This window comes from Eptatretus burgeri, chromosome 1 (genome assembly GCF_056783735.1).
Source record: "Eptatretus burgeri isolate ZD-2024b chromosome 1, Ebu_testis_v1, whole genome shotgun sequence".
Classification (NCBI taxonomy): domain Eukaryota; kingdom Metazoa; phylum Chordata; class Myxini; order Myxiniformes; family Myxinidae; genus Eptatretus; species Eptatretus burgeri.
In genome coordinates, this window is record NC_140961.1 from 58436791 (window position 1) to 58574462 (window position 137672).

A 137672-nucleotide genomic window follows, 5' to 3' on the forward strand; every position below is an offset into this window, starting at 1 on the left:
CCAGTCCAGTGATGTGTGGGAGTTGGAAGTTTGGGCCTCCAGTGATGTGTGGGAGTTGGGAGTTTGGGGGTCCAGTGATGTGTGGGAGTTGGGAGTTTGGGGGTCCAGTCCAGTGATGTGTGGGAGTTGGAAGTTAGGGGGTCCAGTCCAGTGATGTGTGGTAGTTGGGAGTTTGGGGGGTCCAGTGATGTTTGGGGCTCCAGTGATGTGTGGTAGTTGGGAGTTTGGGGGGTCCAGTGATGTTTGGGGCTCCAGTGATGTCTGGGAGTCGGGAGGTTGGGGGTCCAGTGATGTGTGGGAGGACGGTGAAGAGAAATAGGAGGGGGAGATTTAGGTGACGTGAAGTGAAAGGGAAAATGACAGTTAAGAATGATGGGAAGTTGTGGAAGGTGAAGGGTCCACGTCCTGTTGTTAATGTGATTGTGCACCAGATGGGAAGTGTTAACTGTGAACATTGCAAAATATTTCTGGGACTACCTTGACTACCACGACAGGTACTGTAATAGGGAGTTTGATGATGAGAAGATATTGATCCAGCACCAAAAGGCAAAGCACTTTAAGTGTCATATTTGCCACAAGAAACTATACACTGGACCAGGCCTTGCCATCCATTGTATGCAGGTAATCCCAATTACTGATTGTACCATACATGCACTTTATTTCATGCAGATGGTTGCTATGTCGCATGGTATTCCAGCTGATTGACACTTCTCTTTTCTTTTCTTTTTTTTTTTAAATTCCAATCCATTGCTGATTAATAGAGAGACAATCACAGGTCGTGCTTTGTCCATGCATGTTCCTCTCTTTAGGTGCACAAAGAAACTTTACCAGGTGTTCCCAATTCGATTCCGGGAAGATTGGACATAGAGTTAGAAATTTATGGAATGGAAGGGATTCCAGAAAAAGACCTCGAGGAAAGAAGACGTATGATGGAGCATAAAACCCAAGGTTTGTCGTTTTTCCTTCACGTCCTCGATGTTCTTATGATGACGTGTCGTCTTCCGTATCCAAATACAGAGTCCCCATGTGGTGCGTGCTTCAAATGCTTTTGACGTTGTTTCACAAAATGCTTATTTTTGTAAATTCTCATTAGAATCGCAGAAGAGGAAAATGAAGAACGAGGAATCGTCTGACAGCGGTGACGATAGTTCTCAGCCGGACTTGAGCGTACCTCCGGTGGTGTCCATGCCATCCACGGTGGCGCCGGTTATTGGGTTGCTGCATCCTGGTGTGTCTGCTGTGCACGGGTCTATGCTTGGTCAGTGGTTTTTGTTGTTGTTTGCTGCAAACAGTAGTCGACCACAATTTAAATTGGGAGGGCACTCGTTGGAGCGTACACACCTCCACCAGGTTGAATAATCTACGTTTTGTATCCCACTGATAAGCCGGATCCGCATCCAGACCGTTCATCCTCGCAACACATCAAAATCGAATCGGCTTGTTCTTGTCACCGACCCATCTCGTCCGCAAAGTTTTGTAATAAATGGTCCACAAAGTTTTGAAATACCGTGCTGTATATAATTTTGGCCTCAATCTCTCAATGGTGAAGAATCGTGACAGAATTAAAAAAAAAAAAAATTCTCATATTCAGATCTTCAGCAAAATTGAATCGATTCGTCCGTATCACACACTCGACTTGTCCCGCAAATTTCGTCCAAATTCGTCCATATCTTTTTGAGATTGTATTCACAGACAAACTGGTGAAAACAATACCTCCGCCACCTCCAGGTTGTCTTCACGAGTAATTTAATATGATTAAATCGGTTATTTATTTAGCCTCACCTGTTCCCGTAGGTATACAACATGCGAGTTTGCGTGCGTGTTGTATGTACGTAGATCCACTGTAATCTATGTATCCTGTTGTGACTCTATGAAATGCTCAGTCTTGTTAGCCCGTGCACGTAACGTAAGTTGAAGAACATGGTTAAGCAATTTGTCCCGATTGTGCATGTGCAGAGAGGATTGAGATTTTTGGTTCACGAAAAAAAATAAGTGACCACTATATTCGTTATTGTTGTGTGCCTGTCCCGAGCATAGCTCCGTGGGTTTTGATCCGATCCTGATAAAATTTTGGTGGGAGGTTTATATCATGATCTCGTTGTGTTTTCCTGAGAATGGGCGTGGTGCTCCCATTATGGGCGGAGCCACGCCCAAAAAACGTGTTTTTAGGGGGTAGCCAATTTCAATTTGCATCTTCTCCTTGGGGGTTTGTCAAATGTGACGGGTTTCGGTATTTGGTTAGCCCAATGGCACCTGCATAGCCCCACGGAGCTCGATTTTTCATTTCCGTCCCAAGGTCATGAACTTAGAAAATTGCGAATTTTGACATAAAAAATTATCTTCTCCGAGGGGTTTGTTGAATCTGGCTGGGTTTCGGTATTTGCTTAGCCCAATGGCACCTGCATAGCCCCACAGAGCTCAATTTTTCATTTTCGTCCCAAGGTCAAGGCCACAAGGTCACGAACTTAGAAAATTGCGAATTTTGTTTTAAGGGGGTAGCCGATTTCAATTTGCATCTTCTCCTCGGGGGTTTGTTGAATCTGGCAGGGTTTCGGTATTTGGTTAGCCCAATGGCACCTGCATAGCCCACGGAGCTTGATTTTTCATTTTCGTCCCAAGGTCAAGGTCACAAGGTCACGAACTTAGAAAATTGCGAATTTTGACAAAAATCCATCTTCTCCGAGAGGTTTTTCGAATCTGGCAGGGGTTTCGGAATTTGGTTAGCCCAATGGCACCTGCATAGCCCCATGGAGTTCGATTTGTCATGTTCGTCACAAGGTCAAGGTCACGAACTTAGAAAATTGCAAATTTTGACATAAAAATCATATGACCACCCAAACTTTGAGAGCTAGGATGACAATATTTTTTATCCATAATCTTGACGTCATTCCCCACCTAAAGTCTTGAAACCATTTTGCTCTATCTCGAACACCTTGCCCGTGGCGCCCCCTTCAAGTTTGTTTTTACGCTGATTTCATCAAATTATGGATAATCCGAGGAGTGTGAAATGCCATATAACCTATATGGCGTTGTATTGTTCCTGGAATGTTCCAGAGGAAGTTTTGCACCAAAGGTCATAATCCTTGACCTTTGACCTTTAAAGTTCACAAAGGTCAAATATTCAAAGTTGTGGGAATCGAACCGGGTTTTTGACCTTCTTCAACGAACTAACTCCAATAAGCTATAGCACGTATCCTGTTTCCTTATTTTAATGTCCACACCATTGTTTTGGGACCTTTAAAGGTTATGCAAAGGTCAAATTTTTAAGTTGTTGAACAAAACCGGGTTTTCGACATTTTGCAGCTGATAACCCGTCACTCGTACCACATCATGTTGATCATTTTTATAACTTGGTCAAAAATTATCACATTCTCATCCTTGACTTCTGAAACAATCTACATCGTCAAATACCGCTCATGAACCATCGTCGTCTTCAGACTTGTTATTATTTTTTATTATTCTTTTTCGTTTTTCTGCCTGCCTGGCAGTCAAACAAAATTGAAAATCATTCCAAACAGGAACCTTACTGTTTTTGACGGACATCATAAAGGACACAAACAACAGGGACAAATAATTCCTTTAATGTGTTAAATAAGGTGGTGTGAAAGATGCTGCATTAACGGCAGTAAAGTTCATTGAAATTTTTTTTTTGTTTTTTTTACAGCATTTTTAATTATTTTATTTCAATTGATGTACAGGTATAACACTTGAAACGCTGTAGAACACAAATCTCCTCCTTGGCACTTTCAAAACCATTCCGTTTAGCAGTACTGAGACAAAATATGACGGCATTTTACATCGTCGTGCGTCATGACCAATCAAATTTGCTATTCGTACCTGCCGCCCCTGTCCTTGTTTGTCAAGACAGCTTGGGGTAAGGTCTTCTCTGAACGCTCCAGTATAACATCTGTATTTTGTTGAACGATTTCTTCCCCTCCCCCCCCCTTGCATCCAGTGGCTTAAAAAATTTTGAGCACTTAAATTGCATCAGATGTGGCAATAAATATGAATTGTTTCTCCCAGATTGCTGGCTCGATGACAGAAGACGCCATTTGCATTTTTGCTCCCTCCATCCCTTTCCCGTGCACGGGCAACTTGCTTATACCAACACAGAATTGTTTTATTGGCTTAATTGGCCTCATTGAGGGATCAGATGAATGCGAGTTTTAAAAATACAATTTGATCATTGCCCAAAAGGCAACTGAGTTTTTTAATGCTTCTGAGTCCCAAAGTCAGGAATAATCATAGTTAATTAATTAATTATTTTATTGATGATGTGCTGATGAACGACTTGTCTCTGATGTGCAGGGGTGCCTCGCATGATACCTGGCATGCCACCCATGATGCCAGGGCTACCACCAGGCATGGGTTTGCATCCCGGGTGAGTACGCCCCATATTTGTTCTTGCTGTGATGAATGCTATTCCTGCTTTTTATGTTTGAAGAATCTGATCACATGTGTTAAGCAAATTGCCATTCTCCTTAATAGTTGTTCTTGTTGTTTCACCAGTATGATGCAAGTGGGAATGCATCCGTCTTTGCGTCCAATGATGTCCGGTAAGAAAGCAGGATTACGAATCCTCTTTTTAAAACTATTAATTTGTTAAATTTATTGATCATCGAATATATATATATATATATATATATTTTTTTTTTCTCCTTCATTTATGATTGACAGCAGTTTTGTAGCTTTAATCTTTTTATCTATTTATTTATTTTCTCCATTTCGCATGTTGGTTTCAGCTTGTGGAAGGTCTAGAAATGCCTAGACAATTTTCTATCGGTTTTGTAGAAATCTGAATTTGTCAGGTCCCCGAGAACCATCATTGTTACCTTCGCTACCGAAGGTGAAGGAGGTTATGTTTTCACCCCTCTCTGTCTGTCTGTTTGCTTGTTTGTCTGTTTGTCTGTCTGTGTGCAGGATATCTCAAAAAGTTGTGTACGGATCTGGATGAAACTTTGTGGACAGGGTTAGTGTGTGACAAGGATGAACTTATTTGATTTTTGTGAAGATCCGGATCCGACTACTAGAATTTTTTAAGCGAGTCTTCACCATTGAGAGATCGGGCCAAAATTACATGTAGCACGATATCTCAAAAGGTTGTGGACTGATGTGGATGAAACTTGGGGGACATGTTGGGTGTGTGACCATGACAAATTGATTCAATTTTGGTGAAGATCCAAATCTGTATCTGGATACGAAAATTATTATTTTTTATTTTCAGTGATTCTTCACCATTGAGAGATCAGGCCAAAAACGAGATATAGCATGATATTTCAAAAATGTATTGGTCCCGTTATGTTATTGTGTGGTGGAGGTATGAACTTCACCGAGTGCCCTCATAGTTAAGTTTGTGTTTGTTAATTACTAAACCTGTATACTAATTGGCCTGGTGTTGGCTTAATGGTTCGGGTGGCAGGCTTTGGATCCTCGGGTCCTGAGTTCAAATCCCGCTCATCTGTTGAATTAATACCAGGTGGGGTTGACTCTGCCTGTCATCCTTCCGAGGTCGGCAAAATGAGTGCCAGCTTGCTGCTATACTGTGTCGGAGTGGCGACCCTTCCAGGATTGTGCCTAATAGCCAAGGAGACTGCCTAGGCAGCACAACACTCTGCACAGAGTATGGTCCCAATCTCCTCCCTCTCCTGTATACTAATGCCCTTGCAATTCATGTCATGTTAGAGTAATCTTATCCTTATGATAATGATTCTCCACTTTACATGTCCAAAGTCCTCCACAAGTCTGCCATTGTAAAGAATGATACAAATAACTTTGCTGTCTGGTGGCTTTCGTTTTGAGGATTATGCCATTTTAAGACTATGTGGGAGATGTGTGTTCCTCTTGCAGTCTCATACAGTGTACACACTTTCCCAAAAGTTGTACTGCATAGAGACTGCCGGAGCTGGTTTAAACACCCATGAGAGTTGAGCCTGAATGAAAAGCACGTTGGTAATTTCAGCCGCTGCACCAAGTGAACAAAAGATGGGAGTTGGACTCCGTTGAGTAAAATCACTTTTACATGACAAAGTGCTAAGTTTATTGTGTTCTCATTATAATAGCCCTGCACAGTCATCGATCAGCCCACGTTGATCGTCAGCAACTTAATGACTTTTAACCCACAGCAGTTGACATCCAGGTACCATTGACCTTTTTTGAGCATTTGCAAGAACCATATTTTTCCTCTCCCCTCCCCAACCCCTCTCCCCTCCCCAACCCCTCTCCCCCTCCCCACTCTTCCCATTTCTGCTTGTTTTCATGCACTTCGAACACTTGCATGGCTTGATGTGAACCACTCAGATAGACAGATATGAGTCCTCATAAATATCAGATGGCACTTGGAAGACTTCGTACCCAGTCTTCATCTATCTATAATTCCAGCAGTGTGTGTCTGTGTGTGTGTGTCTGCTGTTTCTCGACAACCACTGGTCCGATGTCATTGAAACTTGCCAGGTATATTGCTGGGGCCCTGTAGATGTGCCTTTTCAAGGTTTGTTATTAATCGGACAAGTGGTTCCCAAGTTATGGCCATTTATTTATCAACCAATGACAGGGCACGGTGATATGACATCACGATTGACGTCACAATTCTTCTTCTTTTTCTTTTTTCTTTTTTTTTTCTTTTTTGCACGAGTGACGTCACAATTCTTCTTCTTCATTTGATATGACGTCACAATCGACGCTGAGGACCTGAGTATGTGCCTTTTCAAGGTTTGATATCGTTCTTCTTCATCTGTTTCAGCTGTTTCCCAAAGTTTGAAAGCTGTTTTTTCCCAAGGTTTGAATTAATTGTTCAAATTATTTATTAATCCCAAGGTTTGAATTTTTCCCAAGGGAAACAGCTGTTTTCCAAGGTTTTAATGTTTTTTTCTTTGTTTTTGTGTTTTGCACGTGCGGCCACGCACGTTCGGGCATGCGAGAGCGAAGGAACAGTCTGTGAGTTTGTTTCTGGCACGCGGTTTGAAAGTTTTTTTATTGTTATTTTTTTGCACCTACGGGCAGCACTAGTACCTAATTAAATACATCAAGCATTCGAAGGCCATAAATATTGTGGAAACACCAAAGATCGCTGTTTTTCAAGTCACCGTTCAAGCAGGTGTGAAGTCATAAGGCCAGTTGACATTATACATTTTTTGGATGTGGCAAAGTGATTTCTCTTTTGAATTCTGGCTTTTTTTGGTGAAAATGACCTGGATGGATGTGAACAGACACTTGTCATCTGCTACAAAATCCAAAATCGAGCTTTGTGGGACTCTTTCGTGAAGCAGATAAAGAACTGATACTTCCCTAGCCCTTACTCGATATTGATATCCCAGAAACTATTCAACTAAATATATGCATATATGTATGTTAGTGCTGGGCCGATTAAAAAAAAAAATAATAATAACAATCATACTATAATTCACCGATTATGTCAGCTATAGACTCCGAAACGGCTGAACAGATTGTAGCCACTTTCGGCATGCGGTTGATCTTTGGTCTAATGTACATCATAGGCTATGTGAAATCGTGCCAGACGGAGAGGTTTGGGAATTTTTGGCGATTTTCTAATTTTTACATTCGTTTGCACGGCGACGTGTGACGTCACCGCTGAGGCGTAATGATGCCATGACATCATCGGTCATTCGCTAACGTCATTACGTCTGTCGTCGACAAACCGTCACCGCTGAGAGGCGTAATGCCACTCCGAGAAAACAGCGTCTACAATGTAAAACCCTCTTCTGCACGTGCTGAATACCTCAGAAGGTGAATTTGACACAAAAAAATGTAACGACAAACATTGTATCATCATCATACTTCATCTCATCTCATCTCATCCACACTATAATTCACCCATTATGTCCGCCATAGACTCCGAAATGGCTGAACGGGTCAACACTGTGTTGATGTACAGCTATTCTTACACCACCTGCGCATATTATAGGCATATTATGAAACCTCATTCTGGCTGTCTTCTTATATCGCATTTATACGTGTTTTATTATTGACAAAAAAAAAAATCCGCCATTTAATTTTTTATCATTGAACCAATCACAGCTCTCGCTTTATATTATTATATATTATGCCGGAAGTTGTAATTTATTTTAGTGACAAAATCATTGATGTTGAGAACACGCATCAATATCCATGTGAGTTTTTGAACTCTATCTCTGCATCTGGCATGCCGCCTCATAAATTACGGCTGAAAATTGGGGTACCAATTATGTTACTACGGAACTTTGACCCAAAAAACGGACATTGTAATGGAAGTCGCTATATCGTTCAGAACCTACTTCCTCGCATCATAGATGCACGACTATCTACCGGACCCCATACTGGGAATAGACTCTCTTCATCCCTCGGATACCAATAGTACCATCAGAGGACCTATTTCCATTCCAAATGCAAATAAAACAATTTCCTGTCCGTCTGTGTTTTAGTATGACCGTGAATAAGGCCCAGGGACAAACACTGAAAAAGGTTGGACTATATTTGAAAAGTGACTTTCAGCCATGGCCAGCTCTATGTCGCCATAAGTAGAGTGGGAAATAGTGGCTATATCAAAATTCATGCAAATCCTAGGGCGTCAGGAAATACTCTTATTAACAATGTAGTATACCCTGAAATCTTATTAATGATCAATCCTAAGAATAAATAGAACAACAATTGGTGGCAACACGAAATTGTTTGCATTGTTCATTTTCTGTGCTTTTTATTTCATGCGTCATAATGACCGCCCTTAGGGCGGGTGCTTGTAATAATAATAAGAAAAAGTGCAATCAGAGATTGCATACCTTCGCCAGGACTTCTTTTGTGTGGTGTGTTTTGTGTGGCATTTGTGTACTGGTGTGTTACGTAATTAATGAGAGACATCACTGGAGCTGGCAGTGATGACTGGGTACCAAGACGTCCCGCTTTGATGCAACCCCACTTTAATCGGTCACCTGACCCTGACATAACGTCCGATTATGCCACCGATGCAGATTATTTATTGGCATCCACTTATCGTAGTGACACTTTTTCATGCCTTCAAATGGCTATGACTACGGTGCATCGCCACTGCTGCCGAGGATACAGATAATGACGTGGATCCCATGCCGGATCGGTGCCGTGCCCACGATTGACGGATTAACGTTATTGAGTGGCTGTGAATCAACACATTTTAAATCACTTCTCGAATTGATGGGTTCATCGAACAGCACAGCATCCCGTTATTTTGAAACGAATGATGAGCTACCGTGTGCGGTAATCTTCATCCTAATGAAGCAGAAATTACATGGAAGGAAGCAAGTGTGCTCGTTCAATAAGTTATTGACTGATATAAAATGAAGCTTTTCGTACTTGTCTGGTCTTGTGAAAAGCAAATTTTATTCAAAATATGATAATACAGCACAGGGAGTTCCTGGGTTTCAAAGGGATTCCATTCCGAACAATAATTATTCATAGTTGCATACATCAAGTAAATTTGATTGGCCATTGACTCTGTTATCAGCGCCCGAGGAGGGGCGACTCACCCGATGGTTTCACAAGCTTAGGCCTTAGTTATTTTATAACTTGGTTTACGGATCCGCCGACGGTATATTTGCCAAAATGAAATATAAATATAAAACACATTTTTAGCTTTTTATATTTATACATTTTCCGCCGAAGGTGCAAAAGTTTCAAAACCCGAAATGTAAACGTCGGTATTTATTTTCAAAATATAATTTCGTGCGTGCGCACCAAAATGCCAAATCACCTTTTACCAAACTGCGCAGTAGAGTAGTCTACAGTCATGGCGTCTGAGCAGTGGCCAGCGTGGTTTAGATTGACTGTGGTTTCTGGGGCGAAAGTGATTGTTAAGAAGTATGTCAGCGGTATAAATTTGAGTGACTGCATTGGTGATTTAATCACGCAACATCTTGACGCCGAATATTCTGGCCGAACTATTGCATAAATTCAGTGCAGCAGCAGGGATGATTCACAGGCTACTCTTGATCGTGTCGATTTTGTTTCTGTCGAAAGTTGTACACCGCTGTTCGTATTGAAAGATTTCGGTGTCAAGTACGTCAAAGTTTCCCTGCGAGATGCTGATATTCAGCCTTCAACGGACCAGAAATCAGCCTTTGATGTGCTCATGGGGATGGGGAGACGGAACGATCAGATGCCCACTGAAAAGTAAGCGCTGGTTATGGCTCTGATTGACCGTTTTGAGTGTGTTCACTCCTAGTAGACACCTTTTTTAAATCATATCCAGCAGAAATCATATCTTTTTTTTTATCATATCCAAGGGTATGTTGACACGCTGAGTTCAATAAGGCAATAATTTGAAATGTCTGACAAATGGTATGGCCGCCATTTTGAATTCCAATATGGCCGCCAAGACGAAATGTTGAAAAACCCGGGTTCTTTGCAAAAGCAATACCAATTCAATGGATCCCTAGTTGACGAATCGTATAACAAGTCAAAGAGCTCATTTCAAAGTATATTTCGTACCAGTTGGCAGCCGATGGCAGATTTGCCATGTATGCTGACCAGGAGATATTATCTTCACTCTCAAGACCTTCCTTCTCCTACAGACTTTGTACAAACGAAAGCCACTGACTTTCTTTGTCCTGTATTCCGGAGGACACACTTGGAGTGGATGGACCTTTTGGTTTTCTTGGAATGGGATTATTAGTTGGAAATGCTTCAGGAGGCACATCACTGTAAGATGCAGGAAGGGCGGCTATGGTTTTGGAGCGCTGTTTGTTCTCATTCTCAGTGACATTCTCATGATTTCGAATGCTGCCACTTTTGTCATGTGAAACATGTGTCGGTGATAACGCGGTTCCATGAAATGAACTTTGTGCTGATGCCGATGATGGGTTGTGACCTATGTTGCCAAGGTTGCCTGTTGTGAATATTCCACTTCGCAATTTTGTTGGACACACGACACCGTCGTGTTTGTATATTTCTATGACTCTGTTGGCCTCATCTGTGGATACCTCCAGTATGCGATCATAGGAAACACACAAACCATGTTGAAAAAGAACGTCAACGAGATCCCGTTTCCTTGTTTTGCTATGAATGAGAAGACCCAGGTAAAGTGGCAGTGATGTTTCACGTTTCAAATTGTGACGTTCTGCTGTAGTTTCCAACCTTCCTCGTTTCAGTGTTGAATGTTACAAGTTGAGTTAAGGATTGCACAGAGACGCCTCCCTTGTTGTTTGCGTTCTGTTTTTGTATGTTTGTACCAGCAAGAATCATTTCCATCAACGCTGCCAATGATGGTGGTGAGTTGTATGATTCGTTAACTAGGGATCCATTGAATTGGTATTGCTTTTGCAAAATATCTTTGCGCACAATCTGGGCAGCTCTCATGAGAATGACCGCGTCGTTGTCAGAGCTTTGTCTACAAGCATGCAATAAAGCTTCACCAATGTCCTCTTTGAATGACAGTACCACTTCATGGTTGCTCTTATGTGCCTCAAGTTGCGGAAGGTGTCTGAGAAGCTTGTCCTTAAGGTGAGTTGAATTAATCCTCTTTGAGATATCGCCTCCCAGTTGTGCCAGACGTTCTGTATAAAGCTTTGTGAGATCGGCTAACTTGAAAGTGTAACTGTATTCTGTACACTTCATTTCTTCCAAATTGGATATCAATTCGGCCAAAGCTACTGATTCTGGTGGCATATTTTGACTTGAACTGGCTTCCTCATTCTTTCTTACAAATGATCTGTATCGAGTGTGGAGAACAGTCATGCACTTCTTGTGATAAACAGCATCTGATGCAGTCATATCACCTACAGACAATCTAGCCAGGAGTTTTGTATCCCTCAATTCTGTTGCCATCAATCGAACATTGGAATCTACATTTTTTTGTTGCCGCTCTGTGGACTATTTCTTCATTACTGATAATGCTATCACAAAAGAAAAATGTGCTAGCGGTACTTTGTTCAACGGATGGAGATTTGAAACTTGTTCTGAGTCTTTTCTTAACAGGTGAGTAAATTTCTTCACCAAGTTTAAGGTCTGAACTTTGCTTTCTTTCCCTTGATTCAGCCCTGGCCACACGAGAGCTGCTGCACTGCACATAACAGTTTTTGTGCCATTTGGCAGCATGCGCAGCTAGGGTTTCTGCAATACCGCAACCATCATCTAGTCGGGAAATGTTTATCCCGCAAGGCAAGGCACCTAAATCATTCAATGCCTTGAGATTTTGAGCAAGATTCTCGTAGACGTCTCGACACGACTGATTGCTGCCCTTACGTGCATCTCTTAGTGGTTCATTTTCAGAACGTTTCTGGAAAAGAGCGTAAATGTTCCAGTCTGTTGGCATTGGAATTGTTGATGATGTTTTCTTTGATTTCAACATTGGATCTGAAAGAGAAAAAAAAAAAAAAAAAAAAAATTATTGGAATGTCATGTGAATGTTCAGTTCCGGCAGAAAGTGTTAAATTTTGCTTACAGGGGTATTTTGGGGCGCTGAATTTCCCAAATTTCTACTGCCTTCGCCAAAATTACAAACCCATCAGCATATTTAAGATGCAACAATTTTCCAGTTATAATAATGCTCAAATGATTTAACATTATGACATTACCGTACAATGTGCTATTGAAGCAATGAAAACATCGATATTTGTCTTGGTGGCCATATTGGAATTTAAAATGGCAGCCATACCATTTGTCAGACATTTCAAATTATTGCATTATTGAACTCAGCATGTCAACATACCCTTGTGTACCAAATTTCAGCGCCACAGGTCATTTAAAACCCAAGATAGGGATTTTCAAAATTTCGTCTTGGCGGCCATATTGGAATTCAAGATGGCGGCCGGTCCATTGGTTAGATCTCTTGGATCCGCCAATTTTTGAAATCAGCGCCCCAAAATACCCTTGTATGCAAAATTTCACACTTTCTGCCGGAAATGAACATCTTTTTCACATATCTGGCCCACTAATAGCGAGACCCGTCATGGAGGCTCCTTGTTCATGATGAGAAAATGGTGTATTTACGAAATTACAACACATTAAATGGAATAATCTTTAAATAGTAACGTGAACTTTTCAAAACTTTAAAGCAAATGTCCGGATATATTTAAAAGTTCATGATAGACGCTCTCAAAAGGAACTCTCAATGCGAGTATGTGTACAGGTGTTTAGTATTTAAGGAGATCCGGATCCTGTATATAAAAGAGCCGCGTCCTAAAGGTTTTGTCTTCACAAGAAGAAGAAGAACGCGGAGCTCTCTTCGAGCCAGCATTCGCTACGAGAGACGCCGCTAAAAACAAGTTTTAATCCTTCTTTATTGTTTTTCACATCAGATGATACAGTGAACATGAGCATCCTGCATTTGAATGGTCTTCCATCTTCAATGTTTCCTTAGATCCTCCTGGTCCGAGATTTATATTTATTTTCCCCCCACCTACCCTTGTCTTTTCCATGGAACAAACGAAAAAAAATCATAAAAATATATAATTTCTAAAAATTGAAATTATATTTCGACCTACCGACCCTACATTTTAGCTGAAGAACTGCGTAAACCAAGTTATAAAATAAAGGCCTCAGTGGGATATTTACCAAAATGATGAAAATGCCACGTTTAAGAGTTTTCATATTTAAAGTCAACAGCTCAGATTCATTTTTATAAAGATGAGTTTATTTGCCTTGTCAAATGAAAGATGGCTTATTTTGCTATCATATGCTGCAAAAGCAGCACTGAACAATCTCTCGCTCGGCATGTTGGTGTGAAGGGGCGACAAGAATTTCCGTACGAGACGTGTGAGTTTTGGGAATCTTGCGGCATTACATTTCCATCAGTCAAGTGGATATCATTTCGGCGATGGATCGTCAATTCGCTGAGGTAGATTTGAAGCTCATTGTGATTTCCTGATGCATTTGCGCTGGACATCTGCAATCTCATCAAAGCAGCTCCACTTGTCTCTTTCGCTCGGGGGGGGGGGGGGGCAGAATACTGTCAGTCCGCCTTTTGAAATGCGAAAAGTCAAACTGATGCTCTGATATATGCATGTAATGTATGATGTCAAAACTTATTTCGCCAGAAAGTAGGGTACAGTATGAGATATGGTGTTTTCCTTTATCCTCACGGCTGTTTTGAAAGCTAATGGTGAATTTATATGAAGCGGGTATGCTTTCGAAAGTTATATTGTTTCTCTGTGAGTTTCAAAGCAAAATATATTTTATAACACCTGATTTCCTAGCCGTTTGCCATGTTGATGTTTTCCAAATTACCGAGTCAAATATTTTTTTCCCCACCTGGCAGGATGATTGGCAGCTGTTTATAAAGAATAATGTTTTTGCAAATCTTGAAATGTTTATAAAATTTGTTTATTCAAATTCCCCAAAAACAAAGGTGAAAACTACTCAAGATTTTTGGGTTGTATACAGTATGGACTGCAGTCAGTAATCACATCGACTCCAATCTGCTGATTACTGAAATATTGCCGATATCAGCCGTGTGTGTGTGTGTGTGTGTGTGTGTGTGTGTGTGTGTGTGTGTGTGTGTGTGTGTGTGTGTGTGTGTGTGTGTGTGTGTGTGTGTGTGTGTGTGTGTTTTGTTCATAAAGCACTGCATATTCTTTCTGCTCACTCGTGTATATGTATATATATATATGTATATACATACATATATATATGTATATACATACATATATATATATATATATATATATATATATATGTATATACATACATATATATATATATATATATATATATATATATATATATATATATATATGTACATACATACATATATATATATATATATATATATATATATATATATATATATATATATATATGAATATACATACATATATATATATATATATATATATATATATATATATATATATATATATATATATATATATATATATATATATATATATATATATATATATATATACATACATACATGTTGCAGTTCTGGAAGCTCCAAGGCAATGGCATCCATCATACAGTGGTCTCCAGACAGTTATTTCATTAATATACGTACAGTTAGACCTTTCCCTCACGTCTAATGGGATGAAGTACTTTGTGTGGATCTCAGAGTTAGCTATGATTATATCTCTAACTTCATTCCTCCTCTTTTCCTCTTATTCCTGAAATATATCAAAGCAGGCACTGCACTCAGACAGCCGCTTATAAAAACTGCAGCCGCACCCTACACGATAGAATGCGTCTTCGCTAAGGCCAACCAAAGAAGCAAACAAGAAGCAACCTCCACCCACTGTTCAGGACGCACGCGGCACGTTCTTTTCAACCCATTTCTGCATCGAATAATTATATCCAATCCTTTCCTTCAATTCATGACACAGATCAGGGCTGGCACCACACACACCACCGCCTGTGATAAATAACCGCATGCTCAATGGCGGGCGAATCGCTCACCAGCACGGCCACAAATGTCTCCGGCAGATGGCAGACATCCTCCCGCACCTCCGCCTGGATACAGCTGCTACCAAGTAGAGGCGTGCTGTACGGCCCAAATCGCTCAGGCCGCATGGTGTATGGACAAAGCAAGGCGATTCATATCGCGCGGTTCGGAGCGAGACGATTCCGCAGCAAGGACGTGTCTTGCCAGATGTAAAGTAAGGCTGCTTCCGGCCATGACATTCAGGTCAAGTGGTGGCCGGGGCCCAATGGGAGTGCCCGATTCGGGTGACGACTCGTAGCTTTGGAGCGGTGCCCCGCCCTGCACCACAGGGACTCTAAAGGACGGATCGAGAAGCCGTCCAGAGTCATGTCATGGTCATCCTCATCTTCCTTGCCTAGCTGTGAATCGGTCTCTACATATGCCTGCTGCCCCGTCATCTTCTTCACACACTCGTTGCCTTCTCCACCCACCCGCCTGACTCCGCCTGCTGCTGGCACTCTGCCCATTCGCTCTTGACTCTGCCTTTTACACCCACTCGCCACTGGCTCCACCCAAAGTCCCTCCCTCACGCCTGACCGTCGCGCCCCTTCTCTGGATTGGCGCAGACGCTCTGCTGCACTGTAGCGAAGCAGGATGCACGCCAACTATCAAGGAGGGATCGTTCAGTGGAGCATTCCCCCAAAACGTACTGGGTGGCACGGTCAGTCAATCGTGCAAGGTATTACGAGACCGTTGGCCTCATCTCCTTTTCTTTTTGCTCATTATCTCTTCTTCATTGGTGTGTGTGTGTGTGTGTGTGTGTGTGTGTGTGTGTGTGTGTGTGCGTGCGTGCGTGCGTGCGTGCGTGCGTGCGTGCGTGCGTGCGTGCGTGCGTGCGTGCGTGCGTGCGTGCTTACATATGGGGTTTCAGAATATGGAATGGAGTCCTGCTAGGGTATTAAAAAAAACTATGCCTCCAGCATTATTCTTAGTATGCATGCAAAATGTCTATCCAGAGTATAGATTTACCTTAAACAATTCCAAGACTGACACACCACGTCTGTTTATTTATTTATTTATTTATTTATCCATTTACCGTAAACTATTCCAGAACCGACACACCACATGCAGTTATTAATTTATTTACCGTAAACGATTCCACGACCGACACACCACGCCCACTTATTTATTTATTTACAATAAATGATTCTTGGACCAACACACCACCTCCAATTATTCATTTATTTACCACAGCTATTCCAGGACTGACACTTTCGACACTTATTTAGTCCAGACGATATCAGATCCTAACAAGCGAAATAATATTTTGATTATATACTTTAATTAGTCCGTGAGAGTAGATCATGGAAAATAGTCTCATAATGCATGAAATCGCTCCAAGCTCCAAATTTGAAAAAAACTTATCGTATAGTTATAAAAGCGATGTACACAACGATTCATAGCTATGATGAACAGGCATTCGATATGAGTGAGGAAAGTGAACAATAAACTTTATCGTTAAGAAATTGTTGCGGCCTGTTCCAAGTCAAGACATAGTATGAGCAGGCCAAAAAATATGGCAGCTTCAGACCCCAGCGAGGTTACCCAGTGTCGAAGAATTCTCCAAGTCATCTGAAAAATTAGAACATTTATTCAACAAACAAACACTTTAACATGTGCATAGGAGATTCTGGACATACAGACTCGTTCCAGATCTTTCAAATACATGGAGAATCTTAGTTCCTTATCTAGTGTTCAGTAAGACTCAGTTTTTTTTAAATCATTTTCGAGCACTTGTGCCAGCTTGTCTGGTCTTGACATCTTCCAGGTGAAGCTTATCTTCGGTCTCCTCAGACAGCCTCAGCCTGACCTGGTTGAATGGTTGTAACATATATTTTAAATCCAGACATGTTAATGCTCTTTCCCAGCACCGAAAACGCACAGAATGCTTGAATGATGTCAAATGCCAACTCTAATGGACATTAAAGATAAGTTTCTATCGTATGTAGGTTAAAAGTCAGTCTGCTTCTCCCAGACTGGGAAGATATATTATCTTGAAGCGACTAGAGCTTAGTGAATACATCTGGACACCTTCTTAAATCCACATTCCAACTTGTTGGTGTCTTTTTTTTTTTTTAAATAAAAAATTCCTATGGATAGCCTTAAAATGATAGGCAATTCTTCTTACTGAATTCTTCAACACCAGGAAACACCTAAAGACCCCAGACAGCGAGGTGGCCAAGGGTCGCCTGATGAAGGATATAATTAAATAAGGCCGTTAATTATCTTCAAAAGGGGTGTTTTAATGAACCCAAACACCCAATTTTCACTCTTGCACTTCCTTGGAGTTTTCATAGTATGTGTGCAAAGTTTCAGGCTGCTAGGTTTTTACAGTTTTGGAGTTATGGAGGACACGGACGCACGCACACACGCACACACGCACACACACACACATAGCCTTTTATTGGTATAGATAGAAACAAATCATCATCTGTTATATTACTCTGTTTCACTCATGGGATGTTCTCTGTGGCGGCATCTCGCACAGGCTGCCCTGCCAAGCTCACAATTCTGGCACCCAGCAACCAGACTCAAAATGTCTATCCACAGGCACTGCAGTCATTATTATTGTGCAGTGTTGCCTTATTGTATCATTATTGCCTGTTTTGCCTGTTATTTTATATTATAGATTTATATATTGTATTATTCCTGACATTATTATTATTATTATTATTACAGTATTGCCTGCTAAATTATATGTGATTAATTAATTGGAATTATACATAGTACCTGGCTCTTTTTTTCTGAACTCGAAATTCCTTCCGCACAAGGTGCGTGTACCTCTGCTCGTGTTAAATAAAGGACAATACAACTGCACACGAGTTAACACATTTAGTTTTACCCCTATACCTTTGTGCCATTTTTAGCTTGCCTGTTCAAAGAACAGAGAGCTATAGCGATACCCCCGGCATGAGCGTCAGCGTGAGCGTGAAAATGTTAAAGTTTTTGGTGCAAGTTATTTTTTCTTTTCTAATGTTTTTATCGACCACACTTTTTTACGCCATATATATATATATATATATATATATATATATATATATATATATATATATATATATATATATATATATATCGGGCGTATTATGTGATACCGTCCGTCCGTCTGTCCGTCCGTCCGTCCGTCCATCTGTTCCTGTCCGCACTCTAACTCCCAAAGTTTTCAACTTTCACGTTTCATATTTGGTACATAGGTACAGACTGTGGAGACGGTGTATCGTGACATACGTTCGTCATCTAAAGTGGTTGCCATGGCAACCAGGATGCTGTTTTCCATCCGTTCCTGTCCGCACTCGAACTCCCAAAGTTTTCAACTTTTACGTTTCATATTTGGTACATAGGTACAGACTGTGGAGACGGTGTGTCGTGACATACGTTCATCATCTAAAGTGGTTGCTGTTTTCCATGTAGTAGCACAATTGTGTATATACCTTCTTGTTCGGGAATATATTGTGCTCACTTGCGCTCTTGTTACTGATTACAATATACAAATACATATATTGCTTTAAAATTATTTGGATCAGACTTCACTGCAATGCTTTATAAAAATATTAATTACTAGACGAGTCTTTTAAAAACGATAAATGTATAAACAGGTGAGCATTGGGTGGCTTTGGCACCAACTCTGGTTTATTTTTATTTTTGCTCATGACTCCTTCCTCATTGTTGTTTCCAATTTTGAAAAGTAAACAGATGAATGTGACATTTCATTGTGAAATCTCAATCGGTATCTGTCATCTATTTTGAATATTGGTCCTCATCCGTCCCTAGGAATTCCAATCACCAGACCTCATCCTGGGATGCCTGGGATGCTTGGGATGCCGACAATGCCTCAGCACCCAAGTATTCCTGGCCAGGGAGTAATTTCCCATCGTTCACCATCCTCTGTACTGCAGCCCCTCACCAAACCGCTCTTCCCCAGTGCTGCACAGGTAAGTAATCTGACTGCTGTTGGGAATAAGTGGCATGCTGTGCCGGAATGGTCTCATCTGAAAATTGTAATTTAATTTGCCTTTCCGGGAGGTGCCCCCATTCTTTCCATGATAACGTTCAAAGAAAGACCTTGTTATCCGGTATTAGATGTGGAATGTTGGTTTGGACTGCTCTTAATCGTGGATGTGTGTTGTTTGCTTCGGAAATTAAAATGTGTGTTTGTGTTTGTGATTCTTTTAGGTTTTGGTGGCATCTCGTTTGTATCAGCCTACCCATCTACTTTGAGTAAAACCTTTGCTTTCCTTGGCTGGCACATAGCTTTTTGCCTTGAAGAGATGTTGCTCTAACGACCTCCCTGTCCAACCTTTATGCTTATGGGTTTTTTTGTCACCTCCAGGCCCAACAGGTGTGTTCAGGGCCTGTTGGTGCTGACTTCAAACCTCTGAGTAATGCTGCCACTTCACCCAGGGATTCTCCGAAGCCCCCTCTTGCAACTTATGCACAGGGGCCTGGGGCTCAGGCCTCAGTTGTCGGGAGTCCTCCTGGCGGGCTTCCTCTGTCATCTAGTAAGCCTGCGCCACTGCTCGCTTCCAGTGCCACCAGTAAGTTAATCCACCCGGACGAGGACATCTCACTGGTAAGTTTGAACGCTGTGCCTCCTTGCCGCGAACAACTCGTGACTATATGCTTCTTTCCACAATGTTGCTGGTAACCCTGCAAAGCCTGTTTTTATTGGAGGGAACAGTTGCAAAAATTGTCCATTATGTTTTTGGTTTACGGTTGACGAAATTATGTGGTAACCAAGCAATGAATTTATTACTAAATTTCCTGGTAATCAAATAATTTGTCTTGAGTATTACAAAGGGCAACTCTGTTTTGGCTCGTCATGATGTTCCAGGCTTTGCAGAGCCCAGGTATGGATGAAGACTATTTGTTTCAACCTGAGTTTAAGGTCATGATATATTTATTTATATATATATATATTGCCATCATATGCAGTGACTTTAACTTTTCAAGCAGTTAGTCAAGGAACAAAACACTTTGTGTACTGGTTTTAAATAAAGCAGGCAAGTCTTTCCTTTCCTCTGCATCACCCCTGCTACAAAACTTATGCTTATACACGACAGTCGGCCATTCTGCAGTCCCTTGGTTTTGCTCACCCTCGCAGGAAGAGAAGCGGGCTCAGTTGCCTAAGTATCAACCGCGTCCGGCGGTGCCAGCACGAAACTCTATGCCACTGATGCCAGGGCAGCCTGGCATGGTGCACCCACATCCTCAAGGTACGTTTTCGTCGTCCAAGCCAAGTACAGCTTCCCTGCGTGCCAGGCTATGCTCACCTCGCAGGTTTGCTCAAGGTTTGTCGACATATGAACAGTCTTTGTCAGAAGTGGGGATGGGTTAAATGGGAATGAATGTTCAGGGGACGATTTTGGCAGACGACGTGTGTGTGTGTGTGTGTGTGTGTGTGTGTGTGTGTGTGTGTGTGTGTGTGTGTGTGTGTGTGTGTGTGTGTGCGTGTGTGTGTGTGTGTGTGTGTGTGTGTGTGTGTGTGTGTGTGTGTGTGTGTGTGTGTGTGTGTGTGTGTGTGTGTGTGTGTATAATATCAGTCTTGCGTACTATTCTTTCTTGCCATTTGAGTGTAGGTGGTGTGGAATAGGAGAGGAATGGAGAGATGCTAGATATTTGCTGAGTTATTTTTATGTTTTTGCTCTGAATTCTAAGAAATGCCTGCTTATCCATCTACTTTACTCCCAAAACATCCCGCTGCTCATTCATGCCTTCCCAGGTCAGTACGCGCCCATGCAAGGTTTCCCTACAGGGCCGATGCCTTCCTATCCCCGTGGACCTTCTGTCATGCCTCATTACCAGGCAGGGCCGCAGCGGCACCCCATGCCAGGCTTGCATCCATCCCCTGTCGGCCAGGCTCACAGTCGCTACTGAAACATAGGGAAAGGGGGAGTAGGAGTGTGGATTGGTGGTAGGAGGATACAACTGCTGTATGCTGCGATGTTAAGAGCTAGTTTTCTTCCCAGAAATTTTAAATCCCGAAAGTACCATGCCCACCCCTACCCCTGTCCCCTCCCAAAAGCTCTTGCACAATGGCATACTGGATGCATGATGGCATTGGGTAGTTTGTGCATTTACTGGATTCAACAACCCACTTCCAAACTGGTCCCCTTCAAATCAGGATGCAGCCCTTTTGTACACAATTCTTTCCGAACTCCTTTTTCAGTAAATTTCAGCATCTTTAACGGATTGTTTCGAGAGCTGCTACCGATGTGCATTGCCTTCAAAGTTTTTGTATTTGTTTTTTGTTTTCCATCCATCCCTCGTCTCCCTCCCCCTCTCCCCCGACCCTGACTTAAAGTTAAAGCGAGGAGTCTGCAGCTTTCAAGGTTTTAAACGGTGAGCGCCCTATTTCCCCACAGGCAAGTCTCGTCGTTCTGTTGTTTATTCATATTAAATTTCAAGGCCTTTCGCAGCGTCTCAGGGCGCTGCTGGACTTAGCGTCCCCAAACTGTTTGGTGAAAGGTCCTTGTTTGAATTCTGCCATATATGCTGGTGTGATCATCCTCAATCGGCGATATCTGAATACAATCGGCAGTTGTTTTTTTTGTTTGTTTGTTTGTTTTTTTTAATGCCTTTTTTATTTTAATTTTTACATGTGCGTTCTGTAGATATTTTCATTTCTTTTTTGTCGGTGCTTGTGGATAGCTATGGGGTTGGCAATATTTTCAATTCAGTTGTTTATTTTGATTTTGTTTCCATCTGAAGTGAATAAAACGACATGCCTGGAAGAAGCTTTCTGTGATGAATTGTGTGTACCCTCTCTGTCATTTTGTAACTTTATCCTCGCTCATGAACAAGTGCTCTAATTTTGGAGGAGGGTTGGCAACCAAAAATGAGGCAAAGAGAGACCTTAGCTGGAGCTGAACCTTAGGAGTTATGTTTGTGGAGCAGATACAATGCACACGAATAATTCTGGGTGACACTCGTGTGAAGTCTGCCTTGACAACATGCACCGGTTGCTAACCTGTCGGAATGACAGCATTCACCTACCTTTCAAAGGGAGAAAGCAAGGTCCCAGAATTCTGTGCCCCTTGAGTATGAAAATGTGAAATTGTGCAATGAAGCTGCAGAGAGAGAGAGATAGATATGTCGATGTCCTTTTAGGTGAATTACCAAGGTGTTGGACAAATCTGCACTTTGAGGGGTGTTCCAAAAGTTGTTAGAATGAGATACTCGGGAGTCGAAGATGTGCCAAAGATTTGTTATTTTTCAATATCTGACGCATATCCTCAGCATCGACATCAATGTATCATACTCGGAAAAGAGGGTCGGTGCTGCTGAAATCTCTCAAGAAAGATTATGTTTTGTGGTTCGCTGTTGTCTTCCCAGATATCTATTGTATAAATGCATGTCTGTTTGTGCGTTCGGCTGTCCCTTGCTTCCGGCGCTGTTTTTCAAAAGCTAACGCACGCAGGCAAAACTCAACATTCAACCATAAGAAATGCACGACAGCAAACGAGATACATTTTAAATGTATAAATACAACATGGAATTGCAGTTTGTATATTAACAGTGCATTAAGATGCGACCTCGGCTGACATGATGGCTTCGAGGTACCAAGCACACACACTCGCCTCCAAGCTGACTCGTCTCGGTTCAAATCTCAGCCCAGCTATAAACTTTTATCCTGGGGTTTTACAGACTGGGTGAATCATCGTTGTGTTTGCTGTCCCTCCGATGGATGTTAAACTGGGTGTCCCATCCACCGACATTAGTTGGTGGACGTTAAAGATCCCCAAAGATAAAGTGTTGCTCAGGAAGCTGCTTTTGTGGCATCAACACTTTGTGAGAGTACGCTCAACATAAAAAAAGAAAAGGATAGAGCATGGACGTGGGGGAGAGAGGGGAGAGGGAGCGTGAGGGGGAGGAGAAGTTTCCTTCTGTATCCATCGTGTCCACCCCATTCCTCCGCACACTCATTGTTCGTCCAAGGCTTCCCTCAATTTTGTCCTTCAACTCCATCGTTGGTTTACCCCCCCCCCCCAAATTCTACTGTTCATTTTGTCCTGTTGTGTCGTGATATGTACTCGCTCTTCCACAAGCCTTGACTGTCGTGTGTACAAAAAAAGTCATAGGTTGGCAACCAATTGTGCAGGCTTGTTGGGCCAAATGGTGTTTCTGTGTTGAAGTTTCTTGGAATGGAAGTCATCTATTATATATTGTGAACCATGGTGTCTGTCTCCTGTTTATGGTGGCCGCTTCCGCACTGCATTTGAAAGGCTTAATATTAACTTTTGAGATGATGGGAGAACAGGCATGAATAATGGTGATGCCAAATATTTTTTTCACAAGCAGACTATTTTGCCATCTTTTTAGACAAAGTGAACCTCCGCCGCCAGATGTTGCACCACCATTTAATGGTGGGCGGTATAAGTAGCTCAAAGGTTTAGATTAGATTAACAGAGAAAATCAGATGATTCTCATTTGCATAAGTGTTGAAACCCTTTGAAAAATTAACCCTAAATCATTTCAGGAGAAAATTATTTGTTTGTAAGGTTACAAAGTAAGATTAATAGGTTTCACCTGAATGTATTCAGTGGTTTCACTGAGTTTTAAGCTGCAACTCACTTGGTCAACCAACAAGGCAAACATGAGGATCAAGAAGATGTTGACGGATGGTGTTCTGCTGCAGTGGGGCTCAGTGTGTTGAGATAAAGCCTGATTAAGTTGAGAAATAAAATTGAAAACCTATCTTGTTTCCATATGTACTTGGAGTTGCAAAACATTTTTTAAGAAGAAAAAGAGCAATCGGAAATTGCAGACCCTCACCAGGACATTTGTGTACTGGTGTGTTATGTAATTAATAAAAGACATAATTAGAACTGCCACCTATAACTGTTGGTGATGATGACCGGGTACCAAGATGTCCCGCTTTGATCGGACACCTGACCCTGACCCGTGATGATTTTTATTATTCAATTGAATTCAGAATGGGATTAAAACAAATTCAATTCAAATCAAATGGAAGACCAAATAGGTACAGTCCTGCCTTGGAGTAATCAGAAGGAACCCAAACAAGGAAAAAGCAAAGATGGTCATCAGGAGGAACCTGGATAGGATTTGGGTTTCAGATGCTACTCCTCTACCCTCAAACCCATCCAGGTGCAGCCAATTGAGCCTTTTTCAAAAAAAAAGCAAAAAGAACCCAGATTCAATCATTCTTGCTGTCAGATCATGCGTCCGATCAATCCAATGTGGGTGCCAGACCATGTGATCTATCAGTTATTCGTGAATACCCTCGTATCCCCAAGGCTTGGGGAACATTTGTGTGAAGTTTCCCCTCGATCTGTCCAGTCGTTCTGGAGAAGCAGGTTTTTGTAAGTTTTAGAGTAAATCCAATATGGCTGCCAAACCATGTGACGTATGACATCATGTGTGTGAACGTTTTGTTCTTCATGGATAGCGGGTCCTACATGTAAAGTTTTGCCTCGATCTGTTCAGCCGTTTCAAAGAAGATTTTTGAAGGTTTAAAAAAAAAAAAATCAATACAACTGCCAAACTAAGTGATTGATGATGTCATCAATTTTTTTTCTATGGACCAATTTATCCCTCGATGCCCCTCAAAATTTTTGTGCTGATCAGATGTAGCGTTCTATGTATGCAATTATGACGTCGTAACGAAGGCATCTATGACATCATGAAAAATCGCACTTATTCCCCATGTTTTTCTTATGTGGAATGTTTTTATGATATAATTATGACATCATTGGTCATATTGTGTGGCAAACATGTTGGAAAAAAGGAAAAATTTGGACCTCTGTATCTCTGAAACAGCACCATGGAAAAAATTGAAACTTGGCACCTCACAAGTGTTCCACATGGGCAATAAGTATGATTTTTAGCTCACCTGGAACATAGTTCCAGGGAGCTTATGGGATGGCGCATCGTCAGTCCGTCTGTCCATAAACACTTGCAACTTCTCTGAAACTACAGACACTATTTTGATGAAACTTGACCACAACCTTCATCACCTCGTATGCACCAAAGTTTGTTCACAGCATTAAGAAAAAATAGGGGCAATGCACCAGGGCGCTCACCTGGTAAAATAATGATACTGAGGAGGAAGTCAACATGGGATGGAATCAACAAAATGTACCAACGAACCAATGCTATGGGGAATACTTTTGGGGGGCAACCTCTCCGCCCCCGCCTCCCCCCCTCCCATAAATCCTCTTCGACCCGGAGAATTTTTTTTTAAGCCTGAAACAACTTTAGTACATCACGTCTGATGAAAATTGTGATCAGGTTTCATTGAAATTTTGCATGAAGTTTCGGAGAAAGCAAATACATATTTCGGAGGGCAACCTCACCCCCGTATACCCCCTCAGCTCTGAATGACGTGGCGCGGCAAAAGCGTCCGCAGAGAGTGAACAATTCGCTCAGAACGACGTAGCGCGGTACCGCTTTCGGCAATGGGCACTCGGCAAGTGCCTTAATCACTCATGCAAGCACTCCAATTAAATTGTTGATAAGGAACGGTTGGCCAGGCTGTCGCTGCATATCATAAACCCTTTAACTCTAAAACCCATCTTCACTGCACATGCAGCAGTTAATGAAATAAAATTAATTAATGAAATAAAATTACTTCATCCACAAAAGAGTTGCAGCTTTATGTGGAACAACATTTTGCCTGCTCGTCTGTGCACGTGTCACATGGTACATCAGTTTGAGGTCCACGCAAACGTTATAACTACATTAGACCGGGAGCACGGGGCCCTGAGCTCAAACGAACGAGGTACTAATATCTGAGCACAGGGTGCATGAATGAAGTATCAAAAGACATATAGAAAGTTATTTCTGCCAGGTACCACCCTCTGCGTAAGGACCCTGGTGACCCTCCAAAGGGGTCCTTAAAATTGGCTAGATCAAACATTGGAAGTACCAGTTGGTATCACTTCCATACGATGCATATGACCAACCTTACAACAAAACCACATGTGACAGACATGCCTACTACTGCAAAAGGCCCCCCAGAAGCCCCAACAAGGGCCCCTAAAAAGGGGCTAGCTCAAACATTGAAGGTACTAGATAAAACCAGTTTTAAAATCATATATACATCCCACAGAGTGTAAAATGTCCATTACCAGACAAATTGTCTGCTGCATTGGTCCTACCAGAACCCCCAAAAGTGAGCTCTAAAAAGGGCAAAACATTACAGTAGACCAAAAATACACAATTGGCATAATTTTGCACATTATGCCGGCACACCATTACCATAGGAAACATTTATGTTTAACAATTTAACAAAAGAACTACAAAATACTAATAAGCCTACTGGTATCACACTATGAACCAGTAAACTCGGAAAAACTACAGGCTCATATTGTACTGAAACACTCGGAAATATACGAAGACATAAATAGTTCTAATGTTTCCTAACTTCTCCGAACATAATTATTTTCCGAGTTTGGAGATGTTATATTAGGAGAGGTCAGGGAACATTAGAACTGTTATTACTTCCAAAGATTTCCGAGTTCGGAGATGTTAGGAGTTAGGAAACATCAGAACTATTTATGTCTGCGTATATTTCTGAGTGTTTCAGTACAATATGAGCCTGTAGTTTTTCCGAGTTTACTGGTTCATAGTGTGATACCAGTAGGCGTATTCGTATTTAGTAGTTCTTTTGTTAAATTGTTAAACATAAATGTTTCCTATGGTAATGGTGTGCCGGCATAATGTGCAAAATTATGTCAATTGTGTATTTTTGGTCTACTGTAATGTTTTGCCCTTTTTAGAGCTTACTTTTGGGGGGTTCTGGTAGGGCCAATGCAGCAGACAATTTGTCTGGTAATAGACATTTTACACTCTGTGGGATGTATATATGATTTTAAAACTGGTTTTATCTCGTACCTCCAATGTTTGAGCTCACCCCTTTTTTGGGGGCCCTTGTTGGGGCTTCTGGGGGGCCTTTTGCAGGAGTAGGCATGTCTGTCACATGTGGTTTTGTTGTAAGGTTGGTCATATGCATCATATGGAAGTGATACCAACTGGTACTTGCAATGTTTGATCGAGCCAATTTTAAAGACCCCTTTTGGAAGGTCACCAGGGTCCTTACGCAGAGGGTGGTACCAAGTAGAAATAACTTTCTATATGTCTTTTGATACTCCATTCATGCCCCTGTGCTCAGATATTAGTACCTCGTTCGTTTGAGCTCAGGGCCCCGGGCTCCCGGTCTATATTTTAAAACGTCCGTTTTTTAATTTTTTTTTTTACCAGATTTGCTTTGATTCCCTGAAGAGCACCTCGCGAATACTTCTGAAAATATAGACACAGATCTGGCAGACACTATGGATAGGCAGTCCCTCTGGGGGACATGGCGCGAGGTCTAGCAGTGAATGCATTAAATCATCAAGCTCAATGAGGCTGGTTAATTTTGTTACGTTCCTTAAAATTTTTGTTGACAATAAAATTCTCCAAACAGTTGAAATAGATGTTTAATGCTTTGGAAATTTGACTTTTTCTTGTGTATGTATGGAGGACGGAACATAGCCTTACTTGCTTAAAGTAAATAGGTTTATCGGCTTAGTTATGACTCGTTATTTCTTTAAATTATCAGATTTCACAACAGATTTTGACACTTATGTAGTCCGGACGACAACTGATCCTCAAAACCAAATAATATTTTGACGATTATACTTTCATTCGTCCGTGAGAGTAGATTGTGGAAAATCGTCTCATATGATGCATGAAATCACTTCAAGCTCCTACTTTGAAAACTATAGTACTGACAAAAGCGATGTATACAGCATTTCGTAGTTATGATGAACAGGCCTTAGATGTGAGTGAGGAAATTGAAAGAAAAAAAAAACTTTATCGTTAAGAAATCGTTGCAGCCTGTTCCAAGTCAAGGCATGGTTTAGCAGGTCAAAAAAACATGTCAGCTTCAGACCCCAGCGAAGTTACCCAAGAAATAGCTTAAGACCCAGACAGCGAAGTGGCCGAGGATCGCCCGATAAAGGATGTAATTAAATACTGCTGTTAATTATCTCCAAAAGGGGTGTTTTAATTAACCCAAACACCCAATTTTCACTCTTGCACTTCCTTAGAGTTTTCATAGTATGCTTGCAAAGTTTCAGGCCGATGGGTTTTATGGTTTTGGAGTTATGGAGGACACACACACACACACACACACACACACACACACACACACACACACACACACACACACACACACACACACACACACACACACACACACACACACACACACACACCCTTTTATTAATATACATTTAGAGTACATTGAAAACTGTTCAACGGAGGAAATTGAAACTTTACCGCATGTTACAAGACCATTTTATGTCACGCACATTGAGCGTACATAGAAAACAGTTCGCAATTAGTATCATTGTAATCGCTTCACCCTTTATTGTGCTCGGCTGTTTAACAAGTTCGAATTGCGAACATACCCTGTGGGAGTTCATTTGTACAACTCTCAGGTGAGCGATAGCATGGACGGACGACAGATAGTTTTGAAATTTGGTAAAATTTTCATCGTATCATAAAAAGAAACCAGAACACCTCACAAGAGTGAGGCTAGTTTCATATCTTCATTTGCCATTTAATTTTGTGTTGGCATTGCCCAGCGCATTTAATATATATTTTAATGATTTTAATAAAATGGGCCAAAAATGGGCCGTTCTTCGGCCCAAAGGACCGCAATCACACTTTGGGCTCAGTTAATGCCTGGGGATTGGCCTCTCGAATATACCTGTCACCTGCCAATTTTCAACGAATTCTGTTCACGAATAATGGAGAAATAGATGTTCAACTGAAGTGTACACAAGAAAAGAGAGAACATGAGTGGCGTTTGGACCCCGTGGGGTAACAGTGAAGAAGAAGAATAGTAATATCTATAATTCCAGCAATGTGTGTGTGTGTGTGTGTGTGTGTGTGTGTGTGTGTGTGTGTGTGTGTGTGTGTGTGTGTGTGTGTGTGTGTGTGTGTGTGTGTGTGTGTGTGTGTGTGTGTGTGTGTGTGTGCCTGTGTGTGGCTGTGACTGCTGTTTCTCGACAACCACTGGTCCGATCTAATTGAAACTTGCCAGTTACATTGCTGGGGACCTGAGGATGTGCCTTTTCAAGGTTTGATATTAATCGGACAAGTGCTTCCCAAGTTATGGCCATTTATTTACCAAACCAATGACAGAACATGTTGCTGCGTAGGCGTGGCCGATGCGTCATTTAGTTACCAATTACAGGACACGTTGCTGCGTAGGCGTGGCCAATGCGCCATTTAGTTACCAATGACAGAACATGTTGCTACGTAAGTGTGGCTGATGCGCCATTTAGTTACCAATTACAGGACACGTTGCTGCGTAGGCGTGGCCGATGCGCCATTTAGTTACCAATGACAGAACATGTTGCTAGGTAGGTGTGGCTGATGCGCCATTTAGTTACCAATTACAGGACACGTTGCTGCGTAGGCGTCGCCGTTGGGGAAGAGATCCTCAGCCACGTTCCCCATTACGGGTTACAACGTACGGACTTCCGGATAGTGATGACTTACTGTATTCTAATAATTTCTCGATTTCTTATGCGCATTTATAGATAAACACAATGCCCCAATCCAGTCGTCGTTTAAGAGAGCGAAGAACGGCCTGTGTGGTTGTTTGAAAGTTATTTGGTTTTTTTTGCACATCTGGCCACGCACGTACGGGCACGCACTTACGGTCACGTACGTACGGGCACGCGAGAGCGAAGGAACGGCCTGTGTGGTTGTTGTTTCTGGCATGCGGTTTGAAATGTTTTTTTTTTTTGCACCTACGGCCACGCACGTACGGCCACGTACTCGTAATAATAATAACTAGCCGAAACCCTGTCACAGATGGATTCCGTTCCATGAGCCCAATATGACAACCAGTGGCGGCTCTCGTAAGAGCCGGATCCCAGTCGATGTACTCCATGGCCTTACCTAATGAGGCCTACAAAACGTCCTTGTACACGACATTTTTGGTGTACACTACTCCTTGTGAAGAAGTCCCCTGATGTATGTACGTGTCTACTTTGACGTACAAACACCGTGTCAAAACTTCTCAGGTCACAGCACCGAGAAAAACGTGACGCGACCGCTAGGAGGATCACAAAATTTGTCCTTCAGTATTAATATATAGATAATAATAATAATAAGAAGAATGTAGAATAGTAACACAAAGAAGAAGAGAAAACGAAGAAGAAAAAGTACAATTTGGCGTTTTAACGATCTCCCGGTTGATATATTATTTATCGATCTATTCTGGCATCTTTATCAGCCTTTGGTAGTTATGAATACACTCGGTGATGAGAATAAAAGTTACCTTGTAAAGGTTTATAAATTAATGTACCCTGTAGCACACTTTTCAATTGTTACCATCTTGTTTCCCTTTGTTTTACAGAAACTCTCGTCGTGTCGCATCCCGTGGAGGCAGGTAATCCCGGACGTGCCCCACAACTCGCCGTGTAATCAATGAGCCTTTGTCGAATGTCGTTGTTTATTTCCTGTACAATAGATTATGTTGCCATTGATTATGTGACTGAAAGTACAGGCCAACACGGCAAGACTTGATTACTCGATGTAACTGTCGATCTCCATGAGCTTGTTCACGTGGAGTCGCATGAAGAAGTGTGCGTGCGTCTGTCTGCCTCGTCGTGTTGAGTGTGCGAAACACGTCATTTTCTTCTCTGATAACTCGATGATATCCTTTGCCGTGTGTTAGCTACAAATGCCTGGTGTTGGCTTCATGGTTCGGGTGTTGACCTTGGGATCCCAGGATGTTGAGTTCAAATCTCCCTCGGATGTTGAATTAATACCAGGTGGGGTTGACTCTCCCTCTCATCCTTCCAAGGTCGGATAAAATGAGTGCCAGCTTGCTGGTATCCTGTGTCGGAGTGGTGACCCATCCAGGATTGTAGCCACTAGACAAGGAGACTGCTTCGGCAGCACCAACGCTCTACACAGGGTATGGTCCCGATGGATGGATGGATGGATGGATGGATACAAGGGCCAAATCCTACAAATTTCTTCCATTGAGTGGGACACTTGACTTGATCTTCATGGTCCCACCAGCAACACGTTTGGTTCACTCTGGGTTTTTTATGGACGCTTGCACTGGATATGTATATATATATATATATATATATATATATATATATATATATATATATATATATGTATGTATATATATATATATGTATGTATATATATATATATGTATATATATGTATATATATGTATATATATGTATATATATGTATATATATGTATATATATGTATATATATGTATATATATGTATATATATGTATATATATGTATATATATGTATATATATGTATATATGTGTATATATGTATATATATGTATATATATATATATATATATATATATATATATATATATATATATATATATATATATATATGTCCATGATGAGATCAATCCTGGTTCGACTCTTCGGATCTATATGCTTCAAAATGTGGAAAAGATAGCTGGATAGTTCAGTTCACTCAATGTCTCCAGAATGGTCTTCGGGGACCACAGTGGAGCCATTCCATCCACAGGGAGGTCGAGGTTGTTCATGATGGGATGGAATGTTGTTAGCTGAATCAACGTGCTCTTGCACGATGGGGAACGGTGTTGGCTTTGCAATATTGGTAATTGATCCATCTGGCATTTCCACTGAACATGGTAGTGGCCCTCGTGGCTAGTGAACATGGTAGTGGCCCTCATGGCTAGTAGCTAGTGAACATGGTAGTGGCCCTCGTGGCTAGTGGCTAGTGAACATGGTAGTGGCCCTAGTGGCTGGTGGCTAGTGACCGTGGTAGTGGCCCTCGTGGCTAGTGGCTAGTGAACATGGTAGTGGCCCTCGTGGCTAGTGGCTAGTGAACATGGTAGTGGCCCTCGTGGCTAGTGGCTAGTGGCTAGTGAACATGGTAGTGGCCCTCGTGGCTGGTGACCATGGTAGTGGCCCTCGTGGCTAGTAACCATGGTAGTGGCCCTCGTGGCTTGTGGCTAGTGAACATGGTAGTGGCTCTCGTGGCAAGTGACCATGGTAGTGGCCCTCGTGGCTAGTGACCATGGTAGTGGCCCTAGTGGCTGGTGGCTAGTGACCATGGTAGTGGCCCTCGTGGCTAGTGGCTAGTGAACATGGTAGTGGCCCTCGTGGCTAGTGGCTAGTGAACATGGTAGTGGCCCTCGTGGCTAGTGGCTAGTGGCTAGTGAACATGGTAGTGGCCCTCGTGGCTAGTGACCATGGTAGTGGCCCTCGTGGCTAGTGACCATGGTAGTGGCCCTCGTGGCTAGTAACCATGGTAGTGGCTCTCATGGCTTGTGGCAAGTGACCATGGTAGTGGTCCTCGTGGCTAGTGACCATGGTAGGGGCATGGTAGTGTGCTTCATGACTTCATGCATGTTCATTAGTCAAAAATTTCTTCACTTTTTCAACAAAAACGAAAATTTTGGAGCCCACCACACCCCATCTCCTCGTACACAAATAGTTGTTGTCAACCTTCCTGCCCGAGTTTTGAGAATGACAACAAATGAATCTATTATTCGAAAACGTCCCAGAAACCATTTATATCATGAAAGTTGAGGGAGTGGGGGTGGAGAGGGGGATGGGAGGTGTGTGCTGGAGGCCACTCCCCAGCCCACGCACAATAACATCCGTCCACTTTCGGTGGTGGAGGTAATGAACAGGGAATAGGGAACACGGGACTGTGTACTCCCTGATGCAGCACTCCCTTGGAACCTTATGAGAAGGAACGTTTTCATTTGGCTGATTCCGTCATTGCCGCACGAGTGCAGACTGGTTCGTGTGGGTGCAGGCGAGACGTGTTGTGCGGTGTTGTGTCACGTGTGCGTGCTGAGTTTCCGGACTCCGCCCCGCGCTCGTGACGTCACCAGGTGATGCCTGCTCCGAGTGTTAAGTAGGCGTGGCTTCGCTTCACCGTCCGTCTGGTAACATTGTTCGCGTGGTCTGATGAGGTGGCCCTTCACGCCTTTGCCGTTCGGTGGTGACCTCGATTCGACCATTATTGTGCTCTGCGCTCTCTTTCCCGGTACGTGCGGACTTGCTATGTACGAGCCGATGTCCGGAGTTGCTATGTACGAAGCTTCCAGAAACGTGTAAAGTTGTTATTGAGCGTGGACGGGGACCTGACGGCTTCCCACCCAGCTCGTCGTCTTGTTTGTCGTTCGGCTTCGGGAGTTTGTGTGTGTGTGTGTGTGTGTGTGTGTGTGTGTGTGTGTGTGTGTGTGTGTGTGTGTGTGTGTGTGTGTGTGTGTGTGTGTGTGTGTGTGTGTGTGTGTGTGTGTGTGTGTGTGTGTGTGTGTGTGTGTGTGTCAAATAAAGCGCCGAGGGTCGTCCAAGTTAACCCCGCGGGTCGAGACCGATTGTTGTTCCAACTCGCCAGGTAAACAACAACAACAACAACAACAACAACAACAACAACAACAACAACAACAACAACAACAACAACAAACATTTCACAAGTACCTTCTGGGGAAGTAGATTTCGACCCACGTGACGAGTTACCTGCGATGTTTGGTCGTCCGAACCAGCCTCCCCGTGCTCCGTTCCTGAAAGCTGTTGGTACTTGTGGTGGCAAAAGACCATTTGTAACGACCCATAGATCCTCATTCAAAAGGAAGGGCACAAATGATGAGGTAAACGTACGTCGGACCTCTGGGTCGAACGTGCTGGGCGGCTCTACTCGATGGTGGTGCCTTCAGTTGTGTTTTTTTTTTTGTTTGTTTTTTTTTTCTATTTAAACCTGATTAAATTGAGCATCATGATGATGATTCTAATGAACATGAAGTTGTTTTTCTGTTTGATGTATCCTGTGGTAATTACCATGAAGCTGCCGACGCTGAGGAAACGATGACGTTTTGAGTGTTCACTGTGGAGTGTATAAACTTTCGAACACCTTTTACTATCCGGGACAATGATGGACGGCACCTGGGGAGGTGATGGAAACGATCGAGTGGTGGTCCTGTTTGGTTGTGGCCTCGGGTTCAAGTCGCACGTGGTGCATGTTGATTGCTGTTTCCTCGTACGTCGTGGTACGTTTACCTCGAGGAGTCTCGGTACGTTTTAGGTTTACCTCGAGGAGTCTCGGTACGTTTTATGTTTACCTGGAGGAGTCTCGGTACGTTTTAGGTTTACCTCGAGGAGTCTCGGTACGTTTTATGTTTACCTGGAGGAGTCACGGTACGTTTTATGTTTACCTCGAGGAGTCTCGGTACGTTTTAGGTTTACCTCGAGGAGTCTCGGTACGTTTTATGTTTACCTGGAGGAGTCACGGTACGTTTTATGTTTACCTTGTGGTTGTGGTATGGTGCGTTTACATTTATCATCTCTTTGGGTGGATTAAAGCCTTTGTTGCATTGTTAAGTGACTGACTTTCGCCGGTGTGCTGCGATGTACTATGGCTGCTCAAGATGGGGTGAAGGGTTTGGGTGTTTTATCAATTCCAAGGGAGAGTGGTGACCCGTCCTAAGGGTGAGGGTGTTTTATCAATTCCAAGGGAGAGTGGTGACCCGTCCTAAGGGTGAGGGTGTTTTATCAATTCCAAGGGAGAGTGGTGACCCGTCCTAAGGGTGAGGGTGTTTTATCAATTCCAAGGGAGAGTGGTGACCCGTCCTAAGGGTGAGGGTGTTTTTATCAATTCCATGATAGAGTGGTGGGTGACCCGTCCTGTATTGCTTCTCGTAGGTACAGAAATGTTCACGCCTTGCTGTGAGGTCGATGCTCTGCAAAGAGTGTCCTCGACCAACCACCTCCACCACCACCACAACTGGCACCTTCATTGCGCAGGGTGATGTGTGCATTACAGAGGTTATTATGAAGGTTTTTAATGAGACCTGCAAACTGGAACCGCAGATAAATTAAGTAACACACAAGACAGGTGATTAGTCCCCTACCAGGTTCACCAGAGGGGACTATGCAGGTTTGCTCTCCGTATGTCCCACCTGCAGTCGATGAGTTTATTTTTTCCCATACCCTTTAATGTATTCAACTGAAACTTGGTACTTGGCTTTATTAAGACTTGCAGAACAAGTTCTAGTTTTCAAGGCGTTTCATCAATATTTCAAACTTATGCCCTCTCTGGACTTGGGACATGTATTGTAAGGCAATTCTCGCTCTTGTTCAGGATGTTGTCCACCTGAGTCACAATAGTCCAATATGTACCTCAGGTTTATTTTTATTTTTGAAGATGTAAGTATGTAAAGCACAAGTTAAAAAAAAAAAAAAATTAAGTAGTGTGCATGTTTATTTCTTGGACAGGAGAACGTAGAGGTATGCACACTCACTTCTGACATGTCTCGCCTGGGTCTGAATTGTGACCGAGCTATAAGCTGTCATCCTGGTGTCACGCAGGCAGGGTGAGTTATCGATGTGTGCGCCAACCCTTGGATGAATGTGAAACTGGGCGTTCCATCTGCCAGCATTATTTGGTGGACCTAAAAGATCCCACAATGTCCTTCATGAAGGGTAGGTGAGCTTTCACTGGCATCTGGGCCTAAATTATAAACATGTCTGGAGACTGCGATGGTTCACGAGCAATGTACATTGTACACGGTTCACCTTTTTTTATTTTTTGACCTTCGAGGGGACGCCACGGGCAAACTGGCGGGAATCGGGAAAAACGTAAATGATGAAAGTTGTAGTACTTCGAAGAGCACTACTTGCAAACCAACTTTCATTCAAAACAGTTGAAAACCTGAGGAGCTCGATGCCCAATTTATTTATTTATTTTGACATTTTCTTTGTTCGTGACCTTGTGACCTTGACCTTTTCATGAAAATGAAAAATCTAGCTCCGTGGGGCTATGCAGTTGCCATTGGGCTAACCAAATACCGAAACCCTGCCAGATTTGACAAACCCCCTCGGAGAAGATGCAACTTCAAACCGGCTACCCCCTAAAAACGCATGTTTTTTTTGGGCATGGCTCCGCCCATAATGGGCGCAGCATGCCTATTCTCAGGAAAACACAACTAGATCATGATATAAACCTCCCACCCAAATTTTATCATGATCGGATCAAAACCCACGAAGCTATGCTCGTGGCACAGACAGACAAGCCCGTAGGCAGACATGGGTAGTCTATCAAGTCGAATTTAATCATTTTTCAGCCATTACTAGCCAACAAAAGCATCCATAGTAACAGTTCCTTCTCACACATAACTAGGACATACCATGAACCTACCATACCAGTTTCATGTATATCTGACTCGTAGTCTTTGAGATATAAGGAACTTCGTTTTTGTTATTGTTTTTGACCAGGGTTCATTCAAAGTCTATCTTCTCTGACAGTTTTCATAGGATCCGGCTGGAAATTTTTGACAATGGCTGAATGTACTGCCCACAGTCGCTCGTGGCCCGATTTTTGATTTTCTAAAAAAAAAAATTGAGATTTTTTTGAAAATTTCAAAGGTCCGTTGCTAGGCAACGGATGGGTCCATCGCAACGGTTCTCATTTGCACACAACTAGTTCATGGTATGAATCTACCAACCAAGTTTCATCGAAATCGCCATTGTATTAACGGAGCACTGGACCAGACAGACATACATACATATTGACGGAAATGATGGTAGATAGATTGACTACCCAACAGACAGACACACACACCCAGAACGAATATAGTGGTCACTTACTGACTCGTGAACCTATATATATATATATATATATATATATATATATATATATATATATATATATATATATATATATATATATATATATAATCGCTGCACCCTCAGTTGAGATTCATTATGTTGGAGTGCTGATCCATCTAGGAATGTATCTCAAGCCAAGAAAGTGCTTCAATAGAACCAACGCTCTGTTTTGAGGATGATGTATAATCGTATTGTTATGGACTCAATTCGGATATTACCATAAGTGGAAGCACTCTGGTTCCTCCCAACCCTGTAGGCTGACTTGCCATGGATAACTAAGCAACCACGAATGTCCATTAACTTCTGTCAAATGTAACAGGGTTACCTGTCTCATATCGTTTACCTGAAGTGCTGACTGGATTGACCGAGGTTCATACCCTCAGCGTGCACCCTAACAACTGCCGACCAATAGTGAGTGCACGCTGGCTAACGAGAGTAAATTACATGGGGTGAAACTTCCCATCTAACATTACTGCGGACTGTGCTGGACCAATGGAGGAAAGGATGCTGCGAGCTGTTGAACTGGCCAATTGATAAAGGAAGCGTAAGGAAAAACATGTGGCACAGTAAATACGTGGGGTTTATTAACAAGGGGTATACTTGCAGCTGGGACATACAGTATTCATGTGGTGCACTAAAAGATGTGCAGAAAAGAGACAAAGAGCAGAATGAGCCTGAACTAACTATCTTACACCAGTCTTACTTTGGTAAACGAACAGGTGCCATCAGAATTGCTCCATGGAAGGGTAAACAAGTAACAGATAAGACCAGAAAAGTTGAGGCATTTGCGATCTCTGACTTACCCGGCACATGCAAGTCAAAAGGGTGGGGGGTATTGAAGAGCATTTGGGGTGTCTGGGTGCGTGATGAAGAGGTGCGAGTGAGATGTGGTGTTGCTTGTATCGATTGAGGAAGACTATGCATGTCAGTGGTCACTCCAAAAACAGAGGTTGTTCAGGCTTTGCCCTTGCTGGTGGCTTTTGTGCATCCACAGTAGACTAATCGCAAAAGAGAACGTGTGAGGATCAGCACGACCTATCTACGATTGCTGATTTTGCTTGGTGTTCCATTCCTTTCGGCAGCAAACATCCACAAATTGATGAAAGCCACATTTCGCACCTGGCACCTGGCCTCCAAAGCCAGTTGCCGACTGGGAATCCTCTGTCGTGCAAAGTCCTTTGGCCCACCTGAGCTCCTGACCATATACAAAGCTTTCGTCCACAGCCTGATGAAGTACTGCTCTCCCCTCTGGGCTGGTGCTCCCACCTCTCACCTTTCTCGGCTTCACGCTGTGGAAACCAAATAAAAGCATGTAGGATCATTGGTTTCTCATGATGAGGCTGAGTCTTTGGGCCTCTCACTCTCTCACCGCAGGCAGGTCAGTGGTCTTTGTCGTCTACCATCTCCTCTCTGGTCTCGCCACCCCCTGCTCTATCTGTGATATTGTTTTGCATATGGAAGCCATTCGCACACAGACAGCAGCCCGCAGTTCAGTTCTTTCGATAAGTATGTGTTTACAGTCAGGGTCCCATCCCTCTGTTGAATGTTAGGGTTAGGGTTAGTGTGTTTTGCGCTACGAGTTTTCGTATGTGCGCAACGAGTTACTTTTATAGACAGGTTTTTTTTTTTTTTTAATATCTTTAAATCTTCATCCTTCGTTTTTCCACCTTCGTTTTCGCACCATCGCCCACGTGCAGCGTGTCACGTACTGGGTTGAGGTTCCCTCCGCCCACCGTGAGCTCGTACAATCAACTGCGGCCACGAGTTGCCCGACAGCCCCTCGTCCAATCCGGAGGCGCGTACCTCAGCGTTTCCCTCGACCCACGGGGGAGGCGAAGGATAAGAGGAGGCGGTGAGCCGTGGAGGAGAAGAGAAGGTTCGCCCTGTCGTCGAGGAAGAGCAGGTTCGCTCCGTCGTCGAGAGAGAGAGAGAGAGACAGACTTCTTTCTTGCTGGCGTTTCGTCTGGTCCGTTCCCGTACTGGCTGGCGTCTGTGGCATCGTTCGTGGTCCTTGGTGCTGCGTTGTTGGTGGTGGGTTCGAGTCCCACCACCGGACAAGCTCGACCAGACCGCACGAGGCGGACAGGTGCAAGAATATGCCCCTGCCCTCAGCTCACCTTCCCTCCGAGCTGAAAGGCCAAAATAAAGACCCGAGGGGGTCCAGTTCTTTTGGGTGTGTGTGGCGCTGTCCTGCAAGTAGAAACTGTCTAAGTGCCCTGTGTTCATTGTACATTACATTTTCATATTCGGATAACTCTGCTCTTTGTCTGCTCCCCTGTCCCATTATAAATACCCCCCCCCCCCCCGTGTTAAATGTTCCAGTTCGTTGTTCGTGTTTTCTTTCATTGGCCGAGCATGGTTCGGGCTTGAGAAATAGTAAGGCCGTTGGTGCCGTAAGTTGTCATTGGGACTGGCGTGGCTCTGGTAACTCCGCTCGGTTACGCCGGATCCGAGTCGGTACCTGCGACTCGGTTCGGACAGGTGTGATTTCCCCGGTAATTTGATGACGTGGGTACTTGGGTATATTGAAATTTGGCTATTGACCCTACCCCACGGTGTCTGAGAATTGGCGATCACGGTCCTTCAAGTGGCTCGTCGACTACGGTGTTATCCGGGCTGACAACCTTTTAATCCCGGGTGTTCGGTTGGAGACTGCTCTACTGCTCCACCTAGTGGTCGTTTATTGCCACCGAACCACGGCCCACAACAATATGCCCCCCCCCCCAATATTTCTGCAGGGCGCGCAAGGTCTGCCAACAACCCTCTTCTGGTAAAACTACTAAAATCAGGAATCGCTGCTCACCTTCAATTCACAACACACATTCCTCATTTATTTATTTATTTATTTATTTATTTTTCCCCCCCCCCCCACCTTTGGAATAAACTCCCACACACTCTTCAATCCCATTCTTCCTTCCAGACCTTCAAAAGAGCAGTTCACCACCACCACCTCTTGTCTTCCCCAATCAAAAACCTCAATCTTTTATACCCCCGTTAATCCGCCCCAAACCTACCTCCTTCAAATTCCCTGCATTCTTTCCTAAAGTCCCTGCAATGTCCATTTTGTATACCCAGTGTTCCCCACCCCATTCCTCTCCCTTCCACGAATCTCCAAATGTCTCTGTTCCCCATTGTTTTGTCCTTCCCTCTCCTGCCCCTCTTGTCTCATGCCCCCCCCCTTGCTGTGCGTTGTGTTTTCGCTCTCATATGAGCCTCGACAATGTATACAAAAATAAATAAATAAATAAATAAGCGCAGCGTGCACATTGATTCAGATGTTCTGGGGTGATGTCACCATCCCCACAAGGTTGCTGAGCTGAATTGCCTTCAGTTGTCCTCTGACTGTGCCATGTTTGTCGGCTCCTGATTCAACATGGGGCTGACACGCAATGGTCCCCATCTGTCGCTCGAATGGCGGGAAGGGCGTGGATAGCAGGGTGGTCCTCACTGATAGAGGAACATGAAAGAATGGTTAGTGCCCGCTTGCACCTTGGTTTAATTAGCTCCATTTCTAATGGTGCTGGGCTTGGTTCCGGGCTTGAACCAAAGGTGTCCGTGGGTGAGGTGAGAATGGTTCTGAGACGTGGGAAGGTGTTTGGTAATGTTGAGAAATATGAGGTTGGTGTGGTTGTGGAGTCCAAGTGTCGTTGAGTGATAGTGATGTGAATTATGGTGGAAGGCTGGGAAGTTGAGCTTGAATGATGGTGTTTGAATGAAAATAAAGTATGATGTATGTCTGAAGCAGACATGATGGTTATTGCTGGCTTTGTGTTAAAGAAGTCTGTTGTGGTGGAAATTGCAGTTTTGGTTGTCATGCAGATTCAAACAAGGGTTTGGTGTGCATATGCAAATTTGGCTGCAAACAGCACGGTCTGAGTCATGTGAGGAGAATATCATTGACAAAGAAGAAAATGTGGAAAAACTCAAATCCCTCACCACGCCCATCCGGCTCGACATGGCTCCTCACTCAACATGGGTATGAGCTGGCGCACTGGCCCTGACCGTGCTCTTCGTGCAGTCTGAATGCCGAATGGCAATGCACACCCGCCACCCACGGGCCCCCTCATCCAGGCCAAAATGCACACCTGGGCCCCGTACCAAACACCTGGATCGCCCTTCGCGCTACCCCTCCTTGCCGTGTTCTGGCGACTGGACAAGGGACATCAATCTTGCGTGCTCACCTGGGACATTCCTGGTGAGATGCTGTCGAGCTATTTACGTCTGTTGCTTGGCCCCGCATCGCGTGGTCTGAGGGCAGTCCGAGTCGTGCAGCACTCCTCTGTATAGTGACAAATTGTAGTGATTCAGAGGTACGAGGAGGTGCGGAAATATTTTCCCGTATGCGGTAGGTGTTTGTGGTCGAACTGGTGCGGTTTGGTGAGCGAGGGGTGAAGCAAGGTGAGGTGCAGATTTGAATGCATTAATGGTACACTGTGTAGTATGCTTTGTTGGTTCCAAACCACGGGAGGCATCGTAGTGTGATTATTACTCATCGTGATTTCCATGGCTTGTGTGCTTGCTTGTTTGATTTGTTCCATGGCTAAAAGAAGAGGGTTGCAATAGAAGACTCAGATATCGTTAATAGACCTAGCTATAAGACCCACGCAACACACTTCATCCCGTTAACCCACTAGACGTGAGGGGAAGGTCTGACTGCTTGAAGACTTACAAAATAACTGCCTGGGGATCGCTGTGTGTTGGAGGCATGTGGTTTTGCAGACCCATATATATATATATATATATATATATATATATATATATATATATATATATATATATATATATATATATATATATATATATATATATATATATATATATATATATATATATATATATTGTTGCGGATTCGCGCCCGCCGGCGTGCGGACGGCCACGTAACTCGAATCGCGGCACGTCGCCCACCGGACGGACAATCCAGTCGTGACCCTCTCGGACTAACGCCGGGAACCAGTCACGGGTGGACCTTTCGGTCTCACCGCGATCGAGCCAATCAGCCCCCGCGTGGGATAGGGTTGCTCGCCAAATTCGACCTACCTAAGTACCCACGCGGAGGGTAGACCGGGCGATCGCACCTCGCCGCAGGTCGACTTCGGACACGGGCCACTTAAGCGACCCGTTCCGTACTATCAGAATAACCGAGCGGTGTTATCGTCGACCTCGACGGTTCGATTAATTATCGGGCGTATTCAGCCCACTACCAACCCTTTACGTGAAGCAAGATGAGGGTTCAATGGGGGAAAAGACGAAGCGAAGCGGGAGAACAGTTCAACAATAAAGCACATTTATTCGCGGCACACGGGAAGCACACAAATACAATTCCACCAAAAGCACACAAAAAAAAGAAAACACAATTCCATTTACACAAAAAGCAAATATAAAAGCGAGGACAATGCAGAGCTAATACCGACTACCGAGCACACGGCAACACTTGTACAATTCTACTTCACAGACGGCGCCGACAACACATACCCAAAACCAAGGAAAAGAAATACCCTCAAGGATGAGGCGGGCCTGAGGCCGAGACCGGGTCGCGCCTACCCGTCTGGTGATGAGACGCGGAGCGGCGATGGCGCCTCACTCCGCGGGCCTCGCGGACAGTGCCTGGCAGGGGGTGGGAACGGGGCCCCCTTGGTCGCACTATCTCAGCGCGGGGGGAAACAGGAGGGGGTTGCTGATGCTCGGGGTATAGAGGATCTTTATTATCCATGGTGTGCGTTTCCACCTCGGCCAGGTCGCGCTGCCGGCCTTCCTCGGGCGTGCAGCTCCCGGCACCGTCGCGAGCACCCCCTCGTCTGCCTTCGCCGCTGCCGCCTCTCCGCCTCTGGACTCTCCACCCTGGACTCTTCTTTGGGCTCTCCTTGTTCGACTCTCTTCAGCTTCTCCAGCTACTGCAGGCTTCGGGCTCCAGACTTCCACACTTCTCTGACTGACGAACACGGTCCTTTTATCCCCCCGTAGCTTCGCCTTTGACCCCCTCCCTTTGACCTTTCACCTCGCTCCCCATTGGCCCGAGAAAAAGTGGGCGTGAAGGCTTTTTGATCCACAAATTTGCATATATCGATCGTTCTGGAGGCGGGGCCAAATCGCCCCTCGCTCACCGATTGGACGGCAAAAAGTGGGCGTGTGTCGTTTTTGATCCGTTTTTGAAGCACAAAATCCGTGATTTTGTACACGCTGTTCAACGTGCGCCCTGCACGAGTCCAACACCGGTACCCACAGCGGGGCAAGAACGGTGGCGATGCTACGGTTGCGAGGTGTGACGTGAAGGTCGTGGCGGTTGTGGTGAAGCGGTGTTGTGGTTGGTGGTTGATGTTGTGGTTGTGGTGGTAATCATGGTGGTTGGTCCAAAATAAAGATAGTAAAAGAAAAACGGCTATCCTGAAGAGTCGCAGCACGTATAAATGACATGTATTCCCACTAGACAACGGGTTTGGGCCTAACTACACATATACTTGCCGAGATACCTCACCTAAGGGACCTGAATGGTGGTTTGCGAATTTGGTAACCACAACAATATATATATATATATATATATATATATATGTATATACATATACGTATATATGTATATATATATATATATATATATATATATATATATATATATATATATATATATATATATATATATATATATATATATATATATATATATATATATATATATATATATATATATATATATATATATATATATATATATACACATACACACATATATTTGTGTGTATGCCGAGTTGAACTTTACTTTTAAAATATGTGTTACTAGCGATGGGGTGGTTTGTCCTACATTCCTGTATCTTGTTTGTGTAACCTTTTATGTCCCCACATAGGTATGCATTTGGTGTATTGCTATTGGATGCATCTGCCGGTATTTACTCGTACAATGTGTTTGTGTTTGGCACAGCACTTCAGCTGATTGTTTTACCATCCCAGCATGGTACATCTGTGTTTACATAGGTGTTGTTGCATGTACTTTTCACTTCCTTGCAGTAGAAAGCAGATTTGCTCTAATTACACGTTTGCAAGCCCGGATTCCTTAACAGAGTTATAAATGCAATGTGAAGATTGCTGACAAGGTGCTGAATTCTAGCCTTCTTTTAAAGTTCCTTGTTCAGATGCAAGCATAACCTGTTCACCTCCTTTTTTTTTTTTATTTATTTTTTTTTGACTTGTTGCTGAAAGAAAATATCAACCAGCCATATCGGTATGCTAGTGACAAAACCGAATGCTAAAGCCATCTGGTTTATATAGATGCTTGTTGACGTTTTAAGGTGGGCATACAATGTCCGTTGGCTGACAGGATAGCTCGGAGATGTGTAGCTTATTGCTTTTGGGGGCTGTGGTCTGGATTCGATTTCTGACCGGACTATAAAGCTGTCACCTTGGTTTTTCACAGGCAGAGCCGTTACACCAATGCGCAATTCCTCAGACGGCATCTTGAGCCACGGACCCTTCTGCTAGCGTTTGCTGACAGATGTTGAAGACTTTTCACAAGAGTATACCATTGTGTGCTGGCCACCATTCTGAATTCCTGCCCTTGCCACAACTACTGGGAAAGGCAACAGTAAACCACTCGGGGTATTCTCTTCTGAAAGACTAGCACCGATGCTCTGGAAACGAGTGTGGACATTGCTTTTGGATTGGGTACGCCATCCGAATTTTACCCATTATGTTGTACGGAATGTGTTTTGACTTGTGGGTCAAACTCGATCACTGTGTGGCATCTTACAACCTGTCATACTCTTTGTTGTGTGTCCTTGGAAAAAAAAAAAAATCAAATGTCATGTATATGTGCCTTTCGTAAATGGGTAAAGGTAAACGGGGTGGTGTTTAGCTTGGTTGTGTGAGAGTTCATGGGGTGGAGAAGTCTAAAAGTTGAGGCTGTCTTGTCAAGAACAAATATTGTACACAACCCTACAAGAGGTGTTCTTTGCAGCATTGTGCTTCACAGTTGTAAGCTATCACATGAAGGCCTCAAAGGAATGTTTTCATTTAACTTTGTCCTTATCTGCTGATCAACAATGAAGGGTGTTTCTATCCTTGGAGCGATCATTACCTCCGCCACTGAAGGCGAAGGAGGTTGTTTTCACCCCTCTGCCTTTGTTTGTTTGACTGTGTACAGGATATCTCAAAAAGCTGTGGACGGATCCCGATGAAATTGTGGACAGCTTCAGTGTGTGACAAGGACGAACTGATTAGATTTTGCTGAAGATCCGGATCCGACTACTGGAATTTTAAAAAGTGATTCTTCATGATCGAGAGATATGGCAAAAAATGACATATAGGACGATATGTTAAGTTTGTGGACTGATTTGGATGAGACTTTGTGGACACGTTGGATGTGTGACGAGGACAAATTGATTTGATTTTGGTGCAGATGTGAATCTGGATACAATAATTATTTGATTTTTAAAGTTATTCTACACCAAAAAGTATTTGTACTGTACGGCATGATATTTCAAAAAATATGTTCTCGTGGATCAGATGTGACGTGGCGGAGGTATGCGCTCGACCGAGTGCCCTTCTAGTTACCTTCGCATTCTGCGAAAGGTTATGTTTTTTTGGTCACTGTGTATTTATTTATTTGTGAATATGTGTGTTTGTTATTCGCATAACTCAGAAAGTATTAAACCGAATTGCATGAAATTTAGTGGGATGATTCGTGAGTATCCAAGGACGATTTGATTTGATTCTGGGAGCGATCGGGTTAAAGGTCATGAAAAGGTCAAAAACACTCTTGAGCATCACTTCCTTCATAATACAGCTATCGACATGCAACCACCGCCATATTGTTCCATGACGAGATACCTTTCGGATATGTAGTGTCGGATTTGACGTAACGTCATCGGAAGTGCGTCTAAATGACGTCACAAGATGACGTAAATTTTCAATTTTCGATCTCATCAGTTTTGATCATACCGTTTTGTAGAACTTACCTTAAGGGCGCCACACACCAAATTTGACTTCGATCGGACTGACCGTTATGACGTCATTGACGTTTGAACATGACGTTTTTCAATTGTGGCTAAAATGTCCTGATATTTTACATTCAAATATCTATATATTTTATAAAGCAAAGTCTCCCAAATCTAGGCATTAGGATCAGTACCAAAATATCTGTTTATTGATGTACATGTTTTGCCAATTAACTCTGTAGTCAAGGTCAAAATATACTTGTAGGCATAGCTTCAGATCTAATAGAGCTATTGACTTGAAACCAACGTTAAAACGTTCAGTGAACTACGAGCTTTCAGAATGGTAGTCCCCGATTGGACGTGCCGTCCCCGGAAGTGCGTCAAAAGATGACGTCATTTTTCAACTTTTTTATTTTTCAGTGTTTATCATTCCATTTGTTGGACTGCCTTCAAGGAGGTTACACACCAAATTTGACGTCAATCGGACTGACGGTTGTGACGTCATGGACGTTTTAAAATGACGTTTTTCAAATGTGCCCGGAAAAAAGTTGCGGCGGCAAAGGTATGCGCTCTACAGAGTGCCCGTTCTAGTTATATCTGAGATTATTTTGTCGTCAAGGCTACTAAAAGCGCTGGCATCGAGTCCATCTCGATTTTGGGCAGCTGCCTGCTGAATTGCAGAATCGATCAATTAAAGTAGCTGATTTGAAGGTGGACGTTCACCTCTGGCAAAGAAGTGATGAAAGTGATTTATGCAGTTGCCCATTTGCACACGCACACGCACACGCACACGCACACGCACATGCACACACTTTTTGAGCCAGATTTTATTTATTCATTTTCAATTCTTGTCCTGAACTCGTTGACTTACTTAAAGTTCCGATCTGAACTGATGGCTTGTGATGCTGGGAACCCAGGTACAAATCTGGAATACATGTATTGTATTAACATCCGAAAGGATGCAGCAGAGGTAGCATACTTAACCTTTGAGACGTCTAGCCTGGGTTCATTCCTCCATCCTACTATAAACTGCCAGATTTGTGCTTCGTAAGCAGGGTGTTGACCACAAAGTGTGCTGTCCCTGCTCTGGATATCAAACTGTGACCCCATGTACTCCCATTGATTGCTGGTGGACTTGAATTAACCCCCTGGTTTCTTTCATCAGAGTAGGTGAGTTGTTCTGGGAACGCCAAACATTGCAAAACTCAAGTCCTGATGACTGCTGGGGCAAAGGCAACCCACCCAGTATAATTCTTTCCATGAGACTGCTTTGGTCAGAGCACTGGAGACTGAGTAATGTTGTGTACACATGCTTCTCCATGAGCACGAGTCCAATGTAAAAAAAAAATTATATATATATATATATATATTTTAATCATTCATCTGATCAGTTGCATGCTGTGTGTGTAGCATTTCAATTGATGTCTTGCTCTTTTGAGGATCACTGGTGATTGGGTTGAGTAGTTCTAACCGTGCTGTTGCTGTTGCTGCAATTTATTCAAAGCTCCTGTATTGTTTTCACAGCTGTCGGCTCATTCAGATTTCAAGTGATAGCAGCTGGTACGTACAACAAAATGTGCTTGGTTTTTGGGTCCTCCTTCACTACTTCAGCATGTAGTGCTCATAAATAATTTCACTTGGCCAGCCGCCTCAAATGCACACCTAGTGTTTGAAAGCTCCACCGCCATTGATTGTTAGTTTCCCCTCACTCGGTCTTGCATTAATTTGCTGATGTAAAGCAAATGTTTTTATTAGTATTTTTATTTTTAAATTTGTTCAAGCAATAGCATGACGTGGTAAGTTGGTTGACACTTTGAGAAGAAGTGGCAGATTCAGAAGAACTACCTGCCCCCTTCATCTCCTTTCCATTTTTATTCTTACTTAACTCTGCCACCGAAGGTGAAGGACGTTATGTTTTCACCTCTTTGTCTGTCTGTCTGTTTGTGCACAGGATAGCTCAAAAAGTTGTGGATGGATTCTGATGAAACTTGGTGGACATGTTGGGTGTGTAGCAAGGACGAATTGATTCAATTTTGTGAAGATCCAGATCGGATAATTTTTTAAAGTGATTCTTCCTCATTGAGAGATTGGGCTCAACAATGACATATAGCTCTATCTCAATGTATTGGGCCAGGTATGTTCTCATGGATCAGGCATTACAGGACAGAGGTATGCGCTCTATCGAGTGCCTTTCCTGTTCATTTATCTGTTTTTCTTTAAATCCAAGATTTATGGAAAATAAAGTCATAACTAACACTTGGGTTTAATTTTCCTTGATATTTATTGTTGTTGTTCATCTTTTTTTCTTTTAACAGGTTGTATGTATGATTTGGTGACAACAGTATTCATTTCAGGAAACTTAGCTCTCCACTTCTATCTCTCCACCCTGACCAATAACATCGTCGTCAATCTTTGATCATGTTCGAAACTACTGTATCATCAAATCTGACTGACCTTTAAATACCAAGATTGTTCAAATTTGACCTGGACCTTTTTTAATACTTGTGCATAAGCTTGCACATACATTTCATAAACGGCATTGCTTCTCGTAGTATTTTCTAGCTCTGGCCACGCACTTGTTCGATCAGTGGGCCTTCAATATCTAGAATTACTATATATATATATATATATATATGTGCAGGACAGTGGTTCTTCTTGGCCTAATTCGTGAAAACTTTGTGATATCTATACTATAAGGTGTGTGCATGTTGTCATGGTCATCGTCCAACTGTCAGAGGCTCATAAGGGAGTGTTTGAACAAAATTTTAATTTTATTTACTCTTATGGTGCCTAAGCCTTTGTAGCCATGTGAAAAGTAATATAAAATGATCTCTGACCCCATTCCTTCGTGGGCGTAAAGTGTTTTAGGCCTCTAGGAAAAAAATGCTGGGTACCCCTACGAGTATATTACATGAAGAGTGCTGCTTGATGCACCCTTTAATAAGTTATCCTTGATAGATGTATTGCTGCAGGTAATTATCATTGTACTGTACAGCCAATTATCTGTAATTGAACTGCGTTGTTGCTTTAGCTGATCAGAAATGTAATAATTATTTGGTCCCATCTTGAGTTTTTCAGTGCATGCACGAAGGCAGGATACCCGTGAGTAAGTGTATTGGCTACCGTAACACTTGGGTTTGTAAGACAATTCACTTGAAGGTGAAGCAACAACCACTGCTGCCTTTTTGTAAACAAGTCTGGGTCAAATTTTAACCACTCGTCATTTGTTATTTCGCAAGTGATAATGGGTTCACTGTGCGTTTGCAGGATTCTATGATGCATGACTTGCATGCTCCTGGTAGAGCTTGGCTGCCATGGCAGCTTGGTATGAAAATGGGGTGCAGGTATCCCCTGCTGATGTTACCTGCAATGTTTGCTACCATCGTCGTGGGAATGGTGATGTGGAGGAAATTGGTGTCTGGTGTTATGTATGTATGTATGTATGTATATATTGCAGAAGTGCTGCTCAATGTGCTGCTTTCACAACATTGAGGTTAATAATGGTGTTGTGATGTTGAGATATTGAAAACAGCAGGTCTTTCAGTGATTATTTATTTATATATATATATATATATATATATGTGTGTATATATATATATAATGTATATACATTTATAAATCTTGTGGTTGGAGGAATGCAGTGGAGATGAGAGGGGGTGTTAAGTGATAGAAAAATATAATTGGAACTTTTATATGTGGCATTTAAATCTTTAAACCTGCACGAGATGGCATTGACAGTAGAACATGTTCAAACTCGAACCGCACCCGCACTCAGAGTGCATACCTCCGCCAGGCTGAACAGTACATGTTGTATCCCACTGATGGGCGGGATCTGCATCCATACCTGAACTAAAATCGGATCGGCTTGTTCTTGTCACCGACCCTACTCATCCACCAAGTATTGTCATCATCTGTCCACAACTTTTTGAAATATTATTTTTAGCCTGATCTTTCAAAAAATTTTGTAGTCTGATTCAGATCTTCACCAAAAGCTTATTAATCTGCCCTTGTAACACACCCAACCTGTCCACAAAGCTTCATCTGAATTCGTCCACAAATTTTTGGTACATCCTGCTCATACAGCCAAACACGTTTTGTCACAATCCTTCCATAACTTTTTTTCAAATGGCATGCTACATAGTGATTTTTGGCGCCATCTCTCGATATGTGACTTTCAAAATGACGTATTCCACCCCAGAATGCACGGTGCGCTTGCACAGACACCGCAGGAAATGTGGTGGTGTTCAGGGCACCATAAAGCTTATCATGTGGGGGAGATTAAGATTGTTACAGAAAATGGTTCCAAAGCTTTTAAAAGAAGCTGAAAATTCTCGTATCTGCAGATCTTCACAAAAAAAATTGATTAGTATTTGGCAGACACCCAACCTGTCCACCAAGTTTCATCTGAATCCGTCCATAACGTTAGTTTGTTTGTTTTGATGGTTCCTGACAGAAATGTTCCTGCATCAATGCACAGAAAGCCAACATAACTTTTCTGTTGCATTGCTTTTATCAATTTTTTTTCATCCTTTACCTCTGTGTTGTAAGTAGTGTGCCATCTGTTAGCTGTTCACTTGTGGCCGAAGTAAAGCAGTGGAGGTCTGAAGTTACCCCAACTGGTCCGGATCATACCCTATCACAGCAGGCTTGCTCCATCAGTCATTTCATATCAAACGTTCTTGCAATCACCGCTCGGTTTGCAGTCTGTGCATGGTTCGGTCCAATCCAGTTCTGATGCGATCAAAAATAGCATCAAGGTTCAGTCAGATTTTGAATGGGACACATGGAGAAGTGAAATTTGTGTGCTAACAACAATTGAAAGGTACAAACAGAACCCTTTTTTTTTTTTTTTGTTCATTTATAAAATAGAACTTTTAACAATAGACTTCACCAAAGGCTCGTGGATGAGTGCATGTGTGTACATCACTTGCCAGGTTCCTTAAAGGTGTATTGATGTCTCGTGTCCGGAGCCGTCGCACAGCTATTCGGCAGTCTTGCAACTTGTCACGAAGCCACACTGCAGGGTTCACGCATGATTTGTGTGAGCATTTGTTGTGAATAGCGAAAATGTTGTTCTCCAAATCTATTTTCCTTGACCCTGTCCTGTCCTGCCTTGGTCCTTGGCAATTAATATGGAGATTTTTTTTTTCAATTTGTGTGACCAGTGGTTTTGGGAGGAGATGCGCAAAAATGGCACACATTATTTATATATATATATATATATATATATATATATATATATATATATATATATATATATATATATATATATATATATATATATATATATATATATATATATATATATATATATATATATATATATATATATATACCTGCAGGACAAGGGTGTTGCATGATCATTGCATTTGAATTTCAGGAATGCTAATAGACAATTGATCAAATCCACATACTTTATGGATTTTGAACCTGGGATCATGTAACGAATCGCGCCCGCATGACGTTACCCAGCATCGTGAGCTTGAATAAGAATGCCGAACAGGCCAACCCAGTGTTTGCAACATGGAAACAGCTGATGGTCTTATTGAATAGTAGAAAGCCCTGGTAGGTTTGTAAGAATGCAGTCCTCATTCATTGGCAAAGTTGATTGCATGAATTTGGCAGAGAGATTTGCAGAAGAACTGAAAAGACAACGTAAATGTCGGATAATCTGTCTGTGTGAGGGGAAAAAACAAAACAAAATTGTTTGCAGATTTTGAACAGAATGAGTTTATTGAGATAGAAGGTTATGAAAATGATTGATTGTGGTAATTTTCGGGTGCCACAATTAGGTGCTTGGACAAAGTGGAGTATTGCAGGAAATGGTGACAAAATGAGTCGAGGGAGTTTGAGAGATAATATATAATGGAAAAAAAACCCAGAAAAAAGTGTGTGGCTTAAGGTCTTAAAGGGTCTTGAGTTCAAGCCCTTGTTGGACCATTGAAATAACATCAGGTGGGTTGACTCAGCCGGTCATCCTTCCAAGGTTGGCAAAATGAGTACCGGCTTTTATTGGAAACAGGGACACTGTTTGTGCGGCACATCAGCGGCACAGCCATGTTTCCAAAAATGATGCAATCAGCAGTAACAGGCTGCAAATGAAACGCCAACAATGGATTTGAACCGGTGGTCTCACCATTGAGTCATATTGTCAGATGGGAACACCAAACAGGCCAATTTGATTTGATGTAGCAGTGTTTTAACAGCTTGGTCACCACCAACCGAATATGTTCTTTGCTCTGCGTCAAGTTTTAATGAGTTTTGTCTTGGCTGGGTTATTTATTTATTTCTTTATTTTGGCAACTTGACTTGTGTTGGCTTGAAAAGATCTGTCGGACGTCATTTTCTTTGATTTATTATTATTATTTTAAACTTTTTGTCTTTTATTGGCTTTGTTCTTTCTTTGAGTCCTATTTTTAAACGATAAAAGCACAATCAAAGATGACAACTGTCTGATTGGTGTGTGTGTGTGTGTGTGTGTGTGTGTGTGTGTGTGTGTGTGTGTGTGTGTGTGTGTGTGTGTGTGTGTGTGTGTGTGTGTGTGTGTGTGTATATATATATATATATATATATATATATATATATATATATATATATATATATATATATATATATATATATATATATATATATATATAAAACACACATCTCAATGTTTTTATGTATTTTATTTTTTTGATTATAGGTTCTTGGGTATCCTTCAGGTGGAGTAATAAGTTATGCATGCCAGCATATCCCTCAAGTTATAAGTGTGTGTGGGCAATAGGTGTAAGAGAAGAGGTGTTTGCCTCTTTGTCTTTGCATATTCTTCACTGTAAGGCAAACAGATTTCCTTTCCCATCCAACAGTTGAGCTGGATGAGTGAGCAAAGTTGGTGATGCCAACCCACAATTTTTATTGATTTTTAAATCGCCTTGCATATCTTATTTCGTGGAACCGAGTGTGTTCACCAATATGTTTTAAATGGAATGATGGATTTACAAAAAATTTATTGGAATTTTAAAACCAAGTTATGTGCTTGCTGTAGGTTGTTGTGCCATTGTTGAGTAATCCTATTCACTTGCTATATGTAAAAGTGTTGTGACCCCAAAATTATCAAAGCATCAGAATCTATCTGCTTCATGATTGACTTGGGAATGCAATTTTATTTGGCAATACAGTGCCTTCAGAAAGTATTCACACCCCTCGACTTTTGTCACATTGTGTTGTTGCAGCCTGAATTTAAAACGGATTAAATTTAATTTTTATTTTTATTTTGGTGGAAACCGAGCACAGATCACCCATATAACATTATCCCTACTATGAAGCATGTTGGTGGCAGCATCATGCTATGGGGATGCTTTTCAGTCAGCAGGGACTGGGAGACTTGTAAGGATTGAGGGAACAATGAATTGAGCCAAATCCGTGAAGAGAACCTGCTTCAGAGTGCAAAAGACTGCAGTGAAGATTTACGTTCCAACAGGCCAATGACCCCAAGCATACAGCCAAAGCAACACTGGAATGGCTTCAGAACAAGAATGTGAAAGTCCTTGAGTGACCCAACTTGACAGAGCTTGAATAAATCCACAAGGAAGAATGGGAGAAAATCCCCAAATCCAGATGTGCAAAGCTGATAGACATACCCAAGAAGGGGGGTTGGAGCGGTGGGGGTGGTGATGAATTCTTATTGATGCAAGACATTTCAGCTTTTCATTTTTAATTAATTTGTAAATATTTCTAAAAACATGCTTTCACTTTGTCATTATGGGGTATTTTGTGTAGATTGTGACAAAATTTTAAATTTAATCTTTTTAACTTGGGCTGTAACGGAACACAATGTGACAAAAGTCGAGGGGTGTGAATACTTTCAGAAGGTGCTGTGTAGATATTCGATGACCTGACAACTTGCACCGGTGCACTAAGAGTTTGGTTGAGGTTGGTAAATGGGGAAACTGGAACATGCCCACTGAAGTGGGACATGTGGCATCCTGATGATAAAATTTGCTCAAAAGCAGAAATTTAGTGTTTTTACCCATTGACTTGGTGTGTTTGTATATGTTGTATGTTAGGCATGAGTCTAATTCGTTCAGAAGATGCAATGTTGGGGTGACTATTCCTGACAGAAATACAAGATTGTGGGAAATGGGGATTGCAATTTTGCTGTCGGAGTTTCATTGAATGTTTGTTTACGTCAGTATTTATACATCGGTTTTGTGGCATTTCCGAATCTCGTGTGAATGTTATGACATTCTGCATGTTACAAAAGCAAAACTGTCAACTTTCAACCCATTTCCATGGGAATATGACACATGGTTAGAGTAATACAATACAAAGATTTTTAGTCCAGGGGCCACTGGAAATTGCACCCCGTATGGTGGCCATCTTGGATTTCAAAATGGCCACCAGTGTGGACCTGTTTTTTTAAATATCTCCTTAACTAGTACAGATAGACAGTTGAAATGCTTATAACTACATTTTAGGGCTCTAGGAATGCAATGGTGATATTAAATGTTTGAAAATTGTGGCTGCCATCTTGAAATCTCACCATCCACAGCTATTTTGCTCGAAAGGTCTATGCTCACATTTCAGAGACAAATTTTTGATGCTTTAAAATATTGATTAAACTATGAAACTGGTAGTAGTTATGCATCTACTCATTTCAGGGACATCATCCATTGTTATGGTGACTGCGCAAGTGATCAACCCTACATAGGCCTGTTCATCTGCAACTGGAGATGGCAAAGCGCATCAAACTTGTGGATCCATCTAAGCCAGATGCTGAAATGGGTCGAGTTACTCCAGTGGGAACTCTGCATTCTTTGTCAACAGAACACCACTGAAAAGGTTCAGTTTCCCAGTCAACGAAAAGGTGAACAAGGTGAAGCAACACTCGCAGGGTACAAAACATTGGCTGGTAATCTCCGAGTTTAATAACCTTGGTCTGCTGCCTAAAACAATAAACATTGACACATTTGACTAAGGTCATGGTGTCGAGGAAGCTTTCATTGCTCGTTATGCACGTTGGCATAGGTCGTGCAGGCTTATGTACAACAATTCAAAACTGGAATGTGCAAGGGAAGCGTTCTAAAGATATGCAGGTGAAGGTACATCTGGTGTTTCTAAGTGCACTCGGTCAAGTTCTGCATCATCAATTTCTGAAGAGCTCTGCTTTTTCTGTGGGCGGTCATCTGGAAAAGAGAAACTTCATGAGGTTTCTACTTTCAAAACAGACAAACGTGTTCGAGAGTGTGCTGCACTTCTAGAAGACGATGACTTGCTGAGACGTCTCAGTGGCGGAGATATGGTTGCTCTTGAAGCAAAATACCATGCAAAGTGCTTAGCCTCTCTCTATTATCATGCATCCATGGTCCAAACGGAGCAAGAAGGCACCAAGAATCTCGATAACATGCTCTGTTGCATAGCATTTGCAGAACTTGTGACATATATTGAGGAAACCCATGTGGAAGATGCCACCATTGCTCCTGCATTTAAGCTTGCTGATCTATCAAACCTGTATTCCTCCAGGCTGGACTAACTCGGAATCAAGCAGGAAAGGCGCATACAATCTACAATCTACAAGGCTCAAGCAGCGAATTCTTGCCCATTTTCCTGACATGAGAGCAACTAAAAAGGGCAGAGACATTTTGGTAATGTTTGATGAGGACATTGGACATGCCTTGGCAAAGGTGTGTCAACAGGACAGTGACAGTGTTGCAGTGCACCTTGCACGGGCGGCTCAGATAGTCCTTGGACATCTGTTTGATAAATCCAAGCCATTTGATGGTTCATTTAGTGCAACATGTCAGGAGGAATCTGTGTCTAGTTCACTTGTATCATTAGTCATCATGATACTGGAGGGTCCTAGCATTAAGGACCAGGCGTACCAACCTTCTAACCCAGCTTCACTAAGCTTGGCACAGCTTAAGTTCAATGCAGTCAAGCATGCCCGAAAGCAAAAGAAGAAACCCACTAATTTGAGAGTCTGGAACGGGAAACCCCACTGGCAATTTATATTGGGTTGAAACTACATGCAGAAACCAGGAAGAGAATTTGTGGAGAAACTCTTCCAGCTTGGTATCGGCACCACGTATGCTAGAGTTATTCAGATTTCTGCTGATATGGGAAATAGTGTGTGCCTACTCTACACATTGGAACAGGCTGTATGTCCACCAAACCTGAAGCAGAACTTGTTTACTACATCCGCTGTTGACAATATCTATGTTAACCCAAGTTCTACAACAGCTAAAGACTCTTTCCATGGACCCGGCATCTCATTATTCCAGCACCCAAGACAACCTGATGACTGCACTGATCGTGGTCGAATCATTCTTGGTGGTGCAGCTGGCACGAAGAAACTCGATGTTTTGCCAACTTACTACACCAATGTAGTAAGCGTAAATGTAGTACTACACCAATGCAGTAAGAAAAAAAAATCCTGTTAGGGCAAGCGTAAAGTTCACCAGATCCAGAAATATGCCTTAAGTCTCTGGCCCGGAAGAAGACATCCGGTGACGATAGATGGCTCGAGCATGTAAGAGCACTGAGATCGCACCAAAAAGTTTTTCAAAATTGTATTGATATCGTTACTACTTTATGAGATATTGAGCAAAATATTTTGTCAATGGTGGCCATCTTGGATTTCAAGATGGCAGCCACAATTTTCAAACGTTTTATGTCACCATTGGCTTCCGAGAGCTGTAAAATGTAGGTATAGGCAGTTCAACTGTCTATCTGTACTAGTTAAGGAGATATTTAACAAAACAGGTCCACACTGGTGGCCATTTTGAAATCCAAGATGGCCACCATACGGGGTGCAATTTCCGGTGGCCCCTGGACTAAAAATCTTTGTATTGTATTACTCTAACCATGTGCCAAGTTTCATGCTTTTAAGAGAAAGTGCACAATTGATCAGCTAAGCCGCCCCACAATAATGTTCAAATCTTATGCAATTTAATGTTTCGTAATATGTTGATTCTCTGATTCGTAGTAGTTGGCTGCATGTGAGGGTGTACAAGAGCACTCAGAAATTTGGTCTTTGTTTTGAACTTGCTTGCATCTTTTTGTTTTTATTTGAATACAAAGTCTAGACTCGTGTAAGAGCTCGAACACAGAACAGAAAAGTGAAAATAGGGGATTGGTGGGGGTTACCTGTGGATGAGCAGTGATCCGAGATTTAGGTATTTTCACCAGAAGGAGGTTGATGGTGGACCACATGTGCCCTGACGAAACCTGGAGGGGACAAAGCACGGAATGAGCAGAGGGTGCAAGAGCAGAAAGGAGGCTGAATCAATTGGAGCAGAGGAAGAGCAGGAGACATTTGTAGGGATGTCTCCTGCTCTTCAAAAATAAGTTGATGGAAACTGTAACACCAAATTTCTGAATTGGCTTCATTGTTTTCTTCCTTTCTTTTAATTGGTGTATTTGCTGATATATTTGATTATAAGTCTATGTGACCTTTGATGTGCTGCTCCTTTTACGCAGTGGCTCTTTGTAATGCCTTGTGGGCATTTCCTCTTGAGTTTTGCCATCCATGTATGTAGTGGATAACCAGGTTTTTATATGAGGGTGTTGTCTGTGTGCTTTGTCTTGGAATATTGGAAGCAGATTGTTTTGGCCTTTGTTTTATTATTGACAAAACAAGGCGTGCGCCGAGTTGCATTTAATATGAAATCCTTGAGCAAGAAAATAAAGGATGGTAACAGAGGTATTTTCTGCAGCAATGCCAGAGAAATATAGCTACTGCAGGTAGTATTTTCTGCAGCTACAAAGGGTAAAGCAAAGTCCTTATGATGTAAAAGAAAAAAGAATCTAAACATGAATTAAGAAGGTTGTTTTATCTAAAACGTGGAAGAGCCAGAGAAATATAGAGAACAGGGGTTCAATTGGCAGGAAGAGATGTATTTCATTGTTACCTCTACCACCGAAGGTGGAAGGAGGTTGTGTTTTCACCTCTGCCTGTTTGTGTACAGGAATTCTCAAATAGTTGGAGATGGATCTGAGTGAAATGTTGTGGACAGGTTGGGTGTGTGACTAGGGCAAACTGATTCGATTTTGGTGAAGATCTGGATCTGACTATTAGAATTTTTTTTAATTTTTTTACTGATTCTTCACCATTGAGAGATGGGGCAAAAGCAATATATAGCATGCTATCTCAAAAAGTTGTGGATGGATTCGGACGAAACGAGGTGGATGGGGGTGTGTGACAAGGATGAATTTGTTCGATTTTGGTGAAGATTTGGATACAAGAATTATTTAATTTTTAAAGTGATTCTTCACCATTGAGAGAAAGGGCCAAAAACGATCCAGAACTGTACAGCATGATATTTAACCTCCGCCATCGAAGATCAGAGGTTACTGTTTTCACCCCTTTCTGTTTGTTTGTTTGTTTGTGAACAGTATGACTGAAAAACTCCTCGACGGATTTCGACGAAACTTGGTCGGGGGATTCGGTATGGTCCAAGGATCATGCCATTAGATTTTGGACTTGGTCCAAATCCAATATGGCGGCCATTTTGAAAAAATATTTGAATTTTTTTTTTTTTGCATTTCTACATGTTTTAAGTGATTTCCACCCCCTTCCTCCCAAAAAAATTTAGAGAAAAAAATTTTTTGCAGCTTTTTTTTCAACAAAATTTCGATTTCTTTTTTTGCATTTCTACATGTTTTAAGTGATTTTTTTTTTAACAAAAAACATGCCAAAATTATAATTGCAGCTGATTTTGGAACTTCAGGTGGATATACCCACGTAAAATCAATTTCTGTCTCAAGGAATCTCGTTATGACGAATGAATTGAGTATGTAAAAGGGAAAGTTGCAAACTATAACTCTGTGAGCACTGTTGACGTCAAATTGAATGAATAGGATATCAGGTTCACTTGAGTGACCTAGCAGTATTGGCGGCGGAGGTTTTGCACTCGACCGAGTGCTCCCCCTCTAGTTCAAAAATGACTTGGGCCTGATATGTTCTCATGGATCAGGCATTACGTGGTGGTGGTATGCGCTCTCCCGAGTGCCCTTCTAGTTATCTATCAACCAGTCTTGTATCAGTGGGCTTTATTATTTAGTTTGCAAAGCCAGAAGGTGTTATTCATTGTTCCACTGCTTATTGTAATTCACATGGGCAAAAGACTCCCCTTATCACTTACTTCCTTTCCATTCTCACTGTGATGCAATAGTTTTCCTTACTTGTGGCCACCATCTCTTCTCAGGTATATCTCTAATAATAATAATAATGATCAGTTCCCTTGCAAGGAACTTTGACACAACAGGAGGCCATTTGGCTCATCAAATCCTGCGCTATGATGGTTGTTCACTCCTGCTGTATTGTTTTAAATGCTGAGTATCAAGCAAGGAAGCTGACCTTATTGTTTTCAGTCTTTAGTATGACTCAGCTGGGTTTGTGGACCATCAACCTCCCAGGCTCAGGGCAGACACTCTAACCTTTGTGCTGCTGAGGCTGGTAATAAGTGATTAGTGAATGTGAGCCTTGAGTGTTTCCTTTTTTTTTTTTTTTTTAAATCTGAGTGAGGCTTCAGGGGTGAAATTATTAACCTATGCTGTACAGTGTGCCAAATCATTGGCCAGTAGATTATTTAGTTTTTCCATGACAATTCGATCTCGGTCGAAAGGTGTGTTGTGTATCGTGTTCAAATGTCTTAAAATACCCCATTGGATTTCTAATTATTCTCAAATGAGTTCTTGATTTTGCTATTGCAGTTACAGTACGACATTTAAAAGTAAATAAACCTTGGAGTTAGGTCGTGTTTGGATTATGACTGAAGTTTTAAAAAACGTAACAAAAACTTCCACTTATTGTGGTGAAACTGGCTATTATCAATGGTGCATCACCCCTGCTTCTGAGTATAAGGGCAACACTGATGCAATACCATTATTACAAGTTCACTGGTACTCATTTTACCGATCACGGAAGGATGACAAGCTGAGTGGACTCCACCTGGTATTAATTCAGCGGATGATGGGGCATGAACTCAGGATCCTAAGATCCCAAGCCCACCACCATAACCACTAAGCCAACACCAGGCTTGAGTAAGAATTGGTTAAATAAAATACCTCGTCTCGAACACTGCACTCCTATTTTGTTGCAGCAGCTGTCACTTGCTTCGCGAGCTTTCAAAACAACATCACATATTGAGGAAGGTGTGCAAAGATACAGTGCCTGTAGAAAGTCTATACCTCCTTTCAAAATTTTCACCTTTTTTTTCCTTGTAGCTTGGAATGTAATTGCATTAAAACAGACTTTTTTTTTTCATTCTTATTTACACATCGTAACTCACAACTTCCAAGTGAAAAACAAATTCCACAAATTTCAGAAAATTACTGAAAAATACAAACCTAGAATATCTTGGTTGGATAAGTGCCCACCCAACTGAGTTAATACTTGGTGGAAGCACCTTTGACAGCAATTACAGCTGTGAGTTTGTTTGGATAGGTCTCTACCAACGTTGCACACCTTGATTGGGAAATATTTGCCCATTCTTCTGTACAAACTGTTCAAGCTCAGTCAAGTTGCGTGAGTGGGGAGCGTTGATGGACAGCAATCTTCAAGTCATGCCACAGATTTTCGATTGGATTTAGATCGGGGCTCTGACTGGGCCACTCAAGGACATTTATCTTTTTGTTCCTTTGCCACTCCAGTGTAGTTTTGGCTGTGTGCTTCGGGTTGTTGTCATGTTGAAAGGTGAACGCCCGTCCCAATTTCAGCTTTCTTGCAGAGGGCAGCAGGTTTTTCTCTCAGATTTTTCTATTTTGCTCCATACATTTTTCCCTTCCATCCTGAGAAGTGTCCCCAGTTCCGGCTGATAAGAAACATCCCCTTCACATGTCACCACCATGCTTCACAGGAGTGATGGTGTTGTTTGGGTGATGTGATGTGTTGATTTTACACCAAACGTAACTTTTTGCATTTCAGTCCAAAAGTTTCACCTTTTTTTTTTTTTTGTTAGACCACAGAAAATTTTGCCACATGGCTTTAGAATCTCTGGAGTGTTTCTTTGCATACCTGAAACAGGACTGAAGGTGAGCTTTTTTGAGTAATGGCTTCCTTCTTCCTACCCTACTTTACAGGCCAGACTTGTGGAGTGATTGGGATATTGTTCTCACATGCACGCAGTGACCAGTCTTTGCCATAAAGGCATGTAGCTCTTCAAAATTGCCATTGACCTCTTGGTGGCCTCTGATCGGTCTCCTCCTTAAATCATTCAATTTTGAGGGACAGCCTGATCAAGGCAGGGTGTTGGTGGTACCATATGCCTTCCACTTCTTTATGATTGTCTTGACTGTGCTCCAAGGTATATTGAAGGCCTTTGAAATAGTATGTGTATATATATATATATATATATATATATATATATATATATATATATATATATATATATATATATATATATATATATATATATAATTGCATTGGGGGGAGGGTTTGGGGCTTCTTGTATTATTATTATTATTATTATTATTATTATTATTATTTTTTTGTTTGAGTAGAAATAATGGATCACTCTTGATGGTTTACTGCCTTGTAATGTTGAGGCTGGTGTTCCACAACGCAATGGTTTTGGAGTCAATTTATTCTTGGTCCACCTAATTTTGGACCAACCTTTTATTATTCTTTGGCCTTATTCTTTGTCCCTGGCAAAACCCTCAGTACAGGGTGCAGTCAGCAAAAAGAAAAGGTAAAGAACAGTATACCATACTTCAAAGAGGCAGGCTGCCACAACAATCTGAGTCTGCTTATACAGTCCTTCATTATTGTAAAGTCAAAGGCTGTTATTCTCCATCCATAAGGATTGGTTGTCATACCCATCCAGCTTGCATCTCTGCTCCACCCATGGAAGAGGTGCAATCCTTGGAGCTCATAGGCCTCACTATGTCACATCCCACTGTGGTTGGACTATTTCTCCAATCTGGCCATATAGGCTGGCTCGCATCTTTGTATTCTATCCACAGCCAACTTTATTCCGAGCCATGTAGAGCTCATTCTGGTGTACAAGGCCTTTATCCCAAATACGATGGAACTCTCCCCACTTTGGGCTGTTGCAGTTTTTTTTCCCCCCTTTTTGAGGGAGATTCCAATGCTTTTGGTAATCGTAACACCCGCTTCCTCCTGGAGTGAAATATGGTGTCAATACCTCCTCCCTCCGGCAAATCGGTTAAACCACTTGTACTGCACCACGTATACAGACGAGATAATTGTCGTGTCCCCACCATTGTGGGGTTGGGGGAAGGTGTGTGTGTGATTTATTTAATGCCCCAAACCTGAGCATGTATGCAAAATTTTGGGAAAGTCAGCCAAGCCATTTTCAATTCTATAAGGTTCTGATATGTCCACAGAGAATTGCCGAATTATCATACGATTCACATCTGACAGGACGACGATGACTCTGATGATCTGCTTCTTGCCCACTGCTGGATGATTGATGATTTTTCATTTTTTCCATTGCATCACTTCTGGCCTTGCTACACTCACCCTCTTCCCTCTGTCTATCCCCCTCTCCACAATGCATTATTACATTAGTCTTGAACCTCACACCTTGTTTCTTACATCTGTTTATACACATACATGTTTCTCAAAACACATGTGATTATATTTATTTATTTCCCCTTGAGACTGCTGGATGTTCAAATCCATTCCTACATCCCTATTTTTTCACATCTGTGGAACGACTCCCTGCGGTCTGTTGTTTTGCTACTTCCTCCAGTCTTTCAAGTGTGCCATTCATCATCACCTCAAGCTCTTTCTCTCTTGTATGCACTACCAATCTATACTCTACTCTCATTGACACCCTCCACACGTTTTTATTTAAATTACTTATTTTGTTCTCCCTCTTACTTTTCTGGATCTCAACTACTTATATTATGCTATGTCCACAGTTTTATCTGCTTGTTCTTCCACTTTTACCATCTGTCGGTCTCAGGCTATTGCTTCTTTGGCGTTTAACTCGTTCATCGGCCTAGAGCCCCAGACTGATGTGAAGGCTCCTGAAGGAGATAAAAGGAGAAGCATAAAGATTAGAATGGCACTTTGTGGAACGCAAACTTCCGCCAGGCTGACCAGTTTACGTTTTGTATTCCACTGATGGGCTGGATCAGCATCTTGGACCTAAACCAAAACCTAATGATAGTCTTGTGACCTATCCAAATTATCCAATAAGTTTTGTTATCACCCCTCCACAACTTTTTTGAGATATCCTGATTGATATGTATCAATATATATTTAGTTGGTTAGTTTTTGGCCATATCTCAATGGTAAAGAATCATTTCAAAAATTCTTTTATCGTGATCTGGATCTTCACCAAAATCTAATCAATTCATCCTTGATACACACCCAACCTGTCCGCCAAGTCTCATCTGAGTCAATCTTTAACTTTTTTGAGATTTTCTGTCTGCAAGCAGGATAACTGGTGAATATGTAACCTCTGTTCAACTTTTGGTGGTGGAGGTAAAAATGTTTTTCGTCAAAATGAGAACAAATGGTTCGGCTATGCTTGAAATATTCTGCATTTTTATTACTTACGAAATCTAAAGATTTCGTAAGTATATTGATGACTTCCTTCATCTGTTTGTTACTTACGAAATCTAAAGATTTCGTAAGTATATTGATGACTTCCGTTTCTGTTTGTTTGTTTGTTTGTTTGTTTGTTTGTAGGCACGATAACTCGAACGGAAGAAGCTACCAATGTCAAATTACACCACGTGGTTCAGGAGGGTGATGGCTAGCGCTGATTAGATTTTAGTCAAAGGTCAAGGTCACAGTGAGGTCAAACATAATTCCGTAAATTAATGTGGAGAAATGGAGTATTTTTGCTTCGCTCGACGTTACGAGTTAGTTTTAACTTCAATTTTAATTTTGTCTTCGGTTTTTGCGATCGCTTAGGACGCTTAAAACTCGGTTGTCAAAATTCTGGTAAAAATCAGATGTTTTGGAGACGTTTTAAGATTGTATAAAAAATATTTCACTCGACGCGTCACGGGTCGTCCCATGATGCAGTGCGCTCGAGCAGACGCGTCGTTGAGTCACGTTAAGGTTTTTCATGTGCGCTGACAGTGTTTTCGATAAAGATGGTGTTTAAAAGTCTTTTTTTATCCCAATAAAGGTTATTGTCGCATGCTTGACTCACTGAGCCATTGGATTATGTAAAGATTGTTGGTGGATGGCCGAATATTACGGTTTTGTGACTTTGATAAAATAATATTGAATAATTGCCTGGAGAAATGGAGATTTTTGCTTCGCTCGACGTTACGAGTTCGTTTTAACTTCGATTTTAATTTTGTCTTCGTTTTTTGCGATCGCTTAGGACGCTTAAACCTCGGTTGTCGAAATTCTGGTAAAAATCAGATGTTTTGGAGACGTTTTAAGATTGTATAAAAAATATTTCACTCGCGCGTCACGGGTCGTCACGTGATGCAGTGCGCTCGAGCAGACGCGTCGTTGTCACGTAAAGGTTTTCCGTGTGCGTGCTGACGGTGTTTTCGATAAAGATGGTGTTTAAAAGTCTTTATTTATCCCAATAAAGGTTATCGTCGCATGCCTGACTCGCTGAGCCGTCGGATTATGTAAAGATTGTTGGTGGATGGCCGAATATTACGGTTTTGTGACTGATAAAATAATATAAAATAATTGCGTGGAGAAATGGAGATTTTTGCTTCGGTCGACGTTATGATTTTTGATGGTTTGGTACAGATTCATCGTATAAACTTCTGGTTTGCGTCGCTACCTTCTCGAGAGACGGCTTTTATTAGACAAGATCAGGGGTCAAGTTGACTATTTCGTAAGTACCAGCGTATGACTGCTTGTTACTTTCGAAATCTAAAGATTTCGTAAGTATATTGATCAGTTCCGTTTCTGTTTGTGTGTTTGTTTGTTTGTAGGCACGATAACTCGAACGGAAGAAGCTACCAATGTCAAATTACACCACGTGATTCAGGAGGGTGATGGCTAGCGCTGAATAGATTTTGGTCAAAATCTGTCAAAGGTCAAGGTCACAGTGAGGTCAAACATTCGATTTATGATGGTTTGGTACAGAATCATCGTAAAAACTTCTGGTTTGCGTTGCTTCCTTCTCTCGAGACAGCTTTTATTAGACAAGGTCAGAGGTCAAGTTGACGATTTCGTAAGTACCAGTCTATGACTGCTTGTTTATTTATCTATCTATTTTTCTTTCTCCAATATAAGTGCAATTCACACCAAAATATTAGCATTTAGATTCACAAGTGCTTTACAATTTGGTACACCCTCTGCTCTCCTTCCCCTCCTCCCCACACACAACTCTCATCAGACATATAATGCCTAATTTGACCTCCATGTTTGAAGGTATGTTGCTTTTTCTTTTCCAATCATGCTTCCTGGCAAATGGAGTTTCTTATGAACTTTCCACATTCTATTTTTATTCCAGTTGGCCTTCATTCCTTTCATTTAATTCTCGACGGCACACCCTCAGGTCTTTTGGCCGTCCCACCTTTCTCTTTGCGTCAGGTGCCCAGCATATTGCTCTTTTTGACATATCTAGCTCCTCCATGCACACTACATGACCAACCCATCTCCAAAGTTTGATCTCTCCTATGATGTTTTTCCTCCTTGTTAACCTTTCAACCTCTTTCTTACTAACCATGTCAGACCAGAAGATTTTTCAAGATTTGTTTTTATGGCTAACTGTGAGATGAAAGACTGTAGTTTTCATTCTATTTCTTAAGTGATTTTTTTTTTTCAAGATTCTATTTCCAAATAGGACTGTGGACTGACTTCACTCGCATTACTATCGAAGATCTACAGCTTAGTTTTGCCTCTGTGGTGGAAAAGAATTCTATTTCCACACGATGGATGCATACAAAAGAGAATCTTTAATTTCGTATATACTGTGAAGTTCATTTGAGTGCTTCAATGACTCATTGAATGTTGTTCTTCTATATACAAGGTGTGTTCAAAAAGTATCCAACCTTAATTTTTTGTGCGTAAACAAATGAAGCTAGGGAGGCGTGGTTTGGTGCACGTATGTAGGCGATCCTAATTCGTATGCGTGAATATTTTCCCGCCTGCAGAAGCTGTCAGTTGCCGATGAGTGAGGAAGTGTAAGTGAGCACCGTCGGATTTTCGTTTTTGACAAAATGACTGATCACTGTGGTCTCATCGCCAGTGATCACCGTGTTGAAGTTGGTATCGCTGTTCAGTCTCCAGCATGTCCTGTGCGATCTCCAAATGGAGTTGCTTCTGCTCGATCGTTAGCAGCTTTGGCACGAACTTCGCTGAGATTCTCCTTCAGCCCAAATCCTCAGTCACAATGGAATGCACGGATCCAATGCTGACGCCCGCCTCGTCTGCAAGTTCTCTGATCGTGATTCGATGATCCTGCATCAGCAGGGTCCTCACTTGGTAAATGACCATCTAATTTCGGGATGTTGAGGGCCTACCAGAACGTGCTTCACTTTCCACTGATGTGCGACCATCTTTGAAGCGGTTGTACCACTCTTTTATCTGTGTGGTTCCCATTGCTTCGTTCCCGAAGGCCAGTTGAATCTTGCAGATCGTTTCCACTTGGGAATCGCCAAGCTTTACACAAAATTTGATGCAGTCGCGTTGTTCAAGTTTTTCCGTTATTTTGTCAAAAACGAAAATCCGACGGCGTTCACTTACACTTCCTCACTCATCGGCGGTCTGTCGGCGAGTGACAGCTTCTGCAGGCGGGAAAATATTTACGCATACGGATTAGGATCGCCTACATAGTGCACCAAACCACGCTTCCCTAGTTTTATTTGTTTACGCACGAAAAATTCAGGTTGGATACTTTTTGAACACACCTCGTATATGAAATTAAATGTTATCTTTTGTATGCTGATCCATCGTGTGGAAATGGAGTTCTTTTCCACCACAATTTGGCTCATGAATCTACCACAGTTCTTTACGTCTCATGAATGAGCCCCTTGCCTTTTTTGTATCCGTTGTGGTTCATCTGCATCTCCCCCCTCCTGGTATGGTAACCATGAAACCCACATATGTAAACTTGTCAATCTCTCTAATTAGTGAATTGTTGCATATGATGGTGTATGTGTGTGGCATGCATGTCCATACTTTGTTTTTTTTCTATGTTAATGGAGTGTTAGAACATTTATTTATTTTGAAAACACCTGTGGCAGGACAACTTAATGGGCACCATTTTTGCTTTGGCAGCAAGTTGCTAATAAGAGCTCGCAAAGCATTGAATGATTTGCCACAGTAAATGATTTCCTTGTTGCAGAAAGAGATGTTGCAACAGGTTATGAATTACATGCTACAGCATGAAGCTAAAAATGGAAGTGGTACAGATGACCTAAATCTGAGTGTGCTGAATGGTGTTTGGTATTAATCTTCTAATTAATCATAATTGCAGAGGATTGCACAACAAACGGAAGATCCACTTGATAACAGCAAATGTGGACCACACTTTGAGGATTTATTATTTTGTTTTCTGGAAAATTAGCAAAGAGTTGATGGGCTTTTCGAAGCCTGTTGGTAACCAATCACAATATGACTGGTAAACACCAAGAGAACATTTCTGTATTTCTAAGCTTTTGCATGTTAACACACAGTGGCCTGCAAAAGTATTCACCACCTCCAAAGTTTTCACATTTTGATGCCCCCTGAGCTTATTTCCTCAACCCACTGAAGGTGGATGGAGGTTCTTTCTCTCTGTCTGTCTTTGTGTGCAGGCTATCTCCAAAAGTTGTGGACAGATTCGGATGAAATTTGGTGTTGAGGTTTGGGTGTGCGACAAAGTCGAATTTCTTGGATTTTGGTGAAGATCCGGATCCGGGCGGAGGTATCTGCTCTATCGAGTGCCCTTCTAGTTTCCTGATGCTTTCAAAGCAAACTTGATATGCAGTAGAGTCTTCACAAACCACTCCAAAGTGATAAAGCTAAAAATGCAGATAAAATGTGAATAAGTTAGATTTACAGAGAAAAAGCAGATGATTCTCAGTTGCGTCAGAATTCAAACCCTTTGCCAAATTAATACCCAGGGGGAAAGAGGATTTTTGACCAACATGGGATGTTGTAAATGAAATGTATATACATCTGGGATCACATTCTCCGTCCACAACCTTGGCAGCGAGCTGCAGGAAATCTGTGGACAGCCCCTAAGAAACATGACCGTGTTTGCAAATATGGGTGATTTATTTTTTATTTATTTAATATTGTTGTTGTCATTGATCCTGGTTTATCAATGTGTCTCATATAAAACAGATTTCTAACAAGCAAAATATATCATAAACTAAAGGGCACTCGGTAGAGTGCATACCTCCGCCACGCAATGCCTGATCCACAAAAACGTATCAGGCCCAATATATTTTTGAAATATCATGCTATACATCGTTTTGGCACTCTCAAATGGTGAAGAATTACAAAGTTAAATAATAATCGTTTCCAGATCTGGATTCGGATCTTCATCAAAAGTGAATCTATTCATCCTTGTCACTCATCCAACCTGTCCTCCAAGTTTTGTCCGAATCCGTCCAACTTTTTGAGATCCTGCACACACAGGCGGTGAAAACATAACCTCCTTCACTTTTGGTGGTAGAAGTAATGAGTTGTCGATCTGCACCACATGTAACACCGAAGCAAGGCATGTGGTGTGGCAGGTAATTAAACACTGATTTAAACGACTTTTTTTTGTGAATTGATTCTTAATTTTTGAATACAATGTTGAAACATTTATTTTATAGAGCCACACGTTGAAATGTTTTGCTTGATCTTGTCAGTCTATTACTTAATCAAATGAATGAAGTACAGGGAAGTGCTGACTACTGTATATCTGAGCAAGCTGTTGTCACTGTCTGAGTCATTGCTGCTTTTATAGGTGGCAGTGCACCATGCTCGACTGCACTTGTTCCTGGATTCCCTGGCAGTGACACCAACAGTTTCTGTTGCAGCTCTTTCTGCACCCACAGGATATTGTCTTTGTCATCTGCTGTGACCAGGTGGTTTGTGTGGATGGCACTGGTATGAACTTGCCATCATCCAGAGTCCACCCGTAGTCCTGACATGGTTTTATGTTCGGCTCGCTAATATTTGTGGTCCTTTCCAATACAGTCAACCAGTGCTGCTTGTTGCAGATGTTGGATAAATGCATCTTATGTTGAGTGGCAACAGCTTGAGCAGCGTTGATTTATTGTGCAGGAACTTGTACGCCCTCACCTTGCTGAGCTCACCACCCATGAAGTCATCATCCTTGTTGGTATAGACTGCAACCAGAAGAGCCCTTGCCTGGTTGATCTCTGGTGTAATGCAAGGTGCATCTTCATCCGGATCTCCAACCATCTGGAGTGTGGGGATTTCTGTTGGCTTGCTCTGGTTCAGCCATATCTTTCCAACAAAATATAGGTAATGAGTGGTGTCATGCCCACTGAAACTGTATGAATGCCGGTGCTCAACATTGTGCAATCCCCGGTGTAGTCATAATACTGTGGATTGGAAGCTTCTTGGGTGCAGTCATAGTTGAGACATGTTCTCTGGGAGGTACACCCATCTTCTTCCACATGTTGCATGATGTTGACACACTGTGCAGTCATTTTGACGGTTCAAGTGGTCATAGCTGATCCCCTGTCCAAGCCTGTTCAGTGTGATGAAGGACTTGCTGCTTGTCTGGTTGAACACATGATATGATGGGCAGTGGTTATGCTCAGTGGGATAAGTACACCAGAGACATGCTGCAGAGGTTGTGACATGATGACAACAGTCTCTGTTGTTGGCTGGTCAACCATAACTCTTCCAGATCCCTTTAGCTTTGGTGCTTTGTTACAGAGCATCATGGCTGTGAAGTTGAAAATTGGGTGGGGAACTATCTGCTCTGCAGCTTTGAAATAAATCTCGGTGGACAGTGCATTTTGTCTTTGGCTTTTGCATAGCTTGGAATCTGCTCTGAGTATCTTGGCAGCATGTTGTAGTGTACGATGCTTCTCAGCCTCATGTAGTTCTATTTCCAGATCCTTCAGCTTCTCAAGATTGTCACCAAGAGGTGCATTAATGCACAAATGAAGCCCGATCCATTGCTTTGTCTGATGGACAAAGTGCTGTTGCAGCTTCCATTTTAGGGAGCTTGATCGTTGTTCATCTGCAGTCTTGACTAATAACTCGTGAACAATGGCACTATACTGATCTTGTGAATTTATCAGGAAGCCCCATTTATTGAAAAGTGGGGATGGTGGGGGGTGGGGTGGTGGTCTGTCTACTGCACGAGATGAGTGAATGTGATGTTGTGCAAATATTCCATTCGGGAGGTGCTGAGCTTTCAATACGACCATGCACGGTTTACGGTAGGATATGTCATTAGCTACCATAGTCATGTCCTTGGCCAATGAGTCGCAGCAGAATGTCAACTTCTTGACCTTTTCATTGATTACCTTTTGGCTGCTTTCTGTTGACACCTTGGATTGTCACCTCTGCCTCTCAGCCACCGCTTCCCAAATATTACACATGTATTCTTTGCAACAAATGTTGATGTGCCATGTCTTCACACTGGGTACTCTTTCCCATCCGTTTCTTCTTTGCAAGTTGGTAGCTCGTTTCAATGATATATCAATTCTGACATTTCTCTTGGCACTTTGGCAAATTGTCAGTCAACCATGTGTCTGCAGTTCCATCAGGATGCAGTCTTAAGATCTTATCTTGTTGTGCTGTCATGGCCACAAGAAGCCTGTCTTTGGTTGTGGTGTGGATATTTTTGAGACCTTTTACATCCCGCTCTCTGCATATGATGCAATTTGTTTAGTCATGATGGGTGTTTTCTGGCTTAAAGGACAAACTGCCCCACAACCCTTGTTTAACTGACTGACTTGCCATCTTGCCTCTGTTGCCTGCAAAAAAAAATCTTGTATTGTTAATCCAACACTGTACAGCAACTAAAACAACATAGCCACATCAAATTACACAGATGTTTATATAAAATTACAGGTAAATTTATAAAATTAACGAGCAAATTTGACTACCTCTGATATAATTGTTTCCTTGCAAAGTAAGAAGGTTGCTCTGGGCTTTCAGTTCACCCATTCACGAGTAATGACGATGCACCTTTTTTGCAGATATGGTCATGTTGGTTAGGGGGCTGTCCACAGATTTCCTGCAGCTTCTTGCCAAGGTTGTGGACCTAGAATGTGATCCTAGATGTATATCGAGGTATCATTAAGGTCACAACCTTTTATAACATCCCATGTCTGTTTTCTTCTAAAAGTTGGGGTTTACCTGCTGGGTGCAGCCATAGATCACTTCAGGAGTAAATTATTTGTTTGAAAGGTTACAAAATAAGGGTAATAGGTTTCACCTGGATGTAATCAGTGGTTTAAGTTAATTAATCTCACCCACTTATCTAAGGAGTTTTAAGGTGCAACTCACTTGGTCAATCAACAAGGCAACCGTGAAGACCAAGGAGCTTTCCAAAGAAGTCAAACATAACGTGGTGGAGAAGGATTGTTCAGGAGAGGGTTATAAAAAGATTTCAGTCACTGATCTCTGAGTATGGTAAAATCCATCATAAAGAAGTTCATCCATATAATTAAGAAGTGGAAGATGTGTCATACCACCGAGACTACCCAGATCAGGTCGCCCATCCAAACTCAGCAGCCAGGCAAGCAGGAAACTGGTTTGGGATGTCACTGTAAATCCAACAATGACTTTGAAAGATCTGCAAGGCTTGGCATCGACATGGGGATCAGTGTTCATCAATCAATAATATCCCGTTCCCTTCACAAGGATGGCCTCTATGGACAGGTGGCAAGAAAGAAGCCATAACTGAAAAGGACACATCTAAAAGCCTGTATTTAGTTTGTGAAAAAGCATCTTAATGATACTGCAGGTATGTGGAGAAAAGTTTTGTGGTCAGATGAGACAAAAATTGAATTTTTTTTTTGTCTAAACTCAGTGTTTCATCTGGTGCAAGTCGAACACTGTGCATCACCCAGTCAACATCATCCCCACTGTCAAGCATGGTGGTGGCAGCATCATGTTTTGCAGCTGGTTTTCATTATTGGGGACTGGCAAGGTTTTTGGGATCAAAAGGGACAATGGATGGTGCAAAGTACTGGAGAATCCTTGATGAAAACCTGCTCGAGTTTGCCATGAATCTGCAGCTGGGTAGGAGATTAACATTTCCATGGGACAATGATCCAAATAACAAAGTTGAAGCCACACTGGGACTGACCGAAGGAGCTGAATACTTTCACAACCAGTGAATTTTGATTTGTACATGTTTTCTGCAGGTATTCCTGACATGTAACCTCCTTACACATACTGTAAGTGTTCAGTTTCATCTTTTCATTTGGGAATAAAAAGTTCATTTAGAAAAATTGTTTCTATCTAATTTGTAATTCATCTAAATGTGGCATTATTGGTAGGGGGTGAATACTTTTACAGGCTGCTGTATATGGTTTCCTCTCTTCCCTTTGTTCCTCTCCTGCTTTGAACTATCATTCTGACGTCGCATCAGTGCAATGGGCAAATCAATTACAATGTGATGTGGCAAGGTGTGAGCATGAATTGAGGAAAAATAAATTGAGCAGAGATCGGAAGGTTTTTGATTGAAATTTCCACAAATGGCTACAATTTGCTTGTTACTCCCTCTTACCTTTTCCTCATGTCACTGCAAACTCTCAATCCTTGGTGCAGGTGAGCAAGTGAGCATTGACTATTGACACAGGGTGTAAATATGTTTGATGATGGCAGAGGATTCTCCAGTGTGTTTGAGTTAAGGAATGAAGTGTGGAAGGGAAGGTGGGGTGTGTATTCTTCTGACATTTTGGAACAAAGGTGTGTACTGTGTTGTAGTGAAAACAACAGCCAAAGGTGTAAAATGATGAGTTCCTTTCAAAGGCAGGTTTGTGAAAAGTGAAACCAAATGATACCGGTTGCAGAACTTTCTCACCTCCATCAGACAATGGAGAGCACTGAATTACTTTATCATATCATAAATACCAACTATGAATGCAGTCCTCCAGGTTGTGGTTTTCTTGGTTCCTGTCCCAAGTAACCTTTTTCAGAGGATTAAATGATTATATACATACATACACACTATCTATATATATGTATATATATATATATATATATATATATATATATATATATATATATATATATATATATATTAGCAAATACAACCCATCGCTTCGCTGACTGACAAAGTGGGGAGAGAGACACTTCATCAAACGTTGCTATATCACTGTGGGGTGGGGAGGGGTGCCCCCTCCCCCCCCACGTGCACACTTTGAGACCTGGCAGGTCTCTTTCACCTCCTGAAACCCACCCACATGTGAGGATAGCAGGCAACAGCAGCAACTTGTATGTACACATACACATGTACACTACTGTTATCGTAATGCAGTTTATAAACGTACACATGCATAAAATACATAAAAAGACAAACACAAAGATTTGCCTTCAAACAGAGTTCTTTAAAAGAGGAGTTTAAGTGGGAAATTAGAAAAATTCAATTGAAAAATGTATCAAGGGCCAATGTCGATCAACGTATGCGCGATGCCTTCACAGCCAGATCATGACAAACACCTGGTCGGATGGACCTTATTGTTTTTATATGTGTATCAATGTCAAAGTGAGGACTGATTATACGAGATCATCACACAAAAGGTTAAACAAAACGATATCCTGTAAAAATAAAATTTCACATTTTCAGTGGATGAGACACCTCCCAAGGCATCAATTGCACAGCACCGCAGGGCCAACACAGGTGGAAACGTACGTCTGTCTAATCGATGTTCCCTTGAGAGCACAGATACTTTCCCAAAACAAACAATCGAGCAGCTTGGAGAGAGCCTGCCAAGTGGCTTAAGCACTCAACTAAGCACTTCAATGAAGCGGTTGTTGAGAAATGGCTTGTTTGGCACGTGTTTAGCAACACAAACACACACCTCCCAGAGACGCCTGAAATGTCAAGACACGAATGCTGACGTCTCCGGATGTTTATAAGCATTGAAATGTACCCAGCGATTTGTAGCTCTGATGAACAGGCATTTGATAATGAGTGAGGAAAGTGAAAACAACAATTTTATCATTAAGAAATCTCTGCGGCCTGTTCCAAGTCGAGGCATAGTCGAGCATGGCCAAAAAATACATGGCAGCTTCAAACCCCAGCAAGGTTACCCAGGAAACTCCTTTAGATCCAGAGAGCAAGGTGGCCGAGGATTGCCCGATGGAGGATACAATGAAATAATGCTGATAATTATCTTCAAAAGGGGTGTTTTAATTAACCCAAACACCCAATTTTCATTCTTGCACTTCCTTGGTGTTTCCTTTGTATTTGTGCAAAGTTTCAGGCTGCTAGGTTTTATAGTTTTGGAGTTGTGGAGGAGACACACCGACACACCACAGTGTGTGTGTGTGTGTGTGTGTGTGTGTGTGTGTGTGTGTGTGTGTGTGTGTGTGTGTGTGTGTGTGTGTGTGTGTGTGTGTGTGTGTGTGTGTGTGTGTGTGTGTGTGTGTGTATATGTATATGTATATATATATATATATATATATATATATATATATATATATATATATATATATATATATATATATATATATATATATATATATACTTTTTTTTTTTGATATATATATATATATATATACTTTTTTTTGATGTATATATATATATATATATATATACTTTTTTTTGATTATATATATATATATATACTTTTTTTTTTTGATATATATATATATATATATATATATATATATATATATATATATTTTTTTTTTTGATATATATATATATATATATATATATATATATATATATATATACTTTTTTTTTTTTTGACATATATATATATATATATATATATATATATATATATATATATATATATATATATATATATATATATATATATATATATATATATATATATATATATATATATATATATATATATATATATATATATATATATATATATATATATATATATATATATATATATGAGAGAAAATTGTCCTGTCTGTCTTTGTTTGTCGTCTGTGTGTTTGACTTCAATGCATTCCGAAACTGCTGGACGGAATGAGTTTATAACTGGTGTTTGCACTCGGGGGAGTGCATTGGAATATATTGGTTGGTTCAAAGGAACTTGTATCCCTGGGGGCGTCAGGGTGTGGTCGTGTTGGGGGGGGGGGGGGAGAGAAATCCCAATTGTCTCGATTTTAAATGTGTATCATATGGCGCTACCTGGTGGAAGCTTGTATTACAAGTCGAGTAAAATACACCCTCGAAGACTTTGTCGAAGTTGGTTAATTATTGATGTTTTCTTTGCAACAGTACGTCTATAATTGTGACATCTTAAGATGGACATGTATAAAAGCAGAAGAGGATAAAGTGACAAGACACTTATTTTTGATGATTGTTTGTGTAAATATATATATATATATATATATATATATATATATATATATATATATATATATATATATATATATATATATATATATATATATATATATATATATATATATATATATATATATATATATATATATATATATAAAAATAATATTACATTTTGAAGCAGAGATTGAATTTTTTTTTTCAGTTTGTCAACTCTTACCTCTGTGTCCACACTGTTCAAATTTATTCTGGCAGTGTCAGACAAATGTGAAATATCCTTCCTTTTTTCTGAAATAAAGCAAATGTTTATTTTTATCTGACGTTGCTTCGTTGGTGAGTTTTTCAGTCTTGGTGATTTTTTTTTTTCTATGGCTGGTAATTACTAAGAGACAAGGTGATGCCATCTTGATTTGAGGCATTTGTCAAGCAGTTCTTGGTGTGATTAATTTTGACCCAAAATGGCTCATCGACTACTAAGGCCTTTGTTATTTTATAACTTGGTTTACAGATCCGCCGACGGTATATTTGCCAAAAATGAAATCTAAATATAAAACACATTTTTAGCTTTTTATATTTATAAATTTTCCACCAAAGATGCAAAAGTTTCAAAACCCGAAATGTAAATGCCGGCATTTATTTTCAAAATATAATTTTGCGCACCCGCACCAAAATGCCAAGTCACCTTTAATCAAACTGTGCAGTAGAGCTGCACAGTAGTCTTCGGTCATGGTGTCTGAGCAGTGGCCAGCATGGTTCAGATTGACTGTGGTTTCTGGGGCGAAAGTGATTGTTAAGAAGTATGTCAGCGGTATAAATTTGAGTCACTGTATTGGTGATTTTATCACGCAACATCTTGATGACTAATATTCTGGCCGAACTATTGCATCAATTCAGTGCAGCAGCAGGGATGATTCGCAGGCAACTCTCGATTGTGCCGGTTTTGTTTCCGTCGAAAGTTGTGCACCGCTATTTGTATTGAAAGATTTCGGTGCCAAGTACATCAAAGTTTCCCTGCGAGATTCTGATATTCAGCCTTCAACGAACCAGAAATCAGCAGCCGATATGTACAGCTTGCTTGGCTAGAGGGGGGAAAAACCAGAAGTGCGAAACCAGAGGAAGGTCAATGGACAGAAAAAATGCAAGAAATAACTTTCTGTCCTGTGGCAATGCTATGTGTAGCAGCCTGGGTTCTGATGCCATTGAAGTATCCCCATGTGCTTGATGTGACGGTGAACTGTTGTTGAACACTTGGAAGATTGGACTACATGTACAATTTGATATTAAACTTTATTTTTCAAATTGATTTTTTGCCAATGGCTTTACATTGAAGTGGGATGTTATTCCTGGTGGTCTTAACTGTTTTCGGTACCATTACTGCTTTTCTGATTTTTCTTAAAGATGTGTTTTCATAGCCATTGTTTTTAATGAAACAGACAAACTTTTACAAACAGACAAGTCGTTAGATGGACTCACTGTCATATCGAAATATAGAAACCGTCATATATAAACATTGTGCAAACGTATATAATCAATGTATATGTTGTCTTTGTATTTTTGGTTTTTGAATAATTTGTGGTTTGAGAGGTCATGTGACTCCTTTGCTGATTTTTCCAATAGTTGTAATGTCCTAATGAAGTTATTTTTCACATCCGATACCATATTTGATGATTGGTGCTCACCATCTCATCCATTGTACAGGTGTCCTAAAAAAACTTGGCCTTCTTAGGGAGCGCAGAGGAGAAGGCAAAAATCACATCACGTAATGTAGAGGAGGAGGGATAATCGCATCGCTTCAACGGCCTAATTTGAAAACTATAGCAGCTACAAAAGCAATGTATACAGCAATTTGTAGACATGAAGATATGAGTGAAGAAGGTTAAGAAAAAAATTTGAGCACTTTACCGTACAGATTTATAAACGGTTGAGGCATTGTTGAGCAGGCCAAAACAAAATGGTGGCTTAAGACCACCAGTGAGGTGACAGCGGGCTAACCAAGATGGTGCACCACCGTCTTGATGAGGCTTTTTTTATTATTATTATTATCATTTTATTTTTTTCGACTTTTGTTCTTATTTTTTTTTTTTTTTTTTTGATGATCATCCAATTAATTATCTTCAAAAAGTGTGTTTAAAGTAAACCAAATACCCAGTTTTCACTTTTGCCCTCACTTGCCTTGTAGTTCCCTTAGCATGCATGCTAGGTTTCTTGGTTTTGTGGAGGACGTGCGCACGTGCACACGCACACCTTTTGTATATGTTTTCAGGGTGAATCAGAGCAATGATAAAGTGCTGTATTTTATAGATGCCAAAATTGATTTGCATGAATAAATAAATAAATAAATAAATAAATAAATATTTATCAAATGAATGTTAAATCCAGAAATGACAGCGCTCTAGTCAATTGGTGGGGAGTTGCATGGAGCTTGGCTTGTACATCGGCACTTCCGCATTACATTTGAAGCCAAATCCTTTCTCTGGAATTGAACCAATTGCATTTAATTATCAATATTCTACATGCAGAATGGAAATTAATGTACAAAGGGTTCCAGTCTCTGTGGGTACTATACTGTGTAAGTAGGCCTATTCATTGCATGATCCTTTGACTTCAAACATGAAAATAAGGCCATTTGGCCCATCATTGCCGTGTTTCACTCAGGTTAATTTTTGCTACAGCTCTAAAGTTCAACCTACTTGATGTTTTGTAAACGTCTAACTAATCCGATCTTTATCGGGTGACTCAACTTGTTTTGGTGAGAATTTTCATTGCGAGAGAATCTTGACTGTTTCTTCCTTAAAACTGGCTGTTTTGTCACTCACTATTTTTCATTTCCTTCTACAGGTCTTGGATTTTTTTTTCTGGTCTGCTGCTTCAAAAGTGAAAATGCAAACCAAATGTTGGGATTTGAGTCCTATTGCCGAAAGCTCGTAGTTCTACATAACCCTCCCTGCATCTACTGAGCATCGCTCTGTGCCGTCCTTGGATTGCACTCACCGATGCTGCTGCAAGCATGTTATCCAAGTTGGGATCGAACATTGAGAATGAACATGCAACATGGACGGCTGCTGGTGATGAACCAGAGGGTGACAGCGCCATTGAGACTGGTGACATTTCAGAAAATGTGACTACCGCAGCACTGCCAGAAATCGGCAGCCACTTCCTGCCAAATGGGCAGAAGAAGTAAGTTGGAAAATGTCTCGGATCATTTTGGCAAACATAGTTTTACAAGATTTCCAGTTATATAAATGCACAGTCTATCATCTCATCTTTATTTGCTATGTAAATTTCCTCCTTGGCACATCCTATGAGACTGCAGATGATGGTTTCAGCAAGGGATTCTAAAAATGCAAACACAAGAACAAACTGGTATTCTTGCATTCATTGTTGTTGTTGTCATTTATTAAACTTGGCAATGATTTCATCACAGTTGATGTTTGTTATATTTAGCCAGATTCCTTTTTCTATCTTGTCCATTTTGTCAGGATAGAAACATTGTGCAAATGTAAATAGAATGTTTCACAGAATCGATGATATTATGTGCTGGAGCTGTTGGATGAAGTATAATTGAAATGTTCTTTATATGAGAAACTAAATCCTTCCTCCATATGCAGCATTGAGTTGAGTTTGCATCGATTCTTGCATGGGCATGGTGATGCTCCCGATGTAGTGCCCCATTTCGGTTGGAGAAGGAATTTGGAACTTATCCAGGATACCAGTAATAGCTTGTCTACTCTTCGTGAAGAACCTCGTGAGACCTTTAACGACCACCAACTAGTGCTTGCAAATGGGATGCCCAGTTTAACGTCCATCTTAGGGACAGCACACTGACAAATCTCCCTGCCTATGAAACACTTGGTGACAGTTTATAGCTGGGCTGAGATTTGAACCCAGGCTGCATACATCATACCAACAAAGATTCAACCTTGGTCTAAAGTGTGAGTGATCTCCCTAGCATTGATGAGTCTTGCACCCTTTGCTGTTGTCCATGGCCATCTCCTTCGCTGGATATCAGATTTCATCCACTCTTACAATCAGCTAGTTACTTTGTATTGGGATTCTTCCCATGCTCTTTATCCAGAGGCAGGAAGCCCTCAACGAGGCATGAAGTGATGATCCTCTTCTTGGTTGATATCACTCACCTCTATCACTGTATATAGTCTATCATTATATTCCTATATAATTGTTAAGTAATGACCTCCACACATTATATCACACTGCAGGTGAATCCGCCTTGAGCTGTTTTTCGGCATGGCTTTTCAACCTCGTCTAATGAACCGACCAGCTTGGCTTGACGTCCAGCTGTAGGTGGCAGGCATTTTTAATTTGTTCAAGGTCCTGCCGATAACTTGCCTACTCTTCACGAAAGTCGCCGTGGGCTCTTTAAAATCCACCAAAGACCAATATTGGCAGACGGTTCCTTCACTTGGCTCTGATGGATGGTACACTCAGAGGCATCACCCTGCATGTGAAACACCAGGGTGACAGTTTACAACTGATTTGGGATTCGAACCTAGACTAGACCGTTCAGACATGTTCATATATATATATATATATATATATATATATATATATATATATATATATATATATATATATATATATATATATATATATATATATATATATATATATATATATATATATATATATATATATGCTTTCCTGCCAGCACCCACGAAGCAATAATTTGTGTTAATTTATTTATTATATTATAATTCCACTTTAACATCCTGTAATCCTTCTTCTTCTTCTTCTGCATGTCAGTTTCTCCCACAACTCCCATTCCCTTTTCAATTTCTCTCATCTGCCTCGATCACTTTCCCTTCTTGATCGTAAGCATCTTTGTCCTCTCTCTGTTTTGGCCAACAGCCATTTTCCCCCCCGCCCCCCCCCAACTTGAGCCCTCGAGCCTGACAACTTATTCCGTAGGGTAGTTTTTTTTCTTTTCCTATTGCTCTTGATGCCCTGCAGGTATTGTGGTGGCTCAGATTGCAGTGCATTCACCACTGATTGGATAATCCTGGGCATGATGGGAGGATAATTATGCACTCGAGGCAATTTAATCTGATCACAGATCTTTAAATTGGTTGCTGGGATGGCAGTGTTGTACATTAGATTTTAAGCTGGTTGTCCCCATTGCACATGCTTGTGATTTTTTTTTTTTTTCCTTTTATAAAAATAGGCCTTTGGGCTGATTCTTTGAAATTGCATATTATTGCTATACTCTCTGCATAGGTTAGGATTGATAGATCAGCCACTGCATTTGAGAACTCAATGAGTCCAATGTACAATCATTTTTTATTTTTGCTTTGCAATTCCTACCCCCCCTTCCTCCATCATAAATTAACTAAATTCTCTGTACGTTCTTTTTCTAAAGCTACGCATTGCGGTTTCTTGATATGCGATGCAATCTACCTTATGGGGTAGGTGAACCCTTACAAATTCTCCAAGAATGGGAACTTGGCTGTACAATTTATGGCCATGCAAAGATTTTCAAAACTATACACATGCATCTTGGCCTAAAGACCAAGGTGCATGGTCACGCATAAAACACGTGCTCATGTACCTCGTCTCCAAGGCTAAAAATGCAGCGTCATACAATCTACGCTTAATTGTTTTTATGGCTTCATCACTTGCCTTGATGGCTTCACACACAGGACAAAATGGACATGTGCAAAACCTTGTAGTTCATAGGTCTTGTTGGGATGGTTTTATAGATACACAGTTGTCAATCATGCTTTCAATGATGCCTTTTCAAGCTTTCAGATACAAACAAAGACCATTTTGGTCTGAAGCTGATTGCTTGGATGACGAATGAGGAAACGGTATTGTCACATAACTTGCACATTATGAAAACATTTCCTCGTCTGTTTTAGTTCCTCGTAACACTAACCTTGATCTTTGTGAGCAGTGTAATTTTTTATTTTTTGCTTTTGATTTATCTTTCAAAGGGATGTCTGACCTACCTTCCCATGCAATTGATGTTAACTTATCTTTATGTCGCCGTCCCCCCAAAAGAAAAAAAAAAGTAAAGAACATATTACTTCAACATTGTATGCCGTAAACCTTTAAACCCATGTACACACGGCCAGCAGCCAACTTTGATGGAATTTGCAGAATTTAACAGGAAGTGGAAGCTGCCTGACGTATAGATAAAGGAAAACCACAGGGTCGGAGCAGATGAAAAATATGGGTCTGCTTAATGTAATGCACGTTAACTGTGAGTTTGTGGCGCTGCGGTTGTCTGGGAGCAAATCCCACCTTAGCCCAATGTTTTGGGGGATGGGGGGAAGTAGGGGGTGGAGGAGGTGGTTGAGTTTATGCACAGTCTATGCTGGGACAGCTGCTGCTCAACAAACTTCACAGTATGTATTCCACAAATATAGATTGTACCAGAATTGTACAATTCACCTTTTAACCCGAATCCTTTTCATCCTTTCGATGCAGTAAGAATCCCTGCTGTTCAATCAGGTTTCTCCTCTGTCTTCGTCATCTCATCAATATTCATGAGTCTTCCACCCCTACCCCCCATCATCTCACGAAACAGCGGGTTTTTGATGAAAAGTGCAACTTCAACCACCGTTTTCTCTACGATTGATGTACATTTCGCAGTTGATGCTAGACATGTGTGGTGATGATATCTTGCAGATTGGTATTTTGCAGAAAAGAAAAATTGAGCTCAACATGGTTGAACATTAACTCTTTAAATGAAAGCACAAGTTTAGCTTGGAGACTTTCTGTTGTACCAAAACGTGTTTGTTTTTGGGTTACTCGCATAACTAATCGGCTGTTTTAATAACCGTGCCGACAAGGTCTGTTTTTGTTCTTATTCTAGATAACATTATACAAAATATCACCACCTTTCCTTCAATGTGTACTTATCTTTCATACTGGCCAAAAACACCTACTCCTCCTCCTCCTCCTTCTCCTCAGCCCCCCCCATCCCCTCTCCATTTTTAATAGAAGCAGTATTTGGGAATTAAGTATATTGACAGAGTTTCAGATTTATTCTCTGAATAATTTTAAATTTATGTTTCCTCCAGTTTGTTGTCGTGTAACACTTTAACATTTTTTTTTCTTCTTTCCCATCCCTCAGAACCCATAAACACAACCTTTCTCTTATTTCCAACATCTCAACACTCTCGGCACTCTCCCTACTCAGTATTGGCGAAGAGTTTGAGGACTATGGGGAGGGTGATGTCACAGACCTTTCTATGGAGGAAGCACCGCAATTGGTCGACCCTCTGGTTTCCCGAAAAACTTCATTGCTACCTCACAATGGGTGAGTTAAAGGATGAGGGTTCAGCGTCTCAGCTTTGAGTTTGTAGTTCTGAACTTAGCTTAGGATTGTAAAGGGTTTCCCTCTGATGTATTTGAAACTGTTGTGCTTGAGGTGATAATGATATTATGTTGTGGTTGAGATGTGTGCTCCTTTTGTTTCTCCAGAACAGTTTTACCTTTGTAATTGGTTTGCCATAACGACATGTATACCTTGACAAATGGGCACATTATTATTATTATCTTTTTTTTTGACAGAACAAGCCATGAGGATGAATGTGTGGATGGTCATCTAATGTCAGAAGCACTATATTTTTGCACTGGATGCTCTCGTCACCTGGAACAGTTGGGGGAGCTCGAAAATCGCCTCCACAGACTGGAGACCTCCAGGTAAGTTGTGGGTTCTCTTTTATTTTTTTATTTTTTTTGGTTTGTTGATGTGAGGGAAAAGGATTTGTTTCCTAATCCCCGAGGGAAGCTCACAAAGCATGATTATGCTTACCTTGTGAATCTAGGTATTATTTGAGCAAATATAGTTCAGCATGTTGCTTAATATAATCTTTGGAGAGTTTGGACTTTCTTTCTCAACCACCTCTATTGTTAACAGCTCCTTTTTTGTCATTGTAGACAGAGAGGAATCCAATGGCATTACGAAGTCTAAAATCATTCCAAATGTTTAGATAATTTCACATACTGGTCACATGTTTGCTGAGCAAAACCATCTCACTATTGTTTTCTTTTCTTTTGTAATAAAAGTACAATCCTTATAGGTAGGCATACAGCCACCAATATTACTTTGCAAGAAAAACTGCAGGTGGAACCCTTTGTCAGGTTTCGTGGACCAATTTCTGTTCAATAATGTAACATATTGTGTTTTTATTTATTTAATTATTATCTTTTCTGCCTATCCACAGTCCAAACAAAAGGATGCTGTCAATGGCATATGCAAGGTATGTTTTCTTCACATTTCACCAATGCGGTTTTGTTTTATAAATCCCGTTAAATAATATCATTTTGATGAGGACTGGGTATTCTCGGGCACTGTCCAAGACCGGTGTTGGTAAAACATTTTTGAAATCCATATGACCACTACGGATGAACCCACTTGGATGGTGACCTGTTGTCTGGCTTTGTTTGGATTAAAACTTCTTTTGTTGCATCTTTCTCACTGCTTGATGCACATTCTTTCAGTAAATATTGGTAGTCGCCAGTCTAACATCTGCATTGTATCCTCTTGTCACCCAGGCAGCTAATGCAAGGTAGGAGTGGCAGCTTGGATAACTTGGTTCCAGATTGCACGGACTCAGCAGAACCTGACATTGAGGAAAAGGTGTTTGTGTGTGTGTGTGTGTGTGTGTGTGTGTGTGTGTGTGTGTGTGTGTGTGTGTGTGTGTGTGTGTGTGTGTGTGTGTGTGTGTGTGTGTGTGTGTGTGTGTGTGTGTGTGTGTGTGTGTGTGTGTATATATTTTTTTTAACACCATAAAATTGATTGCTAATTAATGACACAAGGGTTTTGTTTTTGCAGTTCATATGCTTGAATACTTTTTATTTGGTACCATCGACTAACAATCAAGTGTATATAAACTTCAAATTATTACAGCGATTTGCTTCAATATAACTTGCGGTTAATACAAACATGTGAACTCGAGCTGTGAGTGTGGTTATTGTTGCATTTTTGGACCTTTGGTGTGGTATTTACATTAAAAAGTTGTGGAATAAGGTTTTGGATAATATCAGACTTTGGCCTTATCTTCACTTCCTCGAGAAGTTTTCTTTGGTTCTCTTGTTAACAAAATTACCATTACTTTATAAATAACTCTTGCAAATCATGCACAGGCCTATAGTTCAGTGATATCTTTCTGTGATTCAGTAGGCTATGATACAGTTCAGTTCCTGGTGATATACACACTGTGTGCGTGTCATCCAAAATGTTACAATCACCTGTTCATGTAGTGCGTTTTATTTATCTATTTATTTATTTTGATGTACCATACTCTTTACAGAGCTTTGGTGCTGCCGAAGCAGTTTCTTGGCAAGGGTCAGTGCCGTGTATAAATCGTCTGGCCAACTAAACAATAGGTGCCATATTGTTACCCAGGTAGCCAGCAATTGAGCGCTGCATAGTTCAAAGGGGCACAGGCAGCATGACTGGGCATGGATTTCTTTGGTGGCATTTTCAAAATATTTATCCATTTTTATTTGCTCAGTTGCAATCAACACATGCATGCCATAATCAGATGCCACTGAGGCACATACAAGTTAGAATCCTGCCCCCGATACAATTGTATACAGTCGGCATGTGGGTTATGTTGCATAAACAAATCAAAGGTGACTTTTTTTATACAAGTTATGATTATTTGACTAATCCTGAACAACAGTAGTCAGAGTGAGATGTATTTATTTATTTATTTTCAGAGAATATCAATCATCATAGCAGAATATTCAGAGGGAAGAATCCTGAAATTCAAATGACTAAAACCCATGCCCCCCTATAATCACAGATTAAATTTCATAGCTCAGTGACTATTGGTGTATACATATTGCATCGATTGTGGTTGTGGGAGACTACTTGAGTTTTTTTTGCAATCATCTCATCGCCATATTTTTGCTCCACAGCTCCCTGTCGTCCTTACTTTTCTATTCTGCTTTTTCGAATATACTGTATAGCATGATATTTCAAAAAGTTGTGGATGAGTTGGGTGACGAGAACAATCCTATTCAATTTTGTTTCATGTCTGGATCCAGATCCGGCCTATTAGTGGGATACAAAATGTAAACTGTTCAGCCTGACAGAGGTATGCACTAGACTGAGTACTGTTCTAGTTAGCTCTCTTCTTGGTGAAGTAGTTTTGCAGTGATTTGACTTTTGCTTCCAAGTCCGTTCGCTATGTTTGTGTACTCTGGGGGTGTGGCATTCATTCATTCCATCTCCATCAGCTCAATGTAAGTCGATCGAGATTTCGGGAGCAGAGAACGGCACAGCTACATCCACGTTTTCATTCTTGTCACTGTCATCTTCACCTGAAAAGGGAGTCGATTCATGTAAACATCGAATCGTTGATTTCAACAAGCTTATATGGGAAAATACCAGGGAGTGACTAATGTGGTAAATTTTGCACAACTTGACACCAAACAATATCTGAAATTTTTATGGAATTGATAAACAAATTGCAAAAAGGGAGCAGATTTGGATGATAAACAAATTGAAGTCGATTACGGAAGATTAACACAGTGCATCATCAGCAAAACCTGTGAGCTAATATATTCTGTGCTGAGTGATTATAGAAATCAGAGCAGAGGAATTGAAGGTGATTTTTCGATCAATCGGCTCGGTGGCAAAATACTAACCGCTGATGAAGTGATCCAAAGTTGGCAAAGTAAAAGTGCTTTACTGGCCCCTGATAAAGGGAGGGAGCACTGTATTATGCTCCTATTCACTCCATTCCTTTAGTACAATCAATAGTGTAGTAGAGAAGAAGATTCAGAGCCTCGAAAGCTCCTCCGAAAGAGTAGAAAGTACTCGTTTTCTCTGATACGTCATGGAATGCTGCAAAACAACAGAAAATTTCATACTTTGGTATATTATCCGTCCATAACGGGTATTACCACGTTTGAAATATGCACCTATTTGAAAAACGAATTTTCTTGAGGTTTCCGACCATCTATCCTCTTCACTTTGTTGTCCCACAGTTGTCCAGGATCTTTGGGGGAAGCGGTGCATCTTGACGCCCTACCCAGACCGCACGGAACATCCGACAGTAAACCACCATTCCATATTGATTGATAGAATCTTTAATAACACCAAAATTTGAAGGTTTTCTTTCGGTTGGAAAGCTTCTGTGTAGTGCGGACCGTCTGCTTCTGGGCAACATGTTGGTGTGAAGTCACATGAAATGATTGAGCCACCAGACAATATATGGTGAAAGAATCTTTATACACGGCACTGGCAAGGGTTATACCGGGTGGTTTGCCATTGCCTTCCCAGTGTTGTGTGTCCTTGCTCGATCCTTTTAAATGCTGCGTGCCAAGCAAAGAAGCAGCACATACCATTTTTGGTCTTTGGTACAACTCCGACGGGGTTTGAACCCCCCCCAACCTCCAAATTCATTGCGGACGCTTGAACCATTACACTCGTCTGATGTGTGTGTTGGGGGGGGGGGGTGGGGTGCAAGGTAGTTATTAAAATGTAAGGTCTTAGCATTGACTGTATGCTCATGTCGGATAGATCATTACCTCTGCCACTGAAGGTGGATGGAGGTTACGTTGTCAACTCTGTGTCTCTGTGAGCAGGCTGTCTCAGAATGTTAGACTGATTCGGCCAAAACTTGGTGGACTGGTTGGGTGTGTGAAGATGATGATTTGATTATATTTTGGTGAAGATCCAGATACGAGAATTTAAGTGATTCTGCAATTGTCTCGAGCCTTGGGCCGACATTGGGAAGCCGCCATCTTGGTGCCTGTGCCGCATCACCTCCGGCACGAGTAGTTGGGAGGAGGGAAGGGAGGGTCCATTTGAGTACTGAACGGGTGGCATTCACTCTCTTTCACTGGGGTACATTTTGGTGTGGAGCTCTGCTTTATTTTGCTTTGGACTGTCTGGAGCTGGATGTTCTTTTTTGCCAGTGACACTCCAAGGTATTTCACTGCTGTGCCACAATCTCTGCCTGGTATAGGCCAACTCTGCTTTGCTATCCATGTGCACTTAGTCTTTAATGTAACATATGGGTTTATTTTTTTTTATTTTTTTTATTAATATCCTGATTCATCATTTAACTTCGTCCTGCTAGATCCGTCCATACATGTTTCGTGTCCGTGCCTCTTTATTTCAATAAATTATATATATATATATACACACACACACGCATTAAAATAATTTGCATGCCTGCTCCAACAATCTTTCTCCTGCACATCACTCATCTTGATGACATTGGCAAAAATCCCTAAGGTTGTAAATTAAGTTAAAATCCTGAATAGCATTGCTCGCCATACCGATAAGCTGAGTGACTGATCAAATTGAGCTACAAGCTCTGCCGTCTTTCGCGTTTCCTGCCATGTGCCATTCGCCTCTGCGTAACGATATTCAAGAAGTCCCCCTTCCCCGTATTGTGCGACTCCTGTCGTGCTTCAATATTTTCTGAAGCTTTTTGTTAATAATAGCAATAAGAGAACTGAGTAAAAATAAATAAAATAATAATAAACATTTGCAATGACTTGGTTGTATTTGCTACAAATACGTATGCCTGTGCACAATTGAAAATATGATGGTAAAGCGTGTTTACAAAAAGATTCACCTTTCCCTCGGTTAACTCGGTGGTATAACAAGTCATCCTATTCCTTATGCGTTATTGGATGTATCGGGTCTCGATGTTTGAATTTCAATAAATACCAAGTACCCTTCTTGCTGTAATTGATGTCTGTAAAGTGGAGTTTTGTGGTTAACAACAACGTGCCTTACTGTGATGAATGCATGTGGTTTTATGCTTTGGCTTTAACTTGTACATTATGCCAATTTATGTTTGAGTGATTTTGTTACAGCAAATATTTAAGATCTGAACAACGTCCTGCTCGTGTCTAAAAGTCATTGAGCCATTCATCTCTTCCTGGTAAAATAAGGACATGTTTATCAGTTGAAATTGCATTCAAATTTTACTCTGCTCAGAATCGCTGTTTTGAGATTGCATTGGGCAGAGATAAGCCGCCACATCCTGCCAAGATCCCGGAACTGATGATGTCACTCCCATACTAACTTCATTCTTAGATTGTGCATTCTCACAAATATTGTGCATTTTATAAGAATAACAGTGATTTCTTGATCACTGTTTTATCCAGGGAGGTGCTGCCTACAACTTTAACACACTACTTAATTGGTGTGAAGGTAAACAATGGGTGTAGGCCACGTGTATTCAAAAGTTTCAAATTCCAAGGACATGTTGCAAAGGCAGCTGTGTGAATATGTAACTCGGATCAATGGCGGTGACTGCGTGATCTGGTTTTCAGTAGTAATTGCAAACTCTGTAAAACATGCTTTTGGAATACTTCTTGTTATAAAATTGACAAGTCTGGAGACTGCGATTGTTTACGAGGGGACGCCACGGCAAACTAGCGGGAATTGAGAAAAACGTAAATGATGAAAGTTGTAGTACTCGAAGAGCACTACTTGCATACCAACTTTCATTCGAAACAGTTGAAAACCCTCGGAGCTCGATGCCCAATTTATTGATTTTTTTTTGACATTTTCTAAGTTCATGACCTTGACCTTGGGACGAAAATGAAAAATCTCCGACGGGGTTTGGGCTAACCAAATACTGAAACCCCTGCCGGATTCGACAAACCCCCTCGGAGAAGATGCAACTTGAAATCGGCTACCCCCTAAAAACACATGTTTTTTGGGCGTGGCTCCACCCATAATGGGCGCAGCACGCCATTCTGAGGAAAACACAACTAGATCATGATATAAACCTCCCACCCAAATTTTATCAGGATCGGATCAAAACCCACGGAGCTATGCTCGGGACAGAGACAGACAGACAGACAGACAGACACACATACACACATACACAACAAATATCGTGGTCACTCTGGCTGGCGCTCGTGAACCAATATTTTATTGATTGATTTTATTATATTAGCAGTTAGTATATTACTCTCATTGTTTTCTTTCCAAGCATGTAACTACTCAAAAAGGGTAAACCAAGCTAAGTTTTTATTTTATTTTTTTTTCTTTTGATGGAGCCAGGGCGAGCTTATGTGCATAACCAAATAACAGGAAATCACAAGACCGCACTGGTGGCCAGTATTTAATACATGAGACTGGTATCGGCTTCACATGACCATTGCCTGCTGACCCTTCCTTTTGGAACTCTCCTCTGTGAAGTGGGTGGAATAGAGGCATTTCTTCAAGGTTTCAAATGCACTAACGTTCCCTGCATTGTAACCACTTGGGAATCGCACTTGACAGCTCCTTTTCTTTCAGGAATGGGTGGTGGAGAATCCCTTTACCTCTGTACATTGAGTATTTAAACTTTGAAGCAGTGCACTTCTACCTCATGTCATCCCCCATCCTGACCCTGTAATCTTTATTACCCCCTTCCTCATGAACCCTTCTGAACCTAAACAGTGTTTCCTCTCTGTCTGTCTCTTTTCCTTTCCTGTTTGTTTACTCTATTGCTGGTTGTGCTTATTTGTTGCCCTGCTACTACTGTCAATTTCACATCACTCTTCCATGCGTCTCTCGCACACACACACACGTGTGTGTGTGTGTGTGTGTGTGTGTGTGTGTGTGTGTGTGTGTGTGTGTGTGTGTGTGTGTGTGTGTGTGTGTGTGTATATGTATATATACACGAGAGAGATTGATTCATTCAAAAGTGCATATTGGCCAGAAATTAACCTCAACCTTTCCCTGAATGTACAGTTGAATTTTTATCCTCCACCAACCAACGAAGCTGGCGGGGGATATAGAAATGGGTTCCGTCCGTCATTTCGTTTCCGGAGCTTAACTACAAATCCCCTCAAGATATATTTACGAAATTTGGTACACATATCAAGCAAGTGGTGAACTGGTGCCTTTTGATATTTTCTAATTGATAGGTCACATGGTTTGGCAGCCATGTTGGATTCAAGAAAAATATTAAATAATGTTTTCTCTGGAATCACATAACCCAACGAAGCAAAAATTTGCAACCATCATCTTCCATCATGTCTGCATACATAGGAAAAATTGACGTCAAGTCACATGGTTTGGCGGCTATCTTGGATAGAAAAACACACCTCATCCAATTAACACGAAACTTCACACACGTATTCTACTGGAGGATTGGAGGCAGAATGTAAATTTATTATGTCATAGGTCACATGGTTCATCAGCCATCTTGGATTGAAAATTAATAAATTAAAAAAATCTTCTCCAGAATGGCTGGACAGATTGATATGAGGCAAAATTTCACATACACTTCCCCAAGACATCCTTTCAGAAGTTTGTTAATTTCTAATTGATAGGTCACATGGTTTGGTGGCCATATTGAATTTACCCTAAAACCTTCAAACATCTTCTTCTCCAGAAAGGCTGGTCAGATCAAGGGGAACTTCACATACGTATTGCACACGCTTAGGGAATATAAGTTTGTTAATCCTCATTTACTATGGCGGGCGATATCGAAGACTTTGTCTTCAACGGATGCAAGTTATTTTTTTTAATGAATTACAGAATGAGTGTGTGTTAACTTAGTAATCTTAGGTGCCATAAATATGGTGGATAGAAAAAGTGAAAATGAGAGCCATTAAGAGAAAAGGATGGAAATGTATAAAAAAGTTGCAAAGTTCCACTGTTGGTAGGGAATCAGTTGGGTCTGCCATCCCATGGGAGTTTCTTTTAAGAATTTGACAAAATTATCTAAGTTCACACGAGTGGGTTGTGATCCATAATTTGAGGAGGTAGCAAACCTAACTGCAACATCTTTATTAGCATGACCTTTTTATTTTATTTTATTTTATTTTCCTGACCATTTGCTAACCTTGCCAAAGTTCAGTGTTTTCAGCTGAAATATTTCCTCGAATATTTGTACATGAACTCCAGTTTCCGCCGCTAAGTGTTGCTGTCTTCAACTGCTTCCATTTTAACAATGACGGTAATTGCACCATAACAAGTCATTGATGCTTCCAGAATTCAATGTTGAAAGATCGTAGGACGGCCTGGTCAAGCTTGACTATTTCCACATTCGAGCCTCGTCGATCAAATGTGGACGTGGTTTTGCAATGGTCGATTGGTTCTCTTCACAGAACATTTGTGGAATTATCTAAACTGCCAAATGTTGGCTATTGTCATCTAGTTTTATCACGGAAGGAACCCGGACTTTTGTAAATAAGTAGGATGCTTGGTGCTCAGGGATCTTTATTTAATTTTGTGAAATTAAGAAGTACTCTTCTCTATTTTGGCATGACACTTGTGTTTGTAATTGCATCTTGGGTTAAAGCAACACTATTTTCTCTGTTTTAATGATTCCTGTAGTAGTTTGCAGGATAACTTGGAAGGTATGTGCATTTGCCTTTGAGTTGAGTTGCCTGGGTTTGAATCTGGACTTTGCTATAAACTGTCACTCTTGTCTTTCACATGCATGGCAATGCATCAGTGCGTGCACCATCATTGGAAAGATGTTAAGTTGGAGGATCCGTCTGTCAGCACTTTTAATTGGTGGACGATAAAGATCCCACAGTGCCCCTTTCAAAGATGAGGCGAGTTATTTCCGGCTCCCTGAACAAATTACAAATTTGGGCCTGGCCAGTTGGTTCTTAAAAGATAGGTCAAAAACATTCCCTGGCTGACCCCACAAGAAGATGGGAATAACTGGGGCTGTTGGAATATGATGATGTAATGGGAGTCTTGACACCTGTAAGATCATGCTTAAAAAGGTTTGTTTGTTTATTTATTTATTTTTTCTTCAATTTCTGTTTTTGCAAAAAAAATATTTACATTGTCAAAAAATGCATTATATTTGACTTTTTTTTTAACCCCTTTGTCTCAAAGTATCCTTCCTCCTGTGAGCAGCTGGTAATTTCCTCCACCACTGAAGGTGAAGGAGGTTATGTTTTCACCCCTTTCTGTCTTTGTTTGTCTGTTTGTCTGTTTCTGTGTCTGTGTACAGGATATCTCAAAAAGTTGTGGACAGATCTGGATGAAATTTTGTGGACAGGTTAGTTCGGTGTGTGACGAGGACAAACTGATTAGATTTTGCTGAAGATCCGAATCTGGATACGAGAATTATTTAATTTTTTTAAGTGATACTTCACCATTGAGAGATGGGGCCCAAAAACGATATAGTACTGTATAGCATGATATTTCAAAAATGTATTGGGCCTGATATGTTCTTGTGGATCAGGCATTGCATGGTGGAGATATGCGCTCCACAGAGTGCCCTTTTAGTTTATTTCTGTGTCCATTACTGTAACCTTTATCTGTGTTTTTATTTTTATTAAAAAAAAAAAAAACCTGTGTTACTTGCTGCTTTCAGCATTGCAAAGTGTTGTTGCTGTATACTCTTGTTTTCTATTTGAATTCCAGAGCTTTGGATTTACAGAGCTCATCTTTGTGTTTCCTTCCTGTCACATAGTGTTATCCAAATAACCCCACACTATTCTTGTTTACGTTAACATTCACCCTCATACAAACTTTCATCGTTGCGCATGGAGAATAGCAGTTCTGTCGGCTTGTTTTGTGTCCAAGCTCACCTTCGTGCTTCGGTCTAGGCCTGTCGACTGTGCATCTCTGATAAAGTTACTTAACGACTCCCTGAAGGTATAATTGACAGTTTTGTGATTTTGTTAATGCCATCACCACAATGTTCTGTTGCCATACTCCCCAATCATACTTACCTGATGACAGTGATGTAGGAATGGTCTCTCTCTTGCTGGATTTGAACTTTAATCTGACATTTGGTGAATTAAGTTAATAATGTTGTTGGTAACTAGAGCAAAGTTGATGGCACGTCATCGCAAAGTCAAAAGATTGCAAAAAGTTCCACCAGGAATGACCCAATATCAAGTTTCGAGTTGAAATATTTTCCTGTTTTGACCCCTGTGACCCTGGGGCATGAATTTGGGGTCAAAAAAAATCATTACATGTTGATTGCATATATAAAGTTTAATTTTAAAATGTGCCTTGCATTTGTTTTGGTTTTTGACCCCACCCCAGGGAACACACATTTACACACACAGTTAGTGTCTTGTGTCAGGCCAACCATAATTCAAAGAAAGATGCAGGGATGGTTTCACATGATCATTTATTGTGACCATACTTTTTGGAGGAACATCCTGACATCCTTTTTACATGAAAGAAGTTTTTATTACTTGTAAAATAAATAAATTAATTAATAATTAAAAAAACAAAAAACATTAAGGCTTGAAAGCAAAGCAAATGTGATGAATTTATTTTGAATTGATTTCACTCCAATGTCTAATGGATGACATTCTTCCTTGTTTTAAATGGATAACTTCCAACTGGTGATTTTTTTTATTTTTATTTTATTTTTACAAACACCGAGAAACCGTACCAGGGACTTCAGTATTCGTATTTGTAGTCTGTCCAAAGGCAGTTTCTTTGCAAGGGTTATACTGAGTGGTTTGCCATTGCCTTCCCAGCAGTAGTTGGAGCAGGAATTTTGAATTTGTTCTTGGTGCCGGCGATAGCTCGCCTACTCTTAGCAAAGGTCACTGGGATCTTTCACGTCCATCAACTAATGATGATAGATGGGACGCTCAATTTAACATCCATCTGAGGGACAGCACACACATTGATGAATCGACCTGCCTGTGAAACATGGGTGAGTTTATAGGTGGGTCATGATTCAAACCAAGGCTTGGATGGCTTTGAGGTGAGTCTGTATACCTCTTGGCCATCCTGTCATCCCAGACTTCAACATATGAGTTTGTAATAAATAGCTCCAGAATCTTTGACGAGTTGATTGTCATCTTTGTTTCATTCTGCCCTGCTCCTGATTGGAGCTGCTTGTATTTTTACCATTGCCAAAGGAGATGAAATTGTGTCTGTGTCTGTCTCTCTTGTTTTTGTTTTTCTGCACAGAACTTTAGTGTTTTTCTCCAACCAATTGTCAGATTGAGAATTTTTTGCCGTAGGAGCGACGACTCGTGTGCAGAGACATGACAGAAGTACATAGACGCCTTAAATTTATTCATTTCATCTGTATAAAGCAAGTTTTACTCAGTGATTTGTACTAATGTTCAACTATTTATTTGCAGAAACGAGTTATTGAGTCATGTATGACAATTAACTATGCCTCAAACCCAGGGCGCACACGACCTTTGCGATTTTCAGAGGACGAATTGTTGGCAAATTGGAAGGTGGAGTCAGCTAGCATCAGATAGCTCAGAACCTTGACATTCCATGTTCTGCGGTCAATCGGGTGATTGTGCAATTCACCAGCGAAGGCAAGGAATCAACAGCTTCCCATTCTGGTCGATCTGGGTCCTCAGAAAGGTGTCTTCAAGCTGTCAAGTGATCTGTTGAGAACTCTCCGTTGCAAGGCAACAGATGTTGCAGAGGAGGTTCAAGTTAGCTAAAGAACTGCCATGCGGTACTTTCATCAACTGAGTTACGATGGGAGAACAGCTCGGAGAAAACTTCTTCTTAGACCAGCCAAGGTTCAAAGGAGAAAGAAGTGGGCTGATGTGATGGCAAACAGACCCTTGGAGTTTTGGCAAACTGTCATTTTTTTCATACGAGTCCCAATTTTCTGAAAGTGGGTGTGTATCGTTTGGAGACTTCCCAGTCAACAATTATCTTTGAACCAATTGCAGCCAACTGTCAAACACGGTGGGTTTTTCAGTGATTGTGTGGGTATCACCTGGAGTGCTGGTCAGTCAGAGCTTGTGGAGTGTGTTGGCAATATCAACACTACTATACGCATTTCTATCCTCGAGGATGGATGTCTCCCAGTCTTCTCCACTGGTCATATGGTCAAAAACAACACTTCATGGAAGATGGAGCTGCATTCCACACTGCAAAGAATGGCAGAACAGAAATGGGATCAAGCGACACTCATGGCCAAGTCTGTCTCCTGAAATGAATCCCATTGAACACCTCTGGGCCATGTTGGATTGAGCTGTGCTGAAAAAGTCCAGGAAGCCAACATCATGGGCAGAATTGCTAAACCTTTTGTGGGAAGCCTGGGCAGAAATCTCACAAGAGAAAATTTCAGAACTCATTAGTTCTATGCCTGAAAGAGTAAAAGCATTGAAATCTGCAAATGGCAAGTCAAATGTTCTTCAAATGTGCAATAAAATATTCTTTTAAAATCATGGTGTCCATTTACTTCTGTCATGTCTTTGTAGAATGTTTTATTGATTGTCATAGGACACGTGGTGTGGCAGCCATGTTGGAAAAACAGAAAAACTTTGGACCTCTATCTCTGAAACTGCACCAAGGAAAAAATTGGAGCTTGGCTCATGACAAGAACACAACATGAGGGATAAGTGTGATATTTTATGACGTCATAGGTGCCTTTGTTATGATATCATAATTGCATATGTAGAATGCTGCATCTGATCAGTATGCAAAATTTTGAGGGTTGTCTAGGGATAAAATTGTCCACGAAAAAAAAACATTACATCAGTCACGTGATTTGGCAGCCATATAGTTAAAAAAAAAAAACACACAACCCACAAAATCTTTTTCTCTGAAGTGGCTCAACAGTTCGAGGTGAAACTTTACACGTACGACGGCCTATCCATGAGGAACAAAAGGTCCACACATATGCTCCATGCCCAAAAGTATGTGGACACCTCATCAAACATCTCATTCCAAAATCATGGGCATTAATATCGAGTTGGTCCCCGCTTTGCTGCCATAACAGCCTCCACTCTTCTGGGAAGGCTTTCCACTAGATGTTGGAATGTTGCTGCGGGGATTTTTGCTTCTATTTAGCCACAAGAGCATTCGTGAGTGCAGGCACCGATGTTGGGCGATGAGGTCTGGCTCACAGTCGGCGTTCCAATTCATCCCAGAGGTGTTCGATGGGGTTGAGGTCAGGGCTCTGTGCAGCCCAGTCAAGTTCTTCCACACCAATCCTGACAAACCATTTCTGTATGGACCTCGCTTTGTGCACGGGGGCATTGTCATACTGAAACGGGAAAGGTCCTTCCCCAAACTGGTGCCACAATGGTGGAAACACAGAATCATCTCGAATGCTATTGTATGCTGTAGCCTTAAGATTTCCCTTCACGAGAACTAAAGGGCCTTGCCCGAACCATGAAAAACAGCCCCAGACCATTATTCCTCCTCCACCAAATTTTACAGTTAGCAAGTCGTGTTCTCCTGGCATCTGCCAAACCCAGATTCGTCTGTCAGACTGCCAGATGGTGAAGTGGGATATTACCTTTCCAACGTGGGATGATTCATCACTCCAGAGAACGTGTTTCCACGCTCCAGAGTCCCATGGTGGTAAGCTTTACACAACTCCAGCCAACGCTTGTCATTGTGCATGGTGATCTTAGGCTTGTGTGCAGCTGCTCGGCAATGGAAACACATTTCATGAAGCTCTCGCTGAACAGTGCCTGTGCTGATGTTGCTTCCAGTCAGTTTGGAAGTAGTGAGTTTTGCAACCGATGACAGATGCTTATTCCGTGCTACGTGCTTCAGCACTCGGCGGTCCCATTCTGTCAGTTTGTGTAGCCTTCCACTTTGCGGCTGAGCTGTTGTTGCTCCAAGACGTTTCCACTTCACAATCACAGCACTTACAGTTGACCGGGGAAGCTCTAGCAGGGCAAAAATTTGACTAATTGACTTGTTGGAAAGGTGGCATCCTGTGATGGTGCCATGTTGAGTCATTGAGCTCTTCAGTATAGCCCATTCTACTGCCAATGTTTGTTTATGGAGATTGCATGGCTTTGTGCGTGTTTTTTTTCAATACACCTGTCAGCAATGTTTGTGGCTGAAATAGCCGAATCCACTAATTAGAAGTGGTGTCCACATACTTTTGGCCATGTGGTGTTTGGCAGCCATATTGTATTGGAGAAAAATATTAAATAACATTTTCTCCGGAACTGCTTAATCAATCGACATGAAACGTCACAATTATGATCTCGTCGTGATGCGGAATACATGTTTAAAATTTCAACTTGATCGGATGCATGGTCTGGCAGCCAGATTTTTTTACTTGCGAAATCTAAAGATTTCGCAAGTGTATTGATGACTTCCGTTTCTGTTTGTTTGTTTGTAGGCACGATAACTCGAGAACGGAAGAAGCTACCAATGTCAAATTACACCACGTGATTCAGGAGGGTGATGGCTTGTGCTGATTAGATTTTGGTCAAAATCGGTCAAAGGTCAAGGTCACAGTGAGGTCAAATTCGGTTTTTGATGGTTTGGTACAGATAACTCGAACGGAAGAAGCTACTAATGTCAAATTACACCATGTGATTCAGGAGGGTGATGGCTAGTGCTGATTAGATTTTGGTCAAAATCGGTCAACGGTCAAGGTCACAGTGAGGTCAAACATTAGATTTTTGATGGTTTGGAACAGTCATCGTAGAAACTTCTGGTTTGCGTCGCTACCTTCTCTAGAGACAGCTTTTATTCGACAAGGTCAGAGGTCAAGTTGACGATTTCGTAAGTACCAGTCTATGACTGCTTGTTTGTTTGTTTGTTCTGGGTTATATATATATATATATATATATATATATATATATATATATATATATATATATATATATATATATATATATATATATATATATATATATATATATATATATATAATTATTTTTAATAAGGCTCACCTGGCTATGTCTGAATAGGTTTGAGAGTAGAGTAGCAGCAGCTAAAATGCGGATCCTATCCAGGTTCCTCCTGATGACTTGATCTTTGCCTTTTTTTACCACTCAGCCCGAATTGGGCTAAGGGGTATTGTCGTCACAGGCGTTGTCCGGCCGGCGTCTGTCAACTTTTGGTTTCCGTCAATTTCGAGAACGCCTTGTCCGATTTAAATCCATTTTTGCAGGGTATGTTGGGGTTGAGTAGAGGAAGGTTCCTTTCAAAAATGGGCGCACTGCGATTTTCAATGTTGCCTCCATGGCAGCCATCTTGAAATTGGTTTCCGGACAATAACTTGAGAACGGCTTGACAGATTGATTTTATTTTTTATTTTATTTTGCGAAGCAAAAATAAATGTCAAATGACCATCACAGATGGGGTGCTCTGCTTTTCTTTTCTTTTTTTTCTTTTTTTTTTCTACTTGCACTTGATCTGGTGTGTGTGTGTGTGTGTGTGTGTGTGTGTGTGTGTGTGTGTGTGTGTGTGTGTGTGTGTGTGTGTGTGTGTGTGTGTGTGTGTGTGTGTGTGTGCGTGCCGTGCTGCGATTTTTCAATATGGCCACCATCTTGAAATTGGTTTGCGTCAAGGGGCTGAGGGGTTACGCCCGCTTTGCGGTGCTATTTTTTTCTTGTTCGGGTTCCTTTTGATTACTCCAATGCAAGACTGTACTTATTTGGTCTTCCATTTAATTTGAATTGAATTTATTTTAATTCAATTTTAAATTCAATTGAACAATAATTTTAAATAAACGTCATGGGTCAGTCAGGTGTCCAATCAAAGTGGACATCTTGGTACCCAGTCGTCACTGTCAGCAGTTATAAAGTGGCAGTCCGAATTATGTCTCATAATTACTTAACACACCAGTTACCCAAATGCCACACAAGATGCACCACACAAAACAAGTCCTGGTGATGGTTTACATTCTCTGATTGCTCTTTTTCTTGTTGTTTTTTTTAATTTTTTTTGGATCACTTGGCTGTTGACCATCTGGTGCACAATATCTCAGGAAACGTTTGTGTCATTTACAGCCGCATGCCTTTCAACAATGACGCATGTAAAGCTTGCTCTGATTTGCCCTTTGCAACCACACAGGGAGATAGGGATTCTGACACAAATGGCAATTATTATTTGTGCTGAAGCTCTAGTCTTCATTAAAATAGCATCCTGTGGTGAAGACAATATCTGATGAAGATAATACATTTATTGATTAACTGATGTTCTGATGTTTCAAACGATGTCAATGTCTTTGAAAAACACTCTTTTCACAAGTTGTAGCAGCAACTTGATGTCGATGTTTCAAACAGTTTTTTTGACATGGCTGAAAAGTGGATTGCTGTCTGTTGTAACTGATTTGAGGTCCCAGTCTCTGGGTGTCGTGGGATAGTGCTTGCATATGATGAAGACATTGCAGTGGTGCACTTAAGATTGCATGTGACAACAGTTCTGTCTGATGCATTGGTCGGGCAAAAGCAGCTTGTATTGTAATGAGTTGATGCAATAAACAGGAGAGGTTTAATGGACCAATCTGTTTATAAAAGACTCAGATAAAGCTAGACCTGAATTACGTTTAGTGTTGGTGAGAATGATTCTGGAATGGTTGAACAATGCATACCATACTGACATAAAAGATGTTTTAGCAATACAGCTCAATTATAATCCCTGATGTCGAGCTACAACACTGTAAAGCATAGTTTATCTTTTTTTATGCTTGAGCCTTGCCTACCCATCGCTTTGCTGATGGTTTTAATCGAAAGGCAGTATGTTGTACTTTACATCCATATTGCATGTCGACCTGTGAATCTGAATGAAGATTTAAAACTAAGTGAAATGTGTGGAAAAGGGATCTTTTATGACGTTGCTGCTGTTTGTGTGATCCTTCTGGGTACTTTTTTTTTTTAATATTGCTCCAAGAAATATTATTTTGTACAATTTTTTTTGTTCTGTGTCCTTCCAAGGGTTCCTGCTGTCAGAGTAATAAATGTTATCGTTGGAACCGCTGCATTATGCCCCCCTTTTCATGCTGCTTCTTCCCTCCAAGAAAGAGGGCTTTCAAAGCAGAAATCTTTATGATGAAACCAACACACATTTTTGGTCCAAGTAAATCTATGGTACCCAATTTCCAATGGTTTTCCAACCAAGTAACTCGATTATTACCTTTCCAACGGTACAATTGTTATTGTTATACGACAGCAGGAATTTATTGAAGGAATAAATTTGAATTGAAGGAATAAATTGAATTAATTTTAATTCCATTCTAAATTCAATTGAACAATAAAAAAACGTCATGGGTAAGTCAGGTGTCCAATCAAAGTGGACGTCTTGATACTCTGTCATCACTGCCAGCAGTTATAAAGTGGCAGTTCTAGTTATGTCTATCATTAATTACATAACACAGCAGAAAACAAGTCCTGGCGACGGTCTGCGATCTTTGATTACTCTTTTTCTTATCATTGTTTTCGGGATTATACGGGGGTCAGAGGTCAAAATTGGTTGAAAAATGAAGGTTTTGCCTTGCCAAACAAAATCTTTACCACATTGCCCACAGACCAAAACAGGTAGACATAAGCCTGGTGTCTGGATCTTTAAAAATAAAAAAAATTTCTGGAGTTGGAAAAGGTTTGTGTTCAGACCGGTCATGATCATTTGATGGATGGCCTGATCTGACCTCTCATCTATTTTGCTAACCAGTAAACCTCATGGCCATCTGTCTTGTGCAATCAAATTTCTCTGCATTTGGGTTTACATTGTAATATTTTGTGATGTTCAATGACTGATTAAGTGGTCACCTGTTCGATGTGACCATTTGGCAATCCTGTTTGCATTGACCAATATTTTGTTGTACTAGTTTTTGTTTTTCCATTAATTATTTCTGTTCCAATTTCTAAGGTTTTTCAATAGGGCAGTTTCAAATTTACTTAGATTTTGACCTTTAATTTGTCACAACATAGGAATGATAATTTATCGGTGCTCGATGCATCTGCTCCAAACAAGAGCTCCTTCTGTGGGCCTGTGAATTCCACATCCATGAAACGAATATTTTATGATGAACCTCATGAATTCATGTACCAAATGTACAATTTTTATTATTATTATTATTCATTTTTTTTTTAAGTGGATCATTACCTTTGGATGTTGATAATTTCAATGTTATGTTGTTGCATATCGGTCACTCTCCTGCCTAATTGTAAAGTAAGTGTATGGCATACGAGTCAATCTGCCTTACAAATGCTGCTGAACAAATTCTGCCATACTTGTATGCCAATATTTTAGAGTGAATGTGGGACTTGTCTGGCAATTAGAGCACAACCCAGATTCACAGCTGCTGGTATGCTGTCCTGATGTCCAGTATATGGGATGCGGATGGTGAAGGAATTAAATGAGCAATGGAATGAGGATAAAAACAGCATTCTAACAAATTGCCTGAAATGTCAAACTTTGATGGAAAGTTGAAATACTACATTGGAATGGCAATAGTGATGAAGAAAAAAACAAGACATGGGAGGGTGGTGTTGTATCTTTGTTGATGAGGATCTGATCATGTATACTTGCTCTTTCCCATTTCTGTTTTCCTTAAACCAAAAGGAAAAAATTTGGATTGATTAAACTTATGAGGAAGAATGCACCTTCGTTTTGTGTCTTTTGCAAGTTCATAAATGCATAAGGTAAATTTTGAAATAAAAACAACATCCTTGAATATTAGGCCTTGAGGATCTGTAACCTGCTCCTTTATGCATTCCTTGTCGTGTCGCTAATGGCTTCATTGTCTTCATGTCAGCTGAGCAAATTGGAGAGGAAGGTCTCTGAATTGGAATCCGATTCTGTTGAGAGTGAAGGCATTCAAAACCGGCTGGCACATGAGAACAAACAGCTTGTCCTCAGGTAGGTGATGCAATGATCTTGGAATTTTGCAGCTGGATTAAGTGTGATTTTAAAAAGTGTCAGGACTGTGATGTTAAACATAAGAAAAAAACGATTTGATACGAACTTCTCAAAGTGCAATTGCTTTGCAATGTCATCAGATTAGTCTTTTATTTATATATATATATATATATATATATATATATATATATATATATATATATATATATATATATATATATATATATATATATATATATTCTGTTCAGTTTGGGGCCAATGTTTTGGTAATGCTGCATTTTCAAAGGTCGCATTTTGGTGCCCCTCACAAGTTGCCCAGGGGGCATCGAGAATTGACTGCAATGTGTTTTCTGGTGTTGCATTTAAATCGTACTGTGAAGGGCAGGCATATTAACCCTTCCATATTTGAAGGTTGTTAATGACCCAGCTGTGTTTTTACTGCCATTCTTGTGGGGATGTGATTATTCTCCTGATACTGGCTTTGATTCTAAAAGCCTGAAATTAAGATTGCCTTACTGAGGTGTTAATCAAATGTCCTCACTGCGTGGTGGCCACCATCCATTCTTCATGTTATCATTTTGTTCCACCGATTCTTTGGAGTTGATGAAGTTCCCCTTTTCCGCTTCGTCATGCCCTCTTTAAATGAGCAGAACACACGAGTTGGAGGAACAGTTGAAAGAACAGGAGAGTGGTGCACAGGAGATTGCAGTAGAGGAAGAAAGGAAGCATCGAGAAGCTCTGCTCAAGTTTGAGAGGGATGCCGTGGAAAAAGCCTGCAGCATGACTGCAAGGTGATTCATCTGTTTGCTGGGCAACCTGATACTATGCCTCGTATTCTGTGATACCTAGACTAGTGTCGGTGAAAACTATTGGTCGTTCTTTGTTACTTCTGCCACCGAAGGTGAAGGAGGTTGGTTTCACCCCTCTGTCTTGTTGCTTGCAAAATCAAAGATTTTTCAAATATATTGGTTTGTCGGATTTTGTTATTCTGTTTGTCTGTTTGTCTAGTTGTTTGTTTATCGCCTACACGTCACAATTTTAAACTGATGTTCACGAAACTTCACCACGTGGTAGAGTTTGTCATAAGGAAGAAGCCTATTGTTTGATGTCAAAAGGTTAACATAGGTGAAAAGTCAACAAATATTTCAAATTTCTAAAATCATTAATTTTCATCTGATATTAACAAGAAATTTTAAAAATAATTTTCATTTCAGCTTACCGAATTCATCCACCAATTATTTTTGAGGACAACCTCAGCCAAAAGGTTGACAGCCCAAGATCAACCATGAAGGTTGTATTTCTAAAATCCTCAATTTTCATCCAATTGACTTGAAATGTGAAGAGGATTTATATTTCAGCTCGCTGAATTCAACCAACCAATTATTTTTGAGGTCAACATAGACCACCTCAAGGTCAAACTTCTAAAAACAAATTTTCATCCGATTGATCTGAGCTTTGATTAAGATTGTCAATTTTAATCTTAATGAAATGGACAATAATTTGATGTATCCATGGCAACCTTTAGAGAGGTGGAGGGTTTTGCAAATATTATGCTCTGCTTGGACACGTGGACACTTGGACAAATGAGTTATCGAAGGATCCAGATGAAACTTGGTGGACACGTTAGGTGTGTGTTAAGGAAGAATTGATTCAATTTTGGTGAACATCTGAATCAGATAATTTTTTTAAGTGATTCTTCACCATTGAGAGATGGGGATAAACTTAATATATCACACGATATCTCAAAGTTGTGGACGGATTCGGATGAAACTTGGTGGACAGGTTGGGGTGTGACCACGACAAATTGATTCAATTTTGGTGAAGATCTGGATGTGAGCATTATCTAACTTTTACCATATGAGAGATAGAGCCACAAACGAGATATATATATATATATATATATATATATATATATATATATATATATATATATATATATATATATATATATATATATATATATATATATATATATATATATATATATATATATACATACACACACACATCATGATATTTCAACAATGTAATGGGCCCAATATGTTTTTGTGGATCAGGCATTACGTGGCGGAGGTATGCGCTCTACCGAGTGTCCTTCTAGTTTTACCTGTATTGATATTATTGAGCCACTGGGTGGCAGTCCTGTGCTCTTATTCGCTGTCCTTCGACGAATCCAATTTCAAATAGACTATTAAGAGGGAAAATTTACACAGGGCCAGTCATTAATGTTTTTGTTTGGTTTGATTTGTATTGTTTTGAAGTTGGACTATTGACATTTTGGGCAAGCAATTTCTTCACAATGCCTATATAAATGTCCGAGCTTTTACAATCGCCACAGGCGAGGATCCACTCCCCTCGCCCCCATTATACACAGGCTTTTAGTCTCTGTATACGAGGTTACCAAATGGTAGGATATATCGGTGTAATTTCAATCGAATAGCATTTGGAGACTTGTGGAAAAGCCTTTTAGGGCCAACCAGGCAGTGAATAACCGTTTCATGAATGCTTTTCCTACCGTGGTGGAAATTGTACTTCTATGAGGATTGCAATTTGCAGTGTTTGAATGACATTTATTGGGGAAACTTGGTGGGGTGTAGGATTGTGGGTGGGGTGGGGTAATATCGGTGTCGACTGTTTTGGAGGTTATGAATTATCCACCACCTGTGCTTGACACCCAGCTGCAAGTAAAACGCACAAAAGGAAAAAGTTTGCGTTTCAGTAAATCATATCAGGCATATGTAATGTTATGCTCCTCACAAAAAAAAAAATCAACATCAACACCTTTTAAAATGCAAAATAAATGATTGATTCAGAGCTCCTAAATTTTTGTCACGTGCATGTATGCAACAGCTGTTGAGGAAAACACCCAATGAGGAAATTGGACGTGCAACATGTAATGTGATAATGATTCTCTCCTTAACTGAGCAAATCACCTCTCTCATGCAATCTAGGTACAGGTCCATACACGATCCATGTCGACCTTGAGAAATTGGCCAGCCATGTACTCCAAGTCTGTGTAGGAATTGCTGAGCATCATTTCACACCAAATGAGGTTGCTCATGCCACCGAGATGGTTCAAAGCGGGTATTTTGCACAAGTTGTGTTTGTACTCGGACTGCCATGGCTTCTCAGTAGAGTGTGATTATTTCAATGGCACTGACATGGTATCATCAGACTGGCCATTTCATGTTCATGGAGAGACCTTGTTCAGGTCATCCAATCCTTCGTGAGAATTATCTTGTCAACATTAATGGTTGGAGTGCCCGCTCTGAGTCTGGGAGGTCGGCGGTTCGAACCCTGGCCGAGTTGTACCAAAGATTAAAAAAAATGTTATGTGCTGCTTGATGTGGCATTTAAAAAGGAGGGAGCACTGACAAAAAACAACCATGGGTTGCAATCATTGTGCAGGCTTTGAATGGCCTAGTGACCTGCATTGAAGTTCCTTGTCAGAACTCACATTATAATCCACTATTGTATTATGGTGCAGCATATACAGTGCAGTATTATAACCTTCCCAGAAAGAACCACTTAATCTCTCCAGAAATACCTGCAATCAAATGTTGCCTCAGACAGTTTGGCAGAGACTTCATGCCATTGGTATAAGGTCGAGAAGACCAATACTCCACAATGTGCAATGGGTGACACATCGCCATTTTCTTTTCACCAATGAGTCGATTATGCCCAATATTGATAACTAGACAGAATATAGAGTCTGAAGGCAAGTTAATTATGCTAACTGTGCCATTAAGCATCACAATTGGCTTGTAAGGGATTGGTGGGGGAAAAAAAGGTGGGGGGGAGGGGCAGCTTCATGGTTTGGGCAGGTATTTAAGTTGTCTGAAAAACTGATCTTGTAATCATTTGGGAAGATGCTGCGACATGTCAAATACAGAGATTAGGTCGTTGGGACTTTAGTCATCCCTCTGGCACAACAGTGAGATCCTAATTTCATCTTTGTGGATGACGATGCCTGTTCCTCCTTGTGTACATGTGGCCAATGCTGCACTTCTGGACCACATCACTTGAATGGATCAGCCGACACCATCTCCGGGCTTGAATCCCAATAATCATGCTTGGGACTACTGAGGGAGACGTGCTTATGGACACCCAATACAACAACAGTCTCGATCGACTGGAAGTCAAATCCTGGTCGAGGTTTTCTGCAAGAATCTTCGGCATTGAAGGAAATGTACTGATGAGAAGAACAAGAATTATACAATCTCGAACAGCAAACACTGAATCTTTGCACCGCACCTGGATCCACCCCTCATTACCTCATGCCAGGATATATCTCATTTTGTATCATGAAATATAAGCTTTTATTATGTTTTTCTAAGATAAAAAAAAAATGCTGATATAGTTGTATTTTGCTTTATAATGTACAGTTTCCACCACCGGCAGGGCAGAACGACTTTCCAAATCTCTAATATCGACTTTTGATCCAAAGTTCATTGCTACCATTCCTGGAATTGTTCTAAAAGATGTAATTTTGCCTCCTCACTGTGCTTCGACTTCGACCAGGTTATTTCTGTCATGTTTCTTTGATGGCTGTCATATTTATATAAAAGAAAAAGAAAAAATGTCAGACTTTTGAAATGAATGAATTACTGCTTGTGTACAACAGGATTGTTTTGGTGTACATCGTTGTCATTGATGTCTGTTTTGATTTATACACAAATGATGTACTCATGTAAAGGTTTATATATCTATTTACTTTTCAGTTATCCAGAGTTTGAACCCAATTCCCTTTTTCTCACCCTCCCCGCACCAACTGTTTTTTTTTGTTGTTTTGTTTTTTATTAACCGTTCATCAGGATACAACAGTTGGACGATGATAACGCAGATCTCTCGCTGTCTGTTGGGTATCTCAAAGTACACAACCAGAAACTGGAAGAGGTTTGTACTAAATCCTACTTTTTGTCTCTGTTGGTCACTTGAGAAGGAAATGAGACCATCCACAAAGGGGCCCTTTTGCCATTTTTAAAGCACATGGTATTATTTGGCTTTGGAACAATCTGTAGAGGATTGGGGACTCTACTTTTTCTGACGGCTTATGATGCACTTTCCTAGACAACTATACTTGTAGATGTCCTCATGATTCTTCTTTCTGCTTCTGGGTGTAGTTTGATTACATAAATGGCTAAACCATAGCCATTATGTTTGTGTGGTTCGGCACAAATCCCCTGCAAGCTTCTCCCAAATGCTGTGATTACTTCTTTGGGATCGGAACTGACTAAATCTCTTACCGTTTTTTTTTTTTTGTTTTTTTGCTTTGTCCTCTGAACTTCAGGAATGCATGTCTTTATCTTCCTGCTGCTATGCAGAATAAGCCCTTGAACCACAGTTGTCCACTCTTTACTCTATTGGGCTCGATGTTGTGCTTCTTCCATAGTCATTCCACCATCGATTATATCCTTCTCCACTGTTTGCTTCCATCTCGTTCTTGGTCTTTCCATGAGTCTTCCACTGTTCATTGTACTTTGGCATGTCCTTTTCCTTTGTCTTTCCTCCTCCATTCTTTCAATATGTCCAAACCATTTCAGTTTGCATTTCCACATTCTCAAGACAAAATAACAGCTGCTTAACCTGTTTATTTTTCATACATTTGGGATACAGACGAACCAGGACCTGCTGGGACGGCTTGAAGGGCTGGCGCGGCGCTTGCAAGATGAGGCCCGCCACACCAAAGAACTATCTGAAATGTTGCATCACACAAGGCAGAGTCACCAACAGGACAAAGAGACAACACAAGAGGTGTGATAATGAACTCTGTTTTGCTCTTCACTCAAGTAAAACATTCAAGTCACAATAGGGAAGGAAGGGAAGTGAATCATTCATAATTTCTGAGGAATAAACTGCCGACTCATGGAAATGAAAACTGATTAATGTTGCGAAAAAAAAAAACTTTTATTGCCTTTGTATTTTTGTCGTTTTTATTACCCTGCGCTCGTGAAGCAAAAAGCGGGTTAAGTGATCAGTCGCATCCATGTGCTGTGCCTACGTACCTGTGCATTTTGAAAATTCATTTTCTCAGCAACCGTTGGTCTGATTGACACAATTTTCCAAATAGGTACGCCACCTCCTGGATAATTTTTTTTTCTCCATAATTATGACGTTAAAGGTCACGTGGTACAGGCACCATCTTGGAAAAACCAAAAAAATTTGCACCTCCATCTCTGAAACCACTCGATAGAAAACATTTACACATGGCTCATTGTCAATTACTCCCCATTGGATAATAAGATGTGTTCATATGTCATCACTTTCTTCATTATGATGTAATTCGACGAGCGCAATGCTCGATTCGATAAGTAATGAAAATTTATTTTCTTTGCGACTCTTCGTCCAATTGACATGGAATTTTGACCATAGGTCCACCTCCTCCCGTAATAATTTATAATAATTATGATGTCGTAGGTCACGTGGTACAGGTGCCATATTGGAAAAAAAAAACTGCACACCTATCTCTCAAACTCCATGGGAAAAATTTTTATTGTGCTCCACGGCTCATCAAGTACTCCTCATGTGGAATAAGATATGTTAATGATGATGTCATGATTCAACAAGTGTAACACTTGATCTGGTCAGTATGAAAAACAATTCTCTGCAATTGTTGAAACTGGTAACCGATCAATGCAAATCTTTAATGAATTGATCAACTACCCATGGGAAATATTGTTTGATAAAAGTGACATCAGTCACTAGTCTGGCACCATTTTGGATCAAAGAAAAAACAACAAAAAAACAAACAAGAGTTGGCTTGCACCAAGTCCTTCTCAAGACTGTACAGGGTAAGTAAGTATTCTATGAATACCATCCAGTTATTTTATAAGTATTTTTGATTCATGGTTTTACCAAGAGCCTACTGTACCACATTTGTTTATTAGATAATCACCACTTGTATTCCGGATTTTGTTTTAAATAAGATTGAGATATTTTATTAACACCAAATAATTTAGCATACTCACCAACAACAAAACTGTCTGCTGCTCAACTTTGATGTGTATATTTGTATTGATGCAGGTTATCATTTTCCTGAAAGCAAAGATGTATTGTGGTTATTGCACAATGACGTACACTCGGATGATTATAAAAGTGATGATGCCATGGGTTGGCATCGAGGGATGGAGATAGATTGCACCTTCATTGCCCCGTTGACTGTGGAGAGAAAAGCGATGTCACAAGATGGTGCCGCAGGCAGTCTGAGTGCTCCGGGAAGTTGTCACTGTGTGTGCGTGTCAGCTCTTGCAGGGTTCTCAGGTTCATGGAAAGAAAAACAAATAATCGTGCAAACACTTTTATTCTATTATGCAAACTAAATTATGCATTTTACCTGCAACAAATCATGTATCCGACTTGATCGAGGTGTAGAACAGAATGTGATTGGTTGAAATGTGTTGTTTTTTTCCCAAGGTCATTGCGACCCCAACAACAATGACAGTATTGTTTTCAAACGCGTCTGCTGATGCATGATGTGCATTTCATACACGTTTTGGCATTAACATGATGGTCAATTGCACTCACAATAAATAGAAAATACCCACAACATGTTGTCCAATTATCATAATTATTGGTATTTCTCATTCGACCACAATGTTGGACCATGTTGATCGCAGGTGATTGAAGGCTTGCGTCGGGAGCTGGAGCAGCTACAGTTGTTGAGGCATGAGACTGACAGAGCACGACACCGGCTTTCTAGCTCGGGTGAAATGGGTCGACCGCATGATTTGGAACTCGAGAATGAGGTTCAACGATTGAAACAGGTGTGGATTAGAAATCGTGGGCAATAGTATATCTCGGAGTTTAGCAGCGAATGTGTGATCATACCAATTGATGGTCCCGAGTGTTTGCTCTGACGTTTTGGTGCTAAATCTGATCCACATAATCACAGGAATTGCGGCGGTTCAAGGAACAGAATGAGGATCTTCACGGGCAGATCATAAGCTTTAGTATCCAGGAAGCCAAATCTCTGTGCTCGACCACACCTCGCTTCCAGTCCCTTGCTGCGGAGATCGATTCTGCTTCCAAGGACGAGGTAAAGCTGCAATGTTTTATGAGCAGTTCAATTTGTGTGAACCTTGAGATCAGACATTCACTCGTTCATTTATTTTAACAATGATATAAGACTTTGTTCACAATGTCTCCTCTACATCTTGGACAAGGACATGAGGATGCATCATTTAAAATAGACTGATCACCACAATCAATGTATAGGTCTTAAACCTGGAATCTCATCATGTGAGGACATTGCTCATGATGCTAACATAAAGTGGACCACTTGTACAATTGTGATCCTTAATTTTATTTTCGAATTTTGCTGCATTGTAGAGCTTTTCCTGACATTGCTGTCATGTTTTGAAGCCATATCCTACAGTCAGGACAGTTGTGTCGATCCGGCTTATTAAAAAGGGCCTGAAGTCCTTCTTTTAATGATTTTATTTTTTTTGTTTTATTGCATCTGCAGAGTCCAAACTGTCCTGAAATGTAAGCGTTATCTACTTTGGCCACTCATTTACTCATGCCTCAAACTGTGCATATGCAAACGCCTTTTTAACATTTTCATGACATATAAATGAATAGATTGGATACAAGCTGGTTATAGATAATGAAGCATAAACCTATTATCCATCTGCTTTAGAAGTGCTTTGTGTGAATTGATAAAGCTGCACTTTAAGCCTTTTATGTGATGTTCATCGATCTTCATAAGCTGACAAACCCCCATGATATCTATTGCATACGGTAATTCCTTTGTCTATTCGCGCTCAAACGTGATCGTGTTTTGTGGTGAACTTCAGATACTTTCCATTCAATCAAAACGAGTGCACGGTTCCACCATATCCAGGCTTAAAGTCCATCAATTCAAAACTAAATCTTCAAAATGTATTGTGGAAATTTATGATTCCATTCATGGAATAGAAAAGATGATTAAAGAAGAGCTGAATTCATAAACTGGTACTTCGTGCTGTGCTGCATCATTAAGTGGTGTCAAAAGTTAACTTGTTCCCGATTTATCTGCTCATATGGCTTTTGTATACCAATCACCCCCACCTCCCATTGCCCTTCATTCTGTTTTCCTACTCATACGTTCCTACTTATTAAACGCTCCTTGTTCATACTTTTCACGTTTTCCCAATGCAGTGATGGTTTTTCCCCTTCCGCTCCGTTGTTGTTTTTGATTTGCCATCTCCATGAGCGTGCATGTGCATGTGCATTCTGTGGTGTTAGTTTTGTCCGTGCTACAGACTGCCAATCGGCAAGTCATAAAATAAATCTGACAGATAAATAGTCCAGCAGCCGAGGGGGGTAACCCTAACATCTGAGTTTTTTTTTTTTCCTCTGCTGATAATTCATCTCTGGGTGCATCTAATGATATCCAGGTGGGTGTGAACCCATCACCCTTGAGCAATTTGAAATATTCAAGATGGCTGCCAAAATCGACGAAAAGTAGAAAATTCATGTTATTTCAGTGTTTTCTGCTATAGACCTATGAGTTTTTGGATGTCATATACATTTTAGGGTCCACTAATTTAAATAAAAAGGGTTTGTGAAGTATTTGCTGTACCGTTACTATAGTAACTACCAATTATAACTACGATTATGTTGGTAAAAGATGGTTAAAACAACTAAATTGCCATAATTTCAAGAAAATGTTTATTGTTGCATTATTTTGTTTTTCTATACATGAACTAATGACAATAATGTTTTGCATAAAATAGAATTAATGAGTAATGAAGTTATGGTAACCATGACAACCAATGAAATTGTGATGTTTGAAATGAGCACTGAAGATGTATAACATAAAACTGCATTTCTGATCCAAGTTAAATGTTTTCAAACTCTTGGATCATGGTGGGTTAAATTTGATTAATAAATTGTTTAATGTGGCCATGGTAACCACAAAAATGTTACAAAGAATGTGTTGTATGATATTTTGATAAATACATTTTTTTTTTTTTTTTTTTTTTTTTTTGTATACCTTGGTCAAGGCTCGTATGAGAGCTAACACACAACTCACAGCAAGGAGGCATGAGACAAGAGGGGCGGGAGTGGAAGGGACAAAACAGTGGGGAACAGACACATTAGGTGAACTGTGGAAGGGAGAGGGATGGGGATGGGACGGGGAAATGGCGAAGAGAAGATGGACATTTCAGGGACTTTCAGGAAGGAAAGCAGGAGAAATGAAGGAAGTGGGCTTGGGTGGATTATCGGGGGGAGAAAAGATCGAGGATTTGGATGGGGGAAGATAAGAGGTGGTGGTGAACAGCTGTTTTGAAAGCCTGGAGGGAAGAATGGGAAAGAATAGAGTGATGAAGTTTATTCCAAAGGTGGGAAAAAAGAGGAATGAAAGAGTGAAGATGAGCAGTGATTCGTGATTTTGGTAGTTTTACCAGAAGGGGGTTGTTGGCGGGCCTTGAGCGCCCTGTGGAAATGTGGTTGGGACAAATCGCAGAGAGAGCAGGGGGGGCAAGGCTGGAGAGGAGTCGGTAGAAGACAGAAAGACCACTGACCAACCTGCGGTGATTGAGTGAGAGGCCCAAAGACTCGGCTTCATTGCGGGAGATGCCGATGATCTTAAATGCCCTGGTTTCGACAGCGTGAAGCCGAGAAAGGTGGGAGGCAGGAGCACCAGCCCAGAGGGGAGAGCAGTACTCCATCAAGTCAAGTTAGTTGGTTGTCAAGATTGGTTAGTCAAGAAGCCGTATTGATGGTGTGCCATAAGTGACCTGCATGCGGCAGAAGCTCGCTATCACAGGGACTGCATGTGTCGGTTCATGGCAAACGCGCGACAGAAACTGTGGGCCTCTAAAGTAGGCAGAAGTACCGCTTGTGCCCCGAAACTTCCCTCTCTTCATCCAACAGATGAAGCGTTCATGGAGAATGTTCCCCATGCTCATCTCCAAGTTGCAGTATGGAAGAAAGCAATAGATGCAATGCAACCAGTCTTAGATGCCACTGTACATGGTTGGTATCATGAGCAGGGTTCATCATCTGTCACCTCCACTACCTGAGAATGTCCCTCTTGCTCCAGAAGAGCTTCTCAAATTGATTAGGTGCACTTGCAGCAGTGAAAATGCATGTAAGACATGACACTGCAGTTGCAACAGCTCAACTTTTGCTTGTACCATTTTCTGCTCCTGCCAAGGCAGCCTTGCCTGTTTTAATGAGTACACAAAGCAAGTCATGGAAGTAGAAGATGAAGAAGACTAGTCTTTATTTAGAATCTCGAGACAAACTTCAGCCCCACAAGATACCATGTTTTATGTGATGTCGTCACCATTATTTATGACATGTGTACTAACTACCTTGAAGAAGCCTTAGTGGCTTTTATTGCATTTATATGTACTATGAATAGCTATGAATTCGAAATAAATATTTCATCTAAAAAATATCTTTTTGATATCCCAGTCACTTGTTTTTCTGATTTTTCTCAATAATCCATCAAACGTTTTAGTCTTTCATTCTTTGTGGCCATTGTGACCAAAATAAGTAATTTCGTTTTTATCATATATATATATATATATATATATATATATATATATATATATATATATATATATATATATATATATATATATATATATATATATATATATATATATATATATATATATATATATATATATGTATGTATATATATATATATATATATATATGTATGTATGTAAAACTAAGTTTTCAGAAGAATCTCACTATCATTAAAATGATATAAAACATGGTTCATTGTGTTTTTAATTGATATGGTCATCGACATGTAAAAATTAGTATTTTCCCTCATTTCTTGGACACCATTTTGAATTCATCAAGTTGCTCAGGGCTGATATGGTTACACCCACCTGAATATCATAATATACATCACGAAGATTCATATGAAGTAGAGAAAATAACCTTATCAAGAAATTTTGGGTCCAGCTAAAATTTCCTTTTCTGGTGCAGGACTATAGTAGAAAAATCATGATTAAAAACATTTGGTACCAATTTACAGTGGCAGCTTTGTGGTAACCATGACAACATCTTGCAGTTTATTACCAAATCGGCCCCCATATGGTTTGAGGTAGAAAACAAATATGATAAAATGTACAAGTATATACATTATATGCTGTGTATCTTTAACACCTAACTAATCCGAGTGATCATTTTAGATAGTTACCATGGCAACAGAAAAATGCAATTCATCATCCTATTTTACTCAATACAGTGATCAAGAGCATTTGCCAAAAAGATTAAAAAAAAACAATGTTGTAATGAACATGTTCTTGAAATATATGGCAGATTGCCACTTTTTTATATTTTGCTGACATAACGGAAGTCATATTAATAGTTACCATAGCAACGGTACAGTTGATATTTCCCAAATTATTTTACACATATTGTTTAAACTCAAAACATATATTTGAACAATAAAATCATTGATTTCTGGCCGACGACATTGAAAGAATAGGAATTTTAGAATTTTAGCCCATTGTAGCAGCCATCTTGAATATTTAAAATTGCTCAAGGGGGACAGGTTCACACCTACCTGGATATCATTAGATACACCCCAAGGGTGTATCTCCAAGAGACACCCGAAGAGAAAAAAAACTTTATCAGAGATGTTAGGGTTAGGTGAAAATTTGGCCTTTGGCTGCTGGACTTAAAAGGTGTGTTAAAATGTGAATCGCATTTCCAAACGTTATACTGCAAATATGTATTATTTTTAGCAGCGTCTCGCGTAGCGAACGCTGCTCTAAGAGAGCTCGGCGTCCTTCTTCTTCTTCTTCTTCTTGTTCTTCTTCTTGTGAAGACAAAACCTTTAGGACTTGGCTCTTTTATATACAGGATCCGGATCTCCTTAAATACCAAACACATGTACACATCCTCGCATTGACGGTGCCTTTTGAGAGCGTCTATCATGAACTTTTAAATATATTCGGACGTTTGCTTTTAAGTTTCGAAAAGTTCACGTAACTATTTAAATATTATTCCATTTAATATAATGTAATTTCGTAAATACACTATTTTCTCGTCATGAACGAAGGTTGTCCATGACGGACGTGACGGCACGTGACGAAATATCGGAAGTTGTTGTTTTGTTTTTTAATCCTTCTTCCTCTTCTTGTTCTTCTGGTGAAGACAAAACCTTTAGGACGTGGCTCTTGGACACATTTGTCCTTGTTTTTTTTTTTTTACCCCCCCCCCCCCCCCCAATGCGAAGTGAAAAATGTGCTTAAACAATTGGTTCATTTGTCTTTATCTGTCCAAAAACGTCAGTTCATGATCGAGAAACAACTTTATTTTTGAATATGACTCTGAAAACGCACCTGTAGTTTCGCAGACTTTGGTTTGGAATTTATCCAGATTGGATATTCACAGAGGGGAGTGAGATCATCATCCTTTTAGTTTGTCTGTAAATGTTTGAAATTTTGTTTTGCTGCCAGATAGGCAAACAGGAAACGCTGTTTTTAAGGATATCAAAAGGACACAACCACCATGCACGAATAACTAATATAAGGTGGTGTTTAAAAAAAAAAAAACGAAAAAAATCTACATCAAAGGCAAGAAATTTCTGTATTTTTATTTTTTTTAATTCTAAAATTCTTATTTGATTTGAATTGATACTTCAACAGTGAAGAACACAAATCACCTTCGTGGAACTTTCAAAAACCATTTGTTTAGTAGAACTTGGACAAAATATTGCAGCATTCCACGTCATCACGACCAATCAAATTTGCCGCTCATTTCTCAAGACCACCTGGGGTCAGGTGTTCTATGAACTCTCTCAAAATTGGAATTGCATGTTTCCTTATCCACCTTATCCCCTCCTTCCATTCTGCATTTGACTATAATTATTGTTTGCACAATTAGTTTGGACCGAATGGTCTCCTCCTGCATTGAAGTTCCTCGTAAGGGAACTCGGATTTATTTATTTATTTTTCTTGTTGCATTCTGTCTGCCAGCATTACTTGGTGGATGTTGAATAGTTCATGACGTTGAAGATTGTGAAGAATTGGCGAGCTATCGCCGGCACAACGGCCAAATTCTAAATTCGTGCACTTACTATTGGGGGCACTGCATCAGTGACAAGCCACTCTCCTAGCAATGATGCAAACTAGCAGTCACATGGTGCACATGAAATGATTATTTTTCTTCATGAAAACATGTCAGAAGAGATTTAAAGCAAGTTGAAAGAAGGGTATGGAATATGGGCTATATAGCAAGGTGCAACTGGTACTGGGTCATACTATTGTTTTCCCCTTTCAATCAGGGTGGTGCTTGAAAGTAAGCAATGCAACATGTAAAATTTAAATTTTGTTTTTTGGTTGTTCCCACAAGCAAACAGACTGCCCGTAAAACAGTCAGAATTTTCACTTCATAGCTAATGGTTATTTTCCCAATAGATCGGATTCTGCCACTGCCCACCATATCCATTAATACTACTGGAGCCCAGTTTTCATGATGGCTTGCTATCGTGTGCAGCCTGTGCCTGCTGATTGCCTCATTTTCTGGGGGTGTGGCTATGCTTCTGATTAAGTGCCCCCAGTTTACAGTAAGCCAGAACTCGTTTCACTGACCTCAGAAGGACAGGCCGAGTCAACCCTACCTGGTGTTAATTGATACAAGGGCTCAAACTCGAGACCCTAAGATCTTACGCCAACCCCAGGCTTGGTTTTCAGGATGCATGCCATGACTCGCTTGCTTTTCTTATGGGACACACTACTTTACAAAAGGACTACACAAGTGACATGAATTCGTTTTGACACTTTAATTGATATTAATTCACACAAAAGATTACTATCTTTTGTGAACACGCACGCGCGCGCGCGCACACGCGCGCGCACACACGCACGCGCGCACACGCGCGCGCACACGCGCGCGCACACACGCACGCGCGCACACGCGCGCGCACACACACACACACACACACACACACACACACACACACACACACACACACACACACACACACACACACACACACACACACACACACACACGACTGCATGGGAGTTAAATGTGAATTTCCAAATGTTGCTTTTGTTCGATTATTTTATCTGTTGTAGTTTTAAAGTTTCACTGGAGTAGCAATACTTAACAAGCATATACATGGTGGGAATTTATCATTGGGCCTAAAGGTGGTGAATGGTGCAGCTGTTTCCTTTTACAGCTTTTGAAGAATTGTAAAGCCACAATTTTCTTGAGACTTTCAATACTTTGGTGGTGTTTTTTATTTTTATTTTTTGCCGACGTGTGTCCTGCAGGTTATGGAAGCCCTTCGTGAGCAGGAAGAGATAAACTGCCGCCTAAGGCAGTACATGGACAAAATAATTCTCTCAATCCTTGACACGAACCCTTCAATTCTGGAGATCAAGGCCTAATCGCTCTCTGGTTTTGACATGCTTGCTCTTGTATTTCAGTCGAGTGCCTTTCGACCCAAGCAGCTGTGGGTCCGGAGGGCCCGAGGTATGGATGCCAGTTTGAGGGCAACATCACAACTTTGGACGTGCAACCTTTTAGCCTTTTTCACCCGTCACGAGCCAATCGGGACACGTACTCCTTTCTTTCTAACTCCCCCATCACATGGGTAACAGCACAAATTGTTTGGGTCATATTCACCAAGGGTGTACACTTGAATTATCTCTGTAATCATGTTGATGTACCAATACTTTTTAACATGTTCTATTTGCTGTAGCATTGGGCATTTGATTTATGACCAAATATCAATGTTTTTTTTTCGAGTGAAATATCCGATCGTTATGGCAATACTTTTTTCTTCTGCCAACTGTGATTTATACTCTAAGTTGGAAGAGTTCAGATGTTTATTATTTTTTTTCAGCTGTATTTTTGATAATTGTGGTTTGTGCACAGACGGCTCTGTTCAACAGCCAACGGGTCCTGCCACGTTTCTCAGGTCAAATGCACTCTGCTGTAACTTCCAGCACAAAGGCCCAACTCAGCTGCATACTTGTTAATTAGGTTAGGTTGGTATAATGTGACAGCTGTTCCTTTCATAACTTATGTAATGGTGGGGATACAAGTGCCTGTGTAGATTATATGACCAAAATAAAATGTGTAACAGTTATGTACCACTGGGGCCTGCTTTTGACAAATGGTTGCTGTTTTGACTGAAGTCACAAATCTTTTGACAAGGGGTTAATATAACATTGACATCATGTCTTGCCTACAATTGACAGGTACGACCACAAATTCACAGCTCATCAGTTGCAAAAGAGGCAATTATCATTAATGAAAGCGTGGTTATTTACAAAAGGATTCAGCAGATCGCTAGTAATGGTCACAGAGGTAGTCTTTTGGGTAAAAACATTGTACAGTACTGGTATTTAACATATTGCATGGTTCAAGTACCGTGCTTCTATTCGTGGTGTTGATGCACATTGTATGTGACTGGCCTAGTTGATTTTCTGCTCCTTGTGACAGACTCTGGGATGTTGCTGTTGGGAAGCATCTGGCTGTGATTGGTTTATTTTGAAGATGATCATTATCAAACTCTTTTACCCCTTGCCTCCACATCGTTTTTATCTACATTGCAGTGTCATGTCATGATTACACAGAAAAGTTTTGTTTTTTTTTCAATAAGAGTTCATTTACAAGGACCTTCAATGCAAGAGGAGGGCATTAGGCTAATCAAGCCTGTGCAGTGGTTTCCACCCCGTGGTTGTTTGTGATCTATCCTTTTTAAATGTTATGCATCGAGCAAGGAAGCAGCACGTACCATTTTTAGTCTTTGGTTAAAAACCACTACCCCTTCCAGACTCTGAGACAAAATGGTACGTGATGCTTCCTTGCTTGACGCTCAGCACATTAGAAAGGATGGAGTACAGAACTGCTGAGATGGCAATTGCAAACCACCCAGTACAACTCTTGCCAAGAAACTGCTTCAGCAGCATCGATGTTCTGTAAAGAATACGGTGCATCAAATCAAATTCACGGGTTAAGAGGTGGTTGTCCGTTTCAGGAATCTATTTGATCATCGCTGATGATTATACGGATGACAGTACAACCAAAAATTGTTGGTGTCAGTGTGTCTGAGTTAGCCTGACAAAGTTGAAAACTGCTTTCCCACTGAATTTAGGTTTACTCCTTATTGAAGACAAGACTGCCAGTTTATAGAGCAAGCTACCCTGCTGCATGCTATGATTCACTTGATCATCTGTGCTGAAGTACCAGTCTCTGTTCTAACAGCTCAAATCATTGAAGATCACTGGGTGCAAGTTTACAACGATTGAGATTGCAAATAAAGGGAAAAACTATCAAAATCAAAGTTCATGGAACAGCAGTGGCTTGGATAAAAGCAGAGACAAAACAGCAGTGTGGCATCCACAACAAGCAGCAAGGCCTCATGCACCTGGAGTTTCTCAGCTCCAGCACTGACGAATAATTTAAAGCAAAATAATGAGCAGACAAGAATCGTCAAAAAACACATTCAAGCATAAATATGAAGCGTATGGAAAAGTGTAGAAATGGGAGATCGAGTCGAGAAGCAGGAATCTGCAGCTTCCATGGCAAAGATGACTGAAAACATTCCACGACTGCAAAATGAAGACCCTACATCTGGTAACCAGCATGGTGTGAGGGTGGTTGGAGGCATTTCAAGCGATCTTCAAAAAGCACGATGTGGCACTGCAATAGCATGTGGACCATACCACAGTCCCCTCAGGTGAGGTGGCCAAAGGGGAGGGGAAGGGACATCATCGGCAATGGGGATGGTGCAAACTCATAGCTGAGGCCGTCTTAAAATCCTCTCTATCTGTTCTAAAGATGGTGATTCTCATGCAAAACAAGATGGTCGTTAATACTTTATTGTATGATGCTTGATCTCTGCAGCTGATCTATCATTGAGTGTATGTCTATACAATATTCTGTTTCAGACCTATGGAGGAATTTGTTTGTTTTCACAAATAGCGTTAGTTGAATGGTGGAGAGCAAATGACTATCATATGTGGGATTCAAGGTTGGATCATGATGTCCAAAGGAAAGTGTTGGATCGTAACACTAACCAGGGCACCCATGGTTCAAGCTGAACGTGATGGACATTTCTATTGTCGGAATGTCTTTTCTTCATCTTGGAAAAGGAACACTGCTATTTTGAACCGCACTGCCCACGGCTTTTCTGCCTGTAGATGACCACCATTTTAACATTGGTCGATCTGATCACCCCCCCCCCCCTCAAATGGCAGCAAAGTGCAAGTTGTTGTCCCTTTTTGCACTTCCCTCTGTGGGTTGTGTCAGCCATTTCATTTGACAAGGGCACTCTGCCCTTTGAAGGTTTTCATTTTCTCCTCTTTGCTTCTGCCCATTTTATTCCCAGGTCGATTGACCCTCTCCCCTCACACTCCTTCCCCCCAACCACAGTTGCAGAACTACTTTGCCATACATGAGATCTTTTGCCCTATTGGCACCAAAACGAGCACTGGAAAAATGGTTCTCTTGATGGCTTTAGAGGGCAAAGAGGAACTTCTCTAGAATTGTGTATTTGTTTCTTTCTGTGTTTTACACAGCTGTCTGTAGTTACCTTTGAGATGCCTGTGCTTTGATTGCTGGTCCTTTACATGTAGATTGTTGCATCAAAGAGAAATGGTTTTGGGTGCGACGTGGGGGGGTATCTGATATATTAGCGTGTACCGATGGATGTTGGATGCCATCGCATCGTCCCTCTCAAAATGGTTTTATCTCGTGTTGGGCACTCGGTGGCATCACTGCATTCACCATGATGATCCAAAGGAGCACGCAGGTGCTGCAAATGCGCAAATAGTATTATGCAATAGGCAACAGGACCTGAGCTTTGTTGGTAGGTTATCTGATGCATCATTGTTAGTCTTGCTATTTTCATTCTCTACTTTAAAACATTTTATACAAGGTGCTATCCATTTATTACTTACATATGTGAGGGCAGGGGGGGTGGAAGGGTGGGAGAAGGGTGTTGAGAAATTTATCTTCATATTTAACTCCATCACCGAAGGTGGACGGCGGTTGTGTTTTCATCCCTGTTTGTTTGTCTGTTTGTCTGAGCATGATACCTAAAATTTTATAGATGGATTTTTAAATTTCTCAAGTGATTCTTCACCATTGAGAGGGGGCCAAAAACGATATGTCGTCGGATGTTTCAAAACGTTGTCTGAATTTGGACGAAACGTGGTGGACAGGTTTGGTGTATGAAAAGGAAGAAATTATTCGATTTTGGTGAAGATCTGGATATGGTAATTAAATTTTTCATTTTTATTAATTTTTAAGTGATTCTTCACCGTTGAGAGATGGGGGACAAAAATGACACAAAGCATATTTCAAAAAGTTGTGTACGGATTATGACAAGTTGGTGGATGAGTTGGGTCGGTGACGAGGACAAGCTGATTAGATTTTGGTTGAGGTCCACATGCAGATCCAGCCTTTCATCGGGATACAAAGCTTGGTGTTTGTTTAATGGTTAAGGTGACTGGCCTGAGACTTGGGGTCTTGAGTCTGAGCACGTCAGGCAATTGAAATAGCACCAAGTGGGTTTACTCAGTCTGTCATCCTTCTGAGGACGGCTAAATGAGTACCAGGTTACTGGTAACAGCCACTGCATCAACAGCACAGTTGTGCTTCCAGAAATGATGTAACGAGCAGTCATAGGCTGCAGACGCAACACAAACAAGTGGGCTTCAAAACGTAACATGTTCAGCCTGGTGATGTGCGCTCTTCCGAGTGAGGTTGTAGTTCCATAAGCGTTCATTATATATTTATCAACTAATAAATAAAATCCAATCCAGGGAGGCTTGGGGAGACTGTTCAGAATACTATTTTTATTTTGTCATAATTGTGTAATTCCAAAATGGTTGTCATGGCCTAACCAGCATCCCAACATATTTACTGGAGAATATGGTTTGGGTAATCAGTTTGTGTTGGTATGAGCAGAAGAGAAGAGAGGTGTTGCAATATGAACGATCATTCGATCTTGCTTCCTGTAAGATTATTTTGGTCAAATGCTTATTTATCATTTAAAAGCGAGTTCTGTGTTCCACTCCTTCTACTACCACTACTTTACTACAGTACTTCTGCCAGAGATATTGATGCTGGGGATGAAATTAATTAATTGTACATTAACATTGGTTTCAGTAAAAGATTGTTGTTGCTCGAATTGGAATTTAACACAAGTTGATTGATTATCATGGACATATGAATGATTAATACTTGAGCACCATGCCCTTCTTTCTTTCATCATTGTGATTTGAATGAAAATCTTTCTAAACTGATTTAAAAGGGTTTGTCACCTTTTGCCAAATATATATTTTTAACTTTGTGTGTATATGTATATGTATATATATATGTGTGTGTGTATATATATATATATATATATATATATATATATATATATATATATATATATATATGTATATATATATGTGTGTGTGTATATATATATATATATATATATATATATATATATATATATATATACACAAATAGAATTATGTATATATATATATATATATATATATATATATATATATTTTATTTATTTGCATATATATTCATTTTTAGCTCGCCTGTTCGGAGAACAGAGCGCTATAGCGATACCCCCAGCATCAGCGTCAGCGTGAAAATGTTAAAGTTTTTGGTGCAAGTTATTTAGAAGCTTGCCATTCATTTAATATGTGTAATAGGATGCTGATATTTGGCATGGAGGTTCCTTTTGGGCATACTATTGATGTAGTGAAGTTGAAATTAAAAAATAATTTCAAATGTTTAAAATTTTTGACCTGTTTTGAACTTAACTTTTCAGTAGCACATCAACGTTAAAGTTTTTGGTGCAAGTTATTTAGAAGCTTGCCATTCATTTAATATGTGTACTAGGATGCTGATATTTGGCATGGCGGTTCCTTTGGGGTATACTATTGGTGTAGTGAAGTTGAAATAAAAAAATAATTTCTATTTTTTTTTTTTTTTTTTTTTTTTACCTGTTTTGAACTTAACTTTTTTGTAGCACATCAACGTTAAAGTTTTTTTTTCCTTTCCAATGTTTTTATCTACCACACTATTTTACTGATTACAATATACAAATACATATATTTCTTTAAAATTATTTGGATCAGACTTCACTGCAATGCTTTATAAAAATATTATTAGACTAGTCTTAAAAACGATAAATGTATAAACGGGCAAGCATTGGGTGGCTTTCACACCAACTCTCTGGTATTTTTATATATATATATATATATATATATATATATATATATATATATATATATATATATATATAGATATAGTGTCATGGACACGAGAAACATTTATATTAGTAACTTGCATGTGTTGCCAAGAGAAGGAAAAATCCAGATTCCATTCAAAGTTGAAAGACTAATTGCTTGTTAATGAAGATGAAGTAACACTGGTTCATAGTTCACTTTTTAAATATGATGATCTCCAGGACATTGATTGAGCTAGACAAACTGCCATGGGAAGGTGTTTCAGACATTAACCCTTCATCAGAGAATCTGAAATGACAGCTTCTCTTGTTTTCTGTGGCGGTTCGCACACCTTGTTCACAGTCCTGTTCATAAAATCAACTGTTTTACCTGACTGCCATCACAGATCGACACGAGCCTTCATTAGCAAGACGAGTTCTTAATTCTAGATTGACAAAGTCTCTAAGTTCAAGAACGGCGAACAGGGACAGACTAATGTTGTGCGATACATTTCCATCCTGCATATTATTTTATCTTAAAGGTCAATGCAACCACTGAGGGCCATTTTAGCAGATTGGGACCTTGACGCATTGGGGGTTGGCCGAAAGGGGGGCGAATAACCTGGCTCATTAACCCGGCGTACCCTGGACACAGTGACCACAGGTGCACTACACCCCTTGAAACTCTTCATCTGAGAAACCTGCTGATTGCAAACATCAGCCTTGAAGTGATTTTGGCTGCAGTCTCTCTCGCTCTCTCGCATTCCAGACAATAAAAGCCACACCACCCACATGTCTGGATGTAATTGAGGTATAACAGGTGTGAAAACATACTTTGACAAGGTAGACAAATTGTCCATGCATTTTGGGACTCGAGACTATATGAATAATTATTTGTGGATTTGCAATATTTTTTATGTATTTATTAATATTGTTTGTTATATTTAAATATCATGCAAAGGATCTCAATGATTTTCCTCAATCCCTCCCTCCCCCCCTTCTTTCTCCCTCTCCTCCTAAAATGATTAAGTTGTATGACATGTTTAAAAAAAAAAAAAATTCCATCAGACGAGGAGTTTGCAGTGTGTAGCCAATTAGCGTGACCTATCTCAATATGCATACGAGTCGTTCTCCGGAAATTTTCATGTAAATGGCTCCTACAAACCGTGTTCTGATGCAGTCAGATAAATGTTCCTTCCTTTGAATTATCATGAATAGAAAATGATGGACACTGTTGGTTAGAATGAAAATAAATAAAGATAGTGGGTGATTTCTTCATTGAATAATTTACTCCATTTCAGGAAGAAAAGACAAGGTTCACGTGAAATGGAATATCGGGAGCAAACATGAGGACGGGGTTTTGCATTTTTAAAGCCTCGAATGAATTGACTTCTAAGCTCTAGCTCAACTCAACATTTGGCCTGTGTGGATTTAGAGATAGCCCCAGGTATTCACCATGAACCACCACCCGTCACGTGGATTTTCACAAGTTTACGTGACCGTTGGCTGATCAGCACACTTTATTCTGTGTAAGGAGAAATTAAAGTCAACATTTAAAACATTTTAATTGAACTCAACTATCCTCTGTCCCCCCTTTCTTTCCAAGATTCTATTGACAATAGAAGAAAAAAAAAAGAGCACAAATAAGACCACCAAGGATAAGTGCCTTACTGGTCTGACATAACATAACCAATCCACATTGTGACAAGGCAATCGGTTTGCAATTTTGGAGAAACTGCACTCAATCACCCACACAGCCAATCACTCTTCCTTTCCATACTCAGGTTTGTCAGACAATGGGTGACAAGAATTTGGGAATTGGTGCGCTGGTGAAGGATGTCACGTGGTTTCTTTGTTTTCAAGACCATTCAACCTGGTGGAGATGGAGAGGAGGAAAAATGAAATAGGACATTGTGTATCGGTGGTATAACTCGCAAGAACACAAGGGTCCATTGAGGTGAACGACAGGTATGATGGACCAAATGGCATTCGCTACCTTGCTTCGGGCGTCGGATACACTATTTGCATCTCAGGTGGTAAACCCCGGGCACCCCGACACGAACACCTCCCACCGCCGGCGCTGGGATAGAGATGAAGAAGCTTCATCAGGTGGATAAGTTGCTGTTCGAGTTTCAATGTCACCATTCAGGGTTAACACCGATCCCATCAGGTATGGGAGCATGTCCTGGAGCAGCGCGTCGCTCTATCCACTTTCCACCAGTACTCGAGGGGCCTCCATCTGGCCACCCCCCATGGCAGATGCCTGGTCCATCCCCATCTCCTTGCGATGATTATCAACCTGAGATGTTGCTAATATATCGTTAAACAATTAAAGCGATTGCAAAACCAAACTAGAAAACGTCTGAAAATACAAAGCCCATCCATGAAAACAGCAAAAACGAGAAGCACGCGGTAGAGCGCATATACCTTCACCACGCAATGCCTGATCCATTAAACATTTGAGGCCCAATACATTTTTGAAATATCAAGATGTATACTCATCTCTCAATGGTAAAGAATCACTGTAAAAATAAAAAAAATTATTGTATTCGGATCGTCACCAAAATCGAATAAATTAATCCTCATCATACACCCAACCTGTCCACCAAGTGTCCTCTGAATCTGTCCATAACATTTTGAGATCCTGCGCGCAAACTGACAGATAAACAAATGAAAAATCATTCGGTGACAACTTGGCGAAACGGAATGGCACTCTGTAGAGCACATACCTCCACAAGGCTGAACATTTTACATTTTGTGTCCCACTGATGGTCGGATCCAAATTCGGATCTGAACCAAAATCAAATCGGCGGGCGGAGTGGAATCGCTGAAATGCTTTAATGGGAGAACATTTAAATTAACATCCACCCAAACAACACGACCAATGTACGTCACAAACATCCTCAGCAGTCCGTGAGTGAACATTCGTCCCGACTAGTCCTGCACCTCATATCGTCACAAGAGGACAACCAAGGATGCTCGTCCCACCGGGTGATCGTTACACACGTAGTGCGAATTCAAACTCATTGTTTCACGTTTTGTTTGAACATTATTCGGTTCGCAAGGAAATGGTCGCTATGGGTCGCTATCCCATTAGAACTTCTCTGTTGTAATGGGATATTGCTGCAGGTTTGCATTCTGCCTTTTTACCCTAATCGTTTTAAGCCAAGTGTTGGCTTAGCAGTTAGGTTAAGGTCGGAAGTTGTTTAATAGGATCACCTTTCCTGAACTTCACCTGGATCAGGAGCAAGTCACTCAACCCCCCCCCCCACAGACCCCACTTCAACCCTCATTTTTTTAATGCCCATATATAGGGACCATTGGACCTCCACTTTACAGCAACAGCCACCTGTACATCCCGATCGGCACACAAACTGCACCGCTGTGGACTGTAGGGCACTCGATAAGTGGCTTAAGCACTCAAACAATCACTCCAATTAAATCGTTCATAAGCAGCGGCTGGTTTAGCAAGTGAGGGCAAGCTCATTGGTAATGGCACATATCTGCAAAAACCTAAACATCGCTGATTTCTTAACATTTTCAATTTCGAGTTATTTAATCCACGTGATCCGATTCTCAAAACTCAAATGATATTTAATGGCTGGCTTGGTAAGTGATTTGCGATTGCTGATCCATCATGTTGTTGTGGATTTCAGAATCAGATCTGAGTAATGTTCACACAACATCCAGGTGCTCAGACAGATATTTCCATAAATGCATGTTCAGAATAGACCCATCCCCTTGTCTGGTGAGATTCCAACTGATGCGATGGAGAAGGGAAGAGAACAGGTTCCCTTTCTTTCCTCTTTACAACACGTTCAGGATGTATGATTTTACGTCGGTTTTAATTTCTGCATGAGCGATATTCACTGTTCGTGCACCCGATAAGATAGCCGTTAGTCCAACGGATATCGTTCTATTCCCTTTCCATCAAGACACATTGACTTGGAAATACACAATTTATTTACACATTTTATTTTGGTTATTTTCACATTGGACTTGCAGGACATTTTAGTTCATGTTTCTGGTCGGTTGTTCTGGCAAATGCCCGCTTTCTGACGTTCGTCAAGCGCTCTGAACATAGCGTCATAAGCCAGGCCTGTGTTGGGAGCTGCATCTTGTTTGATGGTCAGGAGAGAATGACCGTGAGAATGGACGGTTGGAAGTCTCGTGCAGGAATGCACCAATAAGCGAGCTGGATTTGGCTGAAGTCGTGCTTGATGCTCCACCCACACTGGTCCCCAATAAAAGGATGGTCGGACTGCGCTGATGAGAGTTGCAACGATGGTTGGTGACTGCAGCAACGGCGTTTGGTGACAGACTGTTCCTGCTGGTTCTGCTTGGTTTGACTGGTTCTTGGCTTTTCTGGTACCTGGGAATGACAATGACCGATTGGTATTCAAGCCTGTTTGCGGGTGGGTGCTCGGCGAGGCACAGTGCGAACAACAGAAATGAGCCAAGCTGTGGAGAGCTCATTTGAAGAGGTAGACCAAGCCACGCTCTCATTTTGGGTTATATTCGGACGCACGATGATTTCTGCCCTGGTAAGCCGAGACCGGATTTCTTTTTCCCCTCGAATGGTCTGATGGGTACCCTTGTCTCGTGTTTTATTGTTAAGTAAGGTGTCGTGATAAGCTTCTGTTCTTTGTCCATTTTCTATAAATGTGTGGTGAATTCTTTATTTGTTTGAAATTATTTTGTTGATTGAACATTTAATTTGAATTCACCCATTTTATGGACAAGGAAATATAAAGTTCTTCAGTTTATTTATTTTTTAAAAAAAATAATAAATTCCTTGTTGACGTTTCAACCTGTTCGTGCTTGTCATTTCCTTCCATTAATCTAGCATTGTCCAAACCCAGATAGACTTGGAAGTAATTCCCAAACTAATTAACCTGTCATAGTTGGCGTGCACCAGCGGTAAATGCTCGGCCACCTTACTTAAGATCTAATCAAGATAAGATTGGTTCATAGCCAAGGGTGAGTTCCCCGGTCAGGAAGCCATGTGACCTCGAGGTAAAAGGCAAATTAGACGGACACCCGAACGCGTGATTAACTGATTGGCGTTCGTGGTTGTTAAGCAAACCACCGTACTGTGAAGTTAATTGTAAATGGTGGCCCCAGGTCTGGTTCTTCCTCGGAGAAACGAGGATCAACCCTCTCATAATACTTTCGGTACCCATGACCACAACAATATTAAGCACCTCTCAGAGAAGCCTGAAATATCAAACTCGGGCCAAATTAGACAAATGAACACTTTTTTCCTTTCGCATTTGGAACTGCTGCTAAATTGAATTCTGGTGTTTAAATTTTGTAATGCAACTTTGGTTAAGAGATTCTTGAGGTTATGGCATGTGTGGAAATGGAATAAAGCCATGAATGTGGGTGTTTATAAACGATACAATGTATCCAGTGCTTTGTTGGTATGATGATATGGAGGAAAGCGAGAGGAAAAAAAAAATTGTCCAGAAATTGTTGCAGTCTGTTCCAACTCAAGGCATTGTTAAGCAAGCTGAACAACATGGCGAATTAAGACTCTAGTAAGCCAAAGATGTGCCTGAAGACCCACTAGATGTGCCTGAAGATGGATATAATAGTCATTATCTGCAAAGGTGGTGTTTTAATTAACTCAAATACCCAATTTTTACTCTTGTACTTCCTCAAAGTTACTGAAGTATGAATGCAAAGTTTCAGCCTGCCAGGTTTCATGGTTTTGGAGATTATGGAGGACACACACTATTATTATTGTTATTGACAAGAGCAGGATACCCACCCAACAGGCAATCTTGTTGCATGCATTGGCAGCTGACTGCTCTTGAAAAGCAACACGCCCCAGGGTTTCATGCATGAGGCAACATCATCACACCCTTTCAAAGGGTTTTTTTCCCTGAGCAGGGGAAAGCTTTTTGTGGGCTCCAATCATGGTACCCTTTCTTGTGGCAATGTTTTTAGGGCCGGATGCCCTTCCTGACGCCAACCCTTTAGTCACCTTCGACCCTGCAGGGATAATTACCAGTGTACTGGTGCTCATTTCGCCGACCTTCGGAAGGATGACAGGCTGAGTCAACCCCCTGATATTAATTCAGTGGAAAGTGGGGCTCGAACTCAGGACCTCAAGGATCCCAAGCCACCAACCTAACCACTAAGCCAACACCAGGCTTATAAAACAAAAACATACCGACTGCTTATAATGCAAAACATTTCACTGCACTAAATGGTGGAGACTTGTGATACCCTTCTCCATGTCAAGGTGATGCTACAAGATACACATTTGCACAGATAATTTGCATCCTCCTCACCACCCCAAGACTGCTGGCAAAGATGAAAACACCATACATGAATTAGGGTCATGCTGATCCTATGTAGCAAGTCTGCATGTAATTGGCCCAGAACTGGGAGGAGTAACCCAACAAACACCAGTCTGCAAATTAATAGTAAGGATTAGAAGGTATTTGATAGTTAAAATATATATTTTTAATTTGCTGTGAACAGCAATGGGGTGAGTGTTTTGAGGACTTGGTTCTTCACTTGAAAGGTGTGGGTTCGAATCGCATCTGTTCCTTCGGCAGTGGGTCCTCGACTTCGAACTCAACTCGCTCGTTCGTTTGCTTTTTGATTTAAGGGGACAGTGGAGAGGGTGGGGTGGTATGGGCTTGGCCTGTGGCCCAGTTTAGTCAGGGGATCAGGAAAGGTGTGGAGGAGGAGAGGAGATTGGGACCACACTCTGTGCAGAGCATTGGTGCTGCTTAAAGTCTCCTTGACGATTGGACACAATCCTGGATGGGTCACCACTCTGACACAGTTTATCAGCATGTTGGCACTCATTTTGCCGACCATGGAAGGATGAGAGGCCGAGTTAACCCTACCTGGTATTAATTCAACAGCTGAGCTGGATTTGAACCCGGCACCTGAGGATCCCAAGCCCACCACCCAAACCATTAAGCCAACACCAGGCATAAAGGTGTGGGGTGGGATAAATTAAAGGAAATAAAGGAAACGAGAGTAGGTTAGACATAAATAAAGGCGATGAGAGGAGGTTAGAGATAAAAAGAAAGTGGCTGACGAATTAATAATTAAATAATATTTAAATAATATGGGCATGGGGCACATTACAAAATCATAATTTAAACATGATGTGACCAAGATTTGAACCACAAACCCACAGAACTATAGAAAAGAGTCTTTAGCCACTCAGTCAGTCAATCATAAGCAAAGATTAATATTTTTTTCGATCTCAAATAGATTAACATTCAAATTAACAAATTACAGGTGTTGTAGTTGTACCACCTCTTGCTTCTCTTCTTCACCATCTCCATCACCCTCTCCTTCAACCTCCATCTCACCAGCAATGGGAGAGAACCAATTTAATTTGGGTAAACAACCAAATCGTGATTGCAACGTTCATTAATTTGTGCCGAATAATTATTTGTGAGCAAATTATTCTCAACAAACTCTAAAATGAATTTTTAAAATGCAATGGAAAGTAATTCCTACTTTTTACAGCATAAAGCTAAATGGTGATGACGGTGACAGCATTCGCAGGGCAGAATAAAATTAAAAACGCTGCCAATTTTGTTGCGGGAGTCTCGTGGGTTTGTAGCTTCGTGTTCAAATATCCCCCAATAATCATGTGACACGGTGCAAGATCCCACTCATGAAACCTCAAACTGTCTTTCAGTCAAATACGACGTATTTCAAACAGCCATGCATATTACTTGGTATGTCTCTCCGTACCATGGAAGGGACGTGGGGAAATGGAGCGGGGCTGTTTGAAATTGAGATTACCAAATCTGAAGACTGCATACTGGCTTCGTATGAAAATCCAGTCATGCTTTGCCATTTACCTGCACTCGCAGCGTAAGATATAAAGATCAATGTCGCAGAATCAGGATGATGTTGTGTTCCATTTGACTTGAGCAAACATCACACGTTGAGTTAGGTTACCGGGGTGCGAAGAAGCCACAGGACAGTTGCAATGCAATACAAATAAATATAAGGTAATTGGGACAGAAACCCAATAAATAAAGGTTCCAGACGAAAAATAAGTCAATGATGTTTTTGTTTTTTTAATTCTTACAAAAATGTGGACCCACAGGCATAAAAGTTTGTTTGAAATCATCGTTTTCTACACAAACAGAGGATATGGATAAAATGTCATTGGCAAACCAAAGCTAATAGTCCAAATAATGATTTCTAACCTTTGAAAGGATATATGAAGAGCAGAGCGACAGTGTGCAAGTACAAGATGAATACAATGAGTTTGAGGAATACCATTCTGTTGCTGAGTTGATCACATTTGCAAGATGAGAAAAGGTAAGGAGGGAAGTGGAAGGGGATTCAAACAGGAATAAAACATAGCAATGTACACATATGAGGTGTGTTCAAAAAGTATCCAACCTTAATTTTTCGTGCGTAAACAAATGAAGCTAGGGAGGCGTGGTTCGGTGCACGTATGTAGGCGATCCTAATCCGTATGCGTGAATATTTTCCCACCTGCAGAAGCTGTCAGTCGCCGACAGACCGCCGATGAGTGAGGAAGTGTAAGTGAGCACCGTCGGATTTTCGTTTTTGACAAAATGATGGAAAAACTTGAACAACGCTACTGCATCAAATTTTGTGTAAAGCTTGGCGATTCCCAGGTGGAAACGATCCGCAAGATTCAACAGGCCTTCGGGAAGGAAGCAATGGGAACCACACAGATAAAAGAGTGGTACAACCGCTTCAAAGATGGTCGCACATCAGTGGAAAGTGAAGCACGTTCTGGTAGGCCCTCAACATCCCGAAATGAGATCGTCATTGACCAAGTGAGGACCCTGCTGATGCAGGATCGTCGGATCACGATCAGAGAACTTGCAGACGAGGCGGGCGTCAGCATTGGATCCGTTCATTCCATTGTGACTGAGGATTTGGGCTTAAGGAGAATCTCAGCGAAGTTCGTGCCAAAGCTGCTAACGATCGAGCAGAAGCGACTCCGTTTGGAGATCGCACAGGACATGCTGGAGACTGTGAACAGCGATCCCAACTTCTTCAACACAGTGATCACTGGCGATGAGACCACAGTGATCCATCATTTTGTCAAAAACGAAAATCCGACGGTGCTCACTTACACTTCCTCACTCATCGGTGGTCTGTCGGCGACTGTCAACTTCTGCAGGCGGGAAAATATTCATGCATACGGATTAGGATCGCCTACATACGTGCACCAAACCACGCCTCCCTCACTTCATTTGTTTACGCACGAAAAATTAAGGTTGGATACTTTTTGAACACACCTCGTAGATGCTCAACTCTTTCTTTAATCCACAACATAGAAAGAGCACCGTTTGAAGGACATCACTATCATGTCTTAATACCATTATAATTTGTCTTTAAATCCCTGATATTCTCTTATATTATCACTTTTTGTTTATGGAAATCAAATCCTTGCAGTCTGGATCCTAAAGCTGTTAGTTACCTTCCGCATCGTGCACAGGAATCGGGCACACACAAACAAACAAAAAAGCAAAAAAATAAAAACAATAAGCATATCAAAATAAAAACAAAAACAAATTGCTTTGAAGGTCCACAGCTCAATCGATGCTTCACACTACCAGTTTTCAGGAACCTCAAAGAGGTCAGAACCTGCGAACGACAAGAGGTGACGAAGGTTGAATACGATCATGCGACAAGACCTATCATTTTGAAAGTCTTACCGCTCAGAGACAGATCGATCCATGCCTAGATTTCCATCATACTCGGCGCAAAGTAAGTACGGTATTGTGTACAAGCACCGAAATGGCAAATAAATTGAATTTCCGAATGTAAAGGATAATGAGGAAAAAAACAAACAAAAAACAAAAAACAAAAAACGAAAAAGAATGATGCTGAAGGTCAACTAAAGATGGGGAATGTCATCAAGTGGGCATTCAAGGATTTCTTGGAATTGGAGCAGAGGGAGAACAAAATCTCGATTGTCGTGTGTTTTACCGACTGTATACAAACCATACTTTGGGAGGAGCGTGACGTGAGTGCAAATAAATGTAACCATAGATGTCTGTTATGTAAATGAAAATATAAACCGAGTTGGAATGATTATCCCTTCTTTTTCATATCATCTTCCACTTTCGTATGGCAAAGATGAGGTCGTTATTAGTGAATGCATGTCGGACCTGGACTCAAATCCAAAGAAGGAGAAGGAAGTACTCATGAGATGCAACCCGGTGGTTGCATAATTTTATTGAGGCGAGGCCGTGGTTGCAATTCGGGCAGGGATTTGGATTTGGGCCAGGTGGCCGGTGATAAATCGCCTCTTCTTCACAAAACATGCTAGTGGGATCTTTAGCATCTACCAAGGACCAGTCCTGGCAGATGGGTCTTCTAGCTTTATGTCGTTCCGAAGGACGGCGTACACTTATGATGCATTGCCCTCAGTTCATGTTATGGATGGGTCTAGATTTGAACCCATGCGAGACAGCTCAGAGGCAAGTGTGTATTTCCCTTGGCTATAAATGATTAGATGAAGCAATGCCTTACCTTGGTAATAGGCAACCTCAAAAAGAGGAAGAAATGAAAGACCTGATAAACTGTTCCTGCATGTATAGTCCACAGATACAGGCATTCTCTGGCTAGTAGGCCCAGGAGAAATACTCCGTCTATGAGCGATTTTCAGACCTTGAATGTAAATGGTCTCCAAGCGATTAGCTAACATCTTTTGCAACTTCTCTCTTCTCTTCTGCCTACTCAGTGCTTTTAACACGTGCTAAAGAATGATCAACATTACTGCACACAGACAAATGACGTCTCTCCGAATTAGGTTCGAGTCAAAATGTACACATCGACTCATCAGCTGATTGGCTGGCCCTCATCCCATTGCATGTCTGCACTCGTTGGGAAAGAGTCAGGATAAAAAGCAGCTGAGCTCCTTTGGAAGCTCAACCTGGCCACTGGGAAGGCTAATTTTCATGGAAATACAGTATCAGGCGAAGAATGATGTCCAGCCTGGGTTGAGCTGTACAAGGTATGTTAAACAAGGTATTGGAAAGTAAGAAGTGGAGAAGGAACTACAAGGAAGTTGGACACAGGAAGAGGATATTTAGCTGATCAGGCTTATGCTTTTTCACATCTGGGGGTGGGGCAGGGGGAATAGGAGGGATAGGGAGGAGAAGATGAGGCACATGGCCATCACCAGGAGGTTATATTTAGTTTATTTTCGGGATGAAGAGGGTTGTAAAATAAGGTGAAGGATAAACAAACACTGATAGCGCATTCACTTTTTGATAAGACCTGCTCAACAACATTACAATCACGACACATGCACACAATCACTCATTCATACCCAAGCTTAAATCTGGCCTTGATCCTTCTGCCCTCTCCTATTTTGTCCTTCCCAAGACACACATATTCCTCAAGAAACCCTCACCTGCTCACCATTCTGAAGTCAAGGCTGGTTGCCCAAATGTGTTCATTTGCCCCTCACTCTCCCGATTGTGCAATATTCTGCTTACGTCCATTGTTTTGCTTCAGCCTTTCAAGTGTGCTGCCCATCTACCTCATGCCCTCACCTATGTACATCCAGGATATCTTCTACACACACATGATTCTCTCCCATTCTCTTCCTCTCCAGGCCATCGTCTCATTTTGTTTTAATCATCCTTTCCTCTTTGTGCAAATCCTTCTCCACCCCCACCTCCACCTTCAATAAACTTTGGTAGTTTGTCCATGTACCCCTTTATCCCCAATGCTTATATAATACATACCTAATTCCAATTTAAACCTATCTACTGTTGCCGCTTTCGTCAACCATCCCAAGGAGACTATTCCATACGTTATCTACTCTGGGTGAAAGACCCCCGCCTTACCACCTTCTGAACTCTCTTTGCTCCCAGACTGTGACTCAGGCTACATAGGTTTACCTTCCAGGTCCTGTCACTGTTCATTTTGCTGAAACTTCAACCGCTCCCTCAAGATTAGTCTGGCTAACTCCAGAATGAATCTCGTCATCCTACACTGAACCTTTTATACACTGATTTGATTACTTATTTTCTAAACTGACCCCTGTTTACTCCGAAACTGATCTGAGCTCGACTCCAGTCATGTTGTTGCACACATAATAAATCCTTTAAAAGGGGAACTCAAACGCAATTTTTTTTTCTTCCTGAAAACCATTGGAAATCATTAATCATGGTATAATTTGAAGGGAAGTTTGTTTTTTGAAATTTTTTTGAATTTTTGACAGTGACAACAAACTATGATCTCACCTTGATCCAAACAGTGGCTTTACACGGAGAAACGGTGCATGTCGAGCTCGGATTCCGATACTGATTCCACCGTCATCAGCAACTCTAAAGGTTCTCAGAATGTTTAAACTGATCAGTGTGATTTTGAAGAAACTATTGGAGACAAAATTAGCGATGGAAACACTTTCAGGGGAATTGTAGAGCCGAATCGTTTTGAGCCTTGCACGAACGATTCAGAGGAAGGTGGCGGAGGTGAAGACGGAGGTGTTGAAAAGATGAAAATGCTGGTCACATGTGAACTACAGCTCGATCGGGGTTTGCATTTCGTTTAGTTGTTGGTTAATAAGGGAGAAATTTTGTCTTCATTGATGAATCGGTTTATATATAACTCAAGCAGAAATACCCATCACTGCCAAGCACACTTGGACACAGTGGACAAAATGGGTGACCAATGCTTTGTCCCACCATCGCAGGCTGACCTGGTGTTTTGTATGTTATGGTATGGTCCCGTTTCATACTTTTCCGGGATGCCATTTGTGTCCATGCCGTATCCCACCGTCGTGTCCATGAGGTATCGATGTCCCGCCCCACTCCAGTGGGGCGGGGGGGGGGATTGTTGCTCTGGTGGAGAGGTGTGGTAGTGGTGGTGGCGATTGTGGGGGTGATGGTGGGTTTTGTGAGGTGATGGTTGATGGGGGAGATGGTGGAGGGGTATGGTTTTGTGATTGTATCATAGACTCCTACAGAGAAGGACTGGAACCTCCCATGCTCGGGGTTTGTAACTTGAGTCTGAAGGATTAACTTGAGTCCGGGGCTAAAATGACTTCGAGAAGGGCAAGAGACACGATCTCGGGGTCCATATAGGGGTTTTTGAGGACGGCGAGTTCAATAGTGTCATTTTCAACACCACCTGAGGTCATCTTCAAGGTCAATAGGTCATATTTCAAGGTCAAATTACTGAATTTTGGGATTTTTTTTGCCCGTTTTTATGTCTAACTCATAGAGGAAAACTTTTGTAAAGTCTATGACAAAACATGACATTGTGCACCTACTGCACCTACTTGCTGATTTCTATAATCGTTAAATAATGTTTGTTTTGTTTGTTTCTCCTTCAGAAACTGTCCAGCTGGTGATCTCACAGGATCTTCGTGTTGTTTCCTGCTTTGGTGACAATATGCCACGTCGTTGCAGCTGCTTTGGTTGTAGAGGAAACTATGATGGGACGCCTTATGTAAAGGTCATATCCTGAGGAGAGGGAGAGATGGATATTGGCAATGCCAAATGAGAAAGAAAGCTTGAGGTGCTTAAAGGATATACACACACACACACACACACACACACACACACACACACACACACACACACACACACACACACACACACACACACACACACACACACACACACACACACACACACACACACACACACACACACACACACACACACACACACACACACACACACACACACACTTGTGAGACATTTCAATTGTGATTGGGTGTCAGTTAGGGGTGGCAAACGACCCAAAGAACCCCCATCAATATTTTCCTGAGTACCGAAATCAGCTTTGAAGCAGGTGACCTCAGCCCCACGCCCAACATCATCTTCTACGTCAGAATCAAGAGCTAAGAAGATGCAGGCAGCTGATGAGGCTGTAGATAATATCCAAGATTTCGACCACTTCTGTGCTAAAATCAGCTCCTATTTTCCTGGCTTTAGCGTCATAAAAGACCAGGAAAACCTTTACCTATAAAGAACTGATGCTACTGGACAAACTGTCAAGCAGTTCTTTCATTTCCAACAAGTTCACTCACTTTTTGGATTTCTATTCTTCAATAGAGATGAGAAAGATGGTATTGAGGTGCCCAAACGACTTTTTCCTTTGCAAAAGAACAGCCTGCTCTCAAAATGGTCCCAGATTAGATCCATAACTGACCAGGTAAACATGTATGAATGCACAAGCAAGGAAATTCTTCAGCTTGTAATAAGCCAGCTCTGTTGGATGACTGAGGCACACGAGCTTCCTCATTTCACCTTCCTTCTGTCACAGCTGCATCTTATGTTCAAACCTCTTGATCGTCGCCGATTTGATACTATCGATTTTCGCAATGCAGCTTCACAACATATCACCCAGTGCATACAAAATGATTCGTCGATCCGGCTTAATCATTCTACCATCAACAAAAAAGGTAAAACATATGCTTGCTAGGAGTCAGCAGGACTCCAACCTCAAAACCTTGTTCAACCAGCTTAAACCACAGCAGCGTTTGGTCAATTTAATGTTTGACGAGGTAAAGCTGGTCGAGACATTGCGATTTTCTGGAGGGCATGTCGTAGGATATGCTCAAAATGCAGCAGCGGGTGGTGAACACGAAATGCTTGCTTCACATGCTATGGTTGTTGAAGTTGCCTGCCATTTCGGTGGTCCACGCTATATTCTACGCATTTTGCCCTGCAAAACCTAACTGCCGATCAGCTGAAGGAACTCCTTATCGAAGCTGCATTAGCTGTAGTTGGTGCTGGCGGTACTGTGATTTCTT

The 137672-nt window shown here is 41.0% G+C and overlaps 3 protein-coding genes across 5 annotated transcripts in view; 2 read left to right on the forward strand and 1 right to left on the reverse strand.

Moving 5' to 3' along the window:
* ZNF207 (zinc finger protein 207) overlaps window positions 1-22107 on the forward strand; it is a 23940-nt gene extending 1833 nt beyond the window's left edge. Inside the window, exons 2-10 of one of the 2 annotated variants that reach the window (XM_085885330.1) lie at window positions 495-621; window positions 810-948; window positions 1094-1258; window positions 4309-4381; window positions 4510-4556; window positions 19145-19305; window positions 19704-19943; window positions 20475-20586; window positions 21093-22107. In XM_085885330.1, coding sequence (XP_085741456.1) covers window positions 495-621; window positions 810-948; window positions 1094-1258; window positions 4309-4381; window positions 4510-4556; window positions 19145-19305; window positions 19704-19943; window positions 20475-20586; window positions 21093-21247 — 1219 coding nt within the window. In that variant the 3' untranslated portion in view covers window positions 21248-22107. The remainder of the gene's footprint in view (window positions 1-494; window positions 622-809; window positions 949-1093; window positions 1259-4308; window positions 4382-4509; window positions 4557-19144; window positions 19306-19703; window positions 19944-20474; window positions 20587-21092) is intronic. The other variant, XM_085885339.1, reaches the window with a different exon arrangement.
* Window positions 22108-33258: 11151 nt separating this feature from the next.
* Window positions 33259-117821, forward strand: LOC147034564 (rab11 family-interacting protein 4-like). 2 transcript variants are annotated; one of them, XM_085885362.1, is made up of 14 exons: window positions 33261-33410; window positions 44433-44680; window positions 78126-78464; window positions 82381-82566; window positions 82821-82952; window positions 83477-83512; window positions 83808-83892; window positions 101657-101760; window positions 102411-102551; window positions 106575-106656; window positions 107377-107514; window positions 109377-109523; window positions 109652-109795; window positions 116997-117821. In XM_085885362.1, exons 3-14 carry the CDS (start codon window positions 78295-78297, stop codon window positions 117111-117113), a joined length of 1482 nt encoding a protein of 493 aa, XP_085741488.1. In that variant the 5' UTR covers window positions 33261-33410; window positions 44433-44680; window positions 78126-78294; the 3' UTR covers window positions 117114-117821. The 2 variants fall into 2 exon arrangements, with proteins under 2 accessions (XP_085741478.1, XP_085741488.1); XM_085885352.1 differs by lacking the exon at window positions 44433-44680 and having other exon boundaries at window positions 33259-33410.
* Window positions 117822-130956: 13135 nt separating this feature from the next.
* Window positions 130957-137672, reverse strand: part of PARN (poly(A)-specific ribonuclease) — a 285191-nt gene continuing 278475 nt past the window's right edge. The window contains exon 24 of the mRNA XM_085885374.1: window positions 130957-132535. Coding sequence (XP_085741500.1) covers window positions 132501-132535 — 35 coding nt within the window. The 3' untranslated portion in view covers window positions 130957-132500. The remainder of the gene's footprint in view (window positions 132536-137672) is intronic.

Bases quoted from the DNA above. Each gene is read 5' to 3' on its own strand.
- LOC147034564 (XM_085885352.1), top strand. From the start codon at position 78,295: ATGTTATCCAAGTTGGGATCGAACATTGAGAATGAACATGCAACATGG. The intron at 107,515-109,376 runs GTGTGATAATGA...TGTTGATCGCAG, and splicing joins ACAAAGAGACAACACAAGAG to GTGATTGAAGGCTTGCGTCG. The intron at 109,524-109,651 runs GTGTGGATTAGA...ACATAATCACAG, and splicing joins AGGTTCAACGATTGAAACAG to GAATTGCGGCGGTTCAAGGA.